The sequence below is a fragment of the Anabrus simplex genome, chromosome 8 (assembly GCF_040414725.1).
Source record: "Anabrus simplex isolate iqAnaSimp1 chromosome 8, ASM4041472v1, whole genome shotgun sequence".
NCBI lineage: Eukaryota > Metazoa > Arthropoda > Insecta > Orthoptera > Tettigoniidae > Anabrus > Anabrus simplex.
In genome coordinates this window covers 52,562,602-52,706,780 of record NC_090272.1, presented here as the reverse complement: position 1 = coordinate 52,706,780, position 144,179 = coordinate 52,562,602, and positions in this window count along the sequence as shown.

The following is a 144,179-nucleotide window of genomic DNA, read 5'->3' as shown; positions in this document are numbered from 1 at the left end:
TTTGAGATAAAGAGCCGTATTCCGGAATCGACCGAGTCAAAAGTTTCACAAGCTGCTGCATTTACAACAAATGTTCGAAATGGCGTCCCCCTGCGTCAATGCAGGCATGGCATCGTCGTACAATGTTCTCTCGTAACCGTTCGAACACCCCGGTGTCGTTTGAACAGAGTCGCAGGCAGCGCGAGAATTCTCGCCAAGAGGTCGCTGGATTTTAAGATTGTTTATTGCCAATAGGTCGGTGGATTTTAAGGTTGTTTATTGCCAAGGGGTAGGTAGCTTTAAGGTTGTGTATTACCAAAAGGTCGGTGGCTTTTAAAGTTGTTTATTGCCAAGAGGTCGGTAGCTTTTAAGGTTGTTTATTGCCGAGAGGTCGGTTGCTTTTAAGGTTGTTTATTGCCAAGAGGTCGGTGGCTTTTCAGGTTGTTTATTGCCAAGAGGTCGGTGACTTTTAAGGTTGTTTATTGCCAAGAGGTCGGTGACTTTTAAGGTTGTTTATTGCCAAGAGGTCGGTGGCTTTTCAGGTTGTTTATTGCCAAGAGGTCGGTAGCTTTTAAGGTTGTTTATTGCCGAGAGGTCGGTAGTTTTAAGGTTGTTTATTGCCAAAAGGTCGGTGGCTTTTAAAGTTGTTTATTGCCAAGAGGTCGGTTGCTTTTAAGGTTGTTTATTGCCAAGAGGTCGGTGGCTTTTCAGGTTGTTTATTGCCAAGAGGTCGGTGACTTTTAAGGTTGTTTATTGCCAAGAGGTCGGTAGCTTTTAAAGTTGTTTATTGCCAAGAGATCGGTAGCTTTTAAAGTTGTTTATTGCCAAGAGATCGGTAGCTTTTAAAGTTGTTTATTGCCAAAAGGTCGCTAGCTTTTAAAGTTGTTTATTGCCAAGAGGTCGGTAGCTTTTAAAGTTAGTTATTGCCAAGAGGTCGGCATCTTTTAAGGTTGTTTATTGGTCGGTTGCTTTTAAGGTTAGTTATTGCCGAGAGGTCGGTAGCTTTTAAGGTTGTTTATTGCCGAGAGGTCGGTAGCTTTTAAGGTCCTTCATTGCCGAGAGGAAGGTAGCTTTTAAGGTTGTTTATTGCCAAGAGGTCGGTTACTTTTAAGGTTGTTTATTGCCAAGAGGTCGGTAGATCTTAAGGTAGTTTATTGCCAAGAGGCCGGTGCTTTAAAGGTTGTTTAAAAGTGACAACGCCATGTCCTTGGCTTCCGGAACGTTAAAGAACTACCGCGGAACGAAATTCCGACACCTCGGCGTCTATTAAGAACGGACGGACGTTAAACAACTTCACTCGATCATCCCTGAATGTTTGTAGAATCATCACGGATACATCCTGTATAGAACTGATTATAACAGACCGACGAAACAAATATTCAAGTGTCTTTGATAGAAAAGACTGGATGCAGGGGGTCAAGAAATATTTAGACAGAAATAAATTAAAAGAAGGAGAAACTATAGAAAGAGAGATTTAATAAAAGAAAGTTTTAGGAAAGGAAAGATTCTAAGGAAGAATGGAAAGGAAACCCAGTCCAAAGTGGACTGTGGAGAGAACAATAAAGCATGGTGCAATGATGAAGGAATTCTGGAAAGAACGGAAGAGAAAACAACACGGAAGGATGAATTAAAATTGGCATGTGGTCCCTAGCAGGCCTCATCGTAAAAGGTATAGGCCTATACATACTCATTAATAAATAGTAGCAGAATTCCTTCCCTTTACATTAACATTCTTCTCACGTTTTAGAACATTCATACCCCACCAAAAGAACACATTATTTACATAATACATTACATTCCTCTCTCCTTCCTCCCACATAACTCATATTTACCCTCTATTGTATCCTTACTGTATAACAGAGCGTAGAGTAATTCGGCAGGCCTCCAGACATCTTCTTCCACCACGAAGTCCAGATGCGCCACTGGGATGGAAGTGCCTCCACGGGTACTTAGTTCTTTATGCACAGCTCCAATGCCGCTACAGCCATGATGTCCCGACTCTCATGCTCTTAAGTACAAGATTAAAATTCTCTCCGTCTGATGAGATTTGCTGCGAGCTAGTCATGTAGCTTCGCCAACAAAACTGTTCGCTTTCATTCAACGACTCCTATAGCTGGTCCAAGTCGGCTTGATTACAAACCTCACTAAAAATTATCCAAGTAGTAGAGTAAGAGACTACCTGCGGTCAGATTCAAAAGTATGGATACTCGAGTTTAAACCGACACTACGGAGATAAAAGGATATTTTACCTAATGCATAGATTTTAACGAAACTTTGTGGGAATGTCACCTACATAAAAGTAGAGATATCACGAACATTTCTTTCATATACAATTAATAGTTTTTCCAATTTTTTGAAAATTTTAATTCCATTTTTTCTTGAAATTTAATTAACCTGTTCATGTTAATTCGTAATTAGGTAGATAATACTTCTTTTAATCCTAATCTTTTTATCGTACTAAAGTTTGTATAATTTGTACCTTATAAAATTTTGGACTAAAAAATCCCTACTACTTGAAAAATTTCTGTTATCAAAAATTCCATACGCAGGTTTCTTAATATACCTGTGATACATAACCCATACAAATTTGGTTACATTTCGCAGAATATTATGGGAGAAAAATGGAATTCCAATGCAAAATTACAATCAACAAACAAAGCATTATTACAGTGAGCGGAATAACTTCGTGACAAGAAAAAAGAAACTCAATCCGTTCAATTTCAGTCATAAAAATATATCACCGAAATGACCAAAATATCGATGTTTATCTCCGGAGTGTCGCCTTAAGCCTGTATAAAATATGAATTGGTACACCAATCTCAAACCTAATTGTACCGAAGTATACCTCCGTTCTTTCTGCGTGTAACAATGTCATGCAACCATTTTATATTGTGTATTCCTGCAGCTGTTATAATCGGAACGAAAAAAAAGACCGCGATTTTTGGCATTATGCGCACGAATCTGGACTTCAAATAAAACTACGCAACTTTAAAACGCGTCATCCGAACGTAATAAAATGTTAATATATCTATAACCTGGGAGTTCAGGCATCTATTTTCGCTGAAATAGGCAACGTTTAGGAAATAGGGAGTAAAATAATTAAAATAAGCGTTTATGATGACTAAAATGAGCACTAAAGTCATAAATGAAGATGCTTAAATGTAAGCTACGTAACACACATTTGCATCACATTTTAGCACTTACAACATTCCTCTGTGCGTGGGGATGATAGAAAAACATCAACGAGGGCGACTAAAAGGGAAGCCAGGGCCTCTCAACTCAGGAGTGTGTGTTGGCGACCACGGGTCCCCTAGGTGAGTCTGGCGTTGCTGATACGTGTGTCAGTTTCCTTTCCCTTATCTTTCCTGTCTGACCTCCCTTGGTCAAGTTTTGTTCTTTTCTGACTCCGACGTTCGTGGTCCTTCCCTCTATTTTCAGATACCTTAATTTTTGGAAGTATTGGATCTCTTCCATTTTCCTTCTGACTAGTGTTAGTAGAGGATGGTTACCAATTTGTTCTTCCTCTGAAACAATAATCACCACCAGGACTTAATTTTGCGTAGGAAGGCCGGAACCTGGCAACCCTCTCGACCATTTGACTTAAAGAGTTTTCACTAGAGGTTGTGTAATATGAAAATATTGTTTGTGTAAATGTTATTATTTTATCTTCTTCTTCTTGTCCGTTTCACCATCTTTGGCGTACGATAGATCTATCAATTGTTAATGAGTCGTGTTTTCCTGTCCTCCCAGTACTTACTTTTTCATCCTTTCTGATCTTGCCTTCCTCTCTTCTTCAGAAATTTTGTATAGTCGTTTGGGCTACAGCCTGTCCTGATACCTCTTTGTTTTATCTTTGGTTATTTTCTTCACGGATCCGTCTACAAGCATCTCTTCTGTAATTTGGAACTCCCGTAGGTCATTCTCAGTTTCCTTAAACCAGTTCGGCTTGGTTTTCTTATTACGAAAATATCTATCACGTTAAAACATTTGTCTTTATTAATAATACAGAGCATTTAAATTATATTTATCTTTCCATTGATTTAATTCAATGCATATATAACAACAGAAAATATCCACAACTTAAAGAAAGGCAAAATAATAACAGGTCCTACCGTTCCAAAACGTACGGAAACTTGTTTGTCTCTATGTGGCACTTCGATATATATATATATATCCAGATAAAAAAGACATTTTCCCTAACTTCCGGGCCCTAGTCATGACGTTAAGAATCCTAAAAAGATTTCAAACTTACAAGGGATTATCTATCACAATAGCTTAAGAATCAGTCATCAGTTTAATTTGTAATGGGTTTCTCAGTCGTGCGATGAAGGATACAGCTGTGGTTAACGTCGTTATAGCGCTCAATTATTATTCCTTAATCGATATTTATGGAAAATCTACTGTATCCATAGATTTTATACCCATTAGTATTTCAGAGGGAAACTTAGGGGTGCCAACAGCAGTCACCAACAAGACATTATACTGAGTGCTAAATTGGAAAGAAGAATGAACGCATGGTTTGTGAAGTTCACCCCGACACACTTTTCTCAGATACAATTGAACCTGTAAAAATAATATTTTTTGAGGGTATCCACAGAGATTGAATCTACATGGAGGCTAAATTATAATTTGATACTGTATTAAATACAAGAAATGTACAATTTCATACGACCAATCGTTGCTTTAACTAACATGTAGCGTTGCCTCTCGAATCACGACTATCGAATCTTCCCTGCTTACCGTCGAACTACTAAATATTGAATAATATGAAGCTACTCCACGCCAGTACTAAACACTTTCTGCCAATTTCCTTCACAGCGTACGCTCTGCACCATGCCTTTTAGTTTAATTTCTCTCTGTCTGGGCTCAGTGCTGCCACCTCTTAGAACGAAAATGTCGCTTGACATAGTTTCGAAAGTCGCCAGAATCCGCTAATAAGGTAGGGGGGCCAAATTCCATCCCAACGCCTAATTTCGTCCCCCTAGGGATTTTCAGTTTGCACGGTTGGTGCCTAATGTTTAGTCGCGCGCACACACGTAGCCTTGTCCCATTGTCTTGTTGTGAGAGTTTGTTGTGTTCACCACGTTTAGTTTCCGTGTACATGGATAATTCATTTTTTATGCTGAGGTGAGCTAGCGCAGCATTCAAATTAAGAGCCTGTTATTCCTAGGGTGAGCACTGATTCGTGTATGAAATACTGGACTGTATTTCAGTCCTATGGTGTAGTTCCTGGAGTGTAATCGCTACAGTGAGTTGGTTGGCGTGAGTAACTGTAGTGGCCATTATAATAAATCAGGGAATGTTCGTACATTCGTCCCCATTCAATTTTTCGTTATTTATGAAGTTTGTTATCTTTTAAGATGGGAAAACGCAAGGAGTGAGTTAAGGAGGCTCTCAAAGGGCTACTAAGACAGTGAGGGACAATATATTGGGTTACAAACGTGTAAGTAAAGACTGTGTTAAAAGGAATGCCAAGAAAATGTTTTTTATAAGTGGCCATCAAGTAATTAATGATTGGGAAAGTGTTTGGCAAGGTCAGAGAATAAAAAATAAATTAAAATTAATTGTACGTTTCATAAATTTGGTGGGGGACGAAATTACGAACACATTTTTGGTAGTATATTTTTTGTGGTATTTATGTCCAATATTGACTACCTTACGTTATAACTGTTTCATTGTAACCTGCCCGTAAGTGGAGAATATATTCACTAATATATATATATATATATATATATACATTTCTAGCCTTCTCTAAATATTTCTCAATTTCTACAAATCCAAATCTGCTAAGGGAACGAATTATGAGCCCCCTATCTTGTATATCCCAAGTCAAAATATATCGAAATCCGATTTTCTCTTTGAGGATCATACCAAACTATTTTTAATTTAATGTTTTTAATTTACTGATAATGAATATATCTTTTAAAAGCTGTAACTTCCCTCTTTAACTGAGATTCAAGCACCTCCCCAGCAATTTCTGTGCATTTTCTCGATGCTGTCCTATATTACTAGGTGCTTGAGAATGATAAAATACATTCTTACATATTTCACTTCAGTGGTCTGTTGTTAGAAATGAACAATGTTCAAAAACGAACAGTGATGAATTTCTCTCGGCAACTCGTGACGAATCTTCAGTGGTAGATTAGTCGATTTATATAACTGCACGACAGTATTTGAAAAATGTTTTCGTTGAGTCGCTAACCATGACAGCAAGCCATCTCTTATAATGTGAATCGGAGTCCAATTTTTTCGGTACCGCTGCAGATTTAAGCACTGGCAAATACATACTTTACTTTCCCGAAAGAAAAAAATGCACCAGCGCAGTGTGAAAAAATAACTGACGACGATATAGAAGCTGAATTAATTTTGTTTGGTGGAAGCGAAGTCGGCCATCAGAGGTATTTAACATGCCAAATGCCACTATTTTTGCCCGTCATCCAAGAATTCCCTCTCGACCAGAAACGAACCCACCAGCTTAGGATTAAGAGCCTGACACTCTTTATCTCAGTTTATCGATTGCTGAAATCCAGCGAAGTGTTGCTAGATCTTTAAAATATGCCTTGCATCGTAAGTTTCCGAGGAAATCACTTTAAATTCTAACACCCTCCAGTCATCTGCTGTTGAACTAAGTCTGAAGTACTCACACGGTTAGGGGAAGCCCCGCTGAGAGATAATTATAGGCAGAGCGCTAGTAGTGAAGTGAGAACTAATGGGAGTGATGGTTCTTGAAGTGACCTTTTTTCGTTAAGGGGCGGGGAATAACAAGTGCTCTAGAAATAATGGAGGATCTTTAGCGTATCCCAGGTCTTTCTAGAAGCGTTGGTTATCCGTAATCCTCAGCTATATATTCATATTTCCCTTCATAGTACAATAGAAAGAGTTTATGTACGTAAAGATAATTTGTTGTTACGCATCATTGTCTACTGCGTTATCACTAGAGAAGGAATTTTTGGCGCGAATAGGTGAGAATGCAAACGTACTTGAACAAGGCTTAAGTACTGTATAATATAGCAGCTCTACAGTTATGTCGGCGAGTTGCATTACGTTTAGGGGTTCTGACAGTTCAGATCGCCAATATTTATGCAAATCTCAGAGCAGAACTGTTGTGCGTATAGAAGATACTTGCGCCTTGGTTTGCATTCTGACTCAAGCTAGTCTCAAGTATTTATTGAACTTTACGGGCTTACGCCCAGTACATACTTCCTTTTCCTGATTATCACTGTAAACGCACGATGATCGATAGCCACAGCACTTGACCAGCACCATTAGTGATCGAGATCTCGCTCAAAGTGGCTGTGGACTCTTCAGTATGAAGTAATCCGACACAATTGACTGGATAGTCGGCGCGAATGAGTGAATTTGCGAAGTTTTGCCTGTTGATATCTCTTGTTCTAGCGTGTACCATTCATTAATTTTCGGCTCAGATAGTTAGAGCCCTGCACGGATGCGGATATCCGCTAAGTTAGAGTCTTGGCGGATGCAAAACTGCATGGCAATGCGGATAATTTTGCTGGTCATTTATATAATCGTTTTTATTTCTTCTTTTATTGATTTTCATTCAGGTGTACTCTCGAAATTTGGACAAGTTAGTCTTTCACATATTTCATGCAGTTATTTTTGCCTGTGCTGAAGCGACCCTTGATGTTGGTATAGCAAAATGGCCATATATATGTATAAATTCCATACAGCCGTAAATTTGACCTAGGCCTAACTGGATCCTGCCCACAGTTAGTGGAAGGGAAGAACAAAGGTTCCGAAATAGAATCGGTAGTTGTCCCAAGAGGAAGTCCCTCATAAACGTGTCACTGTAGGGGGCTGTTGCGAGTTATCAGGCCTATTAACCGATCTGTCCGTCTCAGTACCTTGGAAGAAGAGTCAAATAGTTGTACCTAATATCCGCGATAATCGTTCGTGGATGCAGATGCGGATGAAGGAAGTGCGGATGCGAATAATATTTTGTACATCCGAACAGGGCTCCACAGATAGCGTACTCAAGAAGTCTGGGGTAAAGTACCTGGACTCTTCCAGTCGAACCGCCACATTAGGCCAAGTAAACAAAAACAAGTACCTCCAGTCTTAAAATTAAAAGAAGTGTTCTGAAAGTTAGTGCAGAAGGGAGGGGCTACTGTAGTGAAAGGTCTGGCAACTCCAAGAAGTCAACAGATTCGTCCCCATAGCGACGACATTGGTACTCCCACGTTTCCATGGCAACCATACCCCTACTCCCTTCTGTCCGGCCAGGCACGGATTAAACGCACCCTCTTTGTACTAGCTGTCGGAGCGCTTTTTTCAATATTAGGACTATAACAACCAAGTAATTTATAACTGTTTTGTTCTTCAGTCTCCCAAAAGTAATTTTGAATAAATAAATGTGTAAACTACCTGAACAAAGAAAACAAATGCTAACATAATTATACCTGAAAAATAAACAACTTAATTCAAATATAATGATATGTTCGTTCTTGAAGTAACATCACAAGATTCTATCAAATCACACACAAACATATTTAGTAATGTATAAAAACATAAAACGTTTTTGAGGATTTAAAAAGAGCTTGCTTTCGGGAGGTTGTGTTTTCGAACCCCACTGTTGGCACCCGTGAAGGTGCTTTTCCATAGTTTCCCCATTTTCATACCAGGCAAATTCTGTAGCTGTACCTTAATTAAGGCTAGGCTACTTCCTTTCCATTCCTAGCCCGTTCCTGTCTCATCGTCGCCACAAGACCTATCTGTTTCGGTGCGACGTAAAGCTACTTGTAAGTTTGATTTTCGGTGAAAACTATGATATGTATTTCACCAACTCTGTTAAAATCCCTGGTTTCACCAGTTCTTTTAAGTTTTAGTTTAATAATTTCCCGTTTTTTAGTCTGTTGACCTTTTCTCTATCGCGGGTCGTTCTTATAGAATGATCATAATCACAGTCTTCTTGCATCTAAAATATTAATGGCAGTTCTTGTGTTCGCTCTCTTTTACTGCGTATACCTGACTTAACTGAAAGCATAGCAGTGTATTTCAGTTGGTTTTAGGACCAATTTCAACAGTTCTGGTGTTACGAACCTCTCATAGCGTTTCACAGTAAAATGTTCTAAGTGTATGAATGAAGTTCTAGGATTCTACTGTACATCCTTTACGGAGCACTACACTAATTTTATATATATACTAGCAAGATACCCGTGCTTCGCTACGTTATTATACTGAAATTTATAATTGAATGCTTATTGTATTAGATATATAATCCGCCGAAATTCGCGATCTGACTCGTTTTCTGCGAGAATCCACCAAAATTCCCGATCTGACTGGTTTTCTATGATTTTACGGCACGTTTCCTCCCACTTTTAAATCTAGCAATCGATTTCGTACTTCCCGGGCTAGGGTCAGGTATTCCTCCCCGTCAGTTGGGTCCGTACATCTTTGCCATCTTTTCCTATAATATTTTTAATATGGATAAAATCCTTCAGGAGATCCGACGTGGTGTCATATTGGGTGCCTTGGCGGCACTGAACTATTATGTGTTGCTGGTATGGCTGATAACAGGGAAAACCGGAGTATCCGGAGAAAAACCTGTCCCGCCTCCGTTTTGTCCAGCATGAATGCCACATGGAGTGACCGGGATTTGAACCACGGAACCCAGCTGTGAGAGGCCGGCGCGCTGCCGCCTGAGCAACGGAGGATCCTTATAAGTACATTAATAACAGTAAAATCAATTGGTCTCACCTCCTTTAACACCCCACCGAAGTTAAGTTTATTTACCGCCAAACCCCCCCCCCACCATAAAAAATTAAAAGAATGCTTGTTTCTTTATGTTTAAGGGAGATTCCAAACACCAATGTTCACGTCTATTACCTTCAGTTTTGAGATATAAGTATCCCCATAAATATAATTCACTTTTAGTCACTTCATTTCACAATAATCCCCCCCCCCCTTAAGTGAATTTTCCCGCAAATAATACTTGTTTCTTTAATAGTAAAGGATCTTCTAAATACCAATTATCACGACTCTAACTTCTTCAGTTTTCGATTTATGTGTCCTCATGAAAGGAATTCAACTCCTTTACACTCCCGCCCTCCAAGATGGTTTCCCCACCAAAACGCGTTCTTCTTTGTTTTTAAAGGAGGTCAAAATAAGAATGTTCACGTCTGTAACAACTTTAGTTTTTATTAGATGTATGTATTCTCATACAATTCAGTCAATTAATTTTTCAATTCTTTCACCCCCCTTTCCCCCTTCATTGGATTTTCCGAGAATACGTGTTTCTTTACTTTTAAAGCAGATTGCAAATATCAAATTTCACGTCTGTAACATCTTCATTTTTGAGATATCAGTAGCCTAATTAAAATAATTCATCACCATTTTCAGTCACTTTTACCCCCCCCCCCTCCAACCAAGTGGTATTTCCGAAAACTAAAAGTACACGTTTCTTTACGTTTAATAGAGATAAAAATACCATTTTTCACTTCTGTAACATGTTAAGTTTTTTAGATATACTGTAAAAATTCTCATTTTAAAATTTCACCCCTTTTGAGTTCCCCTTAAGTGGAGTTTCCAAAAACAAATCACCTATATTTCTTTACATTTACAGGAGATTTACACCCACTCTTTACGTCTGTAACATTTTACCTTTCGAAGATATTCTGTAGATATAGTCTTTCAAAAAATTCACCCCAATTTGTCACTTCTGTTTAACCGCCATTAATTGGCTTTTCCAAAAACTAAAAAATACGTCATCCTTTATTTTTAAAGGAGATCCCATATGCCAATTATCAGTTCTGTAAGATCTTTCGTTTCTGAGATATGTGTATCCTCAATTAAGGCATTCAACCCATTTTTCACCCTTTTACCCCCCTCCTATTAGGATTTACAGGAAACAAAAAAATACGTGTTCCTTTATTTTTAGAGGAGATTCTAACTACCAATTTTTACATCTGTAAATTTTAAAGTTTTGAGATATAGGTACACTCATTTTAAAAATTCACCCCCCTTTCAACCCTCCGTTATTTGGATTTTCCAAAAACAAAAAGTGCATGTTTCTTTATTTTTAAAGGAGATCCCAAATACCTTTTTTCAGGTCTGTAATATATTCAGTTTCTGCGATATATGTATCCTCATTAAAGGCATTCAACCCCTTTTCACCCCTCCTATTAGGATTTTCCGAAAACAAAAAAATACATGTTATTTATTTTTAAAGGAGATTCTAAATACCAATTTTTACATCTGTAAACTTTTAAAGTTTTAAGAAGTAGACACACTCATTTTAAAAATTCAAACCCCCCCCCCATTATTTTGATTTTCCAAAAACGAAAAAATATCTGTTTCTTTATTTTTAAAGTAGATCCCAAATACCAATTTTTAGATCTGTAATATCTTCAGGTTCTGAAATATAAGTAGCTCATTAAAGGCATTCAACCCATTTTCACCCTTTTCCACCCTTCCTATTGGGATTTTCCGAAAACAAAAAATACATGTTTCTTTATTTTTTAAGGAGATTCTAAATACCAACTTTTACATCTATAAGCTTGAAAAGTTTTGAGATATAGATACACTCATTTTAAAATTTCACCCCCTTTTCAGCCCCACTATGAATTGTATTTTCCAAAAACAAAAAATACGTGTTTCTGTATTTTTAAATGAGACCCCAAACACCAATTTTCAGGTCTGTAATATCTTCAGTTTCTGAGATATAAGTATTCTCTTTAAAGGCATTCAACCCTTTTTCACCTCTTTTCACCCCTCCTATTGGGATTTTCCGAAAACAAAGAAATACGTGCTTCTTTATTTTTAATGAACATTCTAAATACCAATTTTTACATCTTTAAACTTTAAAAGTTTTGAGATATAGATGCACTCATTTCAAAAATTCACCCCCCTTTCCACCCTCCCATTAATTGGGTTTTCCAAAAAAAATGTACGTGCTTCTTCATTTTTAAAAGCGAACAAAAGTTCCAATTTTCAGTTCTCTAATGTCTGCGGTTTCTGAGATATAAGTACCGGTATCCTGATTAAAAGGCATTCAACCACTTTTTCACCCTCTTTCACCCATCCTATTGGGATTTACTGAAAATAAAAAAAAATATGGGTTTCCTTATTTTTAAAGAAGATTCTAAATACCAATTTTCACATCTGTAAACTTTTAATGTTTTGAGATATAGATACACTCATTTTAAAATTTCACCCCCGCTTTTCACCCCCTTAGCGATGGAATATCCAAAAATCCTCTCTTAGCGAGCACCTACATCTTAATATGAATATATCCTTAAAATTTCATTCATTTATGTCCAGTAGTTTTGGCTCGGCGATGATGAATCAGTCAGTCAGTCAGTCAGTCAGTCAGTCAGTCAGTCAGTCAGTCAGTCAGTCAGTCAGGACAAGTTACTTTATATATATAGATAACATTTTGGAAGTGTGGAGTTTTATACCAGGTGGCCCGCTAGCGCCACACTTTCTACTTATAAACGTTCCGCATGCACTAATGATGAATGGGATGTCTAATAACCGATTTTCACAGGCGTAATTGTACCTGTAGGTTATTTACATCAGGATATAAGGAGAGAACAACTGGACAGCTGCTCGCTGCATGTTCCTCAGCGCTACCCATCTAATGCGCCCCCTTGCGTTAGTAAGCCTAGTTTTCGAACGCTCAGTAGTAGGCTGGTTTTGGTACAGTAGCACTGCAGTTGCTAGTAACAATCCGACAATGGCTGGTGTGTTCAGCAACGATTAATGCACAATTTTCATCTACGGACAATTTATTCTGATTGCAGCCGAAGCTCTCAGACAGTTTTTACAAGTGTTTCCAAATAGTCGGCTGCGTTTTATACACGTATTTCTCCGAAGAGAGTTGCAGTTAAGAGGTAATGGGTCGTTCAACATGCAAGCAGCTTTTTCGCTGAGTAGAATGTCTGTACGCGGATAAGTTAGTTATTAAACTTTATATATGCATATTTGGCGTATTTACAAATGCACCGTGTTACAGAACGCTTGTAGAAAAATGACTGCTACTTGTTTCATATCCGAAATATAGAACGTTGTTGTAGCGCTCCTTTGTAAACCAGTGATTAGACATCACAATCGTCATTCGTGCTTGAGTTACACTTATAAGTGGAAAGTACGGGGCTGGAGGGTCACCTGGTATGTCCACTTATGGGATTTCACTTTCGTTTTAATGAGAATCTTCGTGCAAAGAACACAGAACATCACATTACTGCTATGTCAGATTAATGCAAAATTAATAAGCGTAAGGTATTTCACAACATGCATTCTTTATATACTAGGAATACTCCACTTAACAATTAACGAAGACACTCAATCGCACACTGTATCGCACTTGTGTAACAGACAAAAAGGAAACTGGTAACCTAAGCTAAAATCTGAGTCGATCACAGATTAACTTCAGACACTGTCAATATTCTCGCACGAATCTTCAGGCGTGCTTGAGGCTGTTAGCAGGTGTTGCGAATGCGTCGTCAAAGACGGAAGCGATTCGCATCCGCTAGGAACGAGAAAACCTGTTCTACAGTATACTAGCCTTGGTGTGACAGTGGGTAAGGACGAGATATTGTAAAATTCCATCGCCAACATTAACCACAGTTTCTTATTTCGGCAAGATTCCATGCACTCAGGAGCACTCAACGTAACCTGAAATCTAACAAGTTAATTTGAGTTGTATTGAGGTCGTGAAATCTAAATATTCAAAGTGAGCATTGTTTAGTTTCATTTAAAGAATTCATAGTACAAATGCTAGTTACAAATCATTTCTTTCAGTTATATATAGTCGTCACAAAAATGCTCCCTCTAGCTTCACTATGAGATCTGTGCGGTATCCAGGCATCCCTGGAACGTCATGTCCAGCGAGAGCATTTCCCAGGTCGTAAAAATTGCTCTTCTCCAAGTATGCAGAGGCTGGATCTTTGTGGTTATTGTTCTGCATTTTTCCGCGCGCTGCAAACAAAACAATAAAGATACAAGTATAGAAGTGAGCCAGGCTGAATGTCAACTTAATCTACAGTCTCCACGTTCTCCGTTTCAAACTGATAACCAGAGCTCTATGTTTAGGCATGCATAGGTTAGAATGCAAACATACTGAATGGGTAACAAGTATATAGTAGCCCGGACAACACTTCTGCTATGAGGTTTGCTTAACATTAGGGGCCCGGTATCTTAAACCCCCTAAAAGTTATGTTACTCTCGTTACAGTTCGGAAGACTGGGCTAAAGGACACCACCTACTCGACAAATTAGTTTGCATTCGAACATTGCCTCAACATTCGGGTTCTACTGATAACAAATAACTGCAAATCCAAATTTAAACATTTCAAATCGAATCCAAGCCATATCAGATAGATTAATCACTTTGAAATCGATATACAAATTCAAATCGAGAAAATAAGTAAATGATGTCTAATCGACAATTGTTTTGAATGTGCTACAATCTTTCTTTAATAGTGAAAGGCGAATTCTTCTCAATATGACAGACGTAGAAGGAAAGGAACCAAGAAATGTTTAACACGGAATCCGTACCGTCGTTTAAACAAATTGCAACTAGAGAGGACTGATCAACACCCTTATAAAAAAAACATCAACCGCGTATTGATGGACAAAAAATCAAAACCAAGTTGAACATCAATGTGTGGATGGAGGGTGGTGAAAATTACGGAGGAACATCGAGCTTTTATAGTTCGATATGTAGGCTGAATCCGAACTCCACCGACAGACTTTTGGAAGTTTTTCAGGGATACCTTCTGCATATATGTGGAATAAGGAAGTGAAGTATCAGAAAGAACTCGACACGTTGGAGTCCTATGAGTGGGAAAAAATAGCTCGAAAGATTCAGGAAGCAGCGAAACAAACAATTTTTCTCGCTAAGAAGAAGAAACATCCATGGTGGAATGATGAGTGTGAAGATGCTCTACGAAGACGATCACAAGCTTGGAACAAGTGGAACTCCAACAAACAGAACTTCGAAGAATTTAAGATCCAAAGGAAAAGGACAGCAAAGGTGTTCAAGAATACCAACAGGAGATTCGAAAGAGACCAGCTGAGAGAGATAGAAGATAATTTCAAGAAAAAACAACATCAGGAACTCATTTGTGCAGAATGAATAAAAGCAGACTAATCAAACAGTCATTCTACTACCTGTGGAACCGGAAGACAACGACGGCATGGATTAAGGAAGTTTGTAAAGATCTAGAGAAGTCCAACATCCAGGAAGGTCAGATGGTAGACAGGGAAAAATTTTGAACCATGATTCAAAATTTGGAATGGTTTCAGGTCGAAGGAACTGCAAAGACGGGAAGAGCCTGGACAGATGTAGCCTACAGAAGAGACAGAATAGCGCCCAATTGAAGGAGTACTGGAGGAAAAGAATACTTCAAACAAAGAAAAAATGAAATTTTAACATGATCCTAAGCGGTCAATTCGCAAATAAAAAATAAAAAGATAATATAATAGTAGTTAATTATTTTACGTCTGTCCTGAATGCTAGTTCCTGGCAAACAACGGGGTGTTGTAATTTTGTCCCGCAGAAGATGTTTAACGTGTCGGAAGCTAACGACACGGAGTCATGACCTGTAAGGGAACAGTTCTGTATTTGTTACGTACTTGACTGTCAGTACAGTGTCAGAACAGAGTGAACACACCGTGATAAAAGTGTACGTGTTTCGTGTGATGGTTGTTGCTTCACTCTGTGTTTTGTGTTGTATGATTTCGTTATTGTATATTACGGGCTTTTTCACTGTTGTGAAGGTATTTTCACATAAATATGATTGATTGGAGTAACAAACACAATAAATCATAATGACGTTATTACTCCGTAACAAGCAACCGGAGACCACGGGTCCCTTATACCAATATACTCAGAAGGTATACTTGAGTTCGAGTTTACCCTGTAGAGAGGAATACCCAAATCTTACATTACAAGAACTTTAACATGCAGTAAATTTCATCAAGTTACCGCCTCTATTGACTTTTTACGGAAACAGTTACATGACTTAATGTTCACTGTGAAATGCGTTCATAGAGAGCCTCAGACAGCTAATAGCGAAGGAACTAAAATCAGGCTGATAATGTTCCCATTATATCTAGTGTTTGGGAGTTAAGTTCAAATAACTTTACGGAAGGTAGGGATGAACGTCCGCAGATCGTAGAATATAACTTACTTTAAATTTTGCAAATGGTTTGTCCGAGGGAGGAGCCTGAAGTAGAGGGCGATGTTTGTGAGGAAGACAGTAGCTTCGATTGCCCCTTGTGTTATTCCACCTGCCGTACCGTACTTCAGTCAGTATGCATACAGTACCGCTCAAATGTTTAGGACCACATAAAGAAATCACGAAATGTCACCTAGAACCTAAAATTGTGCCACTAGACCTCTGTAATTTTCTTTCTGATATCTCACATCTAATAGGATATATGTCGCCTGATTTCATCGAGTTAGTTCAAGTACTGTAGATGTTATGAATTTTTAACTCTTAGAAGATCACAACAAAAAATCAAATATTTTGGTAATATAATGTACTAAATACTCTAATTGGTTGCAAGTATCACAAACAAGATTTTTCTGTAGACTTAGGAATTGGTGAGGGCAATTTTAGTATAAATATAAAAATTCCGAAAATTTGCGGCACCGGTTTTTTGCGTGTTTAATTTTTTTGAACCAGGGCCAAAATTGTTGATTTTTCTTTGCCTTTTTCATGTATGGCCCAAGGTCTCAGTGTGAGCTATCGGCGTCAAACTTATCGGCCGTGATAGTTTCATTTGCTCTCTGTGGATGGCATCCAAGAATACGTTTCTGATGTCAATAGTTCACACTGAGACCTATGACAAGAACAAGGAAAAATTGACTATTTTACCACTGGCTTGAAAAAAATAAACCCACAAAAAATGGGTGCCGCATTTTTTCGGAATTTTCACATTAATACTAAAATGACCCCTAACTATTGCTAAGTCTCTACATCAATCTTGGTGGTGATACTTGAAACCAATTAGAGGATACAGTACATAATTTTTCCAAAAATGTTGACTTTCTGATGTGACCTTTTAACATTTAAAATTGTATAACTTATACAATACTTGTCGTAAATCACTGAAATCAGGCGATGTATATCATATTAGATGCAAGAGCTCAGGAAAAAAGATGCAGAGGTCTAGTAGCAAAATTGTAGGTTCTAGATGGAACTTCATGATTTTTCAATGTGGTCCTAAACTTTTGACCGTTACTGTACGTAATGAGTAAGAATCAATTCTACGTACATCACTGCACTGCAGCCACTCCAGCTGTACACATCACTTCACTGCGACTTCAGGATGTATACATACGTAATGTGCAGGAAACAGTTCTCACCTTGCAGGAAGTATAACATGCACTGGAAGAGGATGACAAAGACGAAAGGGACGTAGGCCTATACACTGAGTCACTGGATGCGGCTCTTCATCCTGGTGAGTCTGCAGGATATGATGAAGGGGTTTCGTAGACAATCTTATATGACGACAGTTGCGCGCACTACCAGCACAATTTTCAACCACAAAGGTACTAAAGACGGAGTTGTTCCCGTTGAAGGATATTTCTTGCCAAATAAAATGCCCAAATGAATGACACTAGTCCTCTCAACATGGACTGAGAACGTTCATCCCTACCTTCCGTAAAGTTATATGTTCTTAACTCCAAAACGCTACATATAATGGTCACGTTATCAGCCTGATAATTCAGGATCTAATGAATATATTCCCGTCGACTTGCTTTAGTTCCTTCACTACCAGTTGTCAGAGGCTCTGTATGAATACATTTCACAGTGAACATTAAGCCATCCAAATATTTCCGTCGAACTTCAATAGAGACGGCAACTTGATGGTCCTGCTGAATCCTTACCGTTTCCCGATCTGAACTACAACTCAGCGTGAGATAAATCAGTCACTGAGATATTTGAGTGCTTCTTTCACAAGGAGTAAATCCTATGAACGTAACATCTGGTCAGTTGTTGTAGTGAACTCCACAGAACAGATCTGTTTAATGTGAAGAAACAATCTTCAGCTTGTTTCCTTGTAACACTAAACTCCATACAGCCCAGTTTTATGAACAGTTGTAAATAATACTCTACAAATATAAGAATGAAAACCTACAACCTGTTTTCCAGTCATTGACCGGGTCAGGGATGTAATGAATGAATCATATATAGGCTATTATTACGATGGGGTCGCCACTCCCAAAGTGATGGATATTAATGACTGATAGATGGTACGAAATTATAATGGAGAGTGTTGCTGGAATGAAAGATGACAGGGAAAACCGGAGTACCCGGAGAAAAACCTGTCCCGCCTCCGCTTTGTCCAGCACAAAACTCACATGGAATGACCGGGATTTGAACTACGGTATCCAGCGGTGAGAGGCCGACGCGCTGCCGTCTGAGCCACGGAGGCCTACAAATATATATTCTTTTTAAATGTTATATGTAGCTAAACTTTTTTGTGAATACACTTAGAGTTTATTTTTCATGCAGATAAAAGATAACATAGGTTAAGTGCATTATCCCTCTGTGGTGTAGTGATTAGCGTGATTAGCTCATACCCCTAGAGGCCCAGGTTCGATTCCTGGCTCTGACACGAAATTTGAATAGTGGTACGAAGGCTGGGACGGAGTCCACTCAGCCTCTGGAGGTCAACTGAGTAGAAGGGGGTTCGATTCCCACCTCAGCCATCCTCGAAGTAGTTTTCGTGGTTTCTCACTTCTCCTCGAGGCAAATACCGGGATGCTTCCTTCCCTATTCATTGCGTATCCCTTCCAATATTCTCATGTCCCAGCAATGCCCCTGTTCAGCATAGCAGATGAGGCCGCCTGGGCGAAGTACTGGTCTCCTCCCGAGTTGTATCCCTGACCAAATATCTCACACTCCAGGACACTACCCTTGAGGCTGTAGAGGTGGAATTCCTCGCTGAGTCCGAAGGAAAAACCAACCCTGGAGGGTACACGGATTAACTCTTTGAAGCATAATATGTGTATTTGTAATGAAAATGTTCATAACATGTTTATTTCTTCTATATGCACTTAGAATAGTATCGTGAGAGTGATTTTGAAACTCTTAGTGTTTTGGTGTGAGTGGTATGAGGTGGTATAAATAGCATACCACCATGCCAGTTGGTCTCTAAAAATGTCAACCTATATATATATGCTAAAAATTACAAATATTCCATATTTACTATTACTTACTATTTTTTATTTATTTATTTATTTAATACAATGATGAATTTAATAAAATAATGTTCATTTATTACAAAAATGAAAAAACTAAACACACAAGTAAAATATCAAAACAAACAAAAGAAAAACTTTCTTACAGAAAAATTACATTGCATCTCTAATTACCAGCAAAACTGTCCTAAAGTTTGTGAAAATCCTGGAAAGATGTTTTTTTTTTTTTTCACTGAGGCACAACGGAACTTGTTGGCCACTACAGACTCTTCATCGGATGGAACCTCACACAAAATTGTCTCTATTTCACTGTCTTTTAGCTTCGTCATTCGTCCTTCAAGCGAAATTATCTGAAATTCCGTTAGAAATTGACGTTAAAAAACGGAGCCTGACAAACTCACGAGCGAGTGGAAAAACCCAATTGAAATAACATCCATCACAACGGAGTAGGGGTAACTTTGACTATAGCATTCACGGTCCATGTTTGTGTGGTACAGGCATGGTGGTAAATAAAACATACCATCCACTATTCCCAAGCGACGAACATGGACATTCAAAAGTACAGTAAAGTGATTGTCATATACCTTAGCTCTAATACGTAGTGAAATGCTCAGCAGAAATAAACCGCACAAATGTAGGTTTCTACAGTCACAATCCGGTAAATAACACCAGGTGGCGCTCCGATGCTCATTTCTCTTAAGCAATAACATCCTTATGCAGCCAATAAGAAGAACGGAGTATAGCACTCACTCTATCCGCAAAGCAGAGAACTAGCAGAACAGCACTCTGTGGTGGTAGTAGAAATTTACCATCACGCCACGTACCCAGAATGAATTGAAAAGGTGGTATAGATTTCATACTACCATGCTTCAAAGAGTTAAGAAAGAAAGAAAGAAAGAAAGAAAGAAAGAAAGAAAGTGTATCACCAAACTTCGCAAATTGTCTCTCCTAAGGGACGTGTGGTACCGTGTTATGACTGACAACCCATAGAGTATACAGGGTGTAACAAGAATGTACAGCACAAATTTCAGGACACATTCCTTATACATAGATGAAGAAATTATGTTATATGAACATGGGTCCGGAAACGCTTTGTTTCCATGTTACATCTCATTGTCTCCAACTCATTAATAATGGGAAACACACAAGAACGTACCAGCAAACCACAGGAGATGTTCAATTTGCCGTCCGTGAACCTTGATACATGCTTGCCAAGGTCGTACTGATCACTGGAACAGTTGATGTTAGCTGAAAACAAGCAATGACTTAAGTCGCATGGCAACAGGGACATGTAAAATGAAATAAAACACTGGGTGTGCACCTATGATAATATCGCCATTACCAGACGAATCCAAGAGTGCAGGTTTCCCATGATTAACGAGTTGGAGAAGATGAGGTGTAACATGGAAACAAAGCGTTTCTGGACCCATGTTCACGGAACATAATTTCTTCGTCTACGTGTGAGGAATGCGTCCTGCAATTTGTGCTGTACATTTTTGTTACACCCTGTAATTACAAGAAAGAAGCATTTCTTGTCTTCCCTTCAAAGAATATCTTCAGATACGATAAAAATGAACCAGTGAAGGGAAAAATTAAATTTCTTTCCTTCCTGGGTTAAGTCAGGCTCTTCACTTCGATCTTACCTATCTCTCCATACTTGACCAACACATTCTCTCTTCCGATACTGACGGTACTATGTTTGCGAGACCTCGGGGAGTCTTTTATTGTCACGCCCTTCGTTGCCCTTCCATGTCTTCACCGATACTTCCATTCTTCAGGGACGTTCCGATATAGAGAAATATCGAGATTTGGAAATCGATACTTAATGAGATTATCGATATGCCAATATTATCAAAACTATCGATATATCTCGATATCTAATTAAGGGAACAAAAATAATAAAATACTGTATGAATCATGATCATAAGTTTGCTGTTTTTCTATGGAATTACCCCCTGTGGGTGGGGGACGCAGACGAAGAATACACACACGGTATCCCTTACCTGTCGTAAGACGCGACTAAAAAGGACGACCAAGGGATGATCGAATTCGAACCATGAGACTACTTGTAATTAGTACCACCACGCGGAGAACACCATGGGTCGCTTTAATTGCGCGTAGTACGACTATGTTAGGTACAAAATAGGTTTATGATTAGTAGCAACAGAGTGCGCTTCCGGCTTTTACAGTACCTGTGATTACATGAGCGACACCATGGGTGGACAACACCATGGTTCTTCCTTGCCTACGATTAGTAGGGATAGTACGAGTCCCTGTGGTTAGTACACTTCTGTGATGCACACCATAGGTTTGCATTGCCTGAAAAATGGCGCTCAATGTGCGAAACACCACAGATCTGTAATACATGTGCGAATTTCATTACCTGTGAGTAGTACCATAATGTGTGGAATACCACGAGTCTACGCTACTTTTGATTAGTACCGCAACATGAAAAATAGCATGGTTCTACTTTCTTAACGATAAGTACCATTATGAGGGTCCGATGACTGGGATATTGGACCCCTTTAGACTGCAAGCATCATCGATTCAGTGATATGCTATAGAAGCAGTCTCTTGGTCAGTAATACTCTTGTTTTACGTCAGTTTCTGTGAATGTGAGGCACTGCGGGTCGGATCCACTGATTGTTTTAAATTCATTTCCATCCATTCATTCTTCGTCCTCACGTTTTGAGTTCCGATCAGTAGTTGATTTTGGACTTTTAATTTTTCATTACATTTCGTCTCATGTCGTACCAATAGGGGCCGATGACCTAGATGTTAGGCCCCTTTAAACACCAAGCATCATCATCATCATCATCATCATCATCATCATCATCATCACTTCTATGGAATTAGACATGTTTGGAGTATCGTTCAATACTCTGTCTATTTTTGTCAAGAACACGTACACTGTACTACTCAGGCGAGCCCTTTCCGCAGTTTTACGGGAAACCACCAAAGCAGAAACCCTATACGCGCTAAACAATTCAGATTTACTCGCATAGTAAAAAAAATATGTGCAACAGAATAACAGCAGCTACGCAAGAAACAGAACATAGATAACTAAATTGATGAGCAACCCATCCCCGCAGTGTAGGGGGCAACACGTCCGCCTGTCACACGGCGGCCCCGGGTTCGATTCCCGGCCGGGTTTTTAATTGTAATGATTAATATTCCTGGCCTGGGAACTGGGTACTTGTGACGTCCTTAATCTTCCTTTCCTCACACACAACATTCCACACTACCGCCATTCCAGCTGCACGTAGGTTCATACAATATGGTGCTAGTAAGGGCAGAAGATCCACATGTGTCGATGCCCCGAACAAATAGCATTAATAAAAATTGACAGCCAACATTCTATGGAAAATGGAAAAATGTCCTTGTCATAGACCACTACCTTTCTTGTGTATTTTAATACTTCGTATCTTTCTTTTAGGGTAATAGGCGATTCATGAAGTTTACCCTTAGTTATTCGACTAATACCACTAATCCTAAATATTTCCTAACGATCTTTCCGATATCAGCAATCTCATTAAATAGTAACATACCACAAAATATCTAATCAAAATATCGTTACGGAGATATCGGAATATCTATAGAAATATCTACATTTACTCTTCCATTTTCCTTGTGGTTGGTGTTAAGATAGGATGGTTTTCCACTTGTAATATTCCTCTTGATACAACAATCAGCACAGTCTCCTCACTATTCCTCGATGCTCTCTATTACTATAGGTCGGAGAGATCTGAAGAAGCTACTCTCTTCCACCAGTTCAGAGCACCTAGTGTGAAAGCGAATTTGTTTACCATCGGTTCGATATCGTGTAATGTAACACATTTTTTTCCTGTAGGTCTCTCGTGAATTGCATCCAATGTCATCGTTTTGGGATTAGAGATATGGGAGATGTCAGATAGAAAATATCGTTCTTAAAAGTGCAGTTTATCGAGCTCGATAGCTGCAGTCGCTTAAGTGCGGTCAGTATCCAGTATTCGGGAGATAGTAGGTTCGAACCCCACTGTCGGCAGCCCTAAAATGGTTTTCCGTGGTTTCCCATTTTCACACCAGGCAAATGCTGGGGCTGTACATTAATTAAGGCCACGGCCGCTTCATTCCCACTCCTAGCCCTTCCCTGTCCCATCGTCGCCATAAGACCTATCTGTGTCGGTGCGACGTAAAGCAACTAGCAAAAAAAAAAAAAAAAAAAAAAAAGAAGTGCAGTTATGAGAAAAATGAATTTTACAAATATTTATGAACACGTTCTAGAGCCATTGAAAAGTGATGCCGGTACTTACAGTGATCCAATATGAGGGGAGTCTGCCGGTTGTTCAGAGGAGACGGTCTCGTCGCAGACTGCAAACACATAAAAACCTTTCAGACCAGTGAGGTATTTTCATTCTAGAATAAATTTGAGAAAGTAAATTGAGGTTGATAGTCGATCAAACAGGGTGCCCAAATTACATATTATACGCTGGCGGAAAGTAAATTCTCAACACTAAGAAGACATTAGACAAGAGGAATGCAGTTTATTCTGCGCAATTGTATACATTATATATTTATTTGATTAAAGATTCCAGGTCACAGTTTCAAGCATGCGCGAGAAAATTGCATGAATTTTGTCGTACATCATTTTTGTGGGATGAAGTTCCACGCCTGTTGCACTTGATTAGTCAAATCACAAACGGTTAATGCTGGTAATGGATGATGCTGAATTTGTCATTCCATAATGTCACAAACTGTACCAGTAAATATAGACTGACTTTATTAGTTATTTTTAAGTTGGCATGACGTATCTGTCAGGGCAGTATCAGGTAATTTATAGCTAGGGCTTAGTACAGGAGGAAGAGTCCTATCTACAAGAAAACGTGATAACATACTGAAGAATAGAGTTTTATTCAGAAAAATGTATGTTGACGTGCACCTTACTGTAGATATTTGCTCTCTTCAACATCGCCTATCGGATAACCCGTGCTCCGAGGTCACCATGCTGAATTGGACTGGAACCCATTCTGCAGGCTGCTCGCGTTACGATGAGATGAGGCCGGAACACCCAGATCGGCTTGACATGGGGTTGAACTCGAACTTTTGAAGTTCTGGACGGACCTTCTCCGAAGATTGGGCGGGATAATCACTCGACACTTTACTCACACGAGTGTCCACAATTGCACAGTTCCCCGAAACATTTGTTTAACAGCACTGTTTAATTTAATATTGTCCGGCTCCATGGCTAAATGTTTAGCGTGCTGGTCTTTGGTCACAGGGGACCCGGGTTCGATTCCCGGCAGGGTCTGGAATTTTAACCATAATTGGTTAATTCCTCTGGCAAAGGGACCGGTTGTATGTGTCGTCTTCATCATCATTTCTTCCTCATCACGACGAGCAGGTCGCCTACGGGTGTCAAATCAAGTCCACTACGAAGACTTTGAATAATTTGAAGATAGACTTGGTCAGCACTTCGACGAACAGTAATGATGCAGCGTGGAGAGTCAGACTGGACTCCCAGCTGTGACTGACTGATTTGGCTCAAGTGAGCTCGCCTTATATTCTGTTTGGGCTCCTACGTCATCAGATTTGCTTGAGATTAACAATTATAGGCGTTTATGTGATCCTCTTCATAATGACGTATCTGTTGAGTTTCTACGATTATTATTATTATTATTATTATAGAAGTTTTGAAAATTTTTTAAATCGAATGTTCGCGAAGAGGTGACGTTCATTCTGGGACGCACCAGGCCAGGCAGGCTACACGTGACGTGTCAGGCGGGTGGCCTGTCTTGTTCCTGCAGCTACGTCACTCACTCAGCTGCGGCTGGCTCAAGCCGGCTCGCCTCGCCGAGCGAAAACAAACCAAGTTCGCAGTGAAGGTCTTGCGTGAAGATGAAATATAATTGATCGTCAAAAATACGGTATGTATCGCTCGTAACTGGTACAATACGTGCTAACGGGTGAAAGGTCTGCTGATGCCGCAGGCCAAAGCAACTGGTCGACACTCTGTAGAGCACGTTGGGTGGCAGCAACGGTGTGAGGACGAGTGTTTTCATGTTGTAAAGCAACCCCTTGATTATTGAGAACGAATGGCAGCACAACCGGTTCACTCATCAGTTTTGACGTACATATCCGTTGCCAATGTTCTTGGTATAACAACGAAAGTGCTCCTGCTGGCAAATGAAGTCGCTTCACTTCTGTATCTGCACAAACGTTTGAAACACTCTGTATGTACAGCGTACTCGCAAACATGTCAAACATAATCGTGGGGGGGAGGGTTAGGAGTGTGGATAGTAAACCATAAACTAATATATGAGCCGTTTTCCGGTATTGGAAATTGCGAGAAAACAACTGAAAAGATTTCTGCCAGCGACACATCATTTTAAAACATATTGTCTGAAGCTGATTGGAATTTATTTATTTAATCGTATGGTGATTTTATACAATATGTATACACAAGGCACAATCAAACTTCAAAGTCCATCCTTGTCAGCCATTGAGATAAACCAGGTGTGAGAGTGAAAAAATCATCAAGAGTACCAGGGTACGAATGAAGAGGACATCGTTGGACCAGGTGCTCAATCGTCTGTTCTTCCAGGTTACAATCACATATTGGTGAACTGATCCAACCGTACTTGTACCTGAAATAATTGCAACAACCATGTCCAGTCCTTAACCTGTTGATACGGCACCAGGGGTTCCTCGGTAGGTCAAAACCCTTTGGGTTCTTTGTAGGATCAAGATGGTGGGCACTTGTTCCCAATGTTTTTGTTGACCACTCATGCTTCCAGCTTTCAGTTAGGTCAAATCCAATCGCAATGAGTTGCCCTGCAGTGACACTTGCTGGTCTTCTTGATTGAAGTCACTGCTGTACGGATGGCAGAATTCCTGGTGCAGTGGCAAAGAGGATGATGCAACGATTTTCTTAGCTTCCCTTAGTAGAGCTTGCTTCCGTCTTAAGTGAGGTGGAGGGATGTGACTCAGCACAGGTAACCAGTGACATGGAGTTGATTTGATGGTACCAGTAATGCAACGCATTGTATCGTTCAATTTTGTGTCTACCTTCTTCATATGTACACTTTCCGACCAGACAGGAGCACAGTACTCAGCAGCCGAGTAGACAAGGCTAATGCCTGTTAAACGTAGACAATCAGCAGAGGCTCCCCAGGAGGTACCACAGAGCTTATGCAGTATGTTGTTTCTTGCGGCGACTTTATGAGAAAGCTTAGTGATGTGCTCTTTGTAGCTCAGGGTTCTATCTAAAGTGACTCCAAGATATTTTGGGAAAGGGTTGTACCTTAGCTTTCGTCCGTTGAGCAGAACTCTTGGTTTGTAGTTTGCAGCGTGATTCGCTAGATGGAAACAAGGGACTTCAGTTTTTGTTCTGATGGCGATCAATCTCCAGGTCTTAAAGAAAGTTGACATCTTCTTAAAGTCCTCCATCAGAATTTGTTCACCGTCTTTAAAGTTATTACTCTGTGCTACCAATGCGATGTCGTCAGCATATATGAACTTCGTTGATGTTGTGTTTGGTAGGTCATGAATGTACAAATTGAATAGCAATGGTGCTAAGACAGATCCCTGTGGTAGACCGTTATTTAGTTTTCGTTTGTGGCTTTTAGCGTTGCCTAGAAACACTTCGAATTGTCTTTCACTAAGCATGCTAGATGTTAGATCCACGATTTCTCGACTTGGTACAACTTGCAATAGTTTTTAGATCAGTCCCTGTCGCCAAACAGTGTCATATGCACCTGTCAAGTCGATGAAAAGAGTTGTTGATTTTAGTTGTCCTTGAAAACCAGCTTCGATATGTGTAGTTAGGGCAAGAACTTGTTCGATGCAGTTGCGTCCATGTCTGAATCCAGCTTGTTCAGGAGAAGTAACAGCTTCAATGAACGGAGCTATTCTGGTTAGGAGGATTCGTTCAAGAGGCTTGACTATGCAACTGAGCAGTGCTATTGGTCGATAACTTTCGGGGCTGTCCTCAGGTTTGCCAGGTTTGAGAATGGCTATGACTTTTGATTGGAAATATAGTGTCGATACATTTACCGATTTTCCTACATAATTTCCTAATTGTATTTTCTTCAAGTACTTCCGATGTCTTTCGTTAGGTTCCGTGTGTCAGTTGGCATAGTTACAAGGTCCTGTGGCACATATTGTCTGGGAGCTGGTATCACTACTACTAGCGCTATATCGGGATGATTGTCTGACTACCTTACGCAGTAGCGTGAGAACGTACTGTTAAGACGGTAGCATGAAGTTACTACGTTAAGATGTGTCCTATGGCCCATCGTTATGTCTGTTTATATTACCAGGTGAAATGCAAGAGGTATTTCATATTAATTTTTGGAGTCAAGAATTCTGTTTTAAGGTCTCGTATCATGTAATTTACCATCTAATCATTACGAGTTCGATGATGTCTGTACTTCCTCCAGGGCCAAATTAACTTAATTTTTATGTATTATTTAATAATAAGTAAGAGATAAGTTCCAGAATTGTGAACGATCTTAAAATAGATCTCGACTAAATAGTGAGAGAGCAGACGATAATAAGATAGTAAAAGGGTTGAAGAGCCAGGTTGTAACATTCACCAAAAACAAAAAAAGAATGAAAGAATTCTCTCAGTTTTAATTACAGTGTTGATGGGGTGAAAGTACATCGTACATTCGATGTGAGTATGTCTGTTACCACGGACAATTCTAGCCAGTTGCCGTTGATTAAGATCGACCACTGTCCTTTCCACTGTGGGGATCACTCTAAGTATCCAGGTGTTAATATTGTATAATGAAACGTCTTCATCAGGGTAATCTTATTAACGAGGTTGTAAATCAAGGGTACAGATCTCTTCATACGGTTACGAGGGTATTTATAGGGTGTAGCAAGGATGTAAAGAAAAGGGCCCGAGATGTCAGCGGAGAGATGGCGTCGAACGACATTAGTAGAAGAATAAGTTTGAGTGGCGTCTTTAAAAGTAGGAAAGATCACAATATGAAGATAAAGTTGGAATTCAAGAGGGCAAATTGGGGCAAATATTCATTTATAGGAAGGGGAGTTTGGGATTGTAATAACTTACCAAGGGAGATGTTCAATAAATTTCTTTGAAATCATTGAAGAAAATGCTAGGAAAACAACATATAGGGAATGTGCTACCTCGGCGACTGTCCTAAATGTAGATTAAGACTGGTTGGTTGGTTGGTTGGTTGGTTGGTTGGTTGGTTGGTTGGTTGGTTGGTTGGTTGGTTGGTTGGTTGGTTGGTTGGTTGGTTGGTTGGTTGGTTGGTTGGTTGGTTGGTTGGTTGGTTGGTTGGTTGGTTGGTTGGTTGGTTGGTTGGTTGGTTGGTTGGTTGGTTGGTTGGTTGGTTGGTTGGTTGGTTGGTTGGTTGGTTGGTTGGTTGGTTGGTTGGTTGGTTGGTTGGTTGGTTGGTTGGTTGGTTGGTTGGTTGGTTGGTTGGTTGGTTGGTTGGTTGGTTGGTTGGTTGGTTGGTTGGTTGGTTGGTTGGTTGGTTGGTTGGTTGGTTGGTTGGTTGGTTGGTTGGTTGGTTGGTTGGTTGGTTGGTTGGTTGGTTGGTTGGTTGGTTGGTTGGTTGGTTGGTTGGTTGGTTGGTTGGTTGGTTGGTTGGTTGGTTGGTTGGTTGGTTGGTTGGTTGGTTGGTTGGTTGGTTGGTTGGTTGGTTGGTTGGTTGGTTGGTTGGTTGGTTGGTTGGTTGGTTGGTTGGTTGGTTGGTTGGTTGGTTGGTTGGTTGGTTGGTTGGTTGGTTGGTTGGTTGGTTGGTTGGTTGGTTGGTTGGTTGGTTGGTTGGTTGGTTGGTTGGTTGGTTGGTTGGTTGGTTGGTTGGTTGGTTGGTTGGTTGGTTGGTTGGTTGGTTGGTTGGTTGGTTGGTTGGTTGGTTGGTTGGTTGGTTGGTTGGTTGGTTGGTTGGTTGGTTGGTTGGTTGGTTGGTTGGTTGGTTGGTTGGTTGGTTGGTTGGTTGGTTGGTTGGTTGGTTGGTTGGTTGGTTGGTTGGTTGGTTGGTTGGTTGGTTGGTTGGTTGGTTGGTTGGTTGGTTGGTTGGTTGGTTGGTTGGTTGGTTGGTTGGTTGGTTGGTTGGTTGGTTGGTTGGTTGGTTGGTTGGTTGGTTGGTTGGTTGGTTGGTTGGTTGGTTGGTTGGTTGGTTGGTTGGTTGGTTGGTTGGTTGGTTGGTTGGTTGTGGTGAAACTCCAATTTTTTTTTTTTTTTTTTGCTAGTTGTTTTACGTCGCACCGACACAGATAGGTCTTACGGCGACGATGGGACAGGAAAGGGCTAGGAGTGGGAAGGAAGCGGCCGTGGCCTTCATTAAGGTACAGCCCCAGCATTTGCCTGGTGTGAAAATGGGAAACCACGGAAAACCATTTTCAGGGCTGCCGACAGTGGGGTTCGAACCTACTATCTCCCGAATACTGGATACTGGCCGCACTTAAGCGACTGCAGCTATCGAGCTCGGTGAAACTCCAATTAGAGTATGGTTCCAGTGTATGGGGGACACATCAGGGTGACTTGATTCGAGAACGGAAAAATGTCCGAAAGAAAGCAGTACGATTTATTCTGTGTGATTTACAAACAAAAATGGTTGTGTTACGAAAATGTTGCAAGCTTTGGGTTGGGAAGACTTGGAAGTCAGGAGACGAGCTGCTTGACTAAGCTGTCAGTGGAGATAAGTATGGCATTGAATTACATTAGTAGAATAATAAGCTTGAGTGGAGCTTTCAAGTAGGAAAGATGACAATAAAAAGTTGGAATTTAAGAGACAAACTAGGCCAAATATTCCTTTATAAGTAGAGGTACTAGGGATTGAAATAAATTTTTTCTGCTATTTGATTTACGTCACACCGACACAGATAGGTCTTATGGCGACGATGGGATAGGAAAGGTCTAGGAATGGGAAGGAAGCGGCCGTGGCCTTAATTAAGGTACAGCCCCAGCATTTGCCTGGTGTGAAAATGAGAAACCACTGAAAATGACCTTCAGGGCTGCCGACTGTGGGGTTCTAACCCACTATTTCCCGAATGTGAGCTCACGGCTGCGCGCCCCTAACCGCACGGCCAACTCGCCCGGTTTGGAATAATTTACCAAGGAAGATGTTGGATAAATAAAATAAATTTACAGAGGGTTTGAATTATTTTTAAGAAAATACTTGGCACAAAATTTATAGGGGATCTGCCATCCGGGTGATAGATTGATTTCATTAATAATGGCACGCACGTTTTCGAAAAACATTCGAAAATACTTAGCCGAAAAGCCATCAGACTTGTGACACATTCTGGACACTCATTGTGGCTTGTGTTTTATTTGGAGCGTAGCGCTGTATGGCGCAGAGACTTGGAGATTGCGAGCGGAAGATGAGAGAAGATTGGAGACACTAGAGATGTGGGTATGGAGGAGAATAGAACAAGTGAAATGGGAAGACCGCGTAAGGTATGAGGAGGTATTACGAAGAGCAGGAGAAGAACGAAGCATGTTGCAAATCATTAGAAGGAGAAAATTGAACTTGATCGGACATTGTTTGAGGAGGGACTGTTTACTGAAACAAGGAATAGGAGGAATGGTGAAAGGCAAGCGGGGAAGAGGAAGGAAAATATATCAAATGTTTAGCAATATCTAAGGAAAGGAATATTCGGACATGAAAAACTTGGCGCAGGACAGGCAAAAGTGGAAGAGGTTCACAAGACCTGCCATAGAGCAGAATACCTGGATAATGATGATATAGCTACAGCTGATCGAAGTGGGTAGGAGGATTATTGCCGGCAATTTCCGAACAACTTTAAAATTTCAGTAACTCGTAAAAAATTATTGACCAGGGAGCGTATGTTCGTAGATGTGTTGTGTTATGATGAGGTGCACTCTACTACTCGCGTTCCGATACCTATTTTGGGAACACCCCGTATTATAAGTTTTGTTTAATTGTCTAGAAACTTTTACAGTTTTACTCGTTACAAGCAGACGCGGAAGTTTATGACTTCTAACAATATTGAAACTAGAAACTAGAAGTAATGGTATTGAATAATGACCTACAAAACACGCCTAAATAAACAGAGCTGGTGGTTGAGAATGTGCCAAGCCCAATATAAGCATCAGCTGCTACGAACTTTGATATAAATTTCTGACAGCTGCAACAATCCTTTATCAATGAGTGCATAGCGCTTTTTGTCATTACTTATAACACAATCAATGTTTAGGCATTATTAATGATTCCATTAGCTCTGGACAAAAGGGCGGACAGCTTATGGTAATCTCTGTCATGTCTGATGAGATACGCACCACTTAATGAACTCATAAATAATCATAACATTTTCGGAAATTTCTATATGGAAATTGATCGCAATATACTTTTTTCCATTTGCACAAATAAAGTAATAATCATGAGTGGACTTTTGAGCAGTGATGAGTCATATTGAAGGCTTATTCAACTATTTCTAAGGGTCTCCTAGTACACATTGTGTTCTTATAGCAAACTATATATATAGGATTCCTAGGTTTTTAAGGCCTTTCTTATTAAAATCAAGTGAAGAATAAAGAACTGATTCGGCTGTGAGCTTGCATCCGGGAGATCGTGGGTTCAAGCCCCACGGTCGGCAGCCCTGAAGATGGTTTTCCGTGGTTTCCCATTTTCACACCAGGCAAATGCTGGGGCTGTACCTTAATTAAGGCCACGGCCGCTTCCTTCCAACTCCTAGGCCTTTCCTGTCCCATCGTCGCCATAAGACCTATCTGTGTCGGTGCGACGTAAAGCAACTAGCAAAAAAAAATAAGAACTGATTAAAATTTTTAAAAAATGATTCCCCTCGAAATCTATTACTAAATTTGTGTTTAGAGGTTGTGAAACATGAAGGAAAGCAGAACTCGAACAGTAATAATAATAAAATTAAATGGAATAATACATTAGAAAATGGATTACATAATAAAATGCTCTACTTAGGAAAACAGAACAAGTATAATAACTTCATCAAGAACAACTACCAATTAACATAGAAGGTAACCCCATGTGATCAATGTCAGTTCCACCATCAAAAACAAAATCCAACCCGTCTACAAAGGTAGGCGTATCTCACAAACAAGACAAAACCAAACAAAGGAATTAAGGTTAAGAAATTCTAAGCGCCCATGAAAATAATTAAAATTTAAGAAAATCCACAGAACACTAATTAACCCAGAAGAACAAACAAAGGGGGGCGGGTAACAAAGTCCACAGAAAATATAGAGGCTTCCGGTTTCACTTATATAAAATTGCTTACAGTCAAGTTAATAACTTCAGAAATTACTTTTAAATTTTGCATTAGATATTGTGGAGAAGAAATACTTTTGAACTCACCAAATGCAGGCTCATTACACAGTTTATGCAACCCGATCGTCCCATGTACAGCTTAGGAAATTAAAAAAATCAAGAATCACATTAAAGTTAAGCAACAACCGAGAATGAAATAAGTTAAAGAAATCCCGAACAGTAAGAAGCAATGGTAACAAAATTAGAACAATAATCGCAACAAATGAAAGTAAAATAAAATTACACAAGGATAATAAACACAAACACAGGAACAACTAAGTAGCTTACCCGTAAACTTCCAAAACGATACTCGTCGAATTAACCCTGTACCTATTACCTCATCAATAGGAAATATATGATTACATGTTTTGTTACATTTCAATTGCGTTATAATAGAAAATATTTTACATATTACTTTCAAATAAACAACAAATTTCATCATACTTAATGCGTTCAGATAATCTGCCTTTAGAAAGTCCTACAAATTTCTACCGACATTTTATCACCCAAATTCAAGATGCTGAACACGTTAACACGTTTTTAAATCTTGAAGGCGCGATAGGAATGAATTAATTTAATTTCCACAGATTTTTTGGAATATAATACAAGTAGTCTTTCACGCAGTGAGAATTTCTTGGAATAAAACCCAAAACAATATTAAAATGATGTTACTCACTTGACATCTTCTGGAGAGGTTTTTCAAAACGCAAGATTAAAACCATACAGCACTATATACGAGGGCGAATCAAGAAGTAAGTTACACTTCCAAGTTATGGACATTTATGAAACCACCTACATATAGGCAACACGGCTATGACAACATACAATATAAGTTCACTTTTCCACATAGTCCCCAAGAGACTGTAAATATTTCTCGGAACGGTCAACCAACTTTCCGATTCCGGATGCGTAGAAATCACCTCCAGCGCTACGGAGATAGCTGATTTCACCCTTTCATCGTTTCGGAATCGTCGTCCACCGAGATCCTTTTTCAGCTTACCGAAGATATGATACTCGTAATCGCATGGCGCTAAGTCTGGACTCTATGGAGGATGTTGTCATACCTTCCACTTGAATCGCTGCAGCTGACGTTTGGCGGGCCGTATGAGGTGTTGCGTTATAGTGCAATAAAATCTGTCCATAACTTGAAAGTGTAACTTACTTTTTGATTCAGCCTCGTCATATACTCCTAGGATAGTGAGTTACAGGTAATTAATTCTTGGCGGATGTTTACAAAAAAACACAAAACAAAAGGTGATGAACAACACCCAATACATTATGATGGTTTTTGTTGCACAACCGTGCGAATTCCACTCTTAATGATGAGATACACAGTACGCCACTGGACGGTTCCATCCTTCAAGAGTTCGCCAACTCAACTGATCGCAGATGCTTGAGTCACCAATTTCGTTGCCCTCTGTTAAAAATAAAACACGGCCGAAACCCAGAGAATCAATTGACTCACTTTACTTCATCAAGTAGAATTTTGTAATAACACCGGGCCATTCGGCTGTTTCATAATAGTATTATTGACACGGTTTTCAAAGTTCACACGAACAAGTTCAAACAAGATACGTAGATAACCTTTCTAGTTTAATCCGGGTAATGCCCCATAAATGAAAAGCCACGAATGTCCATGTCCTGTAGGACAAGTCCCGAAATAATTATCCTGCTACAGTATTTCGTCTCAAAACAAGAAAACTACTATTACTACTACAACTACTTCCTCCTGTGGATATATGGAAGAGTGTCAGCCTACGGTCCCAAGAATGCGAGTTGAAAACAACGACAGGTAGTTGAATTTTTGAAGGGCGGGAAAGAGTCCAATCGACACTCTATGTCGAACAACGTCACATTGTAACAGATCTGTAGTAACACATACGGGGTTTACCGGACAAAATTTGTCCGCCCAGCAGAGATCCGGTTTACTCTGCCATCCGATACAGAATAATGGAACGTTAAAATTGACGCGCTATCAACCTTGATGGCGTCAAGTTCAAATGATTGCACACGGTCACTGAGGCCGTATTATTATTATTATTATTATTATTATTATTATTATTATTATTATTATTATTATTATTATTATTATTATTATTATTATTATTGTAAGCCTCTGTGGTATAGTGGTTAGCGTGATTAGCTGCCACCCCCGGAAGCTCGGGTTCGATTCCCGGTTCTGCCGCGAAATTTAAAAAGTTGTACGAGGGCTGGACCGGGGTCCACTCAGCCTCGGGAGGTTTACTAAGTAGAGGGGTTTCGATTCCCACCTCAGCCATCCTGGAAGTGGATGCCAGTAGTTTCCCACTTCTCCTATAAGCAAATGTCGGGCAGGGCCACGGCTGCTTCCTTCCCTCTTCCCTGTCTATCCGTTCCAATCTTCCCATCCCCCTATCAGACCCTTGTTCAGCATAGCAGGTGAGGCTGCCTAGGTGAGGAAGTGGTCGTCCTCCCCAGATGTATCCCACGACCCGAAGTCTCAAGGTCCATGACACTGCCCTTGAGGCGATAGAGGTGGGATCCCTCGCTGAGTCCGAGGAAAAATCCAACCCTGGAGAGTAAACAGACTAAAAAGATTATGCATTTGCTGGCATGACCTAGTGTTTACAATGCACTATGTCTCCTGGTGTGGGTGAAAGCAATTTTGTTACTTTCATTGATCTGTCTCTGTCTTACCCTTGACTTTGACAATATAAAAGTGACTGAGGTAAGAGTGATGCTAGTAATAGCATTCCTTCTGCAGCCAGTCCCTGCTATGAATGGTGTGAAAATTTTTCTCATAGAGTCGGTTGGGCATGCATTTCCTTGAGCTTGGCAGACTGATATATAATAGCAACTTCTGGCTCAGTGAGGAAAGCAACGGGAAACTACGTCACTTCTCCTTTGCCTAGTGCGCCTCTTCAGTGATGCCTAGGCCATGTATGACAGCTGATGGCGGAGCTGTTGAGGATCCAACCATCCTTAGGGCTCTAGAGTGTACCTACATTATTATTATTATTATTATTATTATTATTATTATTATTATTATTATTATTATTATTATTATTGCCCCAGTGGTCAAAGTATTAAGAAAGATTTAGAAAGAAATAAAATAAGAGAAGAGGAAACTATAGAATGGGAGATTTTTTAAAAGTTTTTAAGATGGAAGAATTCCAAGGAAGAATGAAATGAAGTCCGGTCCAAAGCGCTCTGAGAGAAGAATGAAGCAAAAAAAGTGCAATGATAAAGAAATACTGGAAATAACCAGAAAGGATGAACTGAAATTGATATGTGGCCTCTAGTAGGCCTCATCATAAGGAGGAAGGAGAACAAGAAAAACAAGAAGATAGGTTCAGCATCCGGTTGCTAACTTTCTGAACTTGTGCTATACGGCTGCGTGCGTACGAACGTTGACGTTGTGTTGCATTCTACTAGTGAAGCGGAACTCTACAGGTCATTTCCTTAGATATGCTTAATTTTGTCGAGTGGACATTTGGCATTCCATGCCACAATAATAACTTGGAATGTCAAATTCTTTTCCTGACCTTCAAAACTCGATTGCACCCTCCAGGATAAAACTCTCGAATTTAGGATCATTCGTCTCATTACAAAAAATACGGCTTCCGATTGAGATAGCTAAAAATAAAATTCAGGAAACTCAATCATCAAAAAGTTATCAGTGTTTCGCCCAGAGTGCGGCATAGGCTCATCAGTTGGATGACACTGGCTGGCTAGCTCGCCGGTAGCGACATCATTGCAAGTATAAATGTGATAAGCACAATACAGTGCCGACGTACTAGAGGAGAATTGCATCTCCACTTGCTATATTGCCCTCTCAGGCTAGCGTAACAAAAAATGTGGCTTACGATCGTCTCATTGTTTACCTCTGATCTACCGAGAGGCAGTGAAATAGAAAGTTGGAAGAGTAGACGCAACCGGTAATATTCAAAACTTGTCGAACAACTCTGTTAGAATTCAGATGCGTTATTAAAAATCGGCTTGTGCTTCAGAAAGCAGGATAATATTGTTACTGCAAGCTAAGCATTGAAGAAAACATTTTCTTCAGATAAACAACCTCGACTTTACAAAGGAACTGAACGATCGGATTATAAATATGTTTCCTTCCAAACTTTTATTACTTCATCAAAAGTTTCGTGATAACTTTCTCAGTTCGCCTTTCTTCTCCCTCAGTGATGTGTACAGTGTTCTATACAGAGCTCCCTCCCCACATCACTTATACTTGATTCTTAACTAAACTCATGGGGCCGGCCTCATGAGGACAAGTTGTCGGGTTCGATCCCGGCTCAGTCCGGCCGTATTTGAAGGTCCTCAAATACGTCAACCTCATATCGGCAGATTTACCGGCTCATAAAAGAAGTTCTGCGGGACAAAACTATTTCACCGAGCGAATTGACCGTGCGGTTAGGGGCGCGCAGCTGTGAGCTTGCATCCGGGAGATAGTGGGTTCGAGCCCCACTATCGGCAGCCCTGAAGATGATTTTCCGTGGTTTCCAGTTCCACACATGGCAGATGCTGGGGCTGTACCTTAATTAATACCACGGCCACTTCTTTCCCATTCCTAGGCCTCCCCTATCTCATCGTCGCCACAAGACGTATCTGTGTCGGTGCAGAGTAAAGTCAATTCTAGAAATCTCATTCACCTCGGCGTCTCCGAAAATCGTAAAAGTAGTTGCTGGAACGTTGAACCATTATTATTATTATTATTATTATTATTATTATTATTATTATTATTATTATTATTATTATTATTATTATTATTATTATCACCGAGCTCGATAGCTGCAGTCGCTTAAGTGCGGCCAGTGTCCAGCATTCGGGAGATAGTAGGTTCGAACCCCACTGTCGGCAGCCCTGAAAATGGTTTTCCGTGGTTTCCCATTTTCACACCAGGCAAATGCTGGGGCTGTACCTTAATTAAGGCCACGGCCGCTTCCTTCCCACTCCTAGCCCTTCCCTGTCCCATCGTCGCCGTAAGACGTATCTGTGTCGGTGCGACGTAAAACAACTAACACAAAATTATTATTATTATTATTATTATTATTATTATTATTATTAAATATAATATATATTATATATTATGTATTATATAAATAATATCATATATATAATAATTAGTATTAATAATTATTAGTTATTAATTAATTATTAATAATAATAAACTCCAGGGATTCCTTCACTCAACTCCGAGATTGGGTTAAGTTAAGATACTGAAGCACAGGTTGCTTGCACGCGATGCTGTATGATGGTGTGCACGAACATTTGCACTAAATTAGTATTAGTTCAACGTAGATAAGTAAAATAATGTGGATATTATTAGTGAGCTTGAACTTAAAATAATCGAATGTTTCTTTTTGTTTTTCATATCATTGGTGGTGATTATTGTTTAAGAGAAAATACAAACAGGCAACCTTCATCTGTATAACACTAATCAGAGAGAAAAATGGGAGGGATCGGACACTTCAAAAAATGAAGGTCTCGGACAAACAAAGACAAGGGCGTGAAAATTAAATACTCCCTAGACCTCTCAACCTAATACCGTCCTGGTCGGAAATGAAGAAGAGTTGACCAAGAAAGGTCGGACAGGATCGATGAAAGTGATAAACCTGGCACAAGTAAGTGGAACCAGTTCTAGGACTGAGATAGAGCTATGGGCCCCTAGTCGCCAACCCACGCTCCAAAATTCAAAGCTCCTGGGGCCCCTTTTCGTCGCCTCTTACGACAGGCAAGGAAACCGTGGGTGTTATTCTACTGCCCTCCCCCCCCTTCCGCCATACACACAGAGGGTCTTAGAGGGAGATTCGTTTACTGCCTGCCTGGGTGGGGAGAGGGGAGTAGGAGGTATGGTTGCCACGGAAACGTGGGCGGACCCACTGCGGTTACCATAGAGATAAGCCTGTTGGCCAGCTCGTGCTGCTTAGAGTTGCCAAACCTCTCACTTCTAAAACAGAACACAGCGGTCTGAACGAACGAACAAGTGAGGCGGAAGCGAAGGGAAGGAGAATGGAATGAAGGAATGTGGCAACACCGTGCAATGCTCCTCCTTCCAGCCCTATCTGTCAAAATGATTTTTTTAATATTAGGGGTGTTGGTTATTAGTGTCATCTATAGGCTACGTTACTATAAGAACGCAAGCTTCGTAAGAACGAGTATAATTTGCTACCTAACGGACGAGTTAGCCGTGCGGTTAGGGGGTGCGCAGTTGTGAGCTTCCATCCGTGAAATAGTGGGTTCGAACCCCACTGTCGGCAGCCCTGAAGATGGTTTTCCGCGTTTTCCCATTTTACACCAGGCAAATGCTGGGACTGTACCTTAATTAAGGCCACGGCCACTTCCTTCTTACTCCTACACTTTTCTATCGCTATAAGACCAATCTGTGTCGGTGCGACGTAAAGCAAAATGAAAAAAAAAAAACTACCTATCGTACTTGGTGATGATTTGAACATCGATCTGAAGTGAGCACCTGGTCTACAGTTTCTCTCCTTCATGAGTCATACGTTCAGCCTAACCAGCCACTTCCACTACGAGTAGTAGTAGTCTACGTAATGCTGTGATAGTCGCCACGCAACCCATTTAACAACCCAACAGTTCGCTTCGTACTTTTCCTATCATAGTCCATTACTGAGTATAACTAATGTACTCAAAACTATGTACATTAATGTGTAAGTGCGTTTTTGTTTCATTTGATCAGTATTTCGTTTTTTTCTTCTTCGTGAAACACCCCTCTACTTGATTACAGACACTCGCACTTCGAACTCGTGCATGTTCTCCACAACGCTGAAAAGCATAGAATTGTGGATATGAACTGGATCTCTCGTCTTCTAAGCCCAAAATGTATCCACGATTCTATGTTCTTCCGTGTGAGTCACTGTTAGGCCATAGGAGAACCACAAAAACCAATGTCAGCACCAAAATAATGCCTAAGCAAGATGAGCAGTGAGATAGTTTGCCATTGCTTTCCTCACTGGGTCAGACAGTGCTATTGCAGCACGACTAACCCTATGAACAACACTTGTCATAACACTTAGACTCTGAATGCCGTTACTCAGCACCACCCATATTGTCACAGCCATTGTTGAGACTGCAAAAATACTACATCCATCAAGGGATGACGGTAGTGGAGAAAATGTACGAATGCGAATTTTTTGACGACTTATTTCACGTCGCACCGACACAGACAGGTCTTGTGGTGACGATGAGAAGACTGGAAGTGGTAAATTAGATGTCCATGCCCCTAATTAATTTATCTGGTGTGAAAATGAGAACCATCTTCAGCGCTGCGGACAGTGAAGTTCGAACCCATTATTTGCCGAATGGAAGCTCACACCTAAGTGAGCTTAACCACCATGAGCCCTATGGTCGCCAACCCACACTCCAAAGTTCAGAGCCCCTCCGTCCCTTTTAGTCGCCTCTTACGAGAGGCAGGGGAAACCGTTGGTGTTATTCTACGCCCCCCCACCACCACACACGCACACAGAGGGTCTTAGAGGGAGAACCGTTTAATATCTGCCTGGGTGGGGAGAAGGGAGTAGGAGGTATGGTTGCCGCAGACACGTGGGTCAAATTTTGTCACTGCTTGTGTGTATTTACTGTTCCATTTTCACCACATACTTCAGTCCTTTAAAATGTCACGTGTTTTCAACGCTCTTGATCTTTTCATCCGGCCCGGTATGTCTATGTTCTAACTACATGTGCTCTTCTCCTTTCTTGAGGCAGCTAGCATGCTGGGCGTGGTGAGATTAGCGTTAGAGATTCTAGCAAGTTATAGTTTTCACGGTGTGTCTATAAAGGCCTCCCGTGTGTTAGATCGATTTTTGTCAGGTTAAAATCATGACTTAGCCTTTGGAAGATTGTGCTGTGGATCTGGCTTGTTAATGTTTAGTTATCTATCCCTTCTAAGTGACCATAAAAGTTGTGTCTAATCTTCCTCTTTTTAAATAATTTCGTTGCGTTCTGTATTTTCCTCAAGATTTTCTGATGATTTCCAACATTTTAGGGGGACCTTGTTCATGAAATATAAGCATTCTGGTGCGTATAGAACCGCCGGGCGAACTACAATGCTGGAATAGTAGAGTTCAGGGTTAGCGATAAACACTTGCTCATGTAAAGGTTCTTACACATATGACATGCTTTCTTTAGTTTGGCGCACATATTTCTTTAAGTTGTTCGTGATTGGTTCCTCCAGGTTTTTAAAGTTGCTGGTCTTCCGCATTTTTGGAGACCTATTATTGTAAAATATAGTTTGGATAACCTTTGATGTTTATTATGGATTACGTTTCGCTGAGAGCTAACGTAAGATCTGCTTTTGAATCAATTGTTTTAAGGACGTTATTTAATTATTACTTTATTTATCGATTTATCTATATACCACATGGAACATAAGATACCATTCTACGGTATCAAAAGTTTTTTCAGCTCTATAAATGCGAGATATGTTCCTATATTCATTTTAGTAGATTCTATAAGACAGAATTAAAGAACGATTTATAATTGTGTAAAATTGACCCTAAACCCGAATTTCCTTGACTGCTGGATCTCACTATCAGAATCAGAACACGCCACTGGGATAAAATATAGTGGTAACACATTGAAGCTGAATCACGCCAATGTGTTCATTACAACAAGAAACAGCGTTGTATGTACATAGATAGAACTCCGACCTATTTGACGAGCACGGACACGACTAGCCAGAGGTACTCTAAAGTTGTGTTTGTAATAATATTCACTGCATGTTGTAACACGAGAAATAGCTACACTCGTGAAATCTGCTCTAGGGCAGCTTATTTTGTCTGTGTGCTCAGTATATTGCTTTTATGTCCACAGAGAGCTCTCATATTAAATGAAATTTCCACATGAGTAACCTGATTTGTCAGATTGATCAGATCGCTTCCAGCAGACAAATGTAATGTATTAAACCGTAACTCCCAGGTATACATAAAAGAAAAGACATACTTTACTAACACACCAAATGTACTAAAAATGTACACTAAAAATTCTTCATAATTATAAAATATTATTAATCGAAACAATATTTGAAATTTCATTTTAACCACATTCGCTAGTCCAGTGTTAGTAGGGATAGAAAGCCTGCCTTTTACTCGGAGGTTCGATTCCTGGTCAGGACATGTATTTTTACCTGGATCTGAGGGCTTGTTCGAGGCCTGCTTCAGCACACTTGATAAAAAAACTGAGGAACCTGACAGTGAGGTACCAGCCTCGGTCTAGAAATCCAAGAATAACTGCCAAATAATGGCTGAGATGATTCGTTGTGCTGACCTGGTATTCTGTAGGCTTTCTAGCTGAGTAGAGGTCGCTTGATAGGCCAAATTCGTCAAAGCTTTAGTTTCACATGGTTCTTCTTTTACAATACATTAACTTGGCATCAGCAGCTTTGCTTATCCATCCTTGCTATAAACTTTGAATACTTTTCTTTTATAAATTGCCCCCCCCCCATCCTGTTAATAATTTCGTGTGGCTATTCCTAGACTGGTGCAGCCCCTGTAAGCCAGATCCTCCGACAAGGGGGTTGGCATCTGCTGTATATATATAAACAACTGCGTCTCAATGTGATGGTTTATAGTATTGTGTGTGATATGTGAGATGCAGAAATATTGGGCACAGCACAACCGCAAAAATATCGAGTGACCCAGCCAAAGGAATTAATCTTTTAGGATTGAAATCCATCAGCCCTACCGGGAATCGAACGGGTAACCCAGGGGACTAAACAGGAGGATACTGACCACTTGCCTTAGAAATTTAAATGATAATTTTATTTCTTCTACCATAAAATGGAGTGTCTTTGGAAGTTCGGACAGTTGTGTATATAAAGTCGAAATAATGCTAAGACGTACTACTAGGTTACAGCGATACCAACGCCTCGTAGATTATGTCCCAATCAACGAGCCAAAATGTCTCTACATTTTACTGGAATCCATACAAAAAATGTTGTAGATGTTACAACTGAGCGTATCTTATTTCGCCAAAATTTCTGTTATACTTACTTGTTTGCTATTTTTGGTTTATATGAGTATTTCTTAAACACCTCACATGGATTTGTTCACGTTTTCCTGAAGGAGGAATTAATGACTAAAAGTGAATGAAGAAGTTTTTATCTTATTTTATTCCTATTTTTAGTTCTGATGTCACTCAACATTTAAAAATTCGCTTTTTTCCATACTTTAATGCGTAAGAAAGAAAAGGTTACGTAAGTTTCCCCGCTACACGGAAACGCATAGAATCATGGATATAAATTTTGGTTTAAACGACAAGCAAGCGAGTACACATTCCTTGGTGCTTTCCCTTTTAGTAGCCTCTTACGACAAATAGGGGTACAGATGATGCCTCCTTTCACTTCACCTACCGAGGAGATAAAAGAGTAACTATGAGAAAAATGTTTGTTTGCCTCAGGTCATCCAGGCTCTCAAGCACCTCCGTCCAAGGTCACGGCTCAACACTTGGCTCTTGCATCACGACAATGCTCCAGCACATCGTGCTAATGTAACAATGGATTTTCTTGCCAGATCAGGGTTGACTGTGCTTGATAACCCTCCATACAGTCCTGATCTTGCCCCATGTGACTTCGCACTCTTCCCAGAAGTGAGGATGAAGCTGAAAGGGCGGTGTATTGCATCCGACGAGGAGCTTCTAGCAGTATGGGATCAAGAGTGTGCAAATATAACAAAAGAAAAGTGGCAGAGTTCGTTCAGTGACTAGTTTCGACGTATGGAAAAGTGTATTGAGTGTGGTGGAAATTATTTTGAAAAAGTCTAAAGCGTTCACTCACATTGCAAAACTTTCCTAGTGCCCTTTGTACCGACCCACAGTACATACGTCATCAGCGAAAATTCTTCGAAACTACTCACACAATATTGAATATTAGATGATAGAACCTTACAGGCCAAAGTTCCTAGCTGACTCAACGACAATATATTCGTTTGTCCTATTTCTATTCCTCCCTCTTACTTCACTGACGTTTCGTGTTTATCTTATTAGGCGTTTTGCTACTTTTGTATATATGATTTAGCACACCCAATTACTGTGCGAATGGTCTCAGTGGCATTACTATAACAGCGAAATTCTGTAAATGACAGCCCTGTATCATTGTTACCATTAAGAACTACACCATACAGTAGTTGACGTAAACGTATTCTTTCTTTGTTCCAGGGCTAGTGGATGGCAGGTAGGCTGCACGCAGTTGCAGGCCTCGTGACTTCACCGCTGGGCCAGCAACACAAGTGGAACACTTCTGCAACTGGTGGTAAGTTCGTACAAATCAACATTGCGTTTCTGTGTATCTGTGTTTAACTGTATCTAAAGTATAAAATACCCATTCTTGTTCCTAAATGAAGGTGGAGTTTACTGCGTAATTCTGAAATAATTAAGAGTTTTAACTTATAAATAATATATTTACGAATAATTCACTAATCCTAGAGAATAACAAAATGAGTAAAAAATGTGAAGTTTTCATGAGAATCATTTTCTTTGTTTTTAAACAAGACGGAATCACTGATTGTCATCAAATGTTGTGAAAACTTACTGCGTTATATGAAACAGCTTTTCAAAAGACAGTTTGCGTCTGGTTTTGTTGAATTCAAAAAATTTACGACTTAACTGCTTTGAATCCTGAGTGAAACTGACTTGTCGTATATTGACCAACCATTATTTTCTTATGTGGAACAGTCAACATCAAGGTGGTTTAAGTCAAATTTGTATGTTGTTAGATAGTAAGATTGAGCATTTCTCATTAGCAAAGGCAGATTTTATATTAACTACCAAAAGTGCATTTACAAGATAATAATGTCTACGTTCGCAGTTACAAGAGAAAAAAATACTACAATCAAGACAAACTGACTTATTAGGTTGAAGATATGTTTGTTAACAATTCAGAATATAAAGAAGATAACTTAACTGGGACTTACGGGGACTGTTTTGTATTCTTGAATATTCTGGAAGTAACATTTCGTTATTTATTCAGTATTATGAAAAAATGTCTTGATGGATGTTTGACGATGGACACTGAACCTGGTGCACCAGTTAACATCTTCCAATAACCCTAACGATATATATCGTATCTTGTTAGCTTTGGACATACCCAAAAGCAACAACAAGTTTGCCCTAGTATGGCTAGCAATGGGCTTTCTTCATTATGCGCAGACCAACGAGAGATGCTCTGTACAATGTTTTAGGCAGTTCCTCAAGACAGCAAGACAAAAACTGAGAGTGTATAGTGGTTCTGGAGGGCAGAAGAAATTGAATGGACTTTACCTTACAGCTTGCGTAAATACTACTTTGTTTCTGTATGCATTTATTTGCTTCTCTATTTAATAAATAAATTAACGATGTAATTGTGTAGTAGTTATCGGTCACAGACGAAAGTGAATCGCCTTTCTGTTTTTCATTAAAATTTTTAAAGTGATGGATCACGTGTGTTAGTTATTTAAAAAACCGAGATATCTTAATGGTCGTGTATCTCTGAGGATTTTTTTTTGTTGATTTTGTGTTTGATATTTATCTGTAACAGTATGTCTAATTTAAGCAGCACTGTAATTAATTATGTATCCCTTTCTTTGCAATAGAAAATAAAAGACCCATTTATAAAAGTAAGCTGTGGGAGTATGTCCTAGTTTGAGCAACAGAAAAATATCAAGTTCTGCCAAAAGTTAGGGAAATTCACTAGCTTAACATTTGAGATGATCAAGTCGAAATCGCCCGGATCACCACGGCGGCAAAAGGACGCAAAAGCACAGGTCAAACAACTATGTGATCCTTGAACTGTTAGCGCCAGGCCACGAACATATTGACTGTAGTACGTACAACGGTGTACACTCTGTTGCCTACACTGTAGGCGCCATTCAAAAACTTACTTATTGTAGTGCATGAGTGCACACCGTGTTGCCTACACTGCAGGCGCCAGTCCACGAACTGACTGATTGTAGTACTATGGAGTTCAGAACCTTTCCAACAAAACACAAATGGTCTAGGCACCATAGTATAGTTCAATCCGTAGGACACCCGACACTAAAATCGTAAGACTGTAGGTTCGGAACCACTGGTGTGCGGTTGGCCATTTATATTCTGTATTTGATATATATTCGGCTTGTACTATTTACAGGTAATGAACGCGACCTAACAAGTTGAAAGTTTCTTTGTAGTACACTAGGATGGTGAAAATTAACTATCATAATTATAAAAACATTCGTACCGGGCGAGTTGGCCGTGCGTGTAAAGGCGCGCGGCTGTGAGCTTGCATCCGGGAGATAGTAGGTTCGAATCCTGCTATCGGTAGCCCTGAAAATGGTTTTCCGTGGTTTCCCATTTTCACACCAGGCAAATGCTGGGGCTGTACCTTAATTAAGGCCACGGCCGCTTCCTTCCAACTCCTAGGCCTTTCCTATCCCATCGTCGCCATAAGACCTATCTGTGTCGGTGCGACGTAAAGCCCCTAGCAAAAAAAAAATCGTACTCATAATCTGGATAAATCTGCAGTGATTTAAAGCACTTTTTACACTTGCTTAATGCTCGGAATTGTAAAACACACAGCCGTGAGCATATGCTAGCGGAAGTACAATACAGGAAAGAGTAACATTTACGGTTTAAGTCTGGGAGCAGGGATAACCTGGATTTATAAGGTAACACGCCGTAATTTCGCTTTTGAGAGCCCATAACCTCACCTTTAGCCAAATGCAATCTCTCGGTTGCGTTTCTATCTCACATGTTTATACCGCAGGGAAAGGGGAATCCCCGCGCACCGTAATAGAGAAATAACTCGCGTAATACTACCAAGGATGGTGGCGAAGAGGAATATGGTGATAAATAGAACCAATATCTGGGATATATAACTTACATAATAAAAGAGGCATTACCATACAGGAAGGGGAACTGCATGCGCATTATTTTGCGAGCAGAATTTGAAAACAGTGGGCTATAATGAACGGGAGGGAACAGAGAAAGATAGAATTGTGTGTTATTAGCAAGGTGTCGTGTATTAAATGAAGGGAAAAGAGAAATATATGAAGTTCGGGTGCCAGAAATATCAACTTATCCTGTGGGAAAATGTTACTCGCATAATTACATCTTATCATACTTCTCCCGATTTTGGTGATGTAAGGACGAAATAATGTAACGTAAACCATTTTCCTTTCTTGTTTCCAACTAATCCGTATTTCTTCCACCCAAATGTTATTTCTTTTCGTCCATTTTTACGGATAGAGTTGGCCGTTCGGTTAAGGGCGCGCAGCTGTGAGCTTACATCCGGGAGATATTGGGTTCGAACCCCAATGTCGGCAGCCCTGAAGATAGTTTCTGTGGTTTCCAATTTTCACACCAGGCAAATTCTGGGGTGTACCTTGCTTAAGGCCACGGCCACTTCCTTCCCACTCCTAGGCCTTTCCTATCCCATTGTCGCCATAAGACTTAGCCGTGTCGGCAAGACATAAAACAATTTGCGAAAGAAACCTTATTTTTTCTCGACCTTCCGACAAGGAATCGAATCCAGGTACTACCAAGTGAGCCAAGCATTTTTTGACCGTCTCGATACGATAAGGAACTATACGTGCCCGAACGTTTAAATCTGATCTTGTAGAAGAATAGAGCTAAAAGATTTAGAAACTGACGTCAACCCTGCCAATTCCATTAGCTCTCCTTTAATTTCCTGCCTGCCCGCAACTGTGAGAGTGTTTTTAAAAGTCACTTAACATAGTTTCTGCGCTGTTTGTTTAGCTGGAGAATATTTCGATCTTTTTTTTTTTTTTTTTTTGCGAAAACGGCAGTTTATATCGCGCGACTTTGTATATTTTGACTCCTCAATAATTTCGCTGCGCAAATATAGTTAACCTTTTCGGTGCTCATTAAGTCGCCTGTTATTCTTTTACATGGATGCACGCAGAAATATTATTGTTGATTCGATAACTATAATGGTAGAACTCAATTTTCGTCTATGTCAAGTGTGACTGACTTGCAGGTAATGCACTTGCCTACGGAGTTTAAGTTACATAGCTTGCAGCTTGAATACGAGAGATAGTGGGAGATATCGGCAGTCATGAAGATGGTTTTCCGTGGTTTCCCATTTTTCGCAGCAGGCAAATGCTGCGGCTACATCTTAATTAATAATTATAATATTATTGACTTTACGACCAACTAACTGCTTTTACGATTTTCGGTGTTGCCGGAATTTAGTCCCGCAGAAGTTCTTTTACGTACCAGTAGGCCTAAATCTACCGACACGAGGCTGACGCATTTCAGCACCTTCAAATACCACCCGACTGAGCGAGGATCGAACCTGCCAAGTTGGGGTCAGAAGCCCAGCACTGTACCGTCTGAGCCACTCAGCTTGGCGCAACTTTATTTTCCTCACTGGGCCAGAAATTGCTATCGCACATCAGTTTGATCAGCTCATCGAAATACCGACACCAATTCACTCTATGAAAAATTTCACACCATTCATAACAGGGAGTGGGTACAGTGAGAATAAAGTTACTAACGTTGCTCATATATCAGTCACTTTCATGTTGTCAAATAATAATAATAATCATCATCATCATCATACGGCCTCAGTTGCCGTGTGCAGACACTTTAATTTGACGCCATCTGGCTTTCTGCTCGACAATTTCGACGTTCCGTTTCACTCTAGTCCAGGGCCTCTCAAACGCCCAAAATCTCACGCGTGCAGATCGAGGCGCAAGAGCTCCGTGCACTGTGCATCGGTGCCGCTCGGTTCGACTCGGACCAACGCTTCGTCTCTGGGCTACTCGGCTAAGCTCGGCTATGCTCGGATCTACTCGGCTCAACTCAGCTCGGATTTGGAGCGCTACGTAGCAAGTCTGGCAGAGGGAGACAGGGGGAGGGAGCGAGACAGGCGTGAGGAAAGAGAGAGTAAGCGCTATTGCTCCAAATCCAGGAGTGGGGGGTCTGCACTCTGGTCAACCAAGCGAAGTCGTCTTTTGCACCGTGCACAGTGCATGCACCACGCGCATGCACCCTGAGAGGCCCTGCTCTAGGCATACTAGATGTCAGACAGAGTAAACCGTACCTCGCTTGGGCGTCTGTAACTGATATTTACGAATTAATTATTGTTGTAGGGTAAACACCAAATGTGTCACCAGAGATCTTTTATATGCCGAAATTGTACGGCATTGATTGTCGAATTCATTTCTTTCCGTCCTTCAAACATCCGACTACCTCTGCCGGGTTTTAACCCGCTATCTTAGAATCCCGAAGCCGACACTCTACCACTAATCCACAGAGGCAGCTATGTTGTCAAAGCCAAGGTTGAGACTGGGACAGGTTAATGAAATTAACCAATTTGTTATAGCCCATGTAAGACCATCATCATCATCATCATCATCATCATCATCATCATCATCATCATCATCATCATCATCATCAATCGATTCACTCATTTCTTGCCTCCGTGACCCCGCTGGCTTTGCCAGTTACATCTCTGGTGTAGCTTCACCATCCCTGACGATCTTCGGTTTTCCTAAGAACACATTGGAAAGATAAACCGGTGATACTCTTCACTTGTCCTATCCATCTGAATGCAGTCCTTCCCGTGTTTTACTGCCCTCAACCATCCCTTCAACGATTAACTTCGCTAGAGTTTCTCTAGGCCGTCTATCAATATGTACAAAGAACTGCAGTATTCTTCCATTGGTACGAGAACAAAGACGTTTTAATCATCAGTTCCTGAAGAACGGGCACACTGGTTCTTCTTGCGGTCCAAAGCACACGTACTTCAAAGGCGTCTATGCTTTCCTGTCCGGAGCCTTTACGGTGCAGATCTCACAGCCGTATGAAAAAAACAGAGAATACAAGGATTTCAACGAGACGGATCTTTGTGAAAATGAAAATCCACAGCCTGTGTCCAGTTTCAACTAGGTCAGGAATGGAATGAATGAAGCCCCATCTAGCGGCGAGGATAGGAATTGTGCCGGTTGCCCAAGCATTCCACACTCCTCTGGGGCAATAATTAATGACTGAAAGATGAAATGAAATGATATTGGAGAGTGTTGTTGGAATGAAAGATAACAGGGAAAACCGCAGTACCCGGAGAAAAACCTACCTCGCCTCCGCTTTGTCCAGCACAAATCGCACATGGAGCAACCGGGATTTGAACCACGGGACCCAGCAGTCAGAGGAGTGGAACGCCTCAGTACATGCTAAGCTGGTCGATACTGCAAGATAATCTCGGGACGCCTACAACCAACGCCAGTGCAGAAACTGTACCCGATTGTTGGAATAGCCCCACTCAACATCCGGAGGGCTACTATTTTAGACGCCGAGAGAACAAACCAGGATACTGATCATCGACATCCACTCCATGGTCACCAAGCTGTAAGGTCTCGCCTCAGATCCAGGAAGACCATCCTTGTTAGGACTCCGTCGCTGGAGGGAACACAAGAGACAACTCGTCTTAACAGATGGAGGAGCTCACTGCCCACAGACATGTCACCATAGGAAGAACTAGCTGCTGGAGCCGACCTACCTTAACCTGAATGGAGGTCCCTCAAGCGTTTAAAAGTGGGTGTCTCTCGATGCAAGACCAACTTGAAGAAATGGGAGTTCATTCCAACAAACGCAGACATCTCGTATGAATGTGGTGGTGAACAAGATAGAAGCCACCTACTTATCTGTCTCCTCCTGGACAACCCATGCACATCAGAGGAAACAACGAGACCATCTCAGTTGCAGTTTTTTTTTTGAAATGCTGACCGGACACCGGAAGGAATGAATGAATGATAGTTGACCCTAGGCATACAAAGACATCCACTGCATCAAACTCTTTCAAACGACTTGTAACTTCGACCTGTGCTGCTCTATCAATCACCATGTGTTTGGACTTACTGAGGCTGAGCTCCAGTCCATACTCAAGACTCACTTTCTTCGCTCTTGTACACTGTAGACACTACGCGTCTTACCCAGCATGAGAGAAGTTCATGGGCAAAGCGTGTATTGAACAAACTAAGTAAGACAAGCTACATACTAATACGAAAGACCGCAACACCTGATTTGTTGTACAAACTCTGTTGCTGAGTTTTTTATGCAGGAGTCCGATCATGGTAACATGGATATGTCTTAGGGTTGGGCGGACTATCAGGAATCAGCGGCATCAATATAGCGTGTACAGGAAACCAGGCAACCATTGTTCGTCATGTACCTACAGGCTGGTAGGAAACAACGCGAACCTGGTATATAAGCGTTAGAAGGTTGGTCATACTGATAAATAATTTCGAAAAATATTTCGATATCTCACACCGCTGCCATTTTATCAGCTGATGAACCAAACATATCGCTTCGCGAGCAATTTCAAATTGGTTTAGCGATGATCCTCTTTTTCTTCTTGTACCATATCCTCATTGCATATCGGCTGTCATCAGGGCGTTCTGGTTCTTGTTCTCAGCAATTCGGAAAATAGTGCGGGTACTGTGCTCATACCATTCTCATAGATTGCGTAGCCAATATATTCTCCTTCATCCTCTACTTCTCCTTCCATCGGTTTTACCTTGTAAGATAAGTTGAAGGAGTCTATATTTATCATTTAGAATAATATGGCCAAAGTACTCAAACTTCTTCTTTTTCGACGTTACGATGTTCTGCTAGACTTCTAGCTCTTTGTCCAGGCGTTGGAGTACTTCAGGGTTGCATAGTCTGTCAACCCATGATATTCTGAGCAGACGTCGGCAGCACCATATCTCAAAGGCTGGAAGTCTTTTGGTGGTTCTATGTTAAGGTCCAAGTAACATAGAACATACCTAGCACCGAAGTGAACGGAGACGGGGATTGATCTCGAACTTCCTGTTGCAGAGAAGTTTGCTCATTCTTCTGAATGCAGTCCTTGTTTGTTCAATCCGGAACCTTATTTCTCTGTAGGGGAGAAATTTACATATATCTTTTTTTCCTTAATTGGGAAATATAAAGTTCGTAAGGTTCTGGTCTTCTGTGTTCAAGTACAAAATTCCGCAGCGATATTGGTTGACAGACCAATAAACAGAGCATCTTTGATTCAGCTCCTTGACGCAAAACTCCTACAGTCCCTAACACAATACATCTGCTATGTGCTTGTAATTGAAGGGCAGACATTAAGGACGCGCATGTGTCAATCAGCATAACACAAGAGCACTAGCCGCACTACTGTGTTATCCTCTAATTGAGTCGAGTATGCGGTAGTGAGAGAATAGGTAAGTGGCTGCGCCCTGCATGTGACTTCTGTACACAGTGTAGTGTCAGATTTGACAGCCGACCAGTAAACCTCATCTCTGATAGTAATTTAGATCGGGACAAAGGATTGAAAGCTCTTATGTTAAGCCCTTCTACTTATTGATAATTCTATGTTTGCAAATCAGTCGGCAGTATCACAGGTGACACAATTTATGTAGAAAGTGCTTTCAAACTATTCTTAAGAGACTGAAGTAAACCGAAGATAAATTAGAAAGTGAAATTCTTTTAGTACTTATTACTAAAGAGATTCATACATACATACATTATCATTATGGACTGTTATGCCTTTCAGCGTTCAGTCTGCAAGCCTCTGAGAATTTACTAAACGTCGCATAATAAAAAAAGAGAAGAATGAAGTGTTATGAGAATGTGTGAGGATAGTCTAACAAAAAGAATCTTCACCTCCATCACTTAAGTAAAGACGAACACAAAATCGTCACAGGAGACAAGAAAAAATATGGAAAAAATTGAGATGCAGAGAAATAACATCTGGATTCTAACATTGTTCCAAACTATTGTTGTTGTTTGAGTCATCAGTCCACAGACTTGTTTGATGCAAGCCTCCATGCCACCCTACCCTGTGCTAATCTTTTCATTTCTACGTAACTGCTGCATCCTACATCTGCTTGTCATATTCATACCTTGATCCAACCCTACCGTTCATACCCTCTACACGCCCTCAAGAACGAACTGAACAAGTTCTGGGTGTCTCACAATGTGTCCTATCATTCTATCACTTCTTCTCGTAAAATTTAGTCAAATCGATCTCCTCTGACAAATTCGTTTCAGTATCTCTTCATTCGTAATTCGATCTATCGATCTCACCTGCAGCATTCTTCTGTAACACCACATTTCAAAAGCTTCTATTCTCTCCCTTTCTGAACTAGTTATTGCCCGTGTTTCACGTCCATACAATGCCACCTTCCAGACTGAATTCTTCAAAAACATCTTTCTAATTCCTGTACCAATGTTCGAAGTGAGCATATTTCTTTTCTTAAGAAAGTGTTCCCTTGCCTGTGGTAGTCTGCATTTTATGTCCTCACTTCTGCCATCGTTAGTTTTTTACTACCCAAATAACAATATTGATATACTTAATTTAAGACTTAATTTCTTAACCTAATATTTCCTGCATCACCTGCCTTCGTTCGACTGCATTCCATTACTTTTGTTTTTTGACTTATTTATTTTCATCTTGTACTCCTTACCCAAGACTCCGTACATATCATACAGCAATTTATCCAGATCCTCTGCATACTCAGATAAAATAACAGTATCTTCGGTAAATCTCATGGTTTTGATTTCCTCTCCTTAGATTGTGATCTCCTTTCCAAATTCCTCTTTGCTTGCCTTTACTACCTGTTCTACATAAATATTGAAAAGGAGGGGTAACAAACTGCAACCTTGTCTCACTCCTTGCTGGATTGCTGCTTCTTTTGCAAAGCCCCCGATTCTTATCACTGCAGACTGAGTTTAACACAGATTGTAGATAATTCTTCGTTCTCGATATCTGATCCTGATCGCCTTCTGACTCTCAAATAGCTTGGTCCAATCAACATTATGGAATTACTTTTCTAGGTCTAGGAACGCCATGTTTCAAACTAAGGTTGATAAATTCAAGAGAATCCAGGAACAACATACAAAGTCCGGCCGAAGAAAGGAGGAGGAACCTTAGGGAAAGAATAAAAGAATTCTGGAGGGAGGGGGAAGAAGAGACGAACCAGTAAACAAGTTATTCCCCGAGGTCCGAAGGAGTAGGTCAAAATCGGAGGAAGAATTTTAAAATGGGTACCGAGCAAGTGGCCGCGTTATTTGGGTCACGTATCTTGTCAGATACTGGGTTCGTACCCTAGTTTCCCAGCCCTGAAGATGGATTTCCATGGTATCCCATTTTCACACCAAACAAATTCTGTAGTTGTACCTTAATTGAGAACGCAGCCGCTTCCTTCCCACTCCTAGCCCTTCCTTCTCTCATCGTTGCCATAAGACGACGGTCGGTGCGACGTATAGCAAATTGTTACAAAATAGTTAAAATTAAAAAATAGGTAGCTCTGTACCTAGGCTACAAATAATGTTATTCACGCGGGTGAAATTGAATACTTACTCTCAAATATATCCGTTAATGCTAGCCCTATCGATAAATGCTAAATAATAATAATAATAATAATAATAATAATAATAATAATAATAATAATAATAGTAATAATAATGATGATGATGGTGATGATTGTACCGGGAGGTACACCCCTACGCCGCACTTTTAAATCTTGCGCCAATAAAATCTCCTCTATAGGAGAAAATGTGAACTTGAAACTGGACCTACTTCACCCTTCCTCTGAAGATGTCACTGTGTGACTTTCGACTTGTATTTGTTTACTATTTATCAAGAAGTTTGGACATTCTCTCATAGATTTCACTGCCGATCATGCACCCTGGTGCGAAGTGAAGGAACTTTTTTGAAGAAATTTTGTACTCATAAGTTTTGTTTCCTTACTAAATTTTGTTCATCCTTTTGTGGGTTGGCAATGTTTAGCGTTTCCTTCTGCCAGTTTTGAAGTTAGCCAATCAATAATTTCTGTAATTAATTTTCAGCCAATCCCGTAGTTCTTCGATTTTGTGTGTAACTGTTTAATGTAGTCAATAAAAACCTGGGGGGGGGGGCTGTCTTGATTATTCATGAAAGTTCTCAAACCTTCCCCGAGGGTTTATAAACTGTTGATTTTCTCGTCTCTCGGCCACTTGATCAACATCTAACCTAGTGTGTGGACGTGTAGCAGGAGGCGGGAGGTGCCTATTTCATCAGGCAGCTGGTCTTCAGTAAGGTAACGGCCGTTTAATATCTTTATTTCTTGCTAGCTCAGCAGTTTAACCCACGGGAAAGGTCCGAGACCTTTACAATATAACCTATCTTTCCAACATGTAATTTTCTGCCGTTTGATGTAAAAACTTCATAAAATCTGTAAGTGTAATTCGGGGATAGAGAGTGATTTACCCTCTCGTGCCCCCCTTCACTTTGGTTTGAAGTGACTACGTTTTGGTAACTGGTTCTCTTCCTTAGTGTTTTACATTTCTTTCTTATACGGGTCACCTCCATAGTTTGGGAATAGCCCGTGTTTCATTGGCCTAGTGCCTTTTAGATTTTAAAATGAGTATTTAGGAGTGCAAGTATACGTCTCCATTCATTTTTTTGTATTTCGGGCCATTTTCTTAACCTGTTCTTTTTCTGCTAAGGCCCAGTAGATTGGGTACAAGATACCCCCGTGTCATTCTTGTAAGTGGTGTCTTAATGGCAAGTAATGGTAAAGTCTACTATTGCCTTGAAGAGGCTTGAAAACCTGAGAGCGTGTATGCTCTTTTCAAGTATTGTTTTTTTTTGTTTTTTTGCCAGTTGTTTTACGTCGCACCGACACAGATAGGTCTTACGGCGACGATGGGACAGGAAAGGGCTAGGAGTGGGAAGGAAGCGGCCGTGGCCTGGTGTGAAAATGGGAAACCACGGAAAACCATTTTCAGGGCTGCCGACAGTGGGATTCGAACCTACTATCTCCCGAATACTGAATACTGGCCGCACTTAAGCGACTGCAGCTATTGAGCTCGGTACTTCAAGTATTGTAAAAGTGCCTCTAGGAGGCTTGACATGGTGAATTAAGGAGCAAGCGCTCTGGGTATCTGGGGATTCCTGCCCTTTGTAAAATTACGCTCCTCTGTGATGTTTGATCTGGAAGCTCAAAAATTGTAAAACTAAAGGCTTGTAGCCGAGGTGTGTTAAAGATTCGAAATCTTGGATATTTTTTCTTCTAATTCTTGTTTTTAAATTACTATGTTATTGTTATCTCACTAAGTTAGAAATTGTTTTTTTTTAATATAACCTTCCATTTCAGTTTAAATTCTTTCTTGACCTTCTTTCACCTCTGCTGATCCACCAAATCACGGTAATAATAATAATAATAATAATAATAATAATAATAATAATAATAATAATAATAATAATGATAATAATAATAATAGTTTAACGTGTCAGTAACTACTTTTACAGGGGCTAAATATCAACACGGGTCGACGCCCCAAGAAAATAGAATTAAAAATTACTTTTACGGTTTTCAGAGACGCCGAGTTGCCGGAAGTTTGCCCTGGAGACATTCTTTAACGTGCCTATACATCCACCGATACGACATGTTTGGGCACATTCATATACCACTGGACTGAATCGGGGTCGAGCTGCTTCAAAATAAAAGTTGTAGAAAATAAAATGTGCGTACCCACTAAAAATTGATCGTACGGCGAATAATAATGATACTGTAGAAATTCTTGAATATTATTTGTCCCAAAGCGGGAAGTCAAGTGAAACAGCCTATCTGAATATTGGTGAAGAGCTCCGTAACTTTTCTTAAAAATCTTACCATTCCTTTGGATCATGCACACTCTGATAAGTGCAATTACTTGAGACACTGTTTCATCATAGTACTCGAGGTATTTTATCTGTGCTATGAAGGTGCTGGTAGGAATGGGTAGTTTATTTATTTTAAGGAAGCAGTCTTAACCGCTGTCTGAGGCCAGGTCCCAGGTCAGTCTTTCACCGTCACGTGGCTACAGTCAAAAATTCACCGTTCTAGCCCTTCAGATAAGCACCTCAATGTTGAAAACATCGTAGGGATATGAGCTACAAATTTTAGGCAAGTAAAATATAACAAAGTATGAGAATATATTCTTTATTTATTCCTAAAAATTGCCATCCTTTTCTTAATCATCGTTATGCGGGCTATTATATTATCAGTTTGCATTTTCTACCATTACGAGCGCTAATGTGAGTCAACGCATTGTTTCATGGAAGCACCACGAACCTGCTGCGTAGCAGGGGGACTTGAGGGAAATAAAATACCTCTCGCGGACCAAACACACTACCCCCTGCGGGTGGGGGACGCTGACGAATAATACACCCACGGTATCCCCTGCCTGTCGCGGGAGGCGACTAAAAGGGGCGACCAAGTGATGATTGTATTAGAACCATGAAACTACTTTTGATTAGTACCACCACGCGCGGAACACCATGGGTCGCCTTTATTTGCGAGTGGTACCACTCTGTTAGGTACTCAATAGTTTTGTGATTCGCAGCACTCAAGCGGGGTTCAGTGTGGGTTTCCAGTACCCGTGGTCGTACCCATGTGAGCAACACCGCAGGTCTGGGCGTAGCCTGTGAGTTGTACCACTATACGTGCGACACCGTAGGTTTGCGTTGCCAGTGATTAGTACCCATGTGTGCAACACCACGGGTCTGGGCGTAGCCTGTGAGTTGTACCCATGTGTGCAACACCACGGGTCTGGGCGTAGCCTGTGAGTTGTACCCATGTGTGCAACACCACGGGTCTGGGCGTAGCCTGTGAGTTGTACCCATGTGTGCAACACCACGGGTCTGGGCGTAGCCTGTGAGTTGTACCCATGTGAGCAACACCGCAGGTATGGGCGTAGCCTGTGAGTTGTACCCATGTGTGCAACACCACGGGTCTGGGCGTAGCCTGTGAGTTGTACCCATGTGAGCAACACCGCAGGTCTGGGCGTAGCCTGTGAGTTGTACCCATGTGTGCAACACCACGGGTCTGGGCATTGCCTGTGAGTTGAACCCATGTGTGCAACACCACGGGTCTGGACGTAGCCTGTGAGTTGTACCCATGTGTGCAACACCACGGGTCTGGGCGTAGCCTGTGAGTTGTACCCATGTGAGCAACACCGCAGGTCTGGGCGTAGCCTGTGAGTTGTACCCATGTGTGCAACACCACGGGTCTGGGCATTGCCTGTGAGTTGTACCCATGTGTGCAACACCACGGGTCTGGGCGTAGCCTGTGAGTTGTACCCATGTGTGCAACACCACGGGTCTGGGCATTGCCTGTGAGTTGTACCCATGTGTGCAACACCACGGGTCTGGGCGTAGCCTGTGAGTTGTACCCATGTGAGCAACACCGCAGGTCTGGGCGTAGCCTGTGAGTTGTACCCATGTGAGCAACACCGCAGGTCTGGGCGTAGCCTGTGAGTTGTACCCATGTGTGAAACACCACGGGTCTGGGCGTAGCCTGTGAGTTGTACCCATGTGAGCAACACCGCAGGTCTGGGCGTAGCCTGTGAGTTGTACCCATGTGAGCAACACCGCAGGTCTGGGCGTAGCCTGTGAGTTGTAGCCATGTGTGAAACACCACGGGTCTGGGCGTAGCCTGTGAGTTGTACCCATGTGAGCAACACCGCAGGTCTGGGCGTAGCCTGTGAGTTGTACCCATGTGAGCAACACCGCAGATCTGGGCGTAGCCTGTGAGTTGTACCCATGTGTGCAACACCACGGGTCTGGGCGTTGCCTGTGAGTTGTACCCGTGTGAGCAACACCGCAGGTCTGGGCGTAGCCTGTGAGTTGTACCACTATATGTGCGACACCGTAGGTTTGCGTTGCCAGTGATTAGTACCCACTATGTGAGGAACACCACGGGAATACCGGCGCCCGTGATTAGTAGACCTAGGTGAGGAACCGCATCTGTTTGCGTTGGCTATGAGTGGCGCCATTGTGTGAGAAACACCATAGGTCTGCGTTACCTTTAAGACGTACAATAATTGTGAGTAGTACCTTAATGTTTGGAACACCGTGAGTTTACGCTACCTTTGATTAGTACCGCAGCTTGAGAAATATCATGGTTCTCCTTTACTAGCGATGAGTACCATTATGCGGGATCGTTGACATATACATTGACCTAATCAGAAAAGCATCATCGATTCTGGATTGGGCTTTGAAAGCAGTCCCTTGGTCAGTAATATTGTTGCTGGAAATGTGAGGCATTGCGCGTCTTATCCACTGATTGCCTTAAATTCATATTCATCAATTCATTAGTCATAATCACGTTTTGAGATCGGGTCAGTGGTTGGGTTTTGTACTTTTAAATTGCAATTCCATTTCGTTTCATTTCGTACCAAAGGGGCCGATGACCTAGATGTTAGGCCCCTCTAAACAACAAGCACCTTCATCATCATCATCATCATCATCATCATCATCATCATCATCATCATCACATAAGCACCACTACGAGTGCTAAAGCGACTCAATGTAGAGTCTCACTTAAAACCTTATAACTATATTCGGTATCGACATTTTTCAAAAATCATGAAACGCCTGAAGTTATTGAAGTAAGGAACACATTATAGAAGGAATTACGTAAATAAGTTAATTTGGCTAGGATTTGAATCAAAAAGAAAACGAGTAAAGAGACATGTGATTTTAGGCAGTTTTTGCGGAACTGCATTTAAGCCGGAAGTGACTTTCTAATTTTCTTTTTTACTTTGATAGAACTATTCAAGTCTCACAATTTGTAATTTTAAGTTTTTCATAGTATGGGGACCCTACTTTGTCTGTTAAGAAATGTTTTCAACATAAAAATGATGTTGTGACATTTAATTAATTGTGCAGGTTTTACGTGTGTCACCTCCAGTACTGAAAAGGAGGGGAAGGGAGTGAACAGGTAGTGTGGAAGGCACAGTGTGTGTATTGCTATACATCCAGCATTGTGCCCATTTCAATCACAACAGGCTGTCTACCTGCAGCAGTACGTCAAATGTAGAGGTGGGGGGGGGGGGGGATAGACGCCATGCTTTGTTTATATCGAGACATCATTTCTGTGCATGCATGTACAGGAACAAGCGGCGGTGACTTGGTACAAACAGGCTGTTAGCACGTCACTTATGATTAGACTTCGGATTTTTAGGTGGTAATAGGTTAGAATGCAAACTGATTTGGTTAATAGGAAGTGTCGCACAACCCGCTTTTCCACATTGTAGCAGTAGTAACATACATTTTAGGAGTTCTATAGACCGTACTGCTAATGTCTATGCAAACCTCATAGCATAACTGTTGTACACGGTAGGGTACACTTCTTTTTGGCTTAAATAAGTTTGCAGTCTAACCTATCAGCACCTAAAAATCCGAGCTCTACGAGTCATGATACAAACCGAGACGGTGGTTCTTGCTTCAAACGTCTTAGAAATTTATTTTCAACGCCACCTTCTGTAATTTAGGGGGTGAAAAATGCTATGAGGTTCAGTTTAGCACTTGAACGACGGTATGCTGGATATTTCTCATATTTCTGTGCGCTGATCGAAAAATTGCTCCCACCCGAAGTCACAGAAATTCGAACCGCAGGACATCAGATTGGGCACCGAAAAACTAGACGACTCCTCTAACGCAGCGTTGCCAACCGTACGGTTTGAACCGTACGTTTACAGTTTTCAGTTCTCTATGTACGGTGTACGGTTCGAAAGTCAATCCGATAATAATAATAATAATAATAATAATAATAATAATAATAATAATAATAATGTTATTTGTTTTACGTCCCACTAACTACTCTTTTACGGTTTTCGGAGACGCCGAGGTGCCGGAATTTAGTCCCGCAGGAGTTCTTTTACGTGCCAGTAAATCTACCGACACGAGGCTGACGTATTTGAGCACCTTCAAATACCACCGGACTGAGCCAGGATCGAACCTGCCAAGTTGGGGTCAGAAGGCCAGCGCCTTAACCGTCTGAGCCACTCAGCCCGGCAAAGTCAATCCATACGCGTTATATAATAATTATGGTTCTGCGAAAGTTTTAAATACATATTTTTTATTATTGAGAAGTTTAAAAGTTTTAGGCAATTTTTTTCTCTTCTTTGAATAGATCTAATTTTCTGGACATGTTTGAGATGGCCTCCATTTCTCTAGGAGGTTTCAAGCTTTGAATGTTGTAGTTCACCTGCGAGATTATCTAATGATGCGTATGTAAAATCTAACATGTGGGACTTTATGTCTCACTTTTCTGCCGGGATTACCCTACTTCAAACTTTATCAACTGTGGACCTCTCAGTCCTATATATTATGTTCACAGCCATACTCTTGAATCAGCCCACACCGGGCGAGTTGGCCGTGCGGTTAGGAGCGCACAGCTGTGAACTTTCATCCCGGAGATAGTGGGTTCGAACCCCACTGTCGGCAGCTCTGAAGATGTTTTTCCGTAGTTTCCCATTTGCACACCAGGCAAATGCTGAGGCTGTATCTTAATTAAGGCCACGGCCGCTTCCTTCCCACTCCTAGCCCTTTCCCATCCCATCGTCGCCATAAGACCTATCTTTGTCGGTGCGACGAAAAGCAACTAGCAAAAAGAAAAAAAGCATCAGCCCACACCGAACTCTGTCAATCGCTTCCTAATCAGCCATAGAAAATATGAAGTGTGGTGTACAATCAAACGGGTAACAGTGCAGCATCTACTTGTTTACGATTAATGCTATTTTGTCCTTCCTATGAGTAAAATTGTGATGTACTTACAAATTATTTTGTGTGACAGCGCAGTGTTTCAGTTTTGTGTGGGTGAGCTTATCTTATATTAATTAATTATGTTAATTATTTATTTTAAATAAATAAATAAAGATGGTGTTACTTATGATTCCGAAAGTGAAACAGATCCTTCTACACCAAAAAAGAAAACTTCCTGTTAAACACCCAGAAGTAATCAAAAGTCCAGGCAGTCGTGGGAGAATATAGACGAGTATGACTCATAACGAATGGTAGCGCCCTGATCCAACATGTGAGGATAGAGCAAAGTGTAAGATTTGTAACGTGACATTTGTCTCCGAATTAAGTGATATGAAAATACACAAAAGAATCTATAATCACATTAAAAGCAAGAAGGCTGTACTCATTACCCGTCAAAGCAATTTCAAGGCGGTTTTCAACAGAGAGACTAAAGTAGTGAGTGTTCAAAAATTAGCACACAGTGCAGAAATAAAACTCCTGGGGCTTTACGCGGAACACAACATACCGTGTAAACAATGGACCATTTACAGGGCGCACTAAAACAGGCATTTCCTATTCCTATTTGATATAATTGATGTTTGCTATTATTGCACGCATTCTGTGAATTTCAGTGTATTTGTGTGAAAATCAGCACTGTACGATTTAATTTAAAGAATACCATATATTAAGAAATTCTGTACGGTTTTTCAATTTTTCGAGGTTGGGATCGCTGCTCTGATGTCTACTTGGGTAAAATATTCTTTCTTGTAGAAAAAGCTGGAAGAAATAAACAAAGAGAGAAAGAATTCGGCAAGTGAAACAAAATTATGACTTTAATTCGAGTTTCTTGCAAAGATAATACTGAATAAATACAGTAAAAAGGAAGGGAACCTTACCTCCTTTAAAACGTTGTTTGCGGTTCGTGGTAGTCACGAAAAAGAAGTTCTTGTTAAACATAGTATAAACTGGTCCAAGAGAGTTACAGATGAAGGAAGTGAACGCGAAGTGCAGTGTGTACTTAAGAGAAATCTCAAGTGGGTTCCAACGATCTCTGCCCTGCTCTTATTACATTGGCGAGCAGCCAGAAACACAAAGTAAGGCGATTAATGTTCACAAACAAGAATTTCAAGCAAAAAGTAAATTTCAGAGAAATGGGCAGCATAAGTCAGTTTGGAAATTGAGAATGTTCTTGAAGCGAGGAGTTATGACGTGCAAGGAGCTGCTGCTGTGCACAGAAGTGGTGTTCCCTGAGCCTAATTTGGGTTCATGCGAGTCAGCTATATACGTAATTCCTAAGGAGTGCAATAGCTCTAGGCGGTAACTAACACAACTGTAATTGAGCGCGTTGATTTATACACAAAGTCAGGACTGGGAAGCTGCCCCATTTCAGAGCCAATGCCACCAGTGAAGTAGGTTAGACGTCGTCTATCCTTTCCTAAGATAGCGAATTAGACTTCCCGGCGTAGGCCAGTACTATTTGAAGGGGTTTAAATGTTTCAATGGCACAACTTTTTAGAAAAAATTCAGATGCCCTGGAGTCTTTTAAAATGAATACCAATTCAAGGAACATTAAATAATAATAATAATAATAATAATAATGATAATATAATGAACTGATGAGAAAGAGAAATACAGTATTAGGGGCACGTCATGTGGATGGGCAATAACAAGTTGACGAAACGAATCTTTGAGTTCTTCAGAACAGAAAACTGAGTAAAAATCGTTTCAGGAAGTCAAACATGACTTGAGCAATATTGGGGGTGAAAAAAGACGACATAATGAACAGAGTTTTAGCAAAATCAAAGAATTCGGAAGATTCCCAGAGCAGCCGAAACGCAAGGTAAGTACTCTCAAGCGTAGTCCGTGGACGGCGTGAACGAAAATTGATGATGATGATAATAATAGGATGATAATAATAATAATCACCATCATCATCATCTCGCCAGTTCTGCTGTCCTGTGTCCAGGCAAAAACTTCTCCATTACTAGAAGGTTTAGGAAAAAGATTTTCTCACTGATTGCACAGTAAGGGTGCAGGAATACTTGGTGATTGATAATTCTCACGGGAGATTCAAACAAAGGGAATGAAACATAAATACCAAGAAGAAAGACATTAGTGATTTGTGGCGCATTGACTACGTTATCATTAAGACGGATGTAGATGATGTGTCAATATTCTGACGAATCTCTTCAGTACTGTGAGGTGAACAGTATGGATGTCATTTTTGGTACTCAGAGTCTGTTGCAGAACTCGACATACATAGAAACATCCAATCAACGCTTCAGACCTTTCATGTGTTTTGTCCTGAATGGCTTCGCACATGAACTCATTGATCCTTCTTCTTGAAAGTACCCTCCTCTCCCCCCCCCCCCCCCAACACACACATATACAGCTTTATCGTTATCTTGTTTATATTTTTGCTATTGGCTTGTACGTCGCATCAACACAGACAGGTTTTATGGCGACGATGGGATAGGAGAGGATTAGTACAAGGATGAAGCGACCGTAGACTTGAGATACAGTCCCAGCATTTGCCTGAAAATGGGAAACCATAGAAAATCATCTCGAGGGCTGTTGAGAGTCGGGTTCGAATTACATTCTCCGGAATGCAAGCTAACAGCTGCAAGACCGATACCACTTTTGGAGAGTACTTCTGCACCTCAGATAGATCTCCTGTTCCCTCAGATGATGTAAGGGAGATCTCCTCTAGGTTTTGACACTTCGTTCACCTCAATGTAAGAAGCTGCGTCAATGTGATCCTACTACGCATAACTGTGGTCGCTACTTTTATTCGGAGAAGGTGGACCTTTGAAAACATCGCGCACAGCATTCAGTGGAACGCTGAACGTAATTATCTAGACTAATGCCTTATGCCTATTTGGTTTTATTGACGCCAGCGGTTATGTTAATTATTCTAGTCTCTGAAGTTTAAACACCCTGAAAAGCCAACGGAATTAGATGTCAAACTCCTGAGAATAGATGACGATCGCCACAACCAAGAAAAGCTAAAAATAATTCGTTTTAATTAAAAACGGGAGAGACTGCAAAAAGTGTATGAACACTCAATATTATTAAGTACCATGGACATGCAATTAACTGGAATGGTAACGGCAGACCAATACAGTTTAAAACTATCAGAGTTCATTTAATTTTAAAAGTCGATGTAATGAATTTGCAGTTTGTTTCATGTATTATAACAAAAGTTTATAATTTGTTCGTCACCGCGCTTATCGTATATACCAATTACATTCAACAACAACTTGGTAACAGAATTACACTTAAATTGGATTTATCTTGGAGGTGAAATGTTGTAATAAAAGGAATGGATAATGAAATACAACAAGAACCTTGCTGCTGTTGTCAAAAACGTTGCTCAGTTACGTGCAAGGTTAAAGGTAAAAATATAAATATGAAAATGTATTTTACTTTTGTTAATAACTGGGTTTGATGTTCAGTAATATCAAACTAGTAAGTAGGAAGATATAGAACTGTAATTTATGGAAATTATTGTTGGTACATGCAAGTGGAAACAATATCAAATGACCTCATAAATACGTTTTCATTATTATGATTATGTTATTTGCTTTTTACGTCCCACTATCCACTCTTTTTACGGTTTTCTGAGATATTGCTATTATACCTCGGATTTGTAGGTAGTAATAGGTGAGAGTGGAAAGTAATTTGGTTTGTATGAAGTGTAATGCAACCCGTTATACAATAATGTAGGAAGAGTAGCATAAATTCGAGGAGTTCTATAGGCTGTACCCCTAATATCTATGCAAATCTCATAACATGACCGTTGTGCAGTGTAGGGTATACTTTTTACTGGCTTAAGTAAATTTGCAGTCTAACCTATCAGCACCTAATAATCCAGACTCTAATTATTATTATTATTATTATTATTATTATTATTATTATTATTATTATTATTATTATTATTATTATTATTATTATTATTAACTATGTAGTTATTTGTTGATTAAGCTGTCTCAGAAAAGGATGTAATGAAGATGTATTCAGTAACTGATCGACAAGAAATTAAACGCGTGGACTCATTTCACTTAGCAAACGCTCAAAATACTCCAAGGCTGTGAACCGATTTATTAATTAATTTATTAATATTAAGGATCACCCTCTGAGTCTGTCATCTTATTCTTGCCTGCAATAGCAATTCTCTCCATCGTCTGACGAAACACTGCTGCATCATAAATTATTTTGAGTTTTCTTAACTTCTCCCCCTCATAATGTTCTTCACTCCCTCGTCCAAGCCCTGCTTCTTTCATAATTACTCCCTTAATTTTCAATTCACACTCACCTCTCCCTCTTACGCTCACTTCTAAACATATTACCTCTCTGTCCTCCAGGCACTCAACGTTACACTTCTTCACGGCTAATTACTAATTGTTTTACGCTACTTACAGGAGATTCATGTTCATCCTCCTGCGCTGGACTGAGAGACGCAGGCAGTGGAACCCAGGTTGACGGGTTCGATTTACGGGTACGAAAAAGAACAAAATTTCGGTATCTCGGCGCTTTCGAATACAGTGGAGGTAATTAGTGAGATGTTTATTTTTCTTTTTACAATTGGCTTTACGTTGCACCGACACAGGCAGGTCTTATGGCGACGATGAGATAGTAAAGGCCTAGGAATGGGAAGGAACCGGCCACGACCTTAATTAAGGTACATCCCCAGCATTTTCCTGGTGTGAAAAAATAGAAACCACGGAAGAACATCTTCAGGGCTGCCAACAGTGGGGTTCGAACCCACTGTCTCCCGGATGCAAGCCCACAGCTGCGCGCACCTAACCGCACGGCCAATTCACCCGGTGTTATTATTATTATTATTATTATTATTATTATTAGTAGTAGTAGTAGTAGTAGTAGTAGTAGTAGTATTGATTTAAGCCCACTAAGGAGCGCTGATTACTAGTTCTTCCTCGATGCTCTTCTTCGTTCCCAATATCTCTTGAGCCCTGCTGATAATTTCTCTTTTCTCTCCTGTGAAAGGGCCTTCCGACTTCTAGGGACTCTAGGTGGTGGGGTCCAAGACTGTACCATAGCACAAAATTTGGAACTATCTTCTATATCAATGTCTGAAATCCCAGCCGAATCCAAGTCCTTCTGTACTTCATTAAGCCACAACTTCCAGTCTTGTCGCTTTTAACCAAAGAGAAGATCTTCTTGGTAAGCCTGTTACTGTCCATTCGTTGTCCGTAGAACTTAAGCCTCCTACGTCGCATGCTGGTATTGGCTGATTATAACTGTCGATACAGCTCAGAGTTAGATTTAAGTCTGTAGGTTCCATCTGGGAGCAATCTCGGTCCATGAATTTTCCTGAGGATACGTCTTTCGGCTTTCTCCAGATCATCCATGGTGCCTTTTTTGTTCATCAGGAGGGTCTCTGGGGTGTACAAAAATTGTGGTCTGACAACAGTTTTGTAATGAGAGATCTTAGTATTTTTCGAAATGCACCTCTGATTATAATGGTTGTGGGATAATTGGTACGCTATATTGAGTTTGTTACATCTTTCTAAGGTGGATGTACCGTATCTACCGTTGGGGTGGACCCATTCACCAAGATAGCGGAAGCGATTGACTCTCCCAATCGTTCCATGTATGGTCGTCAAAGGGGGGTTTCCGGGATGCCGAGTCTCAAAGTACTTAGTTTTATCGTACGATATGTGTTATCCTGTCTTCACCGCTATCTCGTGCAGGGCTTCGATAGCAATGACAGAAGTTCATAAGTGAAATATCATTCCATTTATGCCGAAACCTGTCTTGAAACTTTGGTGACATAATCAGCGTGCTACGAGAAGAACACGTGAAAAATATTAGCTATCTATTTCCACTGCAAAATTTCTAACTTGAAACTGAAGTCCTACTTGGCCAAAGAGTCACACGGCCTAGCTGGACATCCTTGGCGCACTAGTGAGCTGTGTGCCTTGTGTACTAGTTGTGGACCAAACCTGAAAATATATCCCAGTTGCACATTCGCACTTATTTTGCGATATCCGAGTTGCGCCCTTTTAAATCACACATTCCCTACTCCGATTAACCAGACTATGACTTTCTACCAAGTGTACTAGGTCTACAACTTGGTAGGTGTGGTTAAAATGTGACATATCTTTGAACATCTAACAGCGCTAACCGTTGCATTACGGAGGTGGACACATGCTTACTATAGAAGAGAAGGTATAATTTTGGGCGCTTCCCGCCGCTACAGTAGTTTGAATGCAAGGCACGGCATTGAGGCAAGCAATCGCGTGTCGGCAGCGTGCAGGATTCGGGGCTGTTGTTGGGATCTTTGGCCACGCGGAAAGATAAACATATGGTGATGAGCACGTCGCGCCGCATTGCACTCATCCTATAGTCTCAGCTTAGTATTGCTCAATTGGAAAACGTTGCCTGAGAGCTCACAGCTACACACCATACACCTAACCACATTCCAATACGATGTTTTCCGAAGTATGGGTAGTCACACTGATGCAAGCAGGTACACTGAATTCTCTCTCCCCAACGGGAGATGGTGTGACCCCTTTAGCACGTCTCCAGAACGCAGCTATGTTCGATTCAGCACGTTTCCGACATGCGCAAACATCCACACTTATATTTAAAACATGCACTGCCTTACAGTCATACTGTATTGTTTTACACTGGATTCTTACTGATTTGCATTGCGTTTGATAATTACACTGGGGCTACCAGCCTCGTCAAATCAGAGTTCTAATCACAATCCATGAAAATTAAATGTAAATGACGTACCTGGTGAATTATGAAAAGTAAGAGAAACACACCAACGATCTTCATGTCGTGATCGAGTACTGTAAGCCGCCGTGTGTTACTACTGAGTCTCGTAAGCGCTCCTATCTGTAGCTCTCTTGTATTGTTCTCTATCCGTGACGAAGCATTTACAACAGCGAGTTGTGTTTATAAAACTTGCTATTGTGAGACGTATACACCTGAGTGCCCAACACTTACGAGAAACATTGGCCAAAGGTGTGGCATATAGGCTATTTCTCTACGGTATAATCATAGACGTGAAATTTCATCTGCATGTCTGTCTTTCAAAACATCATGTCTAAATCGCTGGGTAGGATTTCGTGAAATTTTGCACAAACATTCTTAGAAGAAATTACCATATGTCCAACTATTTTTAATTGCTAAATATAGAGTTAAACAATGTTATTTGCGAATAATCGCAGATTGTCTTATTCCCAAACAAGGTGCCAAATTTTGTTGCCGACCAGTGGAGGCGTGTAGATTTTTTTATAGCGAAAAACTTATTTTTTTGCTTTAACCTAGTAAATTTAAAACCGACCTCGATAGCTGCAGTCGCTTAAGTGTGAGCAGTATCCAGTATTCGGGAGATTGTGGGTTCAAATCACACTGTCGTCAGCCCTGAAGATGCATTTCCGTGGTTTCCCATTTTCACACCAGGCAAATGCTGGGGCTGTACCTTAATTAAGGCCACGACCGCTTCCTTGCCACTCCTAGTTCTTTCCTGTCCCATCGTCGCCATAAGACCTATCTGTGTTGGTGCGAAGTAAAGCCAAGAGGAAAAAAAGAAAGTAAATTTAAAATAAATACGTCCAAATAATTAATTGTGACATAGGACCTACTTCATTATTAGAGTGTAATGTTGAAGTATGCTATGTTGCAACATTTTCGACCTATTTATTCCTACATGTTAAAAACATTAAATTATGTGCGACATTGGTTGTGTTCGCGTGGCACCTGGTGGCACGTGTCATAGGTTCGCCTCCTCTGATATAATTGATTCATTATAATTGATTATAATTATAAATGATTAATATTATTGAGAAGTGTAAGACCATTCGTGTCAAAACCTGCGTTCCTTCGTGAAACAGTGAAGAGAGAACCACGTGAGGATTACTTCATTAATGTAAGTTATAACATTTCGACAGTTATTGGAAAAGAGGACACAGGTTTTACGTATAATACTGTTATCATATGTTTTCTTTTCCAGCTATTTTCTAAATTTTATTTATTCATAAATTAGTTTTCACGGACTGAAGAACTTAACAGTTGTAAATTGACTGACTCCAAACTGAAACGAAATGGCTTAAAAAACTAATCCTGTCAACACTGAATGGGGAGATTCAAAGTATGGAGTTTGGCTAAAACATGTTCAGCTGTTTCCCAATTTTAAAAACACAAACAGATAGATATCGAAAGTAAAAGAGCTTCAGATGATCAGCATTCCATGTGAAACGAATAATTATTTAGAAGTTTAACTGAAATGATAAATGTACAAACATGCGATCGTTAATATTTTATTTATGCAGATTATATTGCGCTTCTCGAAGACTGCACCAATACCAATCAATAACTCTACAATAGAACCAAAGTCCATGGCACCAGTGACATATACTGAGAGCTACCAAGGCTATCGCTGAAGCCCGAACCTCAAATGAGAACGATGGAAGTCTAAAGCACATTATAATGCAAGCATCCGACACATTGTTCCATTTAAAATACTTGAATGCAATGAGAAAAATGTGAGAGCAAGGCATCGGAGACAGATCTTGCAGTCCATGCTCCGTCTCCCTCACCCCTCGACCCACCTCGCGCGGCATGCTGCTATATGTCAGACCGGGGGGAAAGGTGGACTAGGCTTCGCTCCGTCAGATCGCCACTGCTAACAGACATCCGTTCTCACCTCATGCTTAGATAACAGAGTGCTGGTATTTCACTCCCGTTACTTCTACATCCTTGTAGGAAGACACTGCAGGGTTGCTGTTATATGATCAATATAGATTTCTTTTTATAGGTAGATCAATCGTTCACGATTAGTGTTCTCGTTTTTTGGTTGGAATCGAACACGTGATCATGGGTCGGACTTCACCACTGATCTCCCGGGGAAGCTATCCAGTTAACGATGAGTACGACCCCTGGTAATGCTGTAAATTTCAAAGTTTGTATTTAATAATAATAAGAATGGTGCATGGCATCTGTATAGGTTTGGTGGCCTAGTAAGATGAAATGAATGGCAAATACGCCATAAACACCCAGTCCCCAAGCCAGGGGAATTAACAGTACGACGAGGTTGATTCTGAGAATTGAACCATTGCCATCGGACCAAAGGCAAGTCTTCTATATAAATAAAATTGTAGGGGGTCCGCTGTCTGTAATTTCTTTTGTTTTGCCAATTTTTCAGATATTTATCCGTTTTAGGTCAACTCAAGACCGAATCGGTGGTTTTTACGTTTCGTGTCTGTTTGTTTGTCTGTTTGTCTGTCTGTTTGTTTGTCTGTTCCACCATCACGTCGAAACGGCTGGATAGATCTCAACCAAACTTCATATTTAGAGTAAACTCATCCCGGAGATGGTTTCGATATGCATATCATTTTAAAATCTTTCAATACCCGGGGGGTTTATAGGAAAACCAGAATGGTTTTTCCACCATCACGTTGAAACGGCTGGATAGATCTCAACTAAACTTCATATCTAGAGTATACTCATCTCGGGGAAGGTTTCGATATGCATATTATTTTAAAATCTTTGAATAGACCGGGGGTTTATAGGAAAACCAGAATGGTTTTTCCACCATCACTTCGAAACGGCTGGATAGATCTCAACCAAACTTCATATTTAGAGTATACTCATCCCGGGGAAGGTTTCGATATGCATATCATTTTAAAATCTTTCAATAGACGGGGGTTTATAGGAAAACCTGAATGGTTTTTCCACCATCACTTCGAAACGGCTGGATAGATCTCAACCAAACTTCATATTTAGAGAATACTCATCTCGGGGAAGGTTTTTATATACATATTATTTTACAATCGTCGAATAGACGGGTGGTTTATAGGAAAACCAGAATGGGTTTCCTCCATTTTCTCTTATACTATTGATTTTCTCTAAACTTCGTTTACCGTACGTGAAACGTCTCTTCATTATAAACAACTTTCGTTATGTTCATAATTTACCTTACTCTTCACATGACGGAGAAATTTACAATTTTCCGCTGGTATCATGCTCTGCATTGAGTGACCGACAGGCCGACAACGAACCTACAGGTTACCATGGCAACGTCTCTGACTGCATGCCAGCAGGGAAGTAACGTATTGCCATTTTCCTCATCATGCTTTTAAATTCGTGGTTGTTCCTTGGGTAGAAGGCAAGAGAGGCGTCAATCGGCCTATCTGCGGGATATTGGCGGAATATCGTTGGATATTATAACCGCCCTCGAATAGATTAAGTAATAACACCATTAGTCATCTTCTTATTATTTGTTTACCTAAGAATCACTGACCTAAATTTCTCCTCTGTTACCGCTTTATTATATCCATTACTCACACTAGCATAATTTATTGAGGGGCATTTGATTTTCCAATACATTCACTTGGCATTTACATATTTGTCGTTATCCGGCTGTCCGCAGTTATAATCCATTTTCTATTACTTTCAACTTTCTTAACTGTATTATTTCTTCCTTAATTACGCCGTATGTACGCGAGTGCTACAAACTACTGGATGTATTTCCACCAAGACTCATATTTAGAATACACCTGTCCTTGATAGGTTTTGGGCAAATATTGTTTCTAAATCCCTGAACTGACTGGGGGTTTATACGAAACCGAAACAGTGATTTTGCACTTCCACAAAATATACACAACCAAACTTAATGGAAATCTACCTACCTTGGTAGATAATAATTTCTAAACCTTTTTTCTCATGTGCATCATTTCGATACGAGGATTAATAAGGGAGATATCATTAACGGACCGTTTTTCTGTACAAGTCCCATCGGACTTAACTCCCGAGCGGGTGCGTGTAAAGCGTACTCCTTACAATTTGAAAACTACTGAAGACATTCCAACCAAAATTTATATTTAGCATCCACCTGTCCAAAGGTAGGTTTTAAACGTAAATAACATTTCATGTTCCGGAATGGACTGGCGGTTTATAGGGAACCGAAATGGTGATTTTACTCTTCCACAACATATACAGAACAAGACCAACCTGACTGGAAATCGACCAAACGTGATGGAATTCCACCTCTAAACCTTTTTTTCATGTGCATTCTTTCGTCAGGAGGATTACTAAGGGAGATATCATGAATGGTCACTTTTGCAGGTTAAGTCCAACGGACATAGCCCAAAAGGTGTTTTACATGGAGCAGATTCCTTATCTATATAAATCAAATCGTAACGACTGTGTGCCTCTACACTGACTATTTTGGCGAAATTTTCGTACAGCTTTCCGTTTAAGGGGTAATAATGACCATCTCCATAATTTTTGGTTTAGTTTCCTGAAAGTACTAATTTTTACCCGCCTCGCCCAAAATCCAAATTGCGCCATAATCTGCCAGAAGAAAAAGAAGATAATTGAAATTTGACAAAATTATACGTTTAAGCCTGTAACGAACGGAAAACTTCCTAGATCATTAAATTTTTCACTTTGAATCCCCGAAGAATATCGAAATACGCAGGCAATTTTAATGATGGTGCAGACCTTCGGAAATTCCTATCCTATAACGGATTGCACAATCTCCGTTCAATTTGGAATGATCTACAACCGTGGTCTTATGACTTTTTGCCGTATCTGTATCCCTTTTACGTTTGATTTTTCTCTTTAATCGATGTTAAGTCAATTTGGAATTTTCACATGCATAATTCATACTTTCAATTACTTATATGAAATACAGAATCATTAAACTCGTCACGAAAATTGGCCCACCCAGTAGCCATATGTGAGCCAAATGCTATGTATGTATCCGAAAAGTAATGTAATGTGAGATAATCTTACAAAACCTTTACCTTGTTCCACGTTTCTAACTCAATCTGACCCAAGAATAGATGACATATCATAGGACCAGCCATTTAGGCCACTAAATCCGGCGTGTCTTATGGTATAATCCTTTGTCGATATGATGTACGTTTAGTAGCAGTTAATCTGTAAATGAAGGTCTTCAATATTGTAAATACGCATATACTTTCGTATGTCGATCTATATATATTCACTGATGTCGATTTTTAGCGATCGAGAAAGGGTGGGTCTGCTATTGTAATAAGTACTCCCCACACCGACTTTGACTGGCAGTATGAAAGGGTTCCTTCTCCAACTCCTGTGTAACTGTCATTAGTAAGGAAAGCCTACAATTATAATGAATAGTTCCCTTCTCGATTTGACTTGCAGAAGGCAAGTGAGCATGCAGTTTTGTTTAAAACTCCCCTACCCGATTGTGTTTGGCAGTAGGCAAGGGTGCCTATCATTATAAAGAAATGTCCTCATCTAAAATGTGACTGGCATTAGGCATAGTGGCCTGCTATTTTGATGGAAACTCACCAACTTGGTGTGACTGGCAGTAAGCTGGCTGGCAGTAGGAAAATGGGCCTGGCATTATAATGATAACTGCACAACTCAATTTCGAGTGATAGTAGGGTAATTGCCTGCCATTATAATAAAAACTCCTCACCTGAAATCTGTCTGGAAGTAGGAAGGGGGCTGCCATATTAACGAAAACTCCCCAAATCGATTCTGTCCGCGTAGTAGGCAATGGGGCCTGCAATTATTACGTAATCATCCCAACTCGATTGTGAATGGCAGTAGGCAAGTGAGTCTGCCGCTATATCACAAATCCGTAACAAACACTTTACATTGGAAACAACGTACGGGGAACTCCCCATGCTCTTTCTCGGATAACGCTAAGAGACATGCAATTTTAAAAGAATCTTATTTACTGCATGTACACTATTTACTTCGATAACCGAATACAATGTAGAATACCGTAGCGAAGCACGGGTACATTCGCTAGTATTCTATCTATCCATTTATCCACAAAGCCGGACTTTTGCTAAGGACTTCAGTTTGCTAAATCTTAGGCTACCATCTCCACTGATCAGGTGTTGAGTGTTGACAGAGGCAAGGGCAGTAGCTTGTGAAGCAACCTTGACAACACAGCAGGCTTCTCCGTTGGCTATTGGCTGCAGCTCAAAACGCTTAAAAGGCTTGACGTTCACTCAACCAACCATCGAAAAGGGGTAACCTAAGTGTAGTGGTAGCCCACGTCTTGATCCCAGCATACGCCACTGCATGCCACTTTCGCCGTATCATTTCACACCATTATCTATTTGTACCCAATCCTGTTGTATCGCATATATATACAAGGTGGCCCACCAGCGCCGTACTTTCTACCTATAGATGTCCCGCGTGCACTGATGAACAACGGGATATCTAATAATTGATTTTCACAGGATTATTACTACATGCATTTATTTACGTCAGACTACGAAAAGATAACAACCGGACGGCATTTCGCTGCATGTTCCTCAACGATACCCGTCTAATGCACCCCTTTCCATTAGTGAGCCTCGTTTTCAAACGCAAAGTAGTAGGCTCGTATCTGGTACAGTAGTACTAGAACTGTTATCAACATATCGACAAGGCTGATGTGTTCAGTAACGACGAATACACTAGCATAATTTTAGTCTATGCAGAATCTGGTCGGAATGCAGCTGAAACTCGCAGACTGTATCCACAGCGGTATCCAATTAGCTACCTGCCTTCTAAACATGTATGTCGCGGAATATATAATAAGAAGAATGTTATTGTTTTTACGTCCCAATAACTACTTTTACGGTTTATGGAGACGCCGAGGTGGCGGAATTTATTCTCACAGGAGTACTTTTACGTACCGGTAGTCTACCCTTAAAAGGTTGGCGTATTTGAGCACCTTCAAATACCACCGAACTGAGCCAGGATCGAACTGCCAAGTTATAGTCAGAAGGCCAGCGCTGAACCGTTGAGCCACTCAGGCAAGGCCCACCGAATAGAGTTGCAATTAAAAGCTAAGGGATCGTCCAGGGTACATATAAGCAACTCTTCGGTAGGGTCTATATGTATATAAATTAAAATTAACGAGTTATTATATTTTATTTTCTGAATTTGGCACCCTATTACACGACGTTCTTTGTAAAATGCTTGCTATTTACTTCGCATCTGAAATATAGCACGTTGTAGTGCTCCTTTGTAAACCAGTGACCAGGCATCCCGTTTAACACTAGTGCATGTGGGACACTTATAAGTTGAAAATACGGGGCTGGAGGGCCACCTGGTATAACCTCCTGCTGCAATGCGTCTTACAGCCAACATCCAGAAAAATAAAGTCTGACAGTGACTCCACGAGAAGGCCAGCACATTCATCTAAGAGAGAGATCGACCCAATCCATGTTGTCCTTCCCCGAGTCACGTCATGCGTGGGCTGAATTCGTCCGACAGGGAAGGTTCATTTATGGCTGAAATGTGGTGTACGTATGCCCTCACCCTACACGTGTAGAACTGTACGTACGTGACTTTTATCAATGTGGCCACAAATTACTTACTTCTCGCTGCTAGGTTCCTGTAGAATGTTCGTTCACTGCATTACGACATTTGGCTATAAACTCTTCGTCTTTACTAGATATGCTTAGATGTTAGTGACAAATAGGGAACCCTCAGATCATTTTAACACCCTTTAATTTAGGAAATCTTTCATATCTTCAGATGCAAGGGCAGACGAAGAGAAACGAACACTCGTTTGATATAGATTTCCATTCCCAAAGGGAACTTGAAATATTTGCCGTGAATGACTAAATTCATAACTCCAAATTAAAAATGATTGTACTGTGAGTGTTGGTTGACCTCCGGACCCAAATACCGCGTGTCGAAACCCGGTAGATGTAGTCGGATTATTGAAGGGAGGAAAAAGTCCATTCCACACTCCATGTCGTACGATATTGGCCTGTAAAAGATCTCTTGTCACACATTTGGTGTTTACCTGACAAAATTCATTAAAACTCAGCTATAGACCGCCCAACAGAGATCCACTTTACTCTCGCATCAAGTAAAGTGAAATGGACCGTGCAAATTGACGCACAGGAGACCCAAATGGTATCAGATTTCAAATGTACCAGATGGTAGCTGAGGCCATGCGATTATTATTATTATTATTATTATTATTATTATTATTATTATTATTATTATTATTATTATTATTATTATTTAATTACAGCATATGCTTAAACAATTTAGGAAACACTATCTCCATTTCTTGAGTGACTCATGGTCCTCGGGTCACGCAGCCTGCACCACAACTGAGTACTAGGTTAATTCCTAGAAGCAAAGGTGACCGGGCATTAATTTTTTTTCCAAGTTGCTTTACGTTGCACCGACACACATAGGTTTTATTGCGACAATGGGATAGGGATAGGAAGTGGTCGTGGCTTAATTAAAGTACATGGTGTTAAAATGGGAAACCACCGAAAACAATTAGATAACTTTTTCTCCTGAACAGGCGAGACGCGGAGCAAAGTTCTTTATGCAACGTAAAGAATTTCGCCTTGTGTTTTTGACACTGCAAAAGACCATTCCCATATTACCCTGCCTACAAGTCTGACTGGTTACATAATTTATCTCGTCTCTTCTTTACGTAGAAAAGTATGAGTGAATTGGTATCGATTGCTACGAGTAAAGAAGTGTCTTGTACTAATCCCAAAGTGAAATAAAATACTTTACATCATTACAAATTTGTTAGAATGCATACTTTCACTGCCTGCTCGGTGGTCTAGGCATAGCGAAGCTGACTCTTACCGGGATTCAATCCTTGGCCACGATAGAAATTTCTACATGGATCTGATAACTCTTTCGAAGTCACTCAGCCTACATGACAACAAATGAGGAGCTACATGACGCGGCCCCATTCTAGAAAGTCAAGATTGACCGCTCAGAATATTCGTCACTGTAATCACGCTTCACCTCCTAGTCTGCAGGTCTTGAGGCTAAGCAACGGTCCCCTAGTCGTTGCTGTAGCACCGTGGGTTCTTGTGTGGTCCGTAGAGCCTGTTTCGAAGAAAACACTTCGATGATGGCCTAGTTTTATTGAAAAAATGATTTCTTTATCTGAAATATTTTCATATGAATATAAAGAAATGAATCTGTTAAGAACAGGCTTTTAAAATTATTCAATTCTGTTCTAAAATTTTGTTTAAAGTAAATGAACAGCAGCTTTGCTCATCAACTGTACAACATTTTTTAAAAATTTTTGCTACTGGTAAAAACATGCCAGGATTCTCTAAGGTTTTGTTAAATAATTTTGGGGGTTCCCCGAAGCAAGAAAAACTGTGAAACACTGGGCTAAATGAATAGTGAGTCCCATTCTGTGACCGCTCGTCTTGGCCCGAAAGATAATATTTTCCAAAGACAATAATCTGCAACTTTCTAAACGTAATATTGCCCAAAAGTTGTAGAAAAACTTAATTTCTTCCATTAACACCCGCTAGTATTGGAATGAACATCATTATGCCGGAAAAGTTCTGCATACCAGCGCAACTACAGATCGTGGTGCCTCAATATATCTGAGCCCAAAGGATTATGTATGTTTAAACCAAGTATTTGGACATCTGCCACTTAAAGTTATATCAGTTCTGTGCACCGGATGCTTCAGATACATACAGTTCAGTTAGTTGGGTGGCCTAAGGTAGCGGCGCTTCGGAGAAGTGTCAATTCATTGTGTCTGCAAGCTCTGTGTTTCACTTGTTCAGTGAGATGGTCTAAACATACCAAAGACTTGATAGTGGGTAATATCACTCCTCACATAGGTGGCAATCCCATACTTTGCGTGATTAACTGCGGACACTAATTTAAATCCTGGAATTCTCCCTCTGGATTGCAGCTGGAGATCATTTTCCGTGTGGGTTTCTTGAAGCAGGATGATATGAGTCTGGTGTTCTTTGAGAATCTTTGCTAGGTGTTCACACTTTGCTCTGCTTATGCCCTCGATGTTAAGCTGGCATATTTTCATTGAAGGGCCAATGTTACGAACTTGACATGTAAATTAAATTAATTTAAATTTTGACATGGAACTTTAGTTACGAGCTTGAGATGGTAGTTGTATATATTGTAAATAATATTGTATTCATCATACGCTAAATAAATAAATAAAATAACATACCAAAGATGAATGGTTCAGGTTAATATTACAAGAAAATGAGTCTTTCCACGAACCATTAAATTGGGTTAAAAGTATTGTGCACTTGGGTAGGGGTATTACTGTAGTTGACGTCATAACTTCACTCACAATAGAGTATTAGTAAACATTCCGGTTGCATATTGTGTATTACTGAATGGAGCTGAATGAAAGTTAGTGCAAAGGGAAAGTAGAAGAAATGAATATTTTAGGGCTACATCCATGACGTAATTTACTCCATAAGAGGTATCATCTTTGGGCAAGGATTTTATATGGCGTATGATGCTTTGTGCGGAACAAGAGGGTGAGTATTTTGAACACACTTTCTAAATAAAATAGTTTTGCGCATAACGATAGTGCACTGTTTATATGCGTCTTTCTTGATTCTATTACTCGAGGCTTTCTCCCTTAGAGCAGACCGTCCCGCTGCACAAATAAAGCAGATTGGTTGCCGGCGCATCGGGAGTTGAGACTGAAAGTGTTTCCTTTTCGAAGCACCTGTTACATAGACCACCCAGCTTACTGTGCTGTATGTATCTGAAATACGCTGTACAAAAGGATAAACTGCTCGAGAAGTGAAAATTTGTGGAAATATATTGAGGAAATGCTTACTCTACCTTGTAAAACAGAACACTGAATGTAACGGAATTGTATTACGGCAATGAAAGACTGCGTGCTGTGGAATGTGCAAATATCCCCGTGTCCCGCTGAGGGCTGCGACTACAGAGAGATTTGAGAATCCCTCCCCTGCTGGTCATCCTGACCGGACAATGGCGAAAGATGATTAATTAAATGCCGTCCTTTGTTCAACACGTATGCGTGTGGAGTCACCCTACACAGCGGGGTGATCATGTAATGGCTGGGGGGTGAAGGACAAGGACAACAAGAAGTCTACATCTCACCACTCTAGTTCTACACGGTCAATGAAGGACGCTTTATATATGTCGTAACCTCCTTGGGAATTAGCCACTTAAAAGAAATATCGGAAATGTATAATTTGATAGTAGGAAAATATCTAACCTTGTGGCACATTCTGCTGTCTAATTCTCTTAGACGACTGCTGCCCATCTGGACAACATGTTCCTAGTAGTGTTTTTTATCAGTTTAATAACGTATTAACACTGAGTGATTTTCGATTATGTCAGTAGATTTACTGACACCTAAAAGCACTCCTTCGGGACAAAATTCCGGCACCTAGGCATCTCCTAAAAACGTAAAAGTAGATAATGGGTCGTAAAAACAGTATTATTATTATTATTATTATTATTATTATTATTATTATTATTATTATTATTATTATTATTATTAGTATTAGTATTATTATTATCGATGACAATGAGAAGGGAAATGACTAGTATTGAGAAAAAAGTGGCCATGGCTTTAATTAAGGCACTGCTCAGTCGTCTTCAGGGCTGTGAACCATGCTTATCGCGTGTTCCACGATTTGTCATTTAATTATGCAAATGGCTTCCTTCAGTTTTGTCTTTCAATGTTTACATGTGTCAGTCTAATGATGTCCAGTAGGGAGCAGCACACGCTACGTTTTTATCTGTGAGGTCGTTCGTTTTGCTGAGCGATAATTTTTACTCTGTGGAGTTCTTCTGCTGTTCTATATGGGACGGTTACTAACAATGGCTGCCGCTATGTTTGGTGTGGCATTTTTATGCTTTAAATATTCATTCAATGTGTTCAAGCCTGGACATTTCACGCTAACTGCTATTCGATTTTACCATTGATAATCACAGGTATGTGATAGTTGGTTTATATTTAAATTTGGTGACGATTTATTCCCGTATGTTACGGTCGATGGCATACATCTTTCCGCTCCGTCATACGATGTGCTTTGAATGAATGTGTTTAAGGGTCTCTCTGGTTATGATTTGGTGCACTGCGTGCTTTAATACTGCGTGATCCTCATGATGTGCCCCTTGTCTCGACCGCAGGAGATACCAATCCAGGTTGTACAAGGCGCAACATGCCAGTGCCACACCCATCCCATCTATCACTACATAAATCAGCGATCCAAGCAATACCTTAGTGAAATATTCATGGGGAACAATATTTGAGGCCCGGATCGTGCCGACTGGGCAAGGCGCAGACATAACCTTGAGCTGAAAACCCCCCTTGTAATCAGGTAACAAGGGCAAGACTACATCTATTTGAAATAAAAGAAGAAGTGGTTTAAACCAGGGGATTTATTAAATAAATATGAGAGAAAAAACTTAAACCAAGAGAAGCGAATCACACAAAATGAATAAGGAAATGAATCGTAATACTCATGGACATACCTTGCTCTTTTTCACATAGTTGAAACATGGCGTGAAAACTCAAGCTAATACTCTTCAAAAATATTGATACGTAATTTAAAATGCTCACTGCTCCTCGACACATCGCTATTACAATACCAGCAGCTTCCTTTCATCATAAACTATTCAACCAGGTCGCCCGTTTTACCAGGATTCAAATATCCAAGGCACTGCACCACATATTACATCAGCCAACTAACAATGCGAAACGTTCGCACAACAATAAGTCGTGCTGGAGAACAAAAGGCAGATAAGAATAACGACAGATGAGACTGAGCACAGCCTCCATGGACCAATCAAAGCCAAGACAGATCCAAAGAATACAATAGGTACGCCCATGCGCAAATATGAAACCAACATGGCGGGTACTCAAGCTGAGCATCAGCCATGAATAATAAATAAAATATATAGCTCTGCGCTGAGAACCAAACAAGGCGCAGAATTTGAAAGATAAATACACAGGTCGATCGACATATCATCCTTTCCTCCCCCACACATCCAAACTCCCATGCATACCACATTCACGCATACACAATCAGGGTATCGGGAAAATAAAACACGAACGGCCGTTCAGATTTCGTAGTCAAATACAAACCATAAATTATGACTCCACGGTCATTATCAGTGGGTCTCATGTACTCAAATGTTTGCGTGCGGCGTGCAATTACACATAAGGTCAGAGTTGGACATAACTTTATTCACATCACTGGCATGTTGCGCCTTGTACAACCTGGATTGGTATCTCCTGCGGTCGAGACAAGGGGTACATCATGAGGATCACGCAGTATTAAAGCACGCAGTGCGCCAAATCATAACCAGAGAGACCCTTAATTAATTATCACTACAAGACCACAAACACATTCATTCAAAGCACATCGTATGACGGAGTAGGGATGGCAACGATTTATCGGTTTTTATGAAATACCGATATTTTCCTTTCGATTTATCGATATATCGATATCGAAATTTTGATTCGATTTATCGAATAATATATCGGTTTTTCCATTAATATATCGTTTTTCTTTGAATTATTATTTTCATTAACAACATCCGCACTAGAGAACGCCGATAATTCTGCAAGAAATGGTGCTAGTGAAGGTGGAATTGCAACCTGGAAATATCCAATCTAATCAATACCTTGCTCTGAGCCTCTGGTAGACCGGACTATAATTCGAATACAAACGGTGGAATATGTAACACAGTTGCCTCCGCATGGCAGTTTACACAGCGCGAAATACGTTCTAGTTCCAGAGTCACCGCTAGACTTCGTGTTAGCCCTCCGCCATTTAACAACACAGACTACATGGAAACTGTGAAGGAAAAAGGTAAGTTTAGGTGAGATAAGCCTTAAAATTCATTATAAAAGGCGTTGATTTGTGTATTCAGCTTGTGATGAGTATATGGTTTATATTTAAACGTAAAGTTATGAAAATAGAAGCCTCCGCGAGTCAGGTGGCAGCGCGCCAACTTCTCACCGCTGGGTTTCGTGGTTCAAAACCCGGTCACTCCATATGAGATTTGTGCTGGACCGGTTTTTCTTCGGGTACTCCGGTTTTCCCTGCCATCTTTCATTCCAGCAACACTCTCAAATATCATTTCATTTGTCAGTCATTAATCATTGCCCCAGAGGAATGCGACAGGCTTCGGCAGCCGGGAAATTTCCTATTCTCGCCGCTAGATGGGGCTTAATTCGTTCCATTGCTGACCCGGTCAAATGACTCTAAACAGGCTGTGGATTTACATTAAGAAAATGTTTTGTGCATATTGATAAATATACAAGAGCCGAGAGAGTATTTATTGTAAACATTCTATTCACAAGATGTTTATTGCGCGTGATAAACAATGGTTTATTGCTGTGCACCATTCTGCAAAAGTAAACTTCAGAAAGGTAGTGGCATTTATTTCCACGAGCAATTCAGAAAGGTAGTGGCATTTATTTCCACGCACAAATACCTAGGAGTCACACTAGACACAAGACTGAACCTACAAGAACACGTAAACCTAACACTACAGAGAGCCAAACAACAAATACTAACACTCTACCCACTCATACACAGCAAGAGCTCACTATCCAGAAAGAACGTACTACTAATCTACACCTCCTTCATCAGACCTATCATTACATACGCACTACCAGCAATAGGCTTTCTCTCCAGAACAAATATACAAAAATTTCAGTACATACAAAACTGGGCACTAAAACTAGCAGTTAAAAACTTTCACACAAGCATTACAGATCTACACTCCATTACAAAAATACCATACATACTAGACTTCGCCCTCGACCAAACAACGAACTTCTACAACAAAACACAGCAACATAACAACCCATTAATCAGAACACTAGGCCAATACGAACCAGACCGTCACGACAAAATACATCGCTTACCCAAATACATATTCTTAATAAAAGACATACTACAAAACCCAGACTAAAATACACCAACACATAACACTACACACCTAAACAGTTATACACACCCAACAAGATAAGGACCGTTTTTCCTCTGTAAGCATACCACGAACCATGGACCGCTGAGGCGAACAGATGCTCTCAATCTAAATTGCAAGTGTCACAAACATCTGACACACAAGAATAACATTCTATTCTAGCCCACAACCCAGCATCAGGGCCCGATACAGTTAAGAAACATCGGGCGTGGTCAGAGCTTGGATGGGTCACCATCCGGACTCGACCCCTGCCGCTGGACAACACCAATTTAGATATACTCCCACACAGCCATGGCACTCTGTGAATAATGTTGCGTTTCACCATATTACCACATAACCGTAGTCAATTTACAGTATAAAACTTCACCATCTCTCTTTTATTATTATTATTATTATTATTATTATTATTATTATTATTATTATTATTATTATCATCATCATCATTCTCATATACCTATTATTCTTATAACCTATTTTCTACTACAGGCCAGGTGAGGAGCGCTACCTAGCGCACCGGTACTGGCACCGCAATAGGCACCCCCTAGGGGGTGTCCAAACAGACATATGGGCGAGCAAATGTGGAACTACGAGAAAAATGGGTCTTAATTATGTCATGTCGCGGTGACGAGAAAAATAGCATGTGGTAACCTTCCTCGAAGTCTGTAGTATGTAGTGAACATTTTGAAAGCACGTGTTTTAGCATTTCTACTAAAACTAGTCGCAATCAATGCCAACACTTTTTTTCAGGGTATTTTCATGGCAAGACTAGGTTACGTACTAATACTAAAATGTTTTAATTCCTCCCCTGAAGGAGGAGGCGGGCCTCTTAGATGGTGACGCCGTCTGTGAGGCCGGGAGATTTGTTACGGCGAAGGAGATGCTCGGAGATGGTGAGGGGGTTGGCGGCCGTGGCCTATACTAGGAACCCTCCCAGCATTTGCCTTATTGCAGGAGAATGGAAAACCACGTAAAACCATTCTCAGGAAAACCGACAGTGGAGACCAGCCGTGAGGTCCAGGCCTGTCCAGTCTCCCGAATACAGAGACGAAGAGCCACCCTTCCTCTGCTCGGTTGGCCGGTCGGAGTGCAGAGCTGTTGGACCACGGACCAGCCGTGGCCACTTGTGGGCCGAGACCCACTCTGCATTCATCGACGAAGGCTCTGTGAATACTGCAGTGTTTTAAAATATACTATGAAGTATTTTCATTTTTATTAGGATGTGTACTTTCCGGTTGCAATTATACTACCTGATTCGTATGAGCTCATCTTGAATTACTCGGTGATACATTTATTTTTCTTCATTAAACGTCATAGAAATATCACTTTCCTACTCAAAACGCAATGTTTTATATTTGTAATGTGCTTATATGTGCAAGTTATTATCGTAATGCCAATTGGAATCGTGCTGAGGAATGGAGGGAAAACCTCACATCCAGCGGCGATATTTGAACTGCTGCTCCTTTGTCAATTTAGTACTTGAAGAGACCGTGCATGCTGAGGCCTTTACTTATCTCGTAGGCATCGATAACACCTAGGGACGTTCCGATATAATAAATATCGATATTTCATTCAATATCGACATGCCGATATTATCCTACCATCAAAACAAAATAGCGATATATCTCAATATAAAATTATTTCTTTTCCAAAATACAAGGATTTGAAATTATATTGAAGTTCTATAAATCGGGGATCTATTAACAATATGCAACTTGTTTGAAGCCATCAAGAAATATTTAATTTGTTTGTATCTACCTGTACATAATACTGAATGATTAAAAATTTTAATCTGTTTGTATATAATTCCGAATTTGATTGATTCCTTACTTTATAAGGTAAGGCGGCAGCTAAGAATTTAAGTCCGTTAAAATGTGCAGCATGCTTGAAGCCATCAACAATGTTTTGATTTGTTTGAATCTGCTTCTATGTATTACTAAATGATTGGAAAATTTCATTTGATTTTATGTCATTCTGAATCTGGTTTGCACGTAAATTTGAATGTTTCAACAAAACAGTTAACCAAGAGACGTAAGCGTGGTAAGACCTCTGTAGTGTAGTGGTTAGTGTGGTTAGCTGCCACCTCCGGAGGCCCGGGTTCGATTCCCGGCTCTGCCACGAAATTTCAAAAGTGGTTCGAGGGCTGGAACGGGGTCCACTCAGCCTCGGGAGGTCAAATGAGTAGATGTGGGTTCGATTCCCACCTCAGCCATCCTCGAAGTGGTTTTCCGTGGTTTCCCACTTCTCCTCCAGTCGAATGCCGGAATGGTACCTAACTTAAGGCCACGGCCGCTTCCTTTCCTCTTCCTTGTTTATCCTATCAATGCAATGATAAAACCATAAATACTTGCACGGTAGATGCTGCATCATATTCTTAACTATTTTCAGCCATTTCGACTAATTTACGAGGTTTATATGAACATCAAGCATTACTGACACTACTTCTTTCACTCTAAAAAAGCTATTTATTCAGGATCTATGCCTCGACTGCTGTCTTGTGGCTGCGGGTGAATGAAAATTTGTGTTATCGAAGTATAACCCTAGCAACCGTGCAGGCTAGTGGTCATCTGAAATTAGCAGCCGTTGATGGATAATTAAACCGCGAATTCCAGTAGCAAGATAAACTCAATCAACCAGTCGCGTGCACAGGCAGAATAAACCAATATTGATATATATGCATTGAGATCTGGTGATGATATTGTAGTTACTCTTGGGTTACGATATATCGATATCGCTTGAATATACCGATATATTATGTGCAATAAATATCGATTATCGAAAATAAGTTTTCAATATATCGAAATATCGATATATCGGTATTTTTTAAAAAAACTGCCATCCCTATGACGGAGCGGAAAGATGTATGCCATCGACCGTAACATACGGGAATAAATCGTCACCAAATTTAAATATAAACCAACTATCACATACCTGTGATTATCAATGGTAAAATCGAATAGCAGTTAGCGTGAAATGTCCAGGCTCGAACACATTGAATGAATATTTAAAGCATAAAAATGCCACACCAAACATAGCGGCAGCCATTGTTAGTAACCGTCCCACATAGAACAGCAGAAGAACTCCACAGAGTAAATATTATCGCTCAGCAAAACGTACGACCTCACAGATAAAAACGTAGCGTGTGCTGCTCCCTACTGGACGTCATTAGACTGACACATGTAAACATTGAAAGACAAGACTGAAGGACGCCATTTGCATAATTAAATGACAAATCGTGGAACATGCGATAAGCATGGTTCAGCTGTTGACCATGGGTTTCAGCCCTCATCTGCCAAATGCAAACTTATAGCTCCACTTCTCTCATCACGATTATTGGTATATAGGGAAATACCATTAGCAACCACCCCCGCTTAACTTTCAAAGACCAATCACCTAGATGTTAGATTCATTAAAACTACAAATTATTATCATCAACAACCACTCAGCTCTAATAAGATGGGACTTGACTGTTTTTAAGAATTGTTAAGAATTGAGCAATTGACAAAATAAAAAAGAAGGGCCACGAAATCCGTGAAAATTGAAAGATCCCTAGTCCTCAGAAACATAACACCGTCGGGGTCAGTAGAGAACAAAGGTTGGGCGAAGGAGGACAGTGAGGAGAAATCAGTACAGTGGACTTTGGTTAATTCAACATTAGATAATTTGAAAATGTGATAGTTCCAATACAAGTATATTCCCTTTTCAATTCCCGTTCTAATTAATGCAAAACAATAGTATTTAGTTCGAATTTTCGAAGCTTAAATTTGTATAATTCGAAGTCAGAATTGTATCGCAAGTTACTTTCGTATCGGTTCCACGAATTAAAGGCTTCAAATATCTTCCAAGGGCTTTTTTTTTGTAGCTTCCTAGGTATGGTAGGTAATCGCTATTTTCAACAGACTTTGCTGGCGGGACCTAGTGTTTACAGTGCACTATGTCTTCTGGTATAGGCTAGAGCAATTTTGTTACTTTCATTGATCTGTCTCTGTCTTATGCTTGGCTTTGACAATATGAAAGTGACTGAATTATGAGCGATGATAGTAATGTAATTCCTTATGCAGCCAGTCCCTGCTATGAATGGTGTGAAACTGTTGCTCATAGGGTTGGTTGGTGCATGCATTTCAATGGGCTTGGCAGACTGATATGTAATAGCAACTTCTGGCTCAGTGAGGAAAGCAACGGGAAACTACCTCACTCCTCATTTCCCTCGTACGCCTCTTCAGTGATGCCTAGGCCATCCATGACAGCTGATGGCGGAGCTGTTGAGGACCCAACCAGCCTTCGGGCTGATGACTAAACATACAACATACAACCTTTATCTCTGACATCCCCACTTAGCCACAGGAAAACTTCCCCTTCCCCCGTCCAGAAATCGTCAATCTTGGAATGAAGAAACTAATGCAGAAATTGTTCCAGAAGAAATAGAAATGCACCTGTAACATGAGCGATGGCGAGAAGTAGTGACATTACAGTTATGATGTGTATTTAGCTGTTGATACTGTTGCAGTATGTGAAGATCTAACAGGAGACGAGATTCTGCAAGAAGTGCTTAAAAATTCCAATCCACACAATGTGATGAAGAGGAGAGCATTAATGACGTCACGTCTGAACCTTTCAAAATGTTAGGAAGTAAGAAGTAGAAGATTTGTTCAAGCTCTGTCAAATATTTATGATGACACGGTTCAAGCTTTAAATAAAATTGAAAATTTTGTCTATCATATAAAACAGGGACCTCTCAAACGCCCAAAATCTCACGCGTGAAAATCGAGGCGCAAGAGTTTCGTGTACTGTGCATCGGTCGCGCTCAGCTTGTCTCGGACCAACGCTTCGTCTCTGGACTACTCGGCTAAGCTCGGCTCTACTCGGCGCAACTCAGCTCGGATTTGGAGCGCTACGGGGCAAGAGCGGAAGAGGGAGACAGGGGGAGCGAGCAAGACAGGCGTGAGTAAAGAGAGAGTAAGCGCTATTGCTCCAAATCGAGGAGTGGGGGGTCTGCACTCTGGTCAACCAAGCGAAGTCGTCTTTTGCACCGTGCACAGTGCATGCACTCTGAGAGGCCCTGATATAAAACGAAACAAACCTAAACAAACAAAAGTCACTAACTTCTTAAAGTGAGCAAGTGAGCAAAGTGTGTTAATGCTGCTGTTTGACCAGTGTTCATACCGTGTACTTTCGCGTCCATCTACAGTACAGGACAACATGGCAGCTATTAATATAGGGTGCATAATATTGTATTAATTATTTATTACAATGAATTTGTATTCATACAGTACTGTACTTTATTTTCGTTAAAATAGTCATTCTTAGTTAATTCGAAGTTTGGAAATTTCGATTGTTTTCTGGTTCCCCTTGGATTTCGAATTAAAAGAGTCCACTGTAGCAATGAGTATAAATACTGTTAGCTTCAGCTAGCTATCGGCCCCGCCAGCAACATCCTATGGTCCCAAGGTGTCTCTCTTAATCGCCTACTACGTCAGATAGGGAATACCATTGATGTACTGCGGGCGCCCATCCGCAGGGGTCTGTCAGAATGGGCTGAAGATTTTGGAGCTTTACACAGTCAGCGGGACAACAGTCTCAGTCGTTTCTTTGCCGGCTCTTAAGTTGAATTCACAAAAGGTGTGTGAAGCCCTTCCAACGCTCAATTCAAGATCACTTAACTAGCAGGAACTTTAAGCCGAGTCCTCTGAGTGAGAGACATTCACTTTATCCATACATGACGGGCCTGAACTACACCAATACCACATTGTATAAGTTTATTCGGTCACACTCTCAAGAAAAAAAATGTAGTTTTCCTGCGATGAAGTCACACAAATATTCAGCACCTGTATTATAAAAACTAATCACTTGTTTAAAATTAAACTGTCCATGGTTGAAATAATTAAAATATTAGATCTTAGGCATTTCAAACGTTTGATCCTTAAATCGGCGTTTCGTCTTAGCCCTGAAACTAGATATCAGGGTGGGATGTTCTAGGCCCTACCCTCTCCTTAACATATGATTTCGCAACCCTCTCTCTATTTCAGAATTTATAAAAGTTATAAACAGTTATAAAACAATATATTAGTTGCAAGGTTCTCAGTGCTTTGGTTAGAGAGTATCACATGATCTACAGAAATCAGCATCTACCAATTTACAGTCTCCTTCTTATTCTGCACCTTGTCTAGCTAAGGACAGCGACGTCTCCATAGCTCTTCAGCGGTGAGCTCGAGTTCTGCCATACCCATTTTTATCTTCCGATCCAAGCTTAGTTTTGGTCTTCAGTGGCTGCTGCTTCCTCCCCACTACTCCTCCGTTACTCTTCTGAACAAGTTAATTTTTTCCTTCCTTGCATATGGCCGTACCAGAAGAGACTCCTTTCTCTTCTTACGTTGTTAAAAATGCTTGTGGATTTCATTTCCGCCCGAATGTCCGCATTCCTTCTACGAACAACATGGGTGTCACCTACTGTCCTCCTAAGCTTTCCCATTTCCACTGAGTGGAGCTTCATGACTTAACTTTCTGCACTCCGGGCTGTATCTCATCCTTGGTCTTACAACTTGTTCACCGGGCGAGTTGGCCGTGCGCGTAGAGGTTTCCCATTTTCACACCAGGCAAATGCTGGGGCTGTACCTTAATTAAGGCCACGGCCGCTTCCTTCCAACTCCTAGGCCTTTCCTATCATATCGTCGCCATAAGACCTATCTGTGTCGGTGCGACGTAAAGCCCCTAGCAAAAAAAACAACTTGTTTATACACCTTGCCCTTTAGTTTCCTCTCCATTGTTTTGTCCGCAAGTACTCCCGTCATATCTCAAAACTTAGCCCAACCTGCCTGGAGTTTTTGCTTTGATATCATCCTCGCAACCACAATTCTCATTGATCACACCCCAAGGTGCTTATATTTAAGGTCAGCACTACCTATGTGGACTGTGCCATCCCCTGCCTGTTGCATTCCATGAACTTTGTTTTACTTTCGTTAACATTCAGATCTTCACTTTCCAGTGCTTCCATCCGCTTCTTTAGCTCTTTATGAGCTTCTCTTCTGGTCTTTGAGTTCACGATGATGTCCGACAGGCTCATATAAAGGTATCCGCCCAAAACCTAGTAGCTGAGAATGTTTGCTCCGTGAGACAGTAGTAATATGACTGGAAGTTTTTCATTCCACGGCATGTGTTCTATCTTCGTAAAGGGCCTGGATTTGATTTGATGAGAGGGATTCGGTCCAAGCCGAATAGAATTCGAACTGTACGTGGTGCCCTCTCCTCGCTGTGATTGTAGTGCTGAGGTATCGATAATAAAGCGCATAGTGTTTGAGTGTACAGTGAGGGCTTATCATCAGAGAACCGAGAATATTGCTCAGGCAATACCTGCAGCAGGTGTCTATATATAGGATTTGGATATTATAATTCAGATTTTGTATATATGGTTGCATGTATATTGATGAGGTGTTTTGTTATATTTGCTTTATTATTATTATTATTATTATTATTATTATTATTATTATTATTATTATTATTATTATTATTATTATTATTATTCTTGTTGTTTCGTAGATCTAGAGAAAGCGTATGCCAGGGTACCGAGGAAATAGATGTTCGCCATATTGGGGGACTATGGAATTGAAGGTTAATTATTAAAATCAATCAAAGGCATTAATGTTGACAACTGGGTTTCAGTGAGAATTGATGGTAGAATGAGTTCTTGGTTCAGGGTACTCACAGGGGTTAGACAAGGCTGTAATATTTCATCTTTGTTGTTCGTTGTATATATGGATCATCTGCAGAAAGGTACAAAGTGGCAGGGAGGGATTCAGTTAGGTGGAAATGTAGTAAGCAGTCTTACCTATGCAGACGACTTGGCCTTAATAGCAGATTGTGCCGAAAGCCTGCAGTCTAATATCTTGAAACTTGAAAAAAAGGTGCAATGAGTATGGTAGGCCTAAGAAAATGAGCCTTTCGAAGACTAAATTGATGTCAGTAGGTAATAAAGTCAACAGAATTGAATATCAGATTGGTGATACAAAGCTGGAACAGGTAGATAATTTCAAGTATTTTGGATGTGTGTTCTCCCAGGATGGTAATATAGTAAGTGAGATTGAATCAAGGTGTAGTAAAGCTAATGCAGTGAGCTCGCAGTTGCGATGAACAGTGTTCGGTAAGAAGGAAGTCAACTCCAGGACGAAAGTCTTTACATCGATCTGTTTTCAGACCAACTTTGCTTTACGAGAGCGAAAGCTGGGTGGACTCAGGTTATCTTATTTATAAGTTAGAAGTAACAGACCTGAAAGTAGCGAGAATAATAGCTGGTACAAACAGGTGGGAATAATGGCTGGAGGGTACCCGGAATGAGGAGGAGAAGAAGGCTAATTTAGAAATGAACTCGATGGATGAAGCTGTACGCATAAACTGGCTTGTGAGGCGAATGGAGCAGGATAGGTTTTACCTAGGAGAATAATGGACTCTGTTATGGAGGATAAGAGAAGTAGAAGTAGACCAAGACGGCAATGGTTAGACTCAGTTTCTAACGATTTAAAGATAAGAGGTATAAAACTATATGAGGCCACAGCACTAGTTGCAAATAGAGTATTGTGGCGACGTTTAGTAAATTCACGGAGGCTTGCAGACTGAACGCTGAAAGGTATAACAGTCTATAATAATAATGTATGTATTATGAAGTTATTCTTCAACCCCTTATCCGTGACAGTGGTTGAGAACAATGAGTGCAAATCATTGAGGTAGTAGGTAACTGCTTGTCCATAACATCCATAACATTTTAACTGAGGCTTGGGCCGTGTGTTCAGTATTTCCAATCAGACAAGTAGAGGAGGGACTAAGATGACTCTGAGCGAATAGGGAGAAGCGTTCGTTCTTTAATAACTTACTAGCGCGCCGCAGACTGTTATATGGAGCGATCGAAGAAGAGAAAATGACAATCACCTAAGAATTCGGCGCACGTTTGGGCTTCATGGGTAATTTCGCCGCCATATCTATTGGAGAAAGCAAGGAGATGAAATGAAAATAGTCTCTATTTCCTCTAAATATGGCTGGAATTTGGAAAATTGCAGATCATTCATTTTCTGGTTAACAATCTTTTCTTTGTGTAATTTTCCTCTCGTTTCTTCGAGTGGGTGTTACACAAGTCGAGAAAGTATAATAGGAGAAAGAGCGTGTTCAAGCGTGCAATCAGGAGCATGGTGGACATTTCGAGGACTTCTTGTATTAGAATGCAGTATCCCTGTGCTACACCAACATGGTGACAGGTACTCGACATGGGATATATCAGTACATCCCGCACAAAGTTTGGAAGTCTGTAGGCCCTAACTCATGAACGATCGACCGTAGGACATACGTTCATAGTAACTTCTTGTGTTATTTTGGGGGATGTTATAGTTAGAGCCCGGTTGTTTAAGCAGTAATACGTGGACAAGTCAGTAAGTAACTACAATGTTGCTCTAATTGTCTTTAGGTTGGCTCTGTGGCGTTATGTGCTCACTAGCCGCTAGATGGCACCGTTGTCTACTTCTGTGGAAGGCTTCAGCGTTATCAGATCAGTACAGCTTGCGCTGTTGCGACGTAAAGATGGCTTCGCCACTCTCTGGTTGCACAAAGGAAGAACAGCGTTTCGTAATCCGGGATTTTTTTGTGCTCTGAGGGTGTACCAGGACCGGGAATTCATAGAACAGCCACTCGTCTGATATTCAGGATCACATCACACACTTGTTCAATATAGGCATCTGTTACGGCTGCAGATGGACGCCCGGATCATTCCTCATCCTTCACGCTCGTGAGACCCCTTTTGAACTGTTCAATCCACTGGTAAACACTTCACTGTGGCAAAACATTGTCCCCGCATTGTGCTGAAAGTCTTCTATGAATTTCTGCTCCTGGTAGGAAGTGTCGTGTCTCACCGCTCTTCCGTAGTGTAGCGAGAGTAACATAAATTGTAGGGGTTCTAATAGGCCGAGACCCTAATGTTTATGCAAATCTCGTAGCAGAACTGTTGTCCGGGTAGAGTATACTTGGTATTTATTTTAGTATGTTTGCATTCTAACATACAGCCTAAACATCTGAGCTCCAGTTACAGCATTTGAAGGAAAATATTTGAGGAGTCCCTGTTGAAAAGCTGCTTTTCCTCTTCCAAAAATAAATTAGTATTTCGTCCACATGCATTACAATAGTTGAATATTATCAATTGCCACGAGCAATACAGACCAGGAAGATCTAATTCCTTAAGACTTGTACCAAACTCGATCATGGGTACGTTCTTATTCTTATTCTTATTCTTATTCTTATTCTTATTCTTATTCTTATTCTTATTCTTATTCTTATTCTTATTCTTATTCTTATTCTTATTCTTATTCTTATTCTTATTCTTATTCTTATTGTACCATCAATGCATGTCGGCTGTCACCAGGGCGATCTGGTTGTTGTTCACAGGAAGTCATAAAAGAGTAGGGGTACTGAACCCATACCATTCTCATAGATTCCGTTGCCAAGATATTCTTCTTCTTACCCTACTTCTCCTACCTTCAATTTTACCTTGTAAGATAAGCTGAAAGAGTCTATATTTATCATTTGGAATGATATGGCCAAAGTCGAGTTGGCCGTGGGGTTAGGAGCCCGCAGCTGTGAGCTTGCATCCGGAAGATAGTGGGTTCGAACCCGACTGTCGGTAGCCTTGAAAATGGTTTTCCGTGGTTTTCCATTTTCACACAAGGCAAATGCTGAGGCTGTACCTTAATTAAGGCCCACTCCTAGCTCTTTCATATCCCATCGTTGCCATAGGACCTATCTGTGTCGGTGTGACGTAAAACAAATTCTAAAAAAGAAAAATAGATATCGCCAAAGTACTCGAGTTTCTTCTTTTTGAACTTGTGTATGACGTCTAGCTCTTTGTTCAGACGTTGGAGTACTTCAGTGTTATATATTCTGTCAACCCATGATATTCTGAGTAGGCGTCGGTAGCACCACATCTCAAAGGATCGAAATTTTTTTGTGGTGTTCTCTGTTAGAGTCCAAGACTTGGTACCATAAAATAAGACAGAAACTACATAACACCGAAGTAAACGGAGACAAGGCTGATTTTAAAGCCTCTGTCACAGCGACGTTTTCTCATTCTTTTAAATGCAGTCTTTGCCTGTTCAATCCTGGACCTAATTTTCAACAGCATTGTTCTAGCTGTGATCAAGTACGCTGCCGAGATACTTAAAGCGTTGGACTTTCTCCAGTTATGTGCCAGCTACGTTCACGTTAACAGGTTGAATGACATGTTTGCTTATGAACTTTTTTTAAATGCTATTTGTTCGGGGCGTCGACCTAGAAAGGTCTTTTGCCCCTACTTGCACCATATGTGAAGAACCTGCGTGTATTTTGTAAATGGTAGAAGTGTAAAGTGTTGAATATGGGGAAAGGAACGTTAAGGAAGACACAAACACCCAGTCCCCCAGTCCCCAGGCCAGGGATATTAATTATTTACAATTAAAAACCCCTGACCCGGCCGGAAATCGAACCCGGGACCGTTGGGTGACAGGCGGACGCGTTGCCCCCTATACCGCGGGGCCGGACTGCTTATGACAATTACTTTGGTCTTTTTCCTGTTGGAACGCAGACCTGCTGCAGCCCTGTGTTCAACCACACAGTTTAGTAATGTCTGCAGATCTTCAGCACTTGTTGGAAGCAGAAGAGTATCATCTGCGTATCGCAGATGATTTATTGTGATCCCATTGACAACGATGCCCTCCTGTTTTCCTTCTAGTACTTCAGTAAATACCCTTTCAGAGAAAATATTGAAGAGGAGTGGAGATATGCACCATGTTCCTTTTATTTTACGTTTCTTGCTCTTTTTGCACAACTTTCTTAAGGTGAAAATAGCGTCTTTTGAACATACACTCCTCGTATATGGTCCGTTCAAAGTGTGTGAGAGCACCATGCAAGATCCAAAATTATCAATGATCCAGGAAATAGACCCATATAGAAGGAGGAAAGGACAGACTACACTGAGACAATGAAAACCAGTCAACTTCCAATAAGTGGCCTTCAGTATCAACGTAGTCAAGCGGAAAGAGAAAAGATGAACACTCTGTAAATGATGGCTAGGTGCGATAGCATGAATGACCCAATCCATGGAAGAAGAAGAAGATCGTTATTCTTCTTGTTTCGCATAGGCCGACTAAGGACCACGAATTTTAACTGTTGTAATTGAGGTGGGTTTTAATGTTTGGCCAATAATTGCGCATCCTCTGACTGTATTTCTCCTTCCTCCCTTTGTCCAGAAAGTACCTGCCTTCCTTCTAGGCGGTGTGTCCTGGAAACTAATTTACTTAGGCATCCTAGTGAAAGATGCCTGGTATTTTAAGTCTCTTTCTGTCCCTCGCAGTAACCACAGATTTTTGCTTACTTCTATCAACGATGGTGACTTGGTCTTCCTCTCTGGTAGTAAGAGAGAATTTGGTTGGACAACCTGGTAGCATGCATCCTGTAGACGTGTCCATAAAATACTAGATTATTATTATTATTATTACCAAGCGAGTTGGCCGTGCGGTTCGGGGCGCGAAGCCGTGAGCTTCCATCCGGGAGATAGTGGGTTCGAACCCCACTATCGGTAGCCCTGAAGGTGGTTTTCCGTGGTTACTGATTTTCACACCAGGTAAATGCTGGGGCTGTACCTTAATCAAGGTCACTGTCGCTTCCTTCCTACTCCTAGCCCCTTCGTATCCTATCGTCACCGTAAGACCTATCTGTGTCGGTGCGACGTAAGGCGAATAGTAAAATAAAAATAAAAATTACCGGTAAGCGAGAAGCTGGTTGGTCATCCTGGTAGCATGCATCCTGTAGAAGTGTCCATAACATCCTAGATTATTATTATTATTATTATTATTATTATTATTATTATTATTATTATTATTATTATTATTATTATTATTATACTGAGCAAGTAGCTGTACAATTTGTGTCACGTAACTATCAGCTTTCATTTGGAAAATAGTGGTTTGGAACCCTACTGTTGGCAGCCCTGAAGATGGTTTACCGTGGTTTCCCATTTTCACACCAGACAAATGCTGGGGCTGTACCTTAATTAAGGCCACGGACGCTTCCTTTCATGTCCTATCTCTTCCCTATCCCATCGTCGCCGTAAGACCTATCTGTGTCGGTGCGACGTAAAGCAAATTTCATTATTATTATTATTATTATTATTATTATTATTATTATTATTATTATTATTATTATTATTATTATTATTATTATTATTATTATTATTATTGATGTCATGAACGTTTGTGCGAGTTGTAACTGGGGCTGTTGATTACTGTGTAAATATTTTATGAAATTCTTTAGTGTGTGATTGTGTGGAGCTTGTGACAGCCACGCGGGATACACGCACCCCCTCTCGTACTTTACGAGATCAATACCGAGAGCCTCTCGCGCCCAATCCATCCAGTTCTGGCGAGGCTTAGCAGGACGTAACATATTCAACATGAGTCATATTTGTTTTGGTTTAGAATTCATACATATCCGATGATCTAAGGATCTGAAATTCTGCCTTATTTTATATCACGGGGAGACAGTAAATGTGAGGGTGGTACGATTAGGCAGGGGCATAGTAAACGTTTCTTCGGAAGTCCATTGAAAGAGTGGAAAGTAACTGCTTCCTCTGCTCAGTACTACCGCGCTGGTGGTTACGCAATAATGCGTTAGAATGGATGGACGAAGCGAGTAAAAGACAGTATACTCTAGCCCGTTCGACGGTTCTGCTATGAGAGTTGCATAAGCATTATGGGTGCGACCTATTTGAAGCCACTAAAAATAATGCCTTTCTCGCTCCATTACGAAAGAGGACCCTAGATGGCACTTTCTTTTGAATATCAAGAGCCTGTGTCCAGTCATTCAGCCGGGTCGGGATAGGGATGAATGAAGCCCCCATCTACCGGCGAGGATAGGAATTGTGCCGGCTGCCGAAGCCTGTCGCACTCCTTTGGGTCAATGATTAATGACTGATAGATAATAATGAAATGATATTGGAGAGTGTTGCTGAAATGAAAGATGACAGAGGAAACCGGAATACCCAGAGAAAAAACCTGTCCCGCCTCCGCATTCTCCAGCACAAGTCTCACATGGTGTGACCGAGATTTGTACGACGGAACCCAGCGATGAGAGGCCGCCACGCTGCCACCTGAGCTACGGAGGCTCAGATGACACTTTCTACTAGCCAGCATTCCAACCGGCACGTGCCTAAACACGCGAACACTACCGGGATAGAGTAGTTAGCTCCGTGCCCGTCCTGGTACTCATTTACGGTGTAGCCTGAGTGAATCTTACGATCATGTGCCTGTCCAGAAGTAGACATTTCGCGTGTAAATGTTTCAACTTCTAGACGAAGAATGGGATGGACCAAGCACGCCTTTACCGCCTCGGCCTAAACCATAAATGGGATACTTCCTTCAGTGAGGAGCACGTTTACTTCTTCACTTCTATTGAGAAAGGCCGATTATTGCTTGGAGTGAAATGTCTGATAGGCAAGAAGTAGTCACGAAACGCATTGCCAAAATTATAAAAATGGTAGTTACAGCGGACGAATTAGCCTACTAACGAAGATGACTACAAATGATTTCTTGAAAGTTCATCATCATTATCCTCCTCCTTTCCCCTTGTCCAGCTCCTGCCGGTTTGGGATATTTATAGCACTCTCCCACCTTCTTCCCTCCCTCCACCATTCCTCTTCGATCATGTTGTCTCAGTCCAGACTTCTTCCTTGCTTTCTATTCTCTTTATTGAATCGATCCACCTTGTTCTAGGTCTCCCTCTCACTCCATTTTCTTCGAACTTCATCTCCATCATCTGTTTTGGTATTCTTTTCTCCTCCATCCTCTTTACAAGTCCGTATCATCTTAATTTACTCGTATCAATTCTCTCATGTATGTTATCCATTCCGACCTCCTTTCTCAATTCATAGGTATTTCATTTCACTGGTTTGGCCGGGCTGAGTGGCTCAGACGATTGAGGCGCTGGCCTTCTGACCCCAACTTGGCAGGTTCGGTCCTGGCTCAGTCCGGTGGTATTTGAAGATGCACAAATACGTCAGCCTCGTGTCGGTAGATTTACTGGCACGTATAAGAACTCCTGTGGGACAAAATTCCGGCACCGCGGCGTCTCCGCAAACTGAAAAAGTTAGTGGACGTAATGCCAATAACTTTTATTATTGTTATTATTATTATTATTATTATTATTATTATTATTATTATTATTATTATTATTATTATTATTATTATGTGCGTATGGACCCAATGGATCACGCAAAGCTCTAACGATTCTGTTTTCTGAGTTGCCAAACAGCTCTCATCCTTTCTCCGTGGATCCTTTTTCGTTCTTCTGTCCATTTTGCTCCAGTCTTCTTTTCCGCTTCGTTCTCTGGTTGCACTTTCCATCCATTAATTTTTTTCCTATAAAGGTTTCTGTCCGCGGTGTCATTTGGGCTTATCTGGGCTTTTTCCAGATCCTTCTTCACTTCTAGTACCATTATTATTATTATTATTATTATTATTATTATTATTATTATTATTATTATTATTATTATTATTATTCACTGGCTTCAATTTTACTCTCCTCCCTACTTGTTAATACCCAGGTTTCAGCAGCATATGGGTGCATAATACATTTGGTAAATTATCTCTTTACACTAGTCAGCCAGTGTGGAGTAGTGGTTAGCGTGATTAGCTGCCACCCCCCCTCCCCAGAGGCCCAGGTTCGATTCCCGGTTTTGCCACGAAATTTGAAAAGTGGCACGAGGGCTGGAACGCGGTCCGCTCAGCTTCGGGACGTCAACTGAGTAGAGTTATGTTCCCCCCTTAGCCATCCTCTAAGTGGATTTCCGTGGTTTCTCACTTCCCTCCAGTCAAATGCCGGGATGGTACCTAACTTAAGGCCACGGTAGCTTCCTTCCTTCATCCTTGTCAATCCCCTCCGATTTTCCCATCCCTAGACAAGGCCCCTGTTCAGCATAGCAGGTGAGGCCACCTGGGCGAGTTACTGGTCCTCCTCCCCAGTTGTATCCCCGACCCAAAGTCTCACGCTACGGAACACTACCCTTGAGGCGGTAGAGGTGGGATTCCTCGCTGAGTCCGAGGGAAAAACCAACCATGGAGGGTAAACGGATTAAGAAAGAAAGAAAGAAAGAAAGAAAGAAAGAAAGAAAGAAAGAAAGAAGTATCTCTTTACACGTCCTTATTCCAGACAAGGTGTCTTACACTGTTGTAAAATGCATTTCCCTAAATTCCATGAAAGTTATTTTATTTTCTCTGAAAATATTCGTAGGTATTAGTTGTAAAATAGTTGTGTTTGCCGGATTTGTTATAAAGACCATAATAAACACAAGTGTATAAACATTTTTTGGTCGACATAATTTTCATCATTCAGCTGTATTCTGCTTTTTCTGCATGTTTAATAATTGATTTTGTTGTCTTTACGTCAGTCTAATTAATTTTACGGTTTTCGGAGACGCCGATTTGCCGAAATTTTGTCCCACATTAGTTATTTTACGTGCTGGTAAATTTACCGACACGAGGCTGTCGTATTTAAACACCTTCAAATACAACTGGACTGAACAGGGATCAAACCCGCCAGCTTGGACTCTGAAGGCCAGCACCTCAACCGTCTGAGCTACTCAGCCCGGCTACTGGAGATTTAAGGGTGCACTAACTTATACAGATTATCAACGACGATAGGATGCAATGAACGGGGATAGTGTTAGCACTGGGAAGTAAGCGAGGCATTTGCTTAGCGTGAAAGAAGAAAACTACTAAAAACCATCTTCGTGGCTGTCGCCAGTACGGTTCGAAACTACGATCTCCTGAAACCAAGGTTACTTTTGTATGACTCATACCGTGTAGTCAGCTCGCTTGGTCATACCATACTAAACTCCGTGGTTCATATAGAAGTTTCTGTAGTCACGTTCTAGTTCCTGAATCATGAGCAACGGCTACGTGATTTTGAGAGTCGGGATACCATTTGCTATGGAATGGGAGTGGGCATGTCAGACATACACTGAGTCGTGTCCCTCCTTGTGCTCAGGCGGATAGGACTACTCAATTCCCCAATGGTCCCTACGTTAGAGTGGAAGAGGTGCCATTTGGGAGTTTGTGTGTATTAAGCTTCGCCAAAATGTACTGGCTGTGAGTACGCTCAGAATGTTCCTAACAGGCTTAGGGCTAGGAATCACATTTGTATTTTCAGGCCAGGGACTCCTTGGAGAGAAAATGGCGAGCGAAGTGGAGTTTTATTGGGATTCTGTCAATAATTAACAGTGTTAGACAGAAGAAAAGTAGAAATGACTGAGTCGCCAAAAGGATGCATCTGGGCTTGTTAAAATTAACTGTACTCCAGAAATAGCAGATAACGAGTAACAGGCAGGAGTGATGTATTTCATCGGGTGAGTAGCTAATGATGGCATATCGTTAATGGGTGATTTCAATGCATTTACTGTAAACAGAATTGATGTTAATGAGTAAAACGTTTTTGCATAAAGATGTCTTATGGCTGGGTGTCATCCGAAAATTTGTGTGACGTAATGTGACAAAATATGTGACAGAAGTATAACCATAACAACCGTGCCGGCTGTGAGGTAAGGTATGGCCGGATGGTCAGACAATGTTACCTAGCAACCGTGCAAGCTGTGATGTAAGGTATGGATGGATGGTCAGACAGTGTTACCTAGCAACGTGCAGGCAGTGATGTAAGGTATGGATGGATGGTCGGACAATGTTACCTAGCAACCGTGCAGGCAGTGATGTAAGGTATGGGCGGATTGTCAGACAATGTTATGTAGCAAACGTGCAGGCAGTGATGTAAGGTATGGATGGATGGTCAGACAATGTTACCTAGAAACCGTGCAGGCAGTGATGTAAGGTATGGATGGATGGTCAGACAATGTTTCCTAGCAACCGTGCAGGCTGTGATGTAAGGTATGGATGGATGGTCAGACAATGTTATCTAGCAACCGTGCAGGCAGTGATGTAAGGTCTTGATGGATGGTCAGACAATGTTACCTAGCAACGGTGCAGGCTGAGTCTCATGGCTGGTTGCCTCTGAAATCAGCAGCCGTTAATGGATGGCCAGTATCCAATATTCGGGAGATAGTGGGTTCGAATCCCACTGTCGGCAGCCCTGAGAGATGGTTTTCCGTAGTTTCCCATTTTCACACCATGCAAATGCTGGGGTTGTACCTTAATTAAGGCCACGGACGCTTCCTTCCCACTCCTAGCCCATTCCTACCCCATCGTCGCCATAAGACCTATCTGTGTCGATGCGACGTAAAGCAGCTTGCAAAAAAATGGATGGCCATGAACGGGAGACCTATTTATGATGGTTTGATTTTCACGAAAGGAAAGGTAGTTCCTTTTTTTCGTAAGATATATGGAGGCCAGTTTGATGGCAGTCTCGTGAAGCTTCTCGATGGCGTGGCTGGCTTACTGATATTTCCGGGTAATTTATGTTTTACTTACCTTTATTAGTGACGAAGTAAGGACTCATGGTCCTCATCTACACATAACATCACTGTCCAGTAAAAATTATGAAGCATATTAAATAATTAAACTCATTTGTATTGTAAATTCAAAACAAATGCAACATAATAATCATTCTTACTACTATGTACGTATCACTAGTGAATCTACTAATGTACTGAAATTCACCACGCAAGTGGCTGTGCGGTTTTGGTCACGTAGATATCAGCTTGCATTCGGGGGATAGTGGGTTCGAACCCCACTCTCGGTAACGCTGAAGATGGTTTTCCGTGTTTTCCCATTTTCACACCAGGCAAACTCTGGGACACTATCTCAATTAAAGCCGCAGTCGATTCCTTCCCACTTCTAGCCCTTTCCTATCCAATCGTCGCCATAAGTCCTATCTGTGTGGGTGCAAGGTTAAGCAGGTTGTAAAAAAAATACTAAAATTAACTAATTTACACACACACACAGATTGACATCGGTGGTTTATGCATCTAACAAGTACTTTCTGCACAAGGACTTGTGTACCTCTAAAGCGTTACTACTGAGGGTGTTATTTGGGACAGGGTTCCGGAATCCAGTTCCCGTTGCAATAACTCAGTGATTATAGGCAGGTGACCTGCTAAAGGAGATGTCAAGGGTTGTAACAGTGTGTGTATTAAATATGTGGGGTATATGTAAGTTAATAAGAGTAGGATATGTTTACTGTAGTGCTACTATATGATTACCTGTTACTAATTATTTCTTTAATCAATACTGGACTTCATTATTAGTATGGGGTTGGGTGGTGTTGATACATTCTCCAGCCATAAGGCTATGTTCCACTTCACATGGGAGGATAGGCATCAGATCCATAATCATAGCTGATTTTGATTTCAAGAATTAATCTTTAAGGAACAATATAAAAATAGACTTAGGTAGACAGGAAAAACAGAAATATCTTGTACCCTTACGGTCCGATGTGAGAGGATTCGAAGTTTCTAAAGAAAATACTTCATTGAAGTTTTCAAAGTACAGTAAGTTTCTCTCACCGGTTGGCCGTCAGGCGCGCCCAGCTTATCTGACTCCCGTTGACTCATCACTTCCCGTTACACAGCGCAGCGACAGCACGGAAATGCCCGCACTTCGCAGTTCAGGTCCGTGCTTAGAACGTGTATTAAGTGTTGATCCGTCGCTCCAACTGTTCTCGAGTTGTGAAGTGTTAATTCGTGGTATAATTCACATAATGCCTCCACATGTGTGCACGGTAGAGGAAAGGGTATTTATGTACGATAATTTCGTATGTGAACACAAAGTATTGCAGGGAAGTTGTTAGGCGATTTGTAACACAATTTATAGGTGTACGCCTCCCACATTCAGAGACCGTGTGGAAGCTCGTAAATAAATTGAGAAGAACTCGTTCTTTACTCGATAAGAAGCGGAGTGTTAAAAACGTGTACTTATCGAGGAAAAAAGTTAATTAAATCGCAGAAACATTAGAAGATACGCCTAAAAAATCCCTAAGGCAACTTGGACAAGAAGCCGGAGTTTCGAAGAGCTCAGCATGGCAGGCTACGTAAAAGTTACATTTGAAATCATACAAAGTGTGAATAGGAGTTTCCTAAGACAATGCCAGAAATGTGTGGAGGAGAATATTTCCAACATCTCGTGTCAAAGCGTATTGTCTTAATTCTCAATTACATATTTTCTTAATTCTCATTTTCTTAATTTAAGTTTATTTTAAATTGTTATCTCATGTCATCCACGAATAAGGTGAGCGAAGTGCTGTTATTGTTGCTATGCCGCGGAGCGGGAAGTGATGAGTCAACGGGAGGCAGATAAGCTGGGCGCGCCTACCGGGCAACCGATGAGAGGAACTCTTAGTATTATGTCTACCTATATTGCTGTAATCAAATGAGAAGGTAGGAAGAGCACTTCGATGACATCTCGAAGAAACAAGTTGTAAATGAAGGCCTGCCTGTAAAAGATGTCTTTGATGGCCACTAGGTAGCTTGCATGCTGCAATTAAACGTTAAGCTGGGAGATATAACACCCAAACTATAGATACGCACCTCCTGACTCAGCTATCGTCTCGAATGTATTGGAATGTCAACAGTGAAATGTACAAAACCACGCAGACTCGAGAAAATGTATTGAAGGAAATTAAGCAGAACATGAACCTTGATGGTTTTGACATTTAAGGGGACGGTCTAGTGATAAAAATCAATATTTTGGTCCTTTTGGCGGGGAGAAATTGTCTTTAATTGAAAATGTCTACTTTCTTTTCACGAAGTTATGTCAATCAATTCAAATTATATTTTTACTATCATAAGGCTTTGTTTGCCGGTCTGCACACATCAGAAACTACTTTTCCCCAAAATTCAAATTTTACATATTAAATCCCTTTTTCTCCCACCATATTCTGCCAAATGTAACAATATTTGTATAGTATGAGTATCACACTAAATTGGGAAACCTATGTATGGAATTTTTGCTTGCAGGATTTATTCATACAGGAGGGTACTTTAAATCCCAAATTTTAGCACATAAAATTACAAATTTAGATACACTAAATATCAGAACATAAAATATGCCCAGGAAAATGAATGCGTAACTTTTTAAATAAGTATTGTCAACTTACTTCTACGTTTCCATTAATATTTCAATTAAATTTCACGAAAAAGAATGGAATTGAAAGTTTAAAATAAATTCAGTTTTTATGAAAAACTATTAATAATGCATTAAATCAATTTTCGGGATTTCGTTACTTTTATTTAAGGTCATTCCCATAATTTTTCGTGAAAATCCACGTATTAGGTGAAAAGACCAGTTTATGTCCAGATGAAGCAAATTATGAAGCTTACAAACTGCCTGTTTCGGTGAGAAGACGAAAATGGCACAATTTCTTCTTCTTATTCTTCTTCTTCTCCTTCTTAGCATTTATCCCGCTTACTCGCAGTATCTGCTGTTCTGCACTTCCTTTTCCACTTGATGCGGTCTTGTGCATCCTTTTTTTTTTGCTTTACGTCGCACCGACACAGATATGTCTTATGGCGACGATGGAATAGGAAAGGCCGAGGAATTGGAAGGAAGCAGCCGTGGCCTTAATTAAGGTACAGCCCCGGCATTTGGCTGGTGTGAAAATGGGAAACCACGGAAAACCATTTTCAGGGCTGCCGACAGTGGGATTCGAACCCACCATCTCCCGATTACTGGATACTGGCCGCACTTAAGCGACTGCAGCTATCGAGCTCGGTTTGTGCATCTTCAGGAGAGAGACCTTCGTCACATGCATATCCTCCCACAGAGTGTCGAACCAGCGCCTCTTTGGTCGCCCTCGTGGTCAGCGGCCCTCAGGACTTTGTAATGCCCATCTAGCAACTGAAGAAGAACCGTTTCTGCCTAGCACATAGGCATACCATCGCAAACGATTCTCTCTCATTTTCTCAGGAATTGGGGCCGCACCAAATGCTGTCCGAACATCTTCATTTCTGTTGTGGTCCAGTCTAGGGAGACCTATTGGCCAGCGAAGCATATTCATTTCCATGACATGCAGCTTTCGTTCATGTCTCCTTGTGACTGGTCGACACTCCGTTCCATACAGTGCCACTGGTCTGATTATGGTTCTATAGATTTTGAATTTCAGATACAGTGGCACCTCCCGATCAAAAAGGACTCACGTTACTTGGCGCCACTTCATCCAGCAGCGTTGATTCTGCTTCGAACATCTGGGAGCGTGTCACCATCCGATTGGATAAGTGATTCCAGATATTCCAATTGAGATGTTTTGAGAATCTTCAGTACAGATAAGGAGGGGAGGGAGTGAACGGGTAGTACTGAAGAACAGTGTGTGTATTGCTGTACATCTACCACTGTGCCCATTTCAACCACAACAGTCTTGTAGCGGGCTGTCTACCTGCAGCAATGTGTTAAGCGAGAAGGTGGGGGGGGGGGGTAGTGAGGACACCATGCTTTGTTTATATCGGGACACCATTTCCGTGCATGCGTGCACTAGATCCCTAAGGTATAGCTCCAGCGTTTGACAATTACACTAGCCAACATGATTTTGCGGTAAAATGAAAATATGTCATTCTTATGGAAATCGCTGCCCTTATTCCGAAAATGATGCTATTTTCTTCATATCACGTCTAGTTTTGATGCAATTCGGTGTTTTAGTATGTGCATGAATTCGTAAGATGTAATGTTGAGAGATGTTCTCGCGCAACATTTTTTAGAATACAATTATGTGATTTGATTTGTTATTGTTTGTATTTTATTATAGGTTTGTTGCTGTCTAAATGTTCATTCTGTAGTTGGAGGTTTCCTGGTAAATTCATAACAAACACCCCCAGATACGCAATCGACCGCGAGGTATGTAGGATTGAAGATAAGACAGTTGACCGTTTGTCTTTCATCTTATACCACTTGAATAAACAGACGTGTTAAAAGCTTATGCAATGTTTATGATGGACTGATAAAGCACTTTCCTTTCAAAGAAAACAGTGTTGCTTGAGACCGGTACGTGTTTAGTGCGTCTTTTAAATTTTATAGTCATTTAATTGTAGGCCTACCGTGTGAGTGAGATTTAATGGAATTTAATTTCAAATTGATCACTAATAAGTGAAGTGTTTTAACACCATCATGGCTAGTGTTTCAGGAGCGCACAGAAGACAGTGTAAATAAAGACCTCAAAAGTTTTGTTACATTTGTGGAGTTTGTGTTCGATTCCAAGGTGTGTCAAATAGACTCGTTTGTAAAGAAACTTTATTTTTCTTACTTCATATTGAAAGTTGGGGATCAAGACAAATCTTTCACACCTCATATTGCATGCAATACCTGTGTCGAGGGACTGCATTACTGGTATGAGGGCAAACAAAACTCAGTGCCGTTTGCTATACCCATGCAATGGCGAGAGCAAAAGAACCATCATGACGACTGCTATTTTTGTATGACCCATGTTGTCGGTTACAATAAGAAAAGTAAAAAAAAAAAAAAAAAAATCAAAATCTCAAGTCAGCTCTTCGACCAGTTCCTCATGAACCTGACTTACCGGTACCTACTGCACCTACTCACTTGAGTGAGAAAAGTAGCAGTTCATTGCAATCTGACGATGAAGAAATAGATTTCGAGCCACATCAATATGATACATCTTCAGACAAATTCACGCAATCCGAATTGAATAATCTGATAAGGGACTTAGAGCTAACCAACGAAAAAAGTGAATTACTTGGTTCAAGATTGCGCAAAAAGAATATGTTGGCACACAGTGTTACATTTTCCTGGTACCGAAATTATGATAAAGAATTCCGAAAGTGTTATACTCAAGAAGATGAATTTGTATTTTGTACAGATGTTTCAAATCTTCTTCGTCAATTGGGAGAGAAAGAGTATGACCCTAGTAACTGGCGTGTTTTATTGACTCTTCCAAAAGAAGTTTAAAGGCTGTTTTTCTTCATAATACAAAAGTTCTGGCATCCGTACCACTTGCACACTCCACAAAAATGTCTGAAACATACGAGACCTTAAAGTTGGTGCATGAAAAAATTAAATATCACGAGCATGGGTGGCAAATTTGCGCTGATTTGAAGATCATTGGATTGCTGCTGAGACAACAAAAAGTCTATACAACATTTTCCTGTTTTCTATGCGAATGGGGTAGCACGGCACGAGATAAACTTTGGGATACAGTGAATTGGTCAGAAAGGAAACAACTACAACCAGGATCCAAAAATGTCTTGAATGTAAGTCTTACCGGCCGTTAAAAAAATTCTACTTCCACCCTTGCACATCAAATTAGGATTGATGAAACAGTATGTCAAGGCATTAGATAAAAGTAGCCTATGCTTCCAATATTTATCCACTAAATTTCCTTCATTATCAGATGCAAAAGTCAAAGGCGTATTTGATGGACCACAGATTCGCGAACTGATGAAGGATAAAAATTTCACAGACACGACGACCAAAATTGAGAAAGAGGCATGGAACGCATTCAAAGATGTAGTGACAAAATTCCTTGGCAACATTAAGGACCCTCAATACAAAGAAATTGTAAGGAAAATGTTGGTAAAGTTTAAGGAACTCGGTTGTAATATGAGCCTTAAGCTTCATTTCTTAGCTTCGCATCTGGATTATTTCCCTCCAAATTTAGGAGCTGTCAGTGAAGAACAAGGTGAAAGGTTACACCAGGATCTCAAAGATGCAGAACGACGCTATCAGGGACGTTGGATGTGAATATGATGGCTGATTACTGTTGGTCGATTGCACGAGACGACCTTTCTAGAGATCATTCAGGAACTTCAAAAACCCGGAAATTCCACGGGAAACGGAAAAAGGAGGTGTGAATCTAACCTGCACATAATGTAAGTATCAAAACTATGTATGTTTAACCATGTAATTTTTGTTCAAGGTACGGTTATATTAATCTAAAAGCACCTGTACAGCCGAAACTAAATAGGCGCGTTATGCTTCAGTTTCACGAATTTCAATACCTATACATTAAAAATATAATACAAAACATCTACTTGCTTACAAATCAGGATTTATGTGTATTTAATGCATGAAAAAAATGATTACGTTTTGCAAGCTGAAATTTACATTAATATATCAAACTTAATCAATACTAAGTATCAAAAATTTTACGTAAGAACAAAATAACATTTTGTAATATTGCCACTAAACCAGACGCGATATGCCAAAACTAATTTCTTTCTCGAATTCTGAGTTAAGAAATTCATAAAACTCACTTATTTTCCTTTTTACCGCACAAAAAAGTTTTCTTTTTCCAGGAATTGCGGAATAGACCCATCACTTTGTGCTCCAAGCTGTAAGAATTCAATTTTCCAGGCCGTATCTGTCCAAGGAATTTTTCCAACGTTTGACTAGTTGTTGCAAATCTTGATGGGACTCACAGGTGACCATAATATTGTCTACTTCAGCCTACTAGCGTTAGACAAAGCTACCTTCCTGCCAACTTTCAGCTTTCCATACGACCTCCTCCAATCCTACCTCTCAACCTGACCAGTACGCCAGCTTACGGATGCACAGAAATGGTGTCCTGACAAAAAATTAACACTGCCCACTCCAGTACAGAAAAAGAGGGAAGAGGATGAACGGGTAGTGCTGAAGGCACAGTGTATGTATTGCTAATTAGTGATGTGCTTGAGCCCGGCTCGAGCTGCTCGAACAGATGACGTCTGTGTTCGAACAAAAAATGCTCGAGCTTTTGTGCGCGCCGCAACCTAGAGCCTTGCTCTTATGAACACCCAGAAAACTTGAGCGGAACGTGTAAGAGTATTATGCTGTGTAGTACGGGTTCGTCCTCTGTTTACTGTTACCGTATTTCCGTGTCCTTTTTTTTTTTTTTTTCATAATGCAATTTTGACCCATATCTGTATTTGGAGACAGTCAAAATTTGTGTGTGTGCGATGATTCGTTACAAATGCCTCCATCAGAATAAACCAATTGTCTACTGAAATGTGTTTCATGGGCCGTATAACTTAATAAATGCAGAAAAAGGAAACGATTAATTGTGTCGAAATAGTTACATATTTGAATGGTTATAAGACTAAAAATGAATGATATTTTGTCTTCACCTGTTGACACATTTCTCAATCGGCTCCATGGGTAAATGGTTAGCATATTGGCCTTTGGTCACAGGGGTCCTGGGTTCTGCTCCCGACAGGGTCGGTATTTTTAACACCATGAGTTAGTGTCTGTTTTGTTTGTTCCGGATGGGCTCGAAAATTACTGGACTGATTGACCTGAATTTTTGTAAAGGATACATCTTGAAATCTCGAGTCACTTCTGGATTTCATACATATTTCACGCAATTAGACAGCAACATTGCTCCGTAATAGTATTTACGAATTTACTTGTGTACACGATTGATGAGATGTCAATCCATTCTTATTCAAATTCTTCTATACGAGCAAAAAGGGCAGCTCTCTCCCAAGAAGTGGATTCAAACCCCCAACATTGAGGACAGAAGCAGAACCTCGCCTGTCGCGCTACACAGCTGTCTTACCCACCCAAAGCATGACATTGTAAGAATAATATTACCGTGTTCACAATTTTGCGTCAAACGTGCAGTTGTTACAAGATACACAAGTACTGCCTTGGGAGGAAATACTTCCGGTAATACGCGGGGAATATTACGGATACATGCTTTGTCCTTTTCATAGCATATTATCATAATCTAAGTCTTGTAATTTTATGGGCAATATTTATTCCCCATAAGATATACGTCAATGACTGAATGTAGTAATATACGACAGCATGCACCTTCGTTATAAATATCATACATACACCAGCGTTAACGGTGCTCCACTTCATATGTTATTTGCTTATCTGCACGTTCGCCCTCTACCCCGAGTCAGACTTCGCCTTCAGTCACGTGACTGCTCAAGCTTGCTTCCAGCAGGCTCGAACCTCGGCGCATATCGAGTTGGCTCGATCTCGCTCGAACACAACAGTCTTGTAGCGGGCTGTCTACCTGCAGCAATGTGTCAAGCGAGGAGGTGGGGGGACGCCATACTTTGTTTATATCGGGACACCATTTCCGTGCATGCGTGCACTAGGTCCCTAAGGTATAGCTGCAGCGTTTGACAATTATACAAATGGGAAATTACGGAAACGATCTTCAGAGCTTTCCTCGGTGGGATTCAAACCCACCATCTCCCGAATGCAAGCTCACAGCTACTTTACCCTAACCGCGAGAACAACTCGCTCGCATCCCTCTACTTAGCACAAGCTACTTCCTACTAACAACAATATATCAACATCTTCGGGTAAATAAGATCGCACTGCACACAACTTCTCACACCACGACGTTGAGCGTCGCGACGCAGGCGGTGTGATGTATCACGGCGTCGCCCTGAGGGAAAGAAGGCGGCAAGATGACAGGAGTGGAGAAGTCTTATTTCACCACTGAAGGCTGCGCTACCCCGAGGGAGTGCACGAGAACAGTAGCAGGTCCAGGAAAAAAGAGAAAAATATTCGCAACTTACAAGAAATTATTTCTTCCACAGAGCAGACAATTTTATGGTACAGTAACTCCTATAGAAATAGAGCCAGAGATGTGTTGATAAAAGTTCAACCTTCCGCACATTCTGGTATTTTTTATCAAGTTTGGTTAAGATTTCCATGATCATATTATTTGTTACGGATATCATTGCTAACTTATATCCAGAGCTGGAATGTAATTGAGTAAATGTTATCTTGTAAGGAATAATTATTTAGTAATTTTGATTTGTAATCATTACTTCTTCCAATGTAATTTTTAACTCGTATTTGATGTATTTAATCCGTTTCCCCTCCAGTGTTAGTTTTACCCCGGACTCAGTGAGGGATCCTACCTCTACCGCCTCAAGGACAGTGGCCTGGAGCGTGAGACATTTACGTAATCGGGGATAGCACTGGGGAGGAGGCCCAGTACCTCACCCAGGAGGCCTCACCTACTATGCTGAACAGAGGCCTTGTAGAGGATGGAAATATTTGAAGGAAAAGCGAAGGAAGCGGCCGTTGCTTGAAGTTAGGCACCATCCCGACATTTGCCTGGAGAAGAAGTGGGAAATCACGAAAAACCACTTCGAGGATGGCTGTGGTAAGAATCGAAACCGATCTACTCAGCTGACCTCCCGAGGCTGCGTGGACCCAGTTCCAGTCCTCCAGATTTCGTGGCACAGCCGGGAATCGAACCCCGGCCTCAGTCGGTGGCAGCTAATCATACTAACCACTATATCACAAAGGCGGACACTCGTAATTTACTCCTTGAATTAAAATTGTAATCGTTGCATTCCAGTACATCGCACTAAAGCAGAAACGGGGAGAAATTAAGCCAATATGAAAGTAACTTCTTCATTTCTCTTACGACAGAACCAGTGCTGGATGCGGTACTTTTTTCTTGTACGATTTGCTTTATGTCGCACCGTGAGAGATAGATCTTACGGCGACGATGGGATAGGAAAGGCCTAGGTGAGGAAAGGAAGCGGCCGTGGCCTGAATTATAGTACAGCCCCAGCATTTGCTTGGTGTGGAAATGGGGAAGCATGGAAAACCATTTCCAGGGCGCCGACAGTTCATAGCTGCGCGGCCCTAACCACACGGCCAGCTCGCCCGGTGCGGTACTTTCATACTTCTCCATTATTTTCAAGGTCATAAAACTTATCCTACTCTATCCATCACTTTCGGGGTGTTGTTACAACTAAACACATGTCATCTTCCAAGTTATTGGAGAGATGGTGATCTCTGTCTTCTTGCAGAATGTTTTCGGGACATGGAAATCAAACTGTATGACTTAAAAATAGAAGCTAATGAAGGAGGTTTAAAGAGAAATAACAGTAAAGTCTAGCCGGGCTTGAGTGGCTCAGACGGCTCAGGCTCTGGCCGTCTGACCCCAACTTGGCAGGTTTGATCTTGGCTCAGTCCGGTGGTATTTGAAGTGCTCAAATACGTAAGGCTCGTGTCTGCAGATTTACTGACACGTAAAGGAACTCATGTGGGACTAAATTCGGGCATCTCGGCGTCTCCGGAAACCCTAACAATAGTTATTAGGACACCAAGACAATAACATTATTAAAAAACTAAGGAAATGCGCTTAAATCATCATTTGTAGCTTGAATCTGGATGGAATGGATATAGAAAGGGTAGAGGAATTTTGCTACTTAGGAAGCATGGTCAGCCAGTATGGTGCATTCAGAGATGTGGTGAGTCATATAAATAAAGCCACAGGAGCTTTTGCATATTACGACAAATATGGAAATCCCCTCACATTCGCATAAAAACGACGCTAAGGATATTTAACCAAAATGTTAAATCTGTTTTACAGTATGGAAGTGAGGCCTAGAAAGTGACCAAAGACATTATCGTAAGATTACATATTTTTTAAATCGTTTCTTGAGGCACATTATGAAAATATGCTGGCCAAAGACCATCTCAAACAAATACCTTTGAGATGCCTCAAGTCGAAGTTCCGTACAGCAGGCATTGAGCTGGAATCCGCAAGCTAGTCGCAGGCAAGGCTGACCAAGGATCACCTCGAACTGATCATTAGATATGGATATAGCTGGAGTCAAGACATGGAGGGAAGTGAAAGCATTGACAGTAGATAGAATAAGATGGAGAAAATTCGTCGAGACCCTATGTTCCAACTAGAAATTAAAGGAAATAAGTCAATCCTCCAAGTGTTTCTATAGAAGCCTCTTCATCAATTGGAAATGTGTACATTCCGTAAGGAGTTGAGGCTTAGCAGTGAATATGCAACGTATATAACAATCTGTTCTATAATTCCTGTAAATTTCATTTTAATATCTGCAATATATTCTGAGAAATTGTTCCATTTACATAGAAATTCCTTACGGAAAACAAGTTCTGTAGCTGATCAAAGTTTCGATATCCACAAACACATTCCCTTTGGTACCCTTGCTCAAATTACTGTGTTCGCTCTTTCACTGGAGTTTTGTTTTAGAACATGTAAATATTGCTGTAGAAGTTTCCTGCTGTGAAACGTCGCTGTGAGAAATATGAAAGTGTGATATTACATAACTAGAGTCCGGATTGTTAGGTGCTGATAGGTTAGAATGCAAACTTACTTAAGCCAGTAACAAGAATACCCTACACTGTACAACAGTTATGCTATGAGATTTGCATAGATATTAGGGGCACAGCCTATACAACTCCTTGAATTGATGGCACTCTTCCTACATTAAGGTACAACGGGTTGCATGACACTTCCTACAAACCAAATTACTTTCCATTCTAACATATTACCACCTACAAATCCGAGGTATAGTTATAACATAGAGATTGCATGGAGCTACGTATAGGCCCGCGCCTTTGATGTTTTGAATATTCATTTAAAACATTTAGAATTGGACCTTATTCGTACAATATAGTTTAAATTTAAACTGAAAGAAAGAAAGCATGCAGACAAAATTATCAGTTAGAATGAGCGTTATGAAAATAGCATAATTTAAATTATTGCCATACAATGGCAGTTAACGGATTGATTTCTAATTAACGACATTATTGAACTACTTTATCACGAGCTACTTTATGGAGAATTTGATAACGGTTAAGTATCTGTGAGAGCCTGTTTACTGAACGGATGTAGACATTAAGGTCCATCAAGATAATTACCAAGAAACGAGAAATTAAAAGCACTAACTCACATCTACATAAAGTAGACATTAGAAGCACTTTGCTGTGATGTTAATTGTCCGGACGGCAGGGACTCAATTGCCCAGATTTAATTATACATTCCCTGATAGACCAAACTAGACGACCGGCCCATCCTACCATTAGTGACATTCCTCCAGCCGTTGCTCTTGTATTTATAATAACGTTTACTTCTAGCAATTGCTTTAACTACTGGCTGGCAGACAATGGCAGCAGTTAAAACTCAGTGATTCTGCTAAAATAAATATCAAATACGTCTTTTTAGTGCAGTTCTTTAGGCGTACACTGGCTATGCACAGGTTTCTTGGATCGAATCTCGCAACTCTCGGTTTATATTTATTATATACGAACTTATGTTTCTACTATCTGCTGTCATTGTCCGGCCCCGCGGTGTAAGGGGCAACGCGTCCGCCTGTCACCCGGTGGCCCCAGGTTCGATTCCCCGCCGGGTCAGGGGTTTTTAATTGTAAATTATTAATATCCCTGGCCTGAGGACTGGGTGTTTGTGTCGTCCTTAACGTTCCTTTCCTCGCATTCAACACTCTACACTTCCGCAATTTCAATTACACGCAGGTTCATATCATATGGTGCAAGTAGGGGTAAAAGATCTCTATAGGTCGACGCCCCGAACGAATAGCATTTTTTTTAAATCTGCTGTCAGTACTGAACGGCTGTCACAACGTCTGGGAGAAGAAAACATGTGTGTTCAGGCTATTAAGGTCATGAAAGGAGGGGAAGGTAAAGGGTTCGATTGTTCATAAACATGTAGATCCCGGATTGTTTGCAGTAAAAGGTTAGAATGCAGACTAATTCCGTTATTAGCAAGTGTCGTCTAGCCTGCTTTTCCGTAACCTAGCGAGAGTAACATGCCGGATATATAAAACAAGTTCGAGCCGTATTTCTTAGTGAGAAATTACATGATTTCAACATGGAAAATTATGTATCCCGCGATTGTAAACGTTCTGTCCCTAAAAGCAGGAATTGTCTATGGCCTGTGTGACATCATCTCGGTTTCCGAACTGTTACTAACACAATTTGTTATGAAAATGAAAACCTACAACCTGTTTTCCAGTCATTGACCGGGTAAGGGATGTAATGAATTAAGCCTCCATCTTGCGGCTAGAATAGGAGTTGTGCCGGCTGCCGAGGCCTGTCGCACTCTGCACGGGCAATGATTGATGACTGACAGATGAAATGAAATGAAATTGGAGAGTGTTGCTGGAATGAAAGAGACAGGGAAAACTGAAGTACCCGGAGAAAAACCTGTCCCGCCTCCGCTTCGTCCAGCACAAATCTCACATGGAGTGACTGGGATTTGAACCACGGAACCCAGCGGTGAGAGGCCGACGCGCTGCCGCCTGAGCCGCGGAAGCTTACAATTTGTTGTCCATGGCCAAAAACAGATCATAGTCGGTTGGAGCGATGTTGGGGTTGTAAGGAAGATGAGGTGAAACTTCCCAACCATGTGAGTTGATTACCTCCTAGGTCTCTTTCCCCGCATGAGGTCTAGCGTTGTCTTCAAGGAGGGTCCCTCCTTTCCTGGTGACCATTCTCTACTGCTTCTGGCACAGTGTAGCTGCAGCCCTTTCCAACTGGGACGAGTACACCTTGGTTGTAATGGAGGAATTCAAACAGCACAGTACCAGCGCTGGTTCACCAAACACAGAGCAGTACCTTCTGTCTATTAATGATGTTTTCATTTGCGGTTACTGTGTAACACCCATTTCTTCTCAAATGTCAATATCTGATCCAGCAAAGGGGCTTTCCTGTGGCGTGACAGCAATGAAGAGCAAATGGTGAGCCACTGGAGTTTGGTTTCCACTTACTGAGCTTCCTAGTCTTCCCAGGGTAGCGTAGATGTAATCGAATGGTGTCCTCCGACACTCTAAATCCTTGTGCAACTTCCTTGCTCGATATTCTCCTTCAGCAGGGTTTTGCGTCGGTAGTGGATGGACGTCCAACTCGAGGCTTGTTCTGGAGGCTCTTATCTCCCGATGTAAATCGATTCAACCACTTTCGCGCTGTGCTTGCATTCACTGATGTCTCTCCAAACGCGGAGCTTCTTCTGCATCCCCACCCAATCTGAACTCATAAAATAAACACGGCAGTGACATGTTCACTTCAGGATTGTAGCTCCTACAGAAATGCATTCGATACGACCAACATGCCTCACAACTCTGCACTGATGGACGGTTGACGGGAACGTCAACATCAGTCGTCATCCAAACAGGGTTGCCGACAACTACCGTTTGAATTTCTCTTTTCGTCCCACTGGCCATAAACATTTTTGCACACCTCGTGAATTCTAAGGTTCTGATAAGGTCGTACTCCTAATGGTTATATAAAACTCATAGCATAAATGTTGTGCAGGGTATAGATACTGTCTCAAAATCCGGGCTCAACATCACTATCAAGAGAACAGTTTGTGTTGGAACTGACAATCTCAATAAAACTTGGGTAAATGATTAATTAGCATATCCTAATGTTAATTTTGATGGCATGTCATCTCGTAAATGATACATCACACACACATTGCTAAAGTGTACATAAACGTCTGTCATGATGTCTAGATTAGGCCTATAGAAAAGTTCCCCCACAAAGTCATTTTTGGTCATTTAATGCTAGCTTTTAATTTTTAGGACGTATTTAAAGATTTTGTTTCATCGTAACATTTAAGGTTTCTTTTCGCTTAAACAATACTTTTAGGTCTCCTTTCCTTTGCTTAGCGTTGCCAACTCACTCCGTTTCCTTGTATCTACTACAACAATACGGAAGACGGAAACATTCCACTTATAGCAAGGAGAAGAAAGATGACAGCAATACAGAACTTCATCGTGGACACGTTTATTATAAAAAAAATGGAAACTAAACATAGCTATAGATAGTGATATATACCTCGCCGTTTAATATCGATTGGGATTCTAAACATCCTCCTCCCGTGTTATATTTTAATACTGTGCGTTCCAGGAACGTGTGGTCTGAAGTTTACGGCCTGCCACGTGCAGCGTGTTAAAGGAGGTCACGCCTGTAATTAACAACGTAGTTAGTCTGTTAATCTCAATATAGGCTCCATTATTACTCCTCTGGTGGTGGTTCGACGTCCTCTTAACTACTGCTGTGGCGTAAAGAAACTTGAGTTGCTACACAATCTAACTTATTGTGACGTGGGACACTTTGAATATATCTGGCTCACAAGTAGGTTAGTGGTTTTTTATACATGGGTAAATTAAGGTAGAAGGAAGGGAAGTATTGGACACCTAACAAATAGGTTTCAAAGATAATTATTATTAACTAAACCATAAACAACAAACACCCATTCCAAAGTAAAATTCATGGGGAAACTCTCGAAGGAGTTTGAAATCAAAACAGGGGTCAGACAAGGTCATGGGCTATCTCCGATTTTCTTCAACTGCGTTTTGGAGAAGATCATCCGCGAATGGCAAAAAGAACTGGACAAGAAAGGAGTGCTCAACCGAGTATAAATTGGAGGATCAAAAATGGCATATATGGCAGCCCTGAAAATGGTTTTCCGTGGTTTCCCATTTTTACACCGGGCAAATGCTGAGGCTATACCTTAATTAAGGCCACGGCCGCTTCCTTCCCACTCCTCGCCCTTTCCTGTCCCATCGTCGCCATAAGACCTATCTGTGTCGGTGCGACGTGAAGCAACTAGCAAAAAAATGGCATAAAGAACAACTGCCTTGTAATCGAAACCGACTTTCAACCTATCAACTGCCTTGCATTCACAGATGACCTCGTGATCGTGTCTAGAATCACTCACACAGCTACAGAGCAGATAAATATAGTATACTAAAGTAGAAATCAGATAAATCCGGACTCCAAATTTCCTTTGAAAAACCAAATATCAGTTGAAGGCAGAGCACTGTAAGGTAGAAAGGTTTGCCAGCTTCCGGTACCTCGGAGAAATCGTACAGATGAAAGCTAGCGAGAGAGAAGCCAACTACACCAAGGGGAGCGCAGCTGTGACCTTGCATCCGGGAGATAGTGAGTTCGAATCCCACTGTTGGCAGCCCTGAAGATGATTTTCCGAGGTTTCCCATTTTCACACCAGGCAAATGTTGGAGCTGTACCGTAATTAAGGCCACGGCTGCTTCCTTCCCACTCCTAGGCCTTTCCTATCCCATCGTCGCCATGAGACATATCTGTGTCGGTGCGATGTAAAGCAAATAGCAGTACGCAAGAACTACACCAGGCGAGAGAAGATGGTCGCTGATTTTCTCAGGACACATGCTCTATACAAGAGGAAAGCCATCTCAAGGCGAGCTAAACTAAGACTCTACAATACAGTAATTAAAAGAGAGTCTGCATGCTAGTGAATGCCTCTGAATGATAGGAATCTCGGGACTAAGATAAGCCTAGATATTTGAGAGGAAGACTCTTCGTAAGATAATGGGTCCAAAAATCGTGGATGGCCAGTATAGGTTAGGAGGAAGGGGAGAAATATACCAAGAAATTGAAATATTGAGTCTGTGAATAAAAGAAGACTCAAATTGTATAGACGTATGTTTAGAATGGACGAGAAGAGGTTGACAAACAAATTTTTAAAACGCTTGACAGTAAACCTAAAGTTTCCGACAAATGGTTCAGAGAGGCAAGAAACGATCTAGAGCAGTCTGACTTAAATCGGGAAGACATTCTAAGCCGAGCAAAGTACATATCAGTGATAGACAGCTTCAGAGCCTTCCATGACGAACAGAAAATGAATAAGGGGTGGACAGAGGAAAGAACACAGACTGCCAGAGAAACAATACAAAGATTTTGGGCTGCAAAGAAAGGTTCCATTAACGTGTGATTGTTGCCTAACGTGATTTCAAATGGCCGTAAACGAGTATAAAGTAACAATAATAATAATAATAATAATAATAATAATAAACCCCAAAACCACAATTTCCTGATTTAGAAATACCAAAGAAGACCTGCAAATGCTACATATCTCAGCTGAAGACGCCCATAACAGAGATCTCTTCCGCAAGAAAATATTGACGAACGGGCTAAACCGAGACGAGCAACCGAAGAGAAGGGGAGAGACACGCCCCTTGGACAGAGGAGCGTAAGCAGGCCCACTCACAAAGTATGAGGGAAATTTGGGCTCTAAAGAAGGCCAGGTTCAGTGTCAAATGCAACTAGACTTAACGTGGTCCTTGATGGCCCCAGCGAATTTTATATATATATATATATATATAATAGAAGTGAAGCTTCCACGGTGTGAAGAATTATTTAATTTAATTTCCGGGTTGAACCGTGTTGTACTTGTACACACATCACGTACAGTTTGCCGACGTTTCGAATACATTGCAGTATTCTTTGTCAAGGCGACTGAAATACCCCTACTCGATCCGAGGTAATCAGTCTCCCAGGCAGAAATTACACTACTAGAGTGGCCTTGATCTTGGCCTTTTATATCCTAGCCTTTCTGGCTGACGTAAGCCCTGGCTGTCTCGCGAGAATTCTGGAAAGTATGCCTCACAGCCAGGTAGTGGGGACTTGCCCGCGCTGTTATGTAATGGGGTTGCGGCCCGTGTGTTTATGTTGTGGTCTGTATGTCTTAAACTATGAATGATAGGCATCCAAGAATTACTGATTTTATATCCTTCTTCTAAATTTATGTTGTTCGGATGTTTCTTGATTTCGATAGCCTCGCGGATTTTCCTTTCCAGGTTCCAAGGGATAGCTGCTAGGATCTTGGTCTTGTCAAATGATATTCCGTGCCTTGTTTCGTAGGAATGCTTGGCTACTGCTGAGATATCTGTGTTTTGGTTCTTGGTGTGACGGATATGTTCTTTTAGGCGGGTGGAGATCAGACGTTTTGTCTCGCCTACATAACAAGCTCCGCAGCTACATTCAATGTGATACACTCCATACACCCTGTACGTGATTTGCGTACAAGTACAACACGGTTCAACCCGGAAATTAAATTAAATAGGTGTGAACATAATAGTTTGTTGTATTCAACAGTATAACAAATTAGAATCAGAAACTTGCCTGCAAGAGTCAGTATGATGTTCACTAGGACTAGAAGCACGTTTCGGAATGCTGAAGTGTTCCATCACTGAAGTGGTCAAGAGCTGATATGGAAAGTAACCAGAGATACCAAACATGATAAATTATTTATTAAAGAACTGTGAAAAGAAGTAACTGAAAACTCATTGCATGCATTAGAATTCAGTTTTCATAGCAGCTGTTCTCACATGATACGCATCTCTGTACGAGCACTTAAATGAGATATCTTAAGGGAAGCCTATGCAAGAAAGAGACAGAATATATCACATAAGCTTCGAATTTGAATTTCAATCCGGCAAGATACAATGTATATTTGGAATAATTATCGAACCCAAGGAAATAGGCCTAGACGAATACTAAGAACACACGATTGAAGGATTGGTGTTCGTTGCAAGCAGAGTGTTCCAGTAAGCCTATCGCTTTCAGAGCTGAAGAACCCTTGTTTGCCGTAAAAATGGAAAAGTTACATCATTAGCGTAATAAATACCAAAGAGGGCAAAGGTGTCTTTCATCAACGAAAGAAGTTTGATTAGCACCTCCCTGGCTATCAGTTTCTGGAATTGTCAGTCTACCTTTCTTACAGTCTTCATGATTATTCTCTCCCTACTATCGTGCCGTGTTCCTTACAGTCTGCCCTTTAAATTAATGCCCAAGATTTTTCTCGGGTAAATCTTCAGAGCATTTCTGTACCTTCGAGTTAAGAACCGCACAGAAGAATGAAAGGATGTACAGTTGCAGCCGCTCAAAAAAGAAAGCACGACAAATCCCCTCGACCGTTATACGACGAATCCTCTCGATCGTTATCGTTAACGACGATTGCAGCGGGTCCTCTAGAAACCATTTGCACTTACATACTACGATCCTAGAAATGGACGAACAATCGTTTTCATTCGTCATCTTTGAAAGACGCCTTTCCCACGTCGTGTCGTGAATTTATTCGCTGTTGACGATTAATATGCCAGACACCATACCACCTGGACTACATTTACGAAATAAAAAACATACACCTCAACCCAGGATCGACCCCTCGACCTCCTGCATGCTAACCCAAAACTCCATCCACTGCATCAACTGTACAGCACGACTAATATGTGCTGACAGAGGTAGTTACCTTACATGTGGTTACAGTGTTGCCAGATTGCACTCTTTAACGTCCTTTTTCTGCCGGATATACTCGCAGGACGATCTTTTGTGAGAGACGTCTTTTTTATTGCTGGCACACGAGGAGTCGCGCTGCGACGTCCGAGTGCGCGAATTTCGGTTCATCCTGTATATTTCAGACAAATAATTCTTCAGACCCTTTGTTACATACCATATATAAAATACGTACCATACATGAAATATCTCGCTACAGAAGGAAAAAGAACAACTTCATGTATTCTCTTCGCAACAGTTGCAAAATAACCTTCGTCAGTTATTTAAATGTGTATATCAGTCAACTGCAAAAACAGGGCAAATGTGAGGCAAATGTTATTGTTAGATGTTATTAATAAACGTGCAATATTTGTAGAATCAGGGACACCGAGTGAAGCTGCCGCGCAGGTAAGGCTATGAAGCTAAGCTCTGCATTCGGGAAAAGACTTGGATCGAACCCTACTGTCGACTGTCCTGGCAGAATACGAGTGCGTATTATCCCTGCGCTCTGACATCATATTCTCCAAGTTATACAAGATGTGAACGAGAAATTATCATCCCATATCGTGACATGGTCCTTATACGGTGTATACATGTCTTCAGATTAATTTTCTCGCTTTGATTCTGTAATGTAATGAAATGAACTTGATGAGATTATGTTAATCTCATAGGCATAATCCTGTGCTCCTCTTAGGTTGGGGGACTTGTCGTGAACCATAATTAAAGAGCTTGGCTGAGCGTCTTTACGTCGGAGAAACAGTTAATTCAATAATAAACAAACTTCGAAGGAGATGAGTTGAATCCTTGAAAGGAGGCATTCGCTTCTCTCCTTTAGAATTTCTGCCAGGTTCTGGCTAGTTACCCTTCCGTTCCGTTCCCCCTCTGCGCTGTCTATGCAATAATCTCTCAACAGCTTCTCAACTTCAGTAGGGAGTTTTCAACCATGGCTTCCTAACTTAACTAGCAGTCATAAATATATACAAAAACTAGATGTTGTCGGGTTAGTTTTTGTACGTTTGAAGCAGTAAAGCCATCTAGGGGAGATGAGTGGCAGCAGAAGAGACGGGTGAGCTCACAACAGTCGGTCACTCCACTGCCTTCATGATGTCCACACCGTACTGCAGTTCTCATTACGTCACACTTTCCGTGGTACTTGCAGATGATAGGCATTCGCTCCACTTGAATAACATACTCGTTTAAATCACTTAAGAAACTGCCAACACCTTATAAAACCGAAAACTATCCATAAATATTTCTTGATTCTGACATACAACGTAATGTCCTATTTTTCCGTTAATTTCGGTGAGTCAGATGGAACATTCACATCATGATAGAGAACATGCCAACCTATTGCCAGTACAATAAATTACAAATGACCGGGCGAGATGGCCGTGCGCGTAGAGGCGCGCAGCTGTGAGCTTGCATCCGGGAGATAGTAGGTTCGAATCCCACTATCGGCAGCCCTGAAGATGGTTTTCCGTGGTTTCCCATTTTCACACCAGGCAAATGCTGGGGCTGTACCTTAATTAAGGCCACGGCCGCTTCCTTCCAACTCCTAGGCCTTTCCTATCCCATCGTCGCCATAAGACCTATCTGTGTCGGTGCGACGTAAAGCCCCTAGCAAAAAAAAAAAAAAATTACAAATGTAACCCAAATGTAAATTATTTCTGTAGCTCACTGTTTCCACTCCATGAACACGGCAACTTTTCTTCGATTCGTTCTGTTGATTAACAATAACAAAACAAAATGTTTACGGTCACTGCCATGAAATTAAGCTATTGTTAAAAATATGTAGATTTTGAAACAGCAAAATTACGCGTGAACAATTACTTTTATCATTTTTCATGGAATAACCCAGTACCGTAATTTGTTATATGAAGTTTGATAGGAAAAATCTCAACAGTCTTATTCCACAATACATTTCGAAAATGCAATACATTGAATTTTCAAATACACCTATACTCCGTACTGCTTTACATCTAAATTGACGTTTTCAAGGTCAGTCCCACGAACCTACTACGCTGGCGTAGCAGGGGGAGAGGTGATACTCCCACGTGGCGCGTCCCAGGTGGCGGATAGGGGGGTCCTAACCGGCTTTCCGGCGGACTTGAGGGAAATAAAATACCTCTCGCGGACCAAACACACTACCCGCTGCGGGTGGGGGACGCACATGTAGAATACAACCGCGGTATCCTCTGCCTGTCGTAAGAGGCGACTACAAGGGGCGACCATTGGATGCTGGCATTAGAACCATGAAACTACTATTGATTAGTACCATCACGCGGGGAACACCATGGGTCGCCTTTACTTACGAGTAGTACCACTATATTTGGTACACAATAGGTTTGTGATTTGTAGCAGCAGAGAGTGGTTCCCCTGTGGGTTTCCAGTACCCGTGCGTAGTACCCATGTGAGCAACACCGTGGGTCTGCGTTGCCTGTGATTAGTACCCCCTATGTGAGGAACACCACGGGGCCCGTGGGACCGGCACCCGTCATTAGTACACCTAGGTGAGGAAACTTACCGGTTTGCGTTGGCATTGAGTGGCGCCATTGTGTGAGAAACACCACAGGTCTGCGTTACCTGTACGAAGTACAATACTTGTGATTAGTACCATCTTGTGTGGAACACTGTGAGTCTTCGATACTTTTGATTAGTACCCCAACATGACAAATAGCATGGTTCTACTTTACTCACGACATGTACCATTCTGTGGGGCCTTAGTCGTGGATTTTGCACCCCTTTCGACATCAAGCATCCTCGATTCAGGATTCTGCTTTATGAGTGGTCCCTTGGTCAGTAATAAATTTTATATGATCCTTTTCTTGAGTTGAATCCACTCATTTTTTGTTTGTTTGTTTTTTTGATTTTTTTTGTTGGGTCCATGTCCATCCATTCCTTCTTCATGACGATTTTTTTTGGTCAGTTTATGATTTTGAATTTTTGTTGTCATTTCATTTCGTACTATTAGGGACCGATGACCTCGATATTAGGCCCCTTTAAACAACAAGCATCATCATCATCATCATCATCATCATCATCATCATCATCATCATCAAGGTCAGTCTATACTGACCTTGGACGTTTTGGCCGATTTTGGCTTTGTCTGGTGGTTATCCACTGAAACATAGACATCCAACCAATTCGTATCGACCTATATCGATAGAGCGATCTCGATACCTAGTGGCCAAGTCTAATGTATACATTCACCGCGTGGTTAACCTATCTCGCTCAGCGTGTATGGTATTCGGAACGGTTCGCGATCTTTTACATTTTTCTTCACTAATTAGTGTTTATCGTATTAGTCTTTACCACTCTGTAGTACAGTATAGCGTAGTTTACAGTTTAGCATAGCATAAGTTAGTACAAGACAGGTTTAATAGTTCAGTGTATAAAAATAGCTGTAGTTTTATTATTTATTTATTTTTTTGCTAGTTGCTTTACGTCGCACCGACACTGATAGGTCTTATTGCGACGATCGAACAGGAAAGGTCTGGGAGTGAGAAGGAAGCGGCCGTGGCCTTAATTAAGGTACAGCCCCGGCATGTGCCTGGTGTGAAAATGGGAAACCACGGAAAAACATCTTCAGGGCTGTCGACAGTGGGGTTCGAACCCACTATCTCCCGAATACTGGATACTGGCCGCACTTAAGCGACTACAGCTATCGAGCTCGGTTGTAGTTTTATTTAAATCCGCGTATTGGTTAGTGTACGGTGCGTACTCCATGAGTGTTTTGCATGTCTCAGCGTAGTTCCGGAAAGACAAGTGGCAAGAAAGTGAATCTGAGATCAGTGGAGTGTTCTCTTTGTAGGCCATAAAACCTCCTTCCTGAGCCAGCCTTTACCAGTGAGTGATGCGTTATTTCCTCATTCTCTTTTATTCTTAATGTATTCTCTTTTTAGTGTCAGATGTTGTTAGTAAATACAGTTCTTCTGAAGTTGTTTTCAATCTGGATTCATTAGCTTTTCTGAGCACGGTATTACATTTTACGAGGGCTGTTTATCCCTGTCGTACTGCATCAGCTGTTCTCATGGCAGCAGCGCGTGGCAACAGAAGTAAGGCGATGACCATTTGGTTTGCAAAACGTCAATTTAGAAGTAAAGCCGTGCGGAATATAATCCTGATTACATAAAAATATACTATGCTTATGTCATGATAAATTTTAACTCACCATATTGACAAGACACTCGTATTTCCTTCAGGATTTGGTCTTCAGAAAAGTGGTTGATATACACAACTGTGTTCTGATTAACTATTACATTCTTCCTAGAAATAGCCTTCTTCCATAATCTCCTAACTCTTTCTTCAGCAGAAGGAAGCACAAATACTGGAGTATACTTTCATAGTTTATAATTAGCTTCGCAGCCAGGCACACAGCAGCTCTTCGTAGTGGTGATTTCACTCACTGATCACCTTAATTCAATTGTATATACGTTGTTGTTGATAATAAAACAACGAATGCACTATCCTAATTATTTTCTACTATCAATACAGGGTGAAGCGAAATTCACGCACTCGGGCGTCGCAGCGCGACTCCTCACATGCCAGCAATAAAAAAAGTTTCTCACAAAAGATCGTCCTGCGAGTATATCCGGCAGGAAAAGGACGTTGAAGAGTGGCAATCTGGCAACACTGTAACCACATGCAGGGTAACTACCTCTGTCAGCACGTTTTAGCCGTGCTGTACAGATGGTGCAGTGGATATAGTTTTGGATTAGCATGCAGGAGGTCGAGGGTTCGATCCTGGGTTGAGGCGCCTTTTTTATTTGCTAATTTCCATCGGACATTACATACTGTAAAACAGTAAAACACCGTTTCTTAGGTCACATGTATCCTACATTTACAAAATTTAGTAACACTGAACACGTTGTAACGCATCTAGTAGATAAAGTGGTGCGAATAAATTCACGCCCACGACGTGGAAAGGGCGTCTTTCAGAGCTGACCAAAGAAAAAGAATGTTCGTCCATTTCTAGCATCGTAGTATGTAAGTGCAAATTGGTTTCTAAGAGACCGGTTGCAGTCGCTGTTGACGATTAAGATGCCAGATACCATACCACCTGGACTACATCTTCATCATCATCATCATCATCATCTGTTTACCCTCCAGGTTCGGTTTTTCCCTCGGACTTAGCGAGGGATCCCACCTCTACCGCCTCAAGGGCAGTGTCCTGGAGCTTCAGACTCTTGGTCGGGGATACAACCGGGGAGTATGACCAGTACCTCGCCCAGGCGGCCTCACCTGCTATGCTGAACAGGGGCCTTGTGGAGGGATGGGAAGATTGGAATGGATAGGCAAGGAAGAGGGAAGGAAGCGGCGGTGGCCTTAAGTTAGGTACCATCCCGGCATTCGCCTGGAGGAGAAGTGGGAAACCACGGAAAACCACTTCCAGGATGGCTGAGGTGGGAATCGAACCCACCTCTACTCAGTTGACCTCCCGAGGCTGAGTGGACCCCGTTCCAGCCCTCGTACCACTTTTCAAATTTCGTGGCAGAGCCGGGAATCGAACCCGGGCCTCCGAGGGTGGCAGCTAATCACGCTAACCACTACACCACAGAGGCGGCGACCTGGACTACATCTACGAAATAAAAACATACACTTCAGCCCAAGATCGAACCCTCGATCTCCTGCATGCTAACCCAAAACTCTATCCACTGCACCAACTGTACAGCACGACTAATATGTGCTGACAGAGGTAGTTGCCCTACATGTGGTTACAGTGTTGCCAGATTGCCACTCTTCAACGACCTTTCTCTACCGGATATACTCGCAGGACGAACTTTTGTGAGAGACTTTTTTTATTGCTGGCATGTGAGGAGTCGCGCTGCGACGCCCGAGTGCGCGAATTTCGCTTCACCCTGTATAATACTACACAAGTAAACTACAAAATTAAAACACTGAAGAACGATCTTCTTAACCCATAGGCTGACACGAGTACACGCTCACACATACGTTTTCTTCGCTAATTAAGAAGTTTTCAATTAAAAATATAGTCGATAATGACTCAGTCTGTTATGTTTCTGAGTAAATATGCGACTAACATCGAAATTTTCAATAGAATAGCGAAAAATTCACAACCAGCGCAACTAACCTGAACCTTCTGAGCCCAACGTGGCAGGTTCGATCCTGGATCAGTCCTGTGGTATCAGCCTCATGTCGGTAGATTTACTGTCACGAAAAAGAACACCTGTGGGACAAACTTCCGGCACTTCGGCGTCAGCCTCATGACGGTAGATTTACCGGCACGTTAAAGAACTCCCGCGGGACAAAATTCCGGCAACTCGGCGTCTCCGAAAACCGAAAAAGTAGTTAGTGGGACGTAAATCCAATAACATTATTATCAGCTCTTCAGCTGAGAGGGTGTTTAGAAACTTCTGTAGTCGATTCTGGGGTTCCAAGTGTGTCCCGTTTCATTGCGAACTGATGTGAAGACCGTGGGAAAATGCTGTAAATGACAGCGTGAAGAAAACAATCTTTTTGATTATGAAAGTGCTGAAAACTATGTGGATGAAGGGAGGCCACAAATTGTGGTGCGCAAGACGAAGTAGGCGAGGGAAGTTATGGAAGCAGTAAATACATAGCGACATTAAGCAAGCAGTCACACAGAATACGATGTAACGTCTATGAATACTTTAAAAGCAGCTAACAAATAACCCTAGTCAGTTGAGAGTAAGTGACGGTTATGTGAATGATGTTGATCCACGAAATATCACTGTAATATTTGTCACAAATGGAAGATAGTAATTGATTTTACTCAAATAAAATCTCAAATCGTCGGTTGATTAAGAAATACCGTTGTTACTAGCGATAAATATGTATACGTACTTACGGGCTGTAAAAGGGACTCCATTATGTTGCATTCCGCTGCTCGCGCCGTCTTTTGTTTCTTTCTTGAGGTCCAGGGTTGGCACCGATGAATGGGAGTGCTATGTCTGTGAATTCTCATTTTTTTCATATGTCCAGCGCGGGTATTTTGTTGAAAGAAAAATAGCATGATCCCTGGACCAATGAATCGTTTAATGAATCACATTAAGTGACAGCCCTTCAAATTATATCGAATGAGAAAAATCAATAAAACGACACCAAAGAACTTTCGTGAGCAAGGACATCACACACGACAGTGTTAGACAAACAAAACACTTACGGAAGCGCTGCGACGTAGCAGAAATAGTAGGTGTAAGGCAGTAAAGTACGTATTCTCTACAATAACATATTTCGGATTATTTCTTAATCAGCCGCCGATTTGAGACTTTATTCGAGTAAAAGAAATTATTATCTTCCATTTGTGACAAATATTGCAGTGATAGTTCGTGGATCAACACCATTGACATAACCGGAGTGTCATCGAGGAAGATACCCTAGATTAACGTTAGTACAAAAACCATTACATTGCAAAAACGAGTGGATCAATATAACATAGATCAGAGGTGCTCACGCTGGGCTTGCGGTAACGTGGGCGACCAGCACTGTAAACGGGCGGGCTGGCAGGCAGGTTCTCCCGGTCACTCTCCATCACTGCGGCAATACCCGAGTTTTAAATGGAGGCAGAAAATAATGAAGGAAAGAGGGCAGAAATCTACGTCATTTTCAATTTACGTTGTAAGAAATAAGTTGCCATTGATGCTTTCACGGCTCGTACTTGTAGACTTATGCCGTGTCAAGAAAATAATTTGAATTTCTTTACGTTTCGCAGAGAACTGTGCTCTGTGTCATCATAAGAAATCTCGACTGTCCACGAGAAAGGCTTCTTAAACAATGACTTTTTCAAATTTAGACGTTATAATAGAAGTTGAAATTGTACGTTCATTCGCCACCAGATGGCTCTCCGGACGTAGCACAGCGCTAGCTTTCGAAGCGGAAGCTAACCGAACCATCAGACTCAGTCTGATAGCGAATGAACGTACCATTTCACTTCTATTATAATGTCTAAATTTTTAAAAAGTCATTGTTTAAGAAGCCTTTCTCGTGGACAATCGAGATGTCTTCTGATGACGCAGAACACAGTTCTCTGCGAAACGTAAAGAATTTTACATTATTTTCTTGACACGGCATAAGCCCAAAAGCCTATACAGTATCATGTCCATAAGAAATAAGTTATTTATGTTAATTGCAGTTTATGTCTTTTGACTGGATACAATAACGGGTTAGGCCTACAACCTCAAACATTTTTATAATGTACGTAATGAATTACAATTTTCACTATTAAATTTTAAGAGGTGCTTGAGAAATGTTTCTAATATAATACGTAGTTACGCTGGATAAGCTGTGGTTTGTGGTTGCTTGGGTTTAAATTATCTGATAAACTCATCAACAATTCAATAATGCTTACCGGGAATATCATCTGTTACGTTATTTATTTAAAGACATACTGTACATCCATTGGTAGATATATTTATATTGTTGTTGTGTGATAGTACATATATCACACCCACGAATTATATGTAGAAGTTTGAGATATTATTGTCAGTATTCGATTTATTATTATTATTATTATTATTATTATTATTATTATTATTATTATTATTATTATTATCAGTATTCCATTTGTATATTTTGCTATTTATATTTATAAGCTGGAAGATATCCACATATGTAGGTATGAGTAATTTGTTTTGCATGAGTGGGAAAACATTGCTTTAATAACTCTGGTAATTTGAATGAGTCATATGGCTACCCCAGTGTCTGTTGTGATGTACTTGTGTCGGGAAATTCATGAGTCATGTATATATCCCAGCCTGATGAGATGAGCTTGTTGTTGTATTAGGAAAGTTTGGTGATTCATGTAAAACTCCCGAGTGTTTGTTTATCTCTTGGGAGAAAGGAGAAGTTCAGGGCATGTCTTGACAAGAGGTTCACTCATGATTGGCTGGCAAGCACCAATCCAGACGTATCATCTGAGAGGAGGGGGATGTTGATGTCTATAAAGGTTGATCATACGGCGGCAACCGAGGAGATTGTAAGAAACATTGTAAGGGTGATTGTAGAGGTGATTGTAAAGGAACGAGAAGGAAGACAACTACAACTACAACTGACGCACTGTACGGGAAGGAAGTGCTGCTGATACACGGTACTGGAGTGACACGGCTGCAATGGACTGGACTTCAAACGTTCGTGGAGCGTAGTCTTGTTATGTTTGTGGAAAGTGGCTGATTGTGGAGAGTGCTTGCGCATTAAGTATTGTAGCACTTGTGGCGGCCTAGCATTATATGTTGGTGAAAGCTATCTCAGACTTTCCATAAATTTATATGTTGAGGATCGACAGACGTGTGTATATATCTTTACAACAAGTGTTAAAATATGTGTACACAGTAGTACAAGGTACAGTATCTGTGTGATGTGATAACTGCCGATTATGAGAATCGGTAAGTCGAATTGATATAGAGACAGTGAAGGGTATTTATCTTCATACATGTACATTGTTCATCGGACCATCTACAAATGGTAGCTTAGTTCTCGCTTTCGTTTTCCCACGATTTTCATTATTGTTGTTGTTGTAAGTATAGAGTCTTCCAGCAATATTTTATGTGTGTATTATATGTATAATGTTGTATGTTGATGAGGTGCTCATGCACGGAATTTGTTAAGAATATAGTTAGCTATTTTAGAATCAGTGTTATTGATGAACCTAGGTGCAGTTCCTACCTAATTAGTCGTTTTCAGGAGGTTAGGTAAGGCCTGCAGCAGATGTACCAGTACGCAGCATTATGTACACGCCCTGGGATATAAAGTTTATCATGCTCTTATCTAAATTCGAGGGATCCATTCTGGTGAACTCTGGCGCCCATACTACGGATATTTCGGTTAATTATGCTTATTAATTTTATTAAGTTTTTGAGTAATTTTATTTATATATTTTTATTCATGATATTAATTATCAGTAGTCATCAACTTGTTACAATTGGCGCCCAACGTGGGGCTGAATGATTGGTACATCTGTTAGGCGTATAAGCGTAGGTGCACTTGTCAGGTGTGGATGGAATTCTACAAACTATGTCAGTGAAGTGTTTTATATGTACGTGATATGTATGTTGGAGTATGGAGAAATGTTGTAGCGAGTCGAGTATCATAAAATTGAGAAGTATAGAGGTTGTTAAAGTTGCTGGTACCATGAATCAGGATAGGAGAAGTCAAAAGAATTCCACCACATTGAGTTTATCTAATTTAAGTGAGAGTAGCGAAATGGCTGATAGTAGGAAAGATCAATCGGCAACGATATGTGAGGAATCTAGTACCCCGTCTCAAACTCAGAATGTAGGGAATCAAGGCGAGTCTTCAATGCTCTGTATGATTAAATCGCTACTTAATGAGTTGAAGGGTGAATTGTCCAGTAAGATTGATAGCCAGAGTAAAGAGTTAAATTCAGTGAGTGTTGAATTAAATGCTGTTACCAGTAAAATCGATAATAATAATGTTGAATTGTCCAGTAAAATCGATGATAATAATAATGTTGAATTGTCCAGTAAAATCGATAATAATAATAATAATGTTGAATTATGCAGTAAAATCGATAATAATAATGTTGAATTGTCCAGTAAAATCGATAATAATAATGTTGAATTGTCTAGCAAGATTGATAATCAGACTAAAGTGTTGAAAGGTGAATTTGATAAATTGTCCAGTAAGATCGACGAGAGGGGTAAAATATTAAGGGAAGTATTTGATAAAGTAGAGAGTGAAATCGATTATCAGAGGGATCTTCAGAATAGGGGGCGTGATGAAAGGAAGAAAGATGTGTTGGATGTCTTACTTTGTGCTAGTGGTGATGGTAATAGCGGTGTTGCGATCGATAATCTTGTGGAAGTTTCTGAAATTGAAAGTGAAGTTTTTTGTGAAGTTGATGAAGGTTGTTTTGTGAGTGAAGAGTGTTTACGGAGTATACATCATGAGGATTTTTTTGTTGATTTAAGTGTACGTGAGGAGAGTAAAGTTAGGTCCATTATTGGTGAAAATGGTGACTTTGAGATTAATGAAACTTCTGATAAGAGAGTCGAAAGTAGCAGTGTTGTTGGCATGAAGGTGGTGCAAGTAGGAGCTGATATGGAAGGTGGTGAAGATGGTTTAATTGTTGGGTCATTAAGTGGTAATGATAGCAACATTATAGTATATTATGGTAAGAATTTCTGTAATCGAGTGTGCGTGAGATGAAGGAAAGTCTATCCAAGCGAGTGTGTAATGTTTTATTTAATGCTGAGAGTTGTGTGAATGATTTGAATGACGTGCTGAGTGATAGCGATGTGGAATGTGTGAAAAAGTATGTGATTTGTTTGCTTGCATTAATTATGGTTTTGTGGAAGAGTAAACATTGTGAGATTCCCGCGCATTTCAGAAAGAGGGATTTCTTTGTTATGAATGTTCCGAATGAAAGCTTGTATAATTCTTGTGTGACCGAATGGGATGAATGTTTGTGTGTGAGATAGATTGTATTAGAGATGTATTCGGATTTCATTGCGGTACTCATTCCTCGTCTATCGATGCCAATGTTAAGTTTATGTATAGTTTCTTCATTAATATCAGGGTCCGTATACTGTGGACAGTAGAATAGGCAAGTGTGCTTATAGGCTCCTAACCGCTGAAAATAAGGTTCTTGGGACATTTAATATCTATAGCCTTTGCAGATATAAGAGATAGGATCTGCACCTTGGATGTATATATTATCAATTATGAGTTATCTGTACAGTAGCAAGAAGGGATTGTGTTCAATGGTATATGAAACAATCGGAGTTGTATTATTATTATTATTGTTTGGACAAATTGTTTTTCGTGTGTGCGAATACAATGCAGTAGACGCAATGTATATATCATTATTACAGTAAATTATGTGTTCAGTTATGCCATTATAAGGTTATGTATGAAGTTCTGTTTTATGGTGAATCATAATATGTGATATCATCGATTCACCAAGGGGGCGTTATGTGATAGTACATATATCACACCCCCGAATTATATGTAGAAGTTTGAGATATTATTGTCAGTATTCGATTTATTATTATTCTTATTATTATTATTATTATCAGTATTCCATTTGTATATTTTGCTATTTATATTTATAAGCTGGAAGATATCCACATATGTAGGTATGAGTAATTTGTTTTGCATGAGTGGGAAAACATTGCTTTAATAACTCTGGTAATTTGAATGAGTCATATGGTTACCCCAGTGTCTGTTGTGATGTACTTGTGTCGGGAAATTCATGAGTCATGTATATATCCCAGCCTGATGAGATGAGCTTGTTGTTGTATTAGGAAAGTTTGATGATTCATGTAAAACTCCCGAGTGTTTGTTTATCTCTTGGGAGAAAGGAGAAGTTCAGGGCATGTCTTGACAAGAGGTTCACTCATGATTGGCTGGCAAGCACCAATCCAGACGTATCATCTGAGAGGAGGGGGATGTTGATGTCTATAAAGGTTGATCATATGGCGGCAACCGAGGAGATTGTAAGAAACATTGTAAGGGTGATTGTAGAGGTGATTGTAAAGGAACGAGAAGGAAGACAACTACAACTACAACTGACGCACTGTACGGGAAGGAAGTGCTGCTGATACACGGTACTGGAGTGACACGGCTGCAATGGACTGGACTTCAAACGTTCGTGGAGCGTAGTCTTGTTATGTTTGTGGAAAGTGGCTGATTGTGGAGAGTGCTTGCGCATTAAGTATTGTAGCACTTGTGGCGGCCTAGCATTATATGTTGGTGAAAGCTATCTCAGACTTTCCATAAATTTATATGTTGAGGATCGACAGACGTGTGTATATATCTTTACAACAAGTGTTAAAATATGTGTACACAGTAGTACAAGGTACAGTATCTGTGCGATGTGATAACTGCCGATTATGAGAATCGGTAAGTCGAATTGATATAGAGACAGTGAAGGGTATTTATCTTCATACATGTACATTGTTCATCGGACCATCTACAAATGGTAGCTTAGTTCTCGCTTTCGTTTTCCCACGATTTTCATTATTGTTGTTGTTGTAAGTATGGAGTCTTCCAGCAATATTTTTTGTGTGTATTATATGTATAATGTTGTATGTTGATGAGGTGCTCATGCACGGAATTTGTTAAGAATATAGTTAGCTATTTTAGAATCAGTGTTATTGATGAACCTAGGTGCAGTTCCTACCTAATTAGTCGTTTTCAGGAGGTTAGGTAAGGCCTGCAGCAGATGTACCAGTACGCAGCATTATGTACACGCCCTGGGATATAAAGTTTATCATGCTCTTATCTAAATTCGAGGGATCCATTCTGGTGAACTCTGGCGCCCATACTACGGACATTTCGGTTAATTATGCTTATTAATTTTATTAAGTTTTTGAGTAATTTTATTTATATATTTTTATTCATGATATTAATTATCAGTAGTCATCAACTTATTACAGTTGTACTTTAATCTTGGATAGTAAATATCTATGTCCTCACTTGTGATGAAACTCCTCGGCACTTAGAGTCCAGCTGTTATCATCGGAAGCCTGTTAAATTTTAAATATTTTTTTCAGAAATTCAGTGAACAGAGAAAGTCACACAACACTACAACACTGTGTAAAATCAAGCAGTAAACTCGTTGAATTATGTAATTATTTTATTTTTGCGTAATGAATAACAGGATTTTTAAATGGAAATACTGTCATGTCCATCCAAGGAAACGCTAAAACACTGTACCTTTGTAGATAGTAACAAGAAAATTATAACGTGTCAGTTTTCTTTGAATGAATAAATATAAGAAAATAAAACTGACTCTTTATATCGTGCAAAATATAAATCAATCCGTAATATCTTGAAAAGGTCCGTTTTTCCTTTCTTTTAGCGTTTAATTTTAAATACTACACTCCAGTCAGCATATCGCTGAGTAGCAGAAGAGCGCTTCGTAATCACAATTGAACGTCAATGCTCCCTCGCTTCTCTGCAAAGTGTGTTCGCTCTCCCCCTTCACTGTGACGTATGCTTGTTACGTAAGGTGCCCGCATTGACGTCACGCCAGCCCGGCCGCACTGGGCTAGCCTCAATGGGTGTCCAACTGAGCACCTCTGTTTTAGATTCGCGTGCCCCTTAAATCGTTGCATCCCGGTAATTGAAGTAAACGTGACAATAGCGCGTAGCAGCGCAGACGATCGGCAAATAATTCTTTGTTACGCCGCATGGTAACGTTTTGCCTGTGAAGTTGAAAATGTTGATCAGTTTTAGGGGCCTTGATCATTGTACTCCATCACATTTGGTTTTCTTCTGTCTCAGCGATGTTAGATCATCCGAGACCGAGAGAGTTCCCCTCACCCCCCCCCCCACCGTATTTGTGGTTTACTTCACTGCTATTCTTTCACATGTTTATTCTCTTATCGATACTGATCTTCATTTTCTGTCTCATTTAAGGCGGCTAATCATCTCGCGATTATACAGCTTAAAAAACTACAACCAACACTATCCCTCAACCACTTCACAATATTTCCTCGCTAGCGAAGCTCGCTGTTGATGGATTATCCAATAAACATTTTGATTAGAGAATATCTCCCTGAGGGCTGGCAATATCATCTCCTACTACTTCATCTGCTCCTCCTCCTTCTGCTTCTTCATAATACTAGTACTTCTTTCCTGATGTTACTCTTGATCCTCCGCCTTCTATTTTTTTTTGTTGTCCTCTTCTGTCTTTTCTTTTTTCTATCATTTCATCTTCTTCTCCTTATAGATCTTTTTCTTGTCCTCTTCCGTCTTTTTTGTATTGTATTTTATTATATTTATCATTTTTATTTTAGTTCTTCATCTCTACTACCTCCTCTTTCCTTATTTCTCTGTTTTTCCTTTTTATTCTCCTTCGTTTCGTTATTCTTTTTCTCTTCTGTCCTCTCCTCTAATTCTTTGATTAATGTTAGCCCTTATATTATTATTATTATTATTATTATTATTATTATTATTATTATTATTATTATTATTATTTATTCTCCCCTTCTTCCCTTCTGTTATTACTTTTATTGCTTCCTTTTCTTCTCGGTCTTCATTTCTTATGCCACTGTTTCTTCCAATGTCCTATTTCTTTTTCTCTTTCCTTATTCTTGGTGCCGTGTTGTGGCTGGGTACACTCTACTGACCGTTTGTTTCATTTGGAGTAAGTTGAGTTCGCACCAACAGTAATCTGCAAGATATCAATCCAGCGACCATGGTCCTTCTTTTGCCCATTTTATCTACACAGCACTTTCAACCTGGTTGAAAATAATGACGTAAATAGTAACCTTAGAGAAGAAAAGAGTGGGAAATCACACCGCCATGTTGTTTATCTTCGTTGTAGGTGTCACTGTTGTTGCTCTATCCCTTTTATATCATGAATTTGTCGGTGGCTAGCAGGTAAACACAATATAGGGGCTTTAGTTGACATACAGGAGTGTTATGAAGGTTCCAGTTCCCTCAGAAACTAGCAATGAAGAGAGCCCTTTCATTTTGTCACACTCGGCCGCACATGTCACCTCTGTTTACCCTGGCCTCGTAATGAGTAGTGAAATGTAATGGAATGGCATTATTTTGACCTGGGACTACGTTTTTCTTTTTTCCCAGTCACAATATTATGTGTGTAGAATCGATCAGGTGGTGATTATTGTTTTAAGCGAAAGTACAGCAGGGCATCCATCCTCTCTTAAACCTAGCAATAGCATAGGGAATAGGGGGAGGGGGAGCCTTAGAGAGGGTAACTAACTCCGCGGCATGAAAGCTCTCTAATCAAAATTTAAAACTCTCTACCTCGTGACGGAAGCCCCAACCTCTCTCTTGCTGGTGATAGAAAACTATTTCTGTAGGATTTATTATTATTATTATTATTACTATTAATAATTATTACTATTAATAATTATTACTATTATTAATAGTAATAATAAGAAGAAGAAGAAATATTTCAGATGAGTAATGCGTAATTTCAAATACTAGGCCTATGCATCAAAATTATGCATTTTCAACGGTTTTACTTCGCAAGCATCTATGAACTTAGCGACTTCTTTTCGCCAAAAATGACATTATTTTCTTGTATTGCGCCATTCTTTCTTTCTTTCTTTCTTTCTTTCTTTCTTAATTTGTTCACTCTCCAGACTTGGTTTTTCCCTCGGATCCGACCACTACCACCTCAAGGGCAGTGTCCTGGAGCGTGAGACTTTGGGTCGGAGGATACAACTGGGGAGGATGACTAGTACCTCGCCCAGGTGGCCTCACCTGCTATGCTGAACAGGGGCCTTGTGGGGGGGGGGGGTGGAAGGATTGGAAGGGATAGACAACGATGAGGGAAGGAAGCGGCCGTGGCCTTAAGTTGGGAACCATCCCGGCATTTGCCTGGAGGAGAAGTGGGAAACCACGGAAAACCACTTGAAAGATGGCTGAGGTGGGAACAGAATCCACCTCTATTCATTTGACCTCCCGAGGCTGAGAGGAGCTCGTTCCAGTCGTCGTACCACTTTTCAAATTTCGTGGCAGACGGGGAATCGAAGCCGGGCCTTCGGGGGTGGCTGCTAATCACACTAACCATTACACCACAGAGGTATATAAAGAGCCTTGAGACCATATAGCCGTAAATCTGACCTAAGCCTAATTGGCTCCTGCTCGCAGTTAATGGAGGGAACAAAGGTCAATACGTCGGTAGTTGTCGCTAGAAAAAATCCCTCATGAACCTGTGACTGTAAGGGTTCTGGTGCCAGGTGTTAGGCCTGTTGTATTATGTTAACAGATCTATCCGCTTCCATATCTCAGGTCTATTATACATCAACTACAACAACAACAACCCATGGCGCAACATTCCCGAAGGTCCATGACCTACCTAGCGACCGCTGCTTAGCCCGAAGGCCTGCAGATTATGAGGTGCCGTGTGGTCAGCACGACGAATCCTCTCGGCCGTTATTCTTGGCTTCCTAGACCGGGGTCGCTACCTCACCGTCTGATAGCTCCTCAGTTCTAATCACATAGGCTGAGTGGACCTCGAACCAGCCCTCAGATCCAGGTTATAAAATCCCGTACCCGGCCGGGAATCGAAGCCGGCGCGTCCGGCTAAGAGGCAGGCACGCTACCCCTGCACTGCGGGACTGGCGTTTGGGTATATTATACTGCAGTTAAATATTTACAATATCCGCGGATAACCATTCGAGGATGCGAATGCGGGTGCAGATGAAGCACGTGCGGATACAGAGCGGATCCGGATATTAATTTTTATATCCGCGCAAGGCTCTAGTTATACTCAGTCAAGGACGATAATAGCAAAAGTACTAAACGTACTCTTGTGTTGTTAAGCGATCTACATGTCGACTGAACACAGCATTGGTGTACACAATACTCCTCATAGTAGACGTGACTGAATCGTTGTTAAATTTGACAGTCGACCGAAGAGGTGGACGCCGAAAAGAAGTCCATTTACCAGCCACCTGTAAACTACTATAAAGATAAATATCACCTAGAAAATATCTCCGTCCATGGACTCATGATCGGAACTCGAGGCACAATTCCTAAATTTCTTGTACAGCTATGGGATTCTCTCGGTCTCAACCGGACACGACTTCACGACATCGCTATCGCCGCAATACGAGGTTCAGTGACCATACTTTGCAATCATCTATATAACATTTAAGAACCATACATCATGCCATATCCCACATTCACTGAAAATTTATTCCTGAGCCTTGTGGTGGTTATTTCTATCTGGAACACTAGCAAACTCAACAGTAACTTAGAAGGCAAAATACTGTGTAGTCGACATACTTTGTCCTGTGGCAGCCTCCGCATGGGGGAAGTTGTATTAATAATTAATAATAAATATCACGCACGAAGGAGATGAACTCTTGACTCTTTAATGTACGAATAGTAAGGATTGGTGCAGGGTAGTTATTAGTATTACAATGATTAGTTAAAAAGGAGGAAATTTTCTTGAGGTTTTTTTTAAAAGAAAGTGCACATTTTTTTGCATTTTTGGTAACCAACGATTTTTGGAAAATTTGAGGTTGATGAAAAAATAATTAAAATAATTAATAATTAATAATAAATATCACGCATGAAGGAGATGAACTCTTGTTTTTTGTTTGCTAGTTGCTTTACGTCGCACCGACACAGATAGGTCTTGTGGCGACGATGGGACAGGGAAGGGCTAGGAGTGGGAAGGAAGCGGCCGTGGCCTTAATTAAGGTACAGCCCCAGCATTTGCCTGGTGTGAAAATGGGAAACCTCGGAAAACCATTTTCAGGGCTGCCGACAGTGGGGTTCGAACCTACTATCTCCCGAATACTGGATACTGGCCGCACTTAAGCTACTGCAGCTATCGAGCTCGGTGAGATGAACTCTTGGCCAGGTGTTGATCGATAGTCAAATCACCACCAAGTACGATGGGTAGCAAAGGATACACATTCCCATGAACAACTTCGGAAATATTAGCAACTTCAGGGATATACGCCATGTAACAACATGTAGAGATTGTGTTCTTATAGCAACGTATAGGTGACGCTAGTGACCTAGAATAATAATAATAATAATAATAATAATAATAATAATAATAATAATAATAATAATAATAATAATAATAATACCGAGCTCGATAGCTGCAGTCGCTTAAGTGCGGCCAGTATCCAGTAATCGGGAGATAGTGGGTTCGAGCCCCACTGTCGGCAGCCCTGAAAATGGTTTTCCGTGGTTTCCCATTTTCACACCAGGCAAATACCGGGGCTGTACCTTAATTAACGCCACGGCCGCTTCCTTCCACTTCCTAGGCCTTTCCTATCCCATCGTCGCCATAAGACGTATCTCTGTCGGTGAGACGTAAAGCAAATAGCACGAATAATATGTTTTATTTATTCTGGCAAAGTTAGGGATGTATTCCCTTTCTTAAACTTAACCATTTTCAACCTAGAACACTGTTAATAATAACTACTGATGACAATAATATGAAAACAATATTAACAATAATAACAGTAATAGTATTAATAAAAGTAACCACACGTAAAAAAACTAATCGTATCATCTATATAATACACATCGTGCGTAAATAAGTAAATGAATAGTGAGAACTATAGGCCTACATACCACTTAAGAGAAAGATTCTAAAATATATACATTTCTACACTATACCGAGATATCTCCTTCAATTGTGAGGTGAAGAGAAGGATTAATAAGAAAACGAAAATCTGTGAAAGGAGAGGGAAATAATGATGAAGAGGAGGCGTTTTCAGGTTAAAACTTGATTCATGCATGTTTACCTATTATTTCGACACAGGCACGATTAAAAGCTGAGATCCTGGGCATGCTTCTGACGTCTACAGGTAAGAGATTCCATTGTCGGGCTGCGGTAACGGTGAATGATTTCGTGTGGATTAGAGGTGTGAGGAACGGTTATTTTTGTGTAACTGCTACACTAAAGTAACTGTGAAAAGTAACAGTTAAAAATAACGTCCAGCATTACCTTTTATTGGTCACGGCTAAGCTTGTCTCCTTACAGCTGTGTTGCAAAGTCCCATTCATTCACTCGCACATGCCCGCACGCATCACTACATGGTTGAAAGTCAGTGCAGCAAAACACGCATTCCTATTTGCTATAACGTTAACGCGAGGCAGACAACGAATGAAATGAGAAGACAACATTGCGTATTTTTTTGAATTCTAGAGGAGTGAGTTTGACAATGCCCCGATCAAGGATAGAAGACAAGAAAACATGATGATCTGTCTGGCAAACCTCGACACAAACCGGTACAAGAGGATCGATTAAGTAAAATGAAGTAATGGTATGTTATCTATAATATCAATATGGAAAGTTAGCATACTAATTTATTTATGGTACAAGAAAAATTATACGGGTGAAACTTTTAATAATATTATAATGTAGGTAGCCCTGCGGGATGTCCGAGTCAACGATCAGCCCTGAGCAGTTCAATATGTCATAACAGTTTGCACTTTAGTTACCAGATGACAGCAGCAACTTAAACATATACAGTATAGAGTATATTATACACTGTAGTGTATTTGACTCAATCTCCTACGAAAGCGCTCTCACTTGGAAGAAATGCGTACTATCTGAACTCTGAAGGTCACAATCTGTGTCTGTACGCTGCTACTAGTGAGTTACCACTTCACTAGTACGTTATTCTGTTGTCATTACTCGGTAACCAGTTATTTTTTGTCCTCGTTACATTTGTAACATTTGTAACTGTGACAAAGTAACTGCTGCGTTATTTTCCAGCCATGTCTAGTGTGGATTGTTGTTCTGTGCACAGGAAGGAATAAACACATGGTGCTGCAAGATCGGGTATTTTTGTGACGGTCTGTAGAGAGGAGTTTGATGCGGTCACGGAAATAGGCTGGCTGAGAAGTTTTAAGAATAGTATGCGATAGATAATGGTATTACAGATGACGAACGCTGATCGCCAAGGTTAAAATTATGTCGGGAAATTGATGACGCTGATTGCAGATAGACCTTCAGCCCAAAAATATATCACCCACCGTATCCCCTGCCTGTCGTAAGAGGCGGCTAAAAGGGACGACCAAGTGATGATTGTATTAGAATCATGAGACTACTTGTGATTAGTACTACCACACGGGGAACACCATGGGTCGCCTTTACTTGCCAGTAGCACCACAATAGTTTTCTGACTAGTAGCAGCAGAGAGTGGTTCCCTGTGGGTTCCAGTACCTGTGATTAGTACCATTGTGTGAGAAACTAGTACCATTGTGTGAGAAACACCAGGCGTCTGGCCTTTGCCTGTGATTAGTACCCACTATATGAGGAATATTACAGGAATACCGGCGCCCGTAATTAGTACATCTAGGTGAGGAACACCATGGGTTTGCGTTGCCTATGAGTGGAGTCTTTCTGCGAGAAACACCGTAGGTCTGCGTTACCTGTGTGACGTACAATACTTGTGAGTAGTACCATAATATGTAGAACAGCGTGAGTCTACGCTACCTTTGATTAGTACCGCAACATGACAGATTCCATAGTTCTACTTTACTAGCGATAAGTACCATTATGTCGATAGCTGCAGTCGCTTAAGTGTGGCCAGTGTCCAGTATTCGGGAGATAGTGGGTTCGAATCCCACTGTCGGCAGCCCTGAAAATGGTTTTCCGTGGTTTCCCATTTTCACACCAGGCAAATGCCGGGGCTGTACCTTAATTAAGGTCACGGCCGCTTCCTTCCTATTCCTAGGCCTTTCCTGTCCCATCGTCACCATGAGACCTATCTGTGTCGGTGTGACGTAAAACAAATAGCAAAAAAAAAACATACCATTATGAGGGGCCGTTGACCTGGATTTCGGACCCCTTTAGACTATAAGCATCATCGATTCAGCAGGATTGTGCTTTAGAATCGGTCCCTTGGTCACTAATATTATTGTTTATGTTAGTTTCCCTCCTCTGCGAACCATGTGACCTTGCCGCGGTGGGGAGGCTTGCGTGTCCCAATGATGCAGATAGCCGAGCCGCAAGTGCAACCATATCGGGTGGGTATCTGTTGAGAGACCAGACTAACGAATGGTTCATGGAAAGGGCGGTAGCAGCCTTTCGGTAGTTGCAAGGGCGGCAGTCTGGATGATTGACTGATACGGCCTTGTAATAATACTCAACATGGCTTAGCTGTGTTGATACTGCTACACGGCTGAAAGCAACGGGAAACTACAGCCGTAACTAACTCCCGAGGACATGCAGCTCTCTCTGTATGAATGATGTACTGATGATGGCTTCCTCCCGGGTAAAATATTCCGGAGGTAAACTAGACCCCCATTCGGATCTCCTGGTGGGGACTACACGAGAGGGGGCGATCATCAGGAAGATGGATACTGACATTCTGCGAGTCGGAGCGTGGAATGTTAGAAGTTTGAATCGTTGTGGTAGGTCAGAGAATCTGAAAAGGGAGATGGATAGGCTAAAGTTAGATGTAGTTGGCATAAGTGAAGTACGTTGGCAGGAAGAACAAGATTTTTGGTCAGGCGACTACCGAATTATCAACACAAAACCAAACAGAGGAAATGCAGGAGTTGGTTTAATAATGAATAAGAAAATAGGGCAGCGGGTGAGCTACTACAACCAGCATAGTGAAAGAATTATTGTCGTCAAGATAGACACCAAACCAATGCCCACCACAATAGTGCAGGTCTATATGCCTACTAGTTCAGCGGATGATGAAGAAATCGAAAGAATATATGAGGAGATAGAAGATTTAATACAATATGTAAAAGGTGACGAGAATCTAATTGTGGTGGGAGACTGGAATGCAGTGGTAGGCCAAGGAAGAGAAGGTAGTACAGTAGGAGAATTTGGATTGGGACGAAGGAACGAAAGAGGAAGTCGTCTGGTTGAATTCTGCACTGATTATAATTTAGTCCTTGCCAATACTTGGTTCAAACACCACAAACGACGGCTGTATACGTGGACGAGACCTGGAGACACTGGAAAGTATCAAATAGACTTCATTATGATTAGGCAGAGATTCAGAAACCAGGTGTTGGATTGCAAAACTTTCCCAGGAGCAGACGTGGACTCTGACCACAACTTGTTGGTCATGAAATGCCATCTGAAGTTGAAGAAATTGAAGAAAGGAAAGAATGCTAAAAGATGGGATCTAGACAAGTTGAAAGAAAAGAATGTGAGGGATTGTTTCAAGGAACATGTTGCACAAGGACTAAATGAAAAGGCTGAAGGAAACACTATAGAGGAAGAGTGGAGAGTCATGAAAAATGAAGTCAGTAGGGCTGCTGAAGAAATGTTAGGAAGGAAGAAAAGATCAACTAAGAATCAGTGGATAACTCAGGAGATACTAGACCTGATTGATGAATGACGAAAATACAAGAATGCTAGAGATGAAGAGGGCAGAAAAGAATACAGGCGATTAAAGAATGAAGTGGATAGAAAGTGCAAGGCAGCTAAGGAAGAATGGCTGAAGGAGAAATGCAAGGATGTCGAAGGCTGTATGGTCCTCGGAAAGGTAGATCTGCATACAGGAAAATCAAGGAAACCTTTGGAGAAAGGAAATCTAGGTGTATGAATATTAAGAGCTCAGATGGAAAACCACTTCTAGGGAAAGAAGACAAAGCAGAAAGATGGCAGGAGCATATCCAACAGTTGTATCAAGGTAAAGATGTAGATAATTTGGTTCTGGAACATGAAGAGGCTGTTGATGCTGATGAAAAGGGAGACCCAATTTTGAGGTCAGAGTTTGACAGAGCTGTGAGTGACCTCAATAGGAACAAGGCACCTGGAATTGATGACATTCCCTCTGAATTACTGACTGCCTTAGGAGAAACCGACATGGCAAGGTTATTTCATTTAGTGTGCAAGATGTATGAGACAGGAGAAGTCCCATCCGATTTTCAGCAGAATGTTGTTATACCTATTCCCAAGAAAGCCGGTGCTGACAGATGTGAAAACTACCGCACCATTAGTTTAGTATCTCATGCCTGCAAAATTTTAACACGTATTATTTACAGAAGAATGGAAAAACAATTTGAAGCTGAGTTGGGAGAAGATCAATTTGGCTTCAGAAGAAATGTAGGAACACGTGAAGCTATCCTGACTTTACGTCTGATCTTAGAGGATCGAATCAAGAGGGACAAGCCCACGTACATGGCATTCGTAGATCTAGAAAAGGCATTCGATAATGTTGATTGGACCAAGCTATTTATGATTCTGAAGATGATAGGGATCAGATACCGAGAACGAAGAATTATCTATAATCTGTATAAAAATCAGTCTGCAGTGATAAGAATCGAGGGCTTTGAAAAAGAAGCAGCAATCCAGAAAGGAGTGAGGCAAGGCTGCAGATTGTCCCCTCT